Here is a 143,396-nt window from a genome sequence, read left to right as displayed (position 1 = left end):
AGGTTTCTTCTGATCCGTCCTCGAAGTTATGACCGTCACACCACCCCTGCAGGCACGTGATTGCTATCTGCGTGCTTGGCAGCCAGCTCGCATTTACGACCGGTTGCAGCGTCCTACGATCACGGGATCGTGATTTGCAACCTTCCCAGTTGGCTAGGGAACCACTGATTTGCTTAACGAACATGGTGGTTTGCTTAGTGATTCACTTAATGACCACGGTGATTCGCTTAGCCATGGTAAAATCAGGTCTGGTCTCATGATGCCTCACTTAATTAATGCCTTGCTTAGTGACTGAAATTCCAGTCCCAGTTGCAGTTGTTAAGCAGGCACTACCTGTAATTTGAAGATAGATACTTGAGGTGGGAGTACCTGGTGTGGTTCATTATAATGCTGGAAATTACAATTTAGAGTTACAAGTTTTAAGCATGTTCTGAGGCGTATGGTCATTATTTATTAGCAGGACATGTGTTTAACAATCTGGTCTCATGTTCTGCTTGAAAGCCATCAGGACTGAAGTTAACCATCATGCTCCCCCAGGTCTTTGGAGAAGTGGTGGAGCAGCAGCCGGCTCCTTTCACAGAAGGCTGCAATTCTCCAAGCCCTGCTTGAGTGTTGGGCAAAGGCTGGCTCGTGACTCTGGTCATTCAGATGGCAGTCAGAGAATAGAGCTGTTCCCAGAGTTAAAAACAAGCCATGGCGTCATTCTGTAGTCCGGTGTTTTTCAACCTCAGCAATTTTCAGGTGTGTGGACTTCAACTCCCAGAATTCCCTAGCCAGCATGGTTGGCTGGGGAAGTCTGGGAGTTGAAGTCCACACACCTGAAAGTTGCTGAGGCTGAAAAAAACTGCTCTAGTCCCTTCTGAATGGGGAATGCCAGAGTCCAGAGTTTGTACCAACAGGATACCTTGTTAGCCGCATCCTCTCAAAGTTCAGCGCTCATAAATGAGTGTTACTTGAGTTTTATAAGCCTAGATGAATATGACCCTCACGATGCCTGTTCACACCACGCAGCCTGCCCAGCTCTCTCAAGGCAGAAATGGAAGAACGCCTCTGAGGGGAGCCTCTGAGCTGCCCCTGCTTAGCTCATTTCGTTGCAGGGGGTCAGTCGCAGGCTATGCAATGGAGAAAACAGATTTAATAAGATGGAGGCTGCGCCCTTTTTCCTCCCTGTCTTTTGGATGTGCCCAGGGTCAGCCTCTTCCCTTTGCCTAATCCCATCAGCCCCAGCTTGACCCTCCCTGCTCCCAGACGAAGCCCCCTGTAGTCCCATCTGAACCAAAGAAGGGAAGCCCCTTCACCAGCCACAATAAGGGAGTTGCGGTATACAGGTAGTCCTCCACTTACCACCACAACTGGGACCAGAATTTCCGTCGTAAGTCATTGCGGTCGTAAGTCAGCTCATTGCGTCACTGGACTCGATTTTGCAATCATTTTTACAGCGGCCATTAATCGAATCCAGCTGCCCCAATGGATGCTTTTTTGCGGGAAACCGGCAAAAAATGTTGCAAATCACAATCGCGTGACTAGGACGCTGCAACGGTCGTAAACACAAGCTGGTTGTCAAGCACTCGGATTGCAATCACGTGGCAGCGGGGGTGGTGCAACGGTCATAAGTGCAAGTACAGGTCATAAAGCACTTTCTGAGGCCGTCATAACTTTGAACCATTGTTAAACAGTCATAAGTTGAGGACTGCCTGTGGTAACAAGGCGAGGAACCCCAATGTTCCATCCTCAGTCGGACATGATTATCTTGACATTCCCTACCAATGGGCTTTCCCAGCACTGCTGCTCCTCCTGAAGAGCTGTTTTCCCTAACAATAGACGTAACCCAGGGTTCCTCAACCTTGGCCACTCTAAGCTGTGCGGACTTCAACTCCCAGAAGTCCCCGGCCAGCAAAGCTGGCTGGAGGATTCTGGGAGTTGAAGTCTGCACATCTTAGAATGGGCAAGGTTGAGGAACCCTGATGTGACCCCAGGTACACCAGCAAGGACCTGCCTGTCTTCCCCCAAAGTTGTCAGCAAATCAGATCATGAGGACTTCTTGCCCTCGTAGCCCTCAAATTCTCTAAAAATCTTGGTTTTCCCATTGTTCAGGGTCCCTCTTGCAAAGCAGGCAACCTATACTTGTTGCCCTAAACCTGGCTCCTTCTCATACTGTACTTTGTACTTCCACAACAGGTGGTTCCTGGTTTCTGCCCTTTTTTTTTTTTTTTGCTGATTTGCTGCTCCTCTTAATTGTGCGGCTGACTAGGTGTCAGCTTGAAGCGTTAGTGCAGCTAAAGGACCTCCCAGCAAGGGATTGTAACCTGATAGCCTTCACCGAGCTCAAAAAAAGCAAAGCCGGGGTGGTTTCTGGTTCGTGTTTGGAAGGCCTTCCCTTGCAAATCGAGAGCAGTTGGCTGGACTGGAAGTCAGAAAGCCTGTGAAAGAAGGCAGTGGCAGACCACTTCTGCGTCATTGCCAAGAAAACACGGATGTTCTTCCGTAAAAAGCAGAAGTTGATCTTGACTCAAGGGGGTTTTCCCTTTCTAACAAACAGCTTCTCTTTTCAGACACCAGGTTGGCTGGTTCCCCTTCAGGCGGAGGCCAGCCCAGCCACCACAGAACCACGCTCCTCTCGAGGCTGCTGCTCACCAAGATCAGAATAACAATTTACAAGTAAGTTTCGTGCCGGGTAGCATTGCAGTCATCAACTTTTATTTTTCAGGATTTCCCCAGGAGAACTTAAGCCGCTTGTTCGGTGGGGCAAATCACGAACAAGCTTCCCTACGGAGCGTGCTTAAGAGTTCAGACTCCGCTTAGATCACGGTCTTGCTGTTCCAGGGCAATTCGGTGATATTTGGAAGTATAGCATCTGAACCGGAAATAGGCTGAGGTGTTCCGGGCGTGGTTTGGCCCCCAGGCAGGCAAAGCTGGCTGGGGAATTCTGGGAGTTGAAGTCCACACATCTTCAAGCTGCCAAGGTTGAGAAACACGGGTCTAGAAGGTTCACTGATTGTGGAATTTGGCATATATCTATTCTGTGTCAACTGCCATTTGATACCCTTGCATTACTTGCCAGATGCAAGATAAATCCTAACAAACAGTTGGCCCAGGGTGTCTTATCATTGGCCAGTGGTGGTGCTGTAACTGTGCCAGATGAATTTTAGACATTTTATTTGGCAAATGGGTTGGGTGGCATCACCTTTTGTTCCAGGTTGTAGAGGAGCTTCATTGCTTAACCCAACCTTTCTCACCCTTTGGACCCTGGAGGAACCCTTGAAATATTTTTCAGGCCTTGGGGAACCCCTGCACACTCAGGCTCTAATAGAGGCCAGACGTTACAAAATGATTATATCATTTCATGGGTAAGCCAGGAAATGTGCACTAACAGTGTTCTTAAACTAAAAATAAGGAATGAAACTTTTCTCTTGAATGTGAAGTTGGCCAAATTTGAAATCATGTTTTAAATAAATCGTGATCTCCCAGGGAACCCCTGGTGCCCTCTTGCAGAACCCGAGGGTGCCAGGGAACCCTGGTGGAGACGCCCTGCTCAAGAACCACACAGTTGGAGAGCCTGCAGCAGTCAGTTCTTTTAGCAGCTTGGTCTGAAGCGGGAGGAAAACAGTGCTGGACAATTCAAATTGGCCGGAGCCTAGGTCCTGCCAATACTATGTTCCAATATGTAGTAATACAGCGAGTGAATAATTTCGTTGATACTCACGATCTTTGGGGCTGAAGTATCCCGGAAAGGTCAGATTACTAAAAAGTTCCCTCTGGTTCTGCCAGGCGCTCTGCCCTCCCGAGAGCAGAGACAAAGCTTAAGCTCAGGAAACTGACGATGAAGAAAACATCCAGTGAATGGTGCTTGTGGGGACATTGTCTAAAGTTCATAAAAGAAAACAATTGTTCAACTTCAGCCTAGTTACACAACGCAAGTAGTTAGACACTGTGTCTCCGTGTAATTAAAAGTTTGCTTTTCCCCCGCCTCTCAGCAGGAGGAAAACCCGGCAGAACAAAATGAAACGGAGGCGTCTGACGCCACACGCGAGGACCAGCCAGCCAGAGCACTTTCATTTGCGAGCACAGCTTGGCTTTTCGTTAAGACTTTCTTTGCCTCACTCCTGCCCGAGGGGCCTCCGGCTGTGGCTAACTGACCGACCGACCGGGTGCAACGCTTCTGCTTTCCTGTCTGCTGAGATCGGTCTGGATGCTAACTCGAATGCTGAAGTGGCCACGGCTCGTTGGATAAAAGGGAGCGAATCTGCACTTAGAAGCTAAAGACAGATGTGGCTGAAGGTACCGTGAGATGCTAGCCCAGAGCTTCAGGGAGTTGAATGGCCGTTGAAGCCACGTGCCTCTGCTGTCTTTGGGGCCAAGTGCTAAAGGAGCAGATTCCCTCTGCCAGGATGATGTGATTCCGGTTGGAGTGTGTCTCACACTCAAGTGCACCGAGTGTGCTACCTTGTGCAACCAGCATATTAGAAAAGCTATGCAGGGAAAGTCAATGCCAAAAACGAAGAGACGCTGCGCTTATTTCCAGGCAACGCATTTAAAAGATAAGGTGTCAATAGCTTTCCGCAGAAGGTAACAGTCGAGCCTATTACACTAAACAGTATAGCAGAAAGTATTTTCCTAGGCTTAAAAGCACGAGTGGGTTTCCTGTTTTGCCAATTTAGTAAGTAAACACGTGGTCTGGGCGTGTGTGTTCTGATAGATCAACTGCAAATAGGGCTTCTTTCCAGCGCTTTTCTATGATGCAGCAATCTAGTAAATATATAACTAGTAATTTTGTCATCACATTTCAAACTCAAGAGTTTCTGTGAATGGGAGTTGTGCAACAAAAGACTTGTGAACAATTCTTCTCTCCCTCCCCTTCTTGCTGAGTCTTAGTTCAATATCATATTTAGGCTGGTTCCCTGCATGTTAGTCTCATGTATTGTGAATGAATGATGCTTTCTGAAATGTAAATAAAAAGCATGGCCCTGGATCTAGAGTTGTGTGGAGCGTAACTCCACAAACTGGAGGCTCCAGTTGGAAGAGGAGGGGTGTTTTTAGGGGGGGGTGGCAGTTTCCCCTCTTCTCCCCTGAATGTTCAGAGTTGGGACAGTCTGAATCTCCAAAGATGGGTCAGAGTGAGTAGAAGGAATTACCTAAAATTACTATGGTGGTTCATTTTGCAGATAGGAATCTGAACCCAGGCTGTGGCATTTCTGGCAGTTTTTGTTCAAATGTGAGTGTATGGATCTCAGCCTTCTGTTAAAAGCTGCAGTGACATCAGAGAGGTATCACGAGTTGCCGTTGCACGATTGAGGTTGTGTAATCTGTATCACTCATGACTGATGCAAATTACTTAAGGACCATTGTTGTGATGACCTCACCCCACCTGCAGATGCCCCGGGTGCCTATGTAGGGGGAAAAAATACTATTCTTTAACATCATCTGCATTTAACTTGGACATTTTAATACAAGTTATAGAAAGAAAATTCATTCTTCTGATTTCTGAGTAATTGGACTGGTTACAACACTCAGATGATTTTTTTCCCCACTAAGCCTCTCTGCCTGGAATTCCTAGAATTCCATGATTTTCCAAAGTAAACCTTTTCCACTCAGGGATTGTTTTACATATAATTTTTTTTTTTCCCAGTTATATGTTTAGATTTCAGGATGATGCTGAAATGTGTGTTTTCACTATTGTGGACTGTAACCTGGATGCTTCCTGTTTCTGTCTAGTCAATATTGCAAGTTTTGTAGGGACAATGGATTACATGATGGCTGAACTTTTTTCTTGCACATTAAACAAAGTTTAATATATTACAGCTTAATTTTATTAAACTGAGATTCTGTTTGCAAGTGTTTTGGAGTTACTGCATAGATAAGACTCAAGCTTTTAATTTCAAACGAAGTAGGAAGCTGGCATGTCAGAAAGCAGTGCTTCCATTTTCATCATCTCCTCTAATCTCATGTGGCCTCAGAGGCATTCTTAGAAAATAAAAATGCTTGGGACAAAAATAAATGGGGAGAAATACACAGAATCACCACCAGCTTTGTGAATGGGAAAGATCCCCAGGAACATTTTGAGGGACATAAAATATGTTCTCAAAAGTTCTAAATGTGTCTTTTGGCCCTTAAATGTAAGGGGCTTCTGCTCTGAAAAATACTGAAGTTGCATAAATGTTTGAGGATCTGGACCTTTCTAGTGGATTTTCTCTACCAATTTACTGACATCCCTTTTCAACTTCTAGAAGTCTTTAGGTCTTTATAAATCTATGACCTGTGGCTGATCATGTTAGACTTAAAAATACAGGGTCAGGATCATAGTTACCACCTCTGCCACTAACAAAAATGGAAGGGCTGTTACGGGTCTGTATGAGTGTGTTCCTTCCAAGCATAAGATTGAAATGTTTTTTGTAGATGCCATTAATCTTCCAGTTTGCAAGCCTGTTGATGAAGACACCCACCACCTTTGCTCTGATGTAAGTCATGACAAGATTGTGTACAAAAGTAGAAGGTTGAAGGTTGTTGCATTGTAGAGAGGATGGCTGCCCTAGGAGCATATAGGAGGACTGAAACAGGGTAATTTGCCAACTTTGGAGGGGGGGGTAATGGTTGAAGCTAGTGAAGAAGTGGAAAATCTCATGCCAGAGAATGACATCTTGTAAACAAGACAGTTGGCCGAAACCAAGGATAGGAAATATGTAGCCAGGTGGTCATTGACCCAAAAAGGCTGAAAACCCTGAATGATGATGGTGACAGTGATGTAGATTTGAAACTAAAAGGGCAGAATTCCTGGGTGTTTTAAGATGGAGAACTTCTTGTGAGTGTGGCTTCCAAATTCCCTTCAATAAATCTTTCTAGCTAATCTTGAGTCTGCTTGGAGAAGGTAAGAATGGAGTGGGGGGAGAGAGAATCTAACTGCTGGATGGAGATTTGACAGGTGAGGTTCTATTTTTGCCAAAGCTTGGGGAACAAAATGGACACATGTATGGAGAAGAGGAATACAATCTTGGTTAACCCATTTTTGAATAAACATTGAGTCAGAGTCATTCTGGAGTGCCACATCGTAAGATGGATTCCATGTGACCTTATGATGAGTAGTAAATAGTCAATAGGAGAGGCTGCCAGTTTCACCCAGGCCTCTGGGGATTGGACCAAATGCCATCTTCCCATCAATAAAGCACCATAAACAATGCCCGGGGCCAGTTAGCATAACAATACACTGATGAAGTGTTGACTAGCTTGCATGAAACCCAGCTTGCTCATTGGTCAATAGATTGTCCTATATAAGTCAGCCACCTTCCTGTGCATAGAATCTGCTTCAAAGAGTTGCCTGCGACAGCCTAATTCCCATAACGCATGGCACAGTGGGTTAGAGCAAGCAGGAGGGGCCATTTAAAATTACTGCCCTAGTTCACCTTGCAAATAGAAGTCTGAACCCATTCGATGACGTTTCTTGCTATTTTTGTTCAAAGGCTTTTGTGTACCTATCACAGGCATCTGTCAGAAGCCACTGCGATACCAGACAGATGCGTCCTGACTCCATTGCAGAACTGATTTCCACTAAAATTGCCCAGTGGACAATTTGCTATTTATTTATTTTATTTATAAATAAAAATAAATTTGCTGCTTATACTAAGGAGACTACAGTAATAAGGCAAAAATTTGCTGGATCAGCTTTATCTCCGCTCTTACAAATTGGCACTGTAATTGATTGCCTCTAACGCTTGGGGGTTCATAGAGAGCGGTCAATGTGAGTAAATAAAGTTGCTATTCTGGGGCCCACCAATCAGAAGTCGCCTGTTGGGATTCAATCGGACCCAAATCTATCATCTCCCAACCTCAAAAAGTGTTTGAAGCTCTTGCGGAGATACAGGATGCCAGTGAAAAATATAATCTGGATTTAACACAAGGGCAGATGGGATCATAGCTCAATCCAAATCTCTGGCAGTATTGTTTAATCCAAGCCAAGGGTAGTTTTTCCAAAAGGGTGAACTATAAAGTGTCAGAATGCAGCAGAATTCTTTTCCTTGCCTGCTTAGGCTATAGGTAATCCTCGCTTAATGGCCACAACTGGGACCAGAATTTTGGTTGCTAAGTGAAGCAACGATTAAGCGGATCCAACCCGATTTTACTACCTTTTTGTGGTGGTCGTTGAGCAAATCATGCAGTTCCCCATTGATTTGGCTTGCCAGGAGCTGGCTGGGAAGGTTGAAAATGGCAATCACGGGATGCTGCAATGGTCATAAATGCGAACCAGTTACCAAGCACCCAAGTCATGATCATGTGACTGCGGGGATGCTGCAACGGTCATAAGTCTGAGAACCGGTTGTAAATCGTTTTTTCCAACACCGTTGTAAGTCCAAGCCATCACTAAAAGAATGGTTTTTAAGTGAGGACTACCTGTAGTTACTAAGAACCCTCCTCTTGTTACTCCTTGCATTTTCAGCGAAACAGAAGATCGGGTGCAAACTACACTGTCATCGCGATGCTACCGATTTGCATCATTTGTGTGATGAGGTCATAGCGTATGTGACATCATCTGCCCCTTTGAACAGGAATTGTCTCTCTGGATCTTACTATCCCTGAACTAGGCTAGGTTAGGCTAGTCTCAACATCAACATGTCCTTCGCTAAACCAAGGCTTAGGATTTAAATTTAGAATTATTAACTGGAGCTTTGGCCACTGGTATATCCTGAATCATCAGCTACATTTTTTCCTCCTCCCTCCCCATTTTTCTCCTTTTTTCTGCGGAATTTTGATGAAGCAGCTGTTCTAAAAACGTTTTGTCAGCTGCTTGATGACACTGCATCTATTCTGGTTTTGCAGCTGCTAAAATATTTTTACATCCATTTATGGGTCTGAATACTAAATACATTGACTAACCCAGAGGTGGCAGAGCCAGCCAATCGAACAGCATAGTTGGCAATCCTGTCTTCTCCCACGGCAGTTTTCATTTGTTCCCATTTGTGGTTCAGCTTCTGAAAAGCCGCAGTCCATAACATGAGTTTGAAAATGTTTAAAAATAGAGATGGAAGTATCTACTTCCATTTCTCTTTCTCCTGTTTTCATCTGGAGTGGTAGTTCTCAACCTTGGCAACTTTAAAATGTGTGGACTTCAACTCACAGAATTCCCCAGCCAGCCATGCTGGATCTACAGCATTAAAAGCTCAAACATTAGCACACATCTCCCCAAACGGCCAAGTTACCCAAATGAAGACACTTGTGCCATATAAACTGTGCAGCTATTTAAACTCTGCTTTGAAGCAATTTGTTTTTTAATGAACATCGTAAGTTGAGAAAGGGAACAGCCTCAGATAACTCTCTTAGGGTCCCGGTCATTTGGGATCACTGGATTTCCTGGGGCCAGAAATAGGTGTTTTCAACGTTTGGAGATCTGGAATACACGGAAGTGCCCATACAATCCTCAGTTTAGTTAAGTAATGCAACATCTAGTACATTCCACATCAATTTATATTTATTCCATTCTTTAACTGCTTATTAGTATATTAGTCTTGTTTCAGAATAAAACATCTTACACAGGCATTTCTCAATTCTCTAATTTCAGAGGGAGACAGACCTGGTTTATAAATCACATCCACTATTTGGTTAACTGTGGTTTGTTGAGTAAGTCACAACTGGCTGGTCTACATGCTGGTCTAGGTCATAATGTGCTTGGTTGAGTTGGGGGCAATGTGTATTGATCCAACCCTGTGGCACATCCTGTACATGTCTTTTATTGAGCCACCCAGCATCATTGGCAAGCGGGCAGCCTTAGAAATTGAAATAATCAAAAGCATGTGCTCAGAAGTAAAGGCCCGCTGAACTCAACTCGGCGACCATATGTATTTATTTTGTATTGTTTTAATTGTTTTATGCTTTCAGGATTGTACGACGCCCAGAGTCGCTTGTTGAGATGGGTGGCTATAAAAATCAAATAAATAAAAATACTGCCAAAGCAATCTTACCAGGGAAAATCCACTGAAGTTGAGATTCCCACTGAACTCAATGCCGGCCACTGCAGTCCTGTATGTGTTTCACCTAGGTCAGCGTTTCTCAACCTCGGCAACTTTAAGATAGGCGGACTTCAACTCCCAGAATTCTATCTTAAAGTTGCCAAGGTTGAGAAACGCTGACCTAGAGTAGTAGGCTACTGAACACAGGATTGCCTGAAAAATTGTGTTATATGTGCAGATGGAAGAGAATTGCTACAATCTTGAAAGAAGTGAAATGTTCTAATGCACTTTTCCACCGTGGAAAAGACTGACTGAATGTCCTCGAAGCTCAGTCTGCCCTCTGGGAAAGGATAAGGACCATGTCCCTGATTCCCCTCTCCTTTCCTGCAGTTCTTGGAAGCTGAATGGCAGACTCCAAGCCAAGCAATTTCTCAGACAAAGGCCAGATTGCCACAGCCTGCTAGGCTAGGCTAAAATGGGCCTGGGTAGTCCAACCTTTGGGAACCAGGCCATAACTGTACACCAGAACATGATTTGTTTATGCCTAGCAGGTATAAGTAGCCAGCAATTGGGGTTTGTTAACCCACATTTCAGATTTATCATGTTATATGAGCCCAGCCAGATTGCCTTCTGTGAAGAACAAAACATGACCATCCTGGTTTAAGGAGTTTACTGCTAAGTACAGGTAGTCCTCGCTTAACAACCACAATTGGGACTGGAATTTTGGATGCTAAGCAAACCAGTCATTAAGCGAATCCAACCTGTGGTGGTTGTTAAGTGAATCACCATAGACATTAAGTGAACCATGCGGTAGTTAAGTGAATCACGCAGTTCCCTGTTGATTTTGCCTGCCAGACACAGGCCAGGAAGGTAAAAAATGGCGATCACGTGACCATGGGATACTGCGACTGTCATAAATGCGAACCAGTTGCCAAGTGCCCAAATCGTGATCATGTGACTGCAGGGACACTGTGATGGTCGTAAGTGTGAGGACCAGTCTGAACCATCACTAAACAAATGGGTGTCAAGTGAGGACTACCTGTAAGTGGAAAGAGAGCCGCAATCCTGTGCCGGCCTTTAAGTGCTCCCTCCAAAGCCGGTGCAAAGTAGGGATGGGCAACCTCAATTTCCAGAGCTGGTTGTGGCTGCCCCTTCAAGTTACGGGAGGGTCTGCTTGAAAACAGCCTAAGATAGTCTTTAAAATGGTTCACTTTACGCTACAAGGAAGAAAAGTCGGCCTTTCCCACAGGTCCACAACTTAACTGGTAAGTAGGAGCGCAAGATCATGCTGCAGACACCGAGTAAATTCAAGGAAAGCGACGGTGTAATCAATTTTGCACTGCAGGTGGATAGTTTTAGCAGTAGCAAGTGCAATGCCCAAGCCAAAGTGGGTGTAATCTTTGGCAACACTGAGCCAGGGGGAATACGGGGAGTAGAACCAGGCATTGCCAATGACATTGCCTTGGGGGAAGACGTTAGGTTTTGGGGTAAAGACATGGGAATGGCACCAAGGGAAGGGTAAGTTACACTTGTGATCCCTGAGTGCTTCCCTTTATCTGCTCCTGGATCGTTTTTCCTCTCCATGTCTCCTCCTGTTTCCCTCAAGATACCCCACAGCCACCACCATTTTATTTGAGGAAGCCGTTCATCTAAATGGCTGTCAGCTTCATTGCTTACTGGGGAATCTGTTTCCTGAGATAGTTTTTCGTGCACAGCAAAATAAGTTTGGACATCCCATTCTGTTGGCTGTGGAAAGCAAGCACAGAGGCCAGATCCAGGATGTGTTCCTATCCTGAATGATGGTACAGGTTGTCCACAAAGTTATTTATATCTGCCAAGCAGGGATGTTGTAATGATTGCCTATTCTGACATACTCAGCCTCACAAGCAGGTTCTTAATGAAAACTGGTTTATTGAAAGAATAGTATGCAAATACGAAGAAAGCTGAGAATGAGCAAAAGCGCGCCAAATACAGACTAAAAACCCTCGCTTCAAAACCAGCCCCGCCCTTCCTCCCTCCCTCCTAGCAACCACCCCCTCCCAGGTGTTAGCAACCGTTACCCACATCGGCCTGAGAAAGTAACCTTGAACAGAGTCACTAACCCAAACATACATTCCGCAGTAAGAAGATTACAGCCTGACACGGCTGGAAATTTCCAACCCGCAAACACAGGTTAGAAAAGTGACATGCGAAACGTTACGATGTATACAGAACATTGAAACGATGAACATGACATATTGCCCCCCCAAAAAAATGCAACCTAAGGAGCAGGCTTATCAGGATAGGCAGTATGAAAACGAGTAACTAAAACAGGTGAGCGAACATGGTGGGCAGCAACCCACTCAGGATGTGGGAAATGCTTCCACCGAACCAGGTATTGTAAGGTAGAATGAAGGCGCCGAGAATCTAAAATTTCTTGCACTTCGAAATGTTGCTGACCATCAATCATGATAGGAGCAGGCGGGGAGGGGTGTGGATGCCAGCGATCCGACTGGTGGCAGGGTTTGAGCAAGCTGCAATGAAAAACGGTGCAAACGTTTCAGATTATGAGGCAAATCCAACTTAAAAGTAACAGGATTGATCTGGGCAACAATAGGAAAAGGGCCCACGAACTTTGGTGCGAGTTTCATAGAAGGTTGGGGTGATTTAATAAATTTTGTGGAGAGATAGACTTTATCTCCAACTTGGAAAGGTGGTTGAGGTGCCCGTTTGGTGTCAGCATAGCGTTTATAAGTGGCTTGGGCATCAGCAAGAGCTTGCTTTATTTTTGGCCAGGAGTCTCCCAGATGTGCTGCCCAGTCTGCAGGGGACGAAGGAGGAGAAGTTGGTTGGGGCAGCTCAGGAATGGGTACGAAGTCACGGCCAAAGACAGTGCGAAATGGCACCTGACCAGTACTCTGATGCACTGCATTGTTATAGGCGACTTCAGCAAAGGGGAGAAGATCGACCCAATTATCCTGCTGATAATTAACAAAAGCACGTAAATATTGCTCCAACGTAGAATTAAGAGCCTCCGTGGCTCCGTCAGACTCAGGATGCGACGCAGTGGATAGGGCTTGTTTAGTGCCCACCAATTTCATAAAAGCCCGCCAAAAATGTGAAGTAAATTGTGTGCCTCTGTCGGTCACCAAACGGGAGGGGCATCCATGGAGCCTGTACACGTGTACAAAGAAAAGCCGGGCAAGCTGCTGTGCTGAGGGAATGGAAGCACATGGAATGAAATGGGCTTGCTTTGAGAAAAAGTCTTTGACAACCCAAATCACAGTTTTTCTCTGACTTGGAGGCAGATCCACGATAAAATCCATAGAGATTTCCTCCCAGGGGTGAGAGGGACTGGCCACTGGTTGGAGCAAACCTTGAGGCTTACCTACCTTCCGTTTGGAAGCAGCGCAAACAGGGCAGGAGGCAACATAGTCCTTAACATCCCGCCTTATTGTGGGCCACCAAAATTGGCGTCTAACCAAATGAAGTGCTTTAACAAATCCAAAATGCCCCGCTAGTCTGTCGTCATGGCAACGGAGCAAAATGTGTTTGCGTAAAACTTCAGGCACATAGAGGCGATCATTTTTCCAAGCAAAATCCTTGTCAAAAGTAACATTGTGTAAATTTGCTTGTAACCAAGTGTCAGATTTCAGTTGGGAAAGAAACTGTTGTTGCAAATCTGAGGGAACTGGCAACCGTCCCAGACAGGGTGAACCTGAAGCATCTGGGTGTTGTGCATGAGTCTGGCTGCGAGTGACCGCTGCCAGACTCAATTGCAGCTCCGTCCAGAGAGTCCCTATTACATCCGGCACAGTGCTGGAGTCCTGGGGTCTGCGGGACAGCGCATCAGCCAGGAAGTTTTTCTTCCCTGGAATAAATTTCAACTTGAAATTAAAACGGCTGAAGAATTGCGCCCATCTGATTTGCTTTGGGTTAAGCTTACGAGGAGCACTGAGTGCTTCGAGGTTTTTGTGATCAGTCCAAACCTCGAACGGATGGGTAGCTCCCTCCAACAGATGGCGCCAAGTGTCTAAAGCAGCTTTAACAGCAAAAGTGTCATGAGTAAGGATGGCGAGCAGGGGGCTCCCATCCAGACTGTCAAGCGCATGCGTAGCACTGATGAATTGTTCAGCCATTCCAAGAGGCACAGATCGGGACCGCCTTAACCTTTGGGGTTTATATGTCTGGGTTTTTCCCACGCTTCTTCAGTTTGTTAGGATTCCTGTTAAGTACTAGCAATAAATATTAGAGACCAGTTCATTGTCTCAGTGTGTTTCCTGGTTGTTAGGACAAAAAGCCTTTTTTTCCCAAACGTGCCAGCGCCTTTCAGTCTCAGTGAATTTACGAGAGAGATAAGCACAAGGCTTTAGGCACCCGGATTCATCTGCCTGCAGCAGGAGAGCTCCAATGGAAAAATCAGAGCATCCACTTGCACCACAAATGGTTTGTTCGGATCTGGATGCTGCAAAATGGGTTCTGCTGTGAACAGTTTCTTAAGCTTGTCAAAAGCCAGCTGGCATGCAGGCGTCCATTTCAATAATGCCCCTGGATTCTTTGATCTCCGGGTGTCCCCCTGCCCCTTAGTTTTAAGCAACTCAGTGAGGGGGAGGGCGGTGTCCGCGAACCCCTCTATGAAGGACCTATAGAAATTCGCGAAACCGAGAAAACTTTGGAGTTGCCTCGGTGTATGTGGTGTCTCCCATGCCAGAATGGCCTCAATCTTAGCTGGATCCATTTCAATACCTTTGTCTGAAATCCTATAACCCAAATAGTCAATTTGAGATTTATGAAAAGCACATTTAGGCAATTTAGCGTACAATTCAGCTTTTCTCAGTTTGCTGAGCACTTGTCTGACCAGCTTTACATGGTCTTCCATTGTTTCAGTATAGATTAATACATCATCCAAATATACTAAATGGTCATGCAAGACCTCATTAATCAATTGCATAAAAACCCCAGGCGCTCCCGCCAACCCAAAAGGTAACACTTTATATTGAAAAGAGCCTAGGGGACAATTGAAAGCAGTTTTCCATTCATCCCCCTCCCTAATGCGAATGCGGAAATATGCCTCCCTCAGATCCAACTTAGAGAATATTTTCCCCTTTGACAGGTGTGATAGCATATCCTTGATTAATGGGACTGGATATTTATTTAATATTGATACTGCATTCAGCCCACGGAAATCCGTACATAGTCTCAAAGTTCTATGTTTCTTTGGTCTGAATAGGACAGGCGCACCCACTGGGGAATTTGCTGGTTCTATAAAACCCCTAGCCAGATTTTTATCCACAAACTCCCTTAGCATTTCCAGCTCTTTCTGGGTCATAGCATAAATTTTTGGCTTAGGCAACTTTGCATTAGGGATAAAGTCTATGGCACAGTCAGTCTTTCGGTGTGGCAGTAGCTGATCCACTTCCTTTTCACCAAATACATCCGCAAAGTCCTGGTATTGCTCCGGCAACCCTTCTAACAGATCGGTAAGGCGGTGCGGAGCGGCTGCTGCCACCCTCCCCACGTCCCCGCTGTCCAATTCATCCCCCTCTGGTGCTTTATAAAATCCATCTGCAAAAGTCACAGTCCTGTGCACCCAGTTTATATGCGGGTTCTGTTGAACAAACCAAGGCATCCCCAAAACGACAAACGGACGCCCCACAGGCGCCACCACAAAAGGCAGCTTTTCCCAGTGACTTCCCATTTGCAATGCCACCATCCCTGTGGAGTGAGTTGCCGGTTCTCCCCCCGCTGTAGACCCATCCAATTGGATAAAGATCATGGGGCGTTTCAATGGAAACGTGGGAAGCTCTAAGGCAGCCACCACGTCAGGGTGCATTAAACACCGCAAACACCCTGAATCCATCATCGCCCACAGTTCAACAGTTCGTGTGTGGGACCCCAATTTCACCTTCACTGTCAGCGTAGGGAAATTTCCACTCACCGAAGCGTGATCGCGCCCCTCCTCTACCACCTGCCCAGTGGCGCCTCTTAGGGCAGGTGGCTGGCATTTCCCGCCGGCTGAGATGGCTCGAGGTCCCCTTCGTCTTCATAGAAAGGAATGCTCTCCGGCTCTGTTTCAGCCATCGCTGCCTTCATCTTCCTGTGCACAGAGGGGGATTTTCCCGACGGCTTTGCCGGGCGCTCTTCGGTCTTCTTCTGCGGGCACGTCACTGCTCAGTGTCCCTCTTTCCCACATCGCAGGCATTGCCCTTTTGCAAACCGGCTCTCTTTTTCCTCCTGCCAGGCCGTCCGTCCCGCTCTGCCAGTGGTCCCGGGTGCCTTGCCCATCTTTGTCATGGCCATCTGCTTAGGGCCCCTCCTGGTTTGCGCGAACTTAGCCTGGGCTTGCTCGACATTCGCCGCCAGCTGTATCCAGTCGTATAGCGTGCCCAGGTCTGCCCTTCCTAACGCCCATCTTAGTAACTCAGGTCTCAGTCCATCTTTGAACATCTCTATTAGAGTAGTTGGTGACCAATCATCCACTTTCGCTGCTAGGGCTTGGAATTTGAGGGCATAATCAGCCACGGACTTCGACCCCTGGAATAGCTCCCGCAGGGCCACCTTTGCTTTCTCCTTTGCTAACGGATCAGCAAAGTGCATTTTTAGCGCCCATAGAAAGTATCTGAAATCATCCAACTCCAGGGCATCCATCTCGGCTAATTGGACAAACCAATCAGCTGCCCTCCCCTCCAGTTGGGTAGCTACAGCGTTTATCTTCGCCCTCTCCGAAGGGAACAGCCTCCCAAATTCCTCCATATAACTTTTTGCATTAGTCAGGAAGAAGGACAGTTTTGTGGGATCCCCATCAAACTTAACATTGAAATCCCTATACCTGGCTCTTTGTGGGCTGCTCTTCCTCTCTTTCCCCCCGGCTCTCCTCCTGGGCTCTGGAGACCTCTTCTCTCGAGGGGGAGGGGGACTCGCAACTCCGACTTTGGGACTTTTCTTCCGATCCCTGCTTCGTCCCCTCCCTGCATTTTCCACCTGCTGCGGGGGCGATGGGGACGCCCGCCTGGGACTGCGCGGTGGCGATCCCCCCCAGTACCTCCTCCGGTCTTTCCTCCTCATGCTCGGGGAGGAGGAGGGAGAAACAGATGGGGACGACCATCTGTAGCGATGTTCCCTTCTTCCTCTGTCCTGACTGCCCCTCGCAAATGACATTCTTTCCATCATCTCTTCCAAAGACTTTACTCTGGCTTCTAGCCTCTGGGATTTCTCACTGGCCTCGGAGCCGTCCGAATCACTCCTCTCCATTATGGCCACATCTGGGGCCAGCGGATACCTTGCCTTCACAGGTGCCTGGGGCGCTCCGGACAGGGTTCCCTCATCCTTTCTGACCACCTTGGACTTTACCGCTTTCGCCGTGGCTGAGCTGGCGTCCGAGGCCTCCGACAGTTCCTCCGATTCAGGGGTGAGGGTCCTTTCCCTTCTTTGCCTCATGGAAGCCGTCTCCCCCACGCTGGAATCCTCACTCTCTCCCGAGCGGGAAGTAGGTTCAGTCATCACTAACTTTATTTCCTCACAGTAGCACTGGAAGGAGGTTAGTGGTAAGAGTTTTATGATTCTCAGCTTTATGTAATGATTGCCTATTCTGACATACTCAGCCTCACAAGCAGGTTCTTAATGAAAACTGGTTTATTGAAAGAATAGTATGCAAATACGAAGAAAGCTGAGAATGAGCAAAAGTGCGCCAAATACAAACTAAAAACCCTCGCTTCAAAACCAGCCCCGCCCTTCCTCCCTCCCTCCTAGCAACCACCCCCTCCCAGGTGTTAGCAACCGTTACCCACATCGGCCTGAGAAAGTAACCTTGAACAGAGTCACTAACCCAAACATACATTCCACAGTTGCAGTAAGAAGATTACAGCCTGACACGGCTGGAAATTTCCAACCCGCAAACACGGGTTAGAAAAGTGACATGTGAAATGTTACGATGTATACAGAACATTGAAACGATGAACATGACAGATGTTAGGGAAAGGGGGAGAAATCAAAAAAGTCGATGGTGGCTGTGATCAAAGCCATTGTGTGGTCATGGCTGTCATATTGACTTTCTTGGTCCCTGTCCCACTGATGACATTATATATGTATCAGCTGAGGTGGCTGACATTGGGAAATCCTACCAGTGGCTGGGAAGGGCTGAACTAAAAGCACTGAGGCACTGATCACAGCAGCACAAGAACAGGCACTAAGCGGCAGATCCATAAAAGCAGGGGTCTGCTACACTAGACAGGATCCAAGGTGAGACTGTGCAGAGAGGCCTCAGAGATGGTCCAACACATAGTGGCAGGGTGTAAGAGGCAGGCAGGAACAGCATACACTGAACGGCACAACCAAGTAGCTGGCATTATGTACAGGAACATCTGCACAGTGTATGGCCAGACCCTCCCAAGTCCAGATGGGAGATTCCACAGAAGGTCGTGGAGAATGACAGGACTGAGATCCTGTGGGACTTCCAGATCCAGATGGACAGGCAGGTACTGACCAATCAGCCAGACATCGTGATAGTGAACAAGGACCAGAAGACAGCGGTGGTGATAGATGTAGCGGTGCCAAGTGAGAGCAACATCAGGAAGAAGGAGTATGAGAAGCTGGAGAAGCACCAGGGCAAAAAATACAAAAATTAATATTATTACAAAAAGGCTAAGAGAGAGCGCCAGATTATGACCAATGGAGCCACCTCATCAGATTACCGTTCCCTTGCGACCCCCAGGCCTGTTGACACAACCAGGTTTTAAGGGACTTCCAGAAGGTCAGCAGAGATGGTTGAGCAGAGGAAGCCCAATGTGAGCAATTTAACCCCTGGGTTGGGGGCATAATTTGCCCTTGGCTCTTGGTTTATGTTGGGGATTGGGGGAGATACCCCAGCCTTCTGGTGAGCCGAAAATCCCCCAGTTCTTGTGCAACAAGGAAGGTGGAGGTCTGGTCCCCTGGGGTGCTTGTACTGATGATTGATTCACCCAGTCCCTTTTTCTTGGTCAATTTGTTTTGCTTTTTGATCTTGATTAGGTTTACGTGGCAAGTCAAGTCTTTCCCCAAGTGTCACGACCCCATTGCAAGGCACAAAAGAGCCTCACAACGTGGATCATGATCATCAGGAAAGAGAGGAAGGATATAATCAAATCAATGCTCAACTAATCACCCAAGCACCCACACCCATGAACTGATCTACAGCTTAATAGAAGGACATCACAAGGTAATTCAGATAAGCATCGATGACACAGGAGGATTCACGCCTTGTGCCCCGGAGGACGCATCTGCACCCACAGGACAAAGACGGCAGCCGGGAAAACACCCAAACACCCATCAACATCTAAATCTCCCATCCGGTCAGGGGAATGGGGACAATGGAGGGTGGAGGAGCACGGGGTCCGGCAAGAGGGTATAAACAGGACACCATGCCACCGCACCTCCATTCCCGTTTTTCTTTCTGTCAAGCACCGTTCCAATAAACCGGAAATTCTTAATCCCTATTGAGTGAGTCCGTGTCTTATTTGGAGCGAGGCTGACCCTGACACCAAGTCAGTTTGATCCTAAGATCCTCCATTAGCACCACTTCTTCACCGTTGCCCAGAATTTTCTCCAGCTTTGGATTTGTGTCACTTCCTGCAGCCTAACGCCTAAAGAAGACAATGGTTTTGAAAGAGTTAATTCAGGAGCCCATGAAAGGAAGAGGCTGGTTCAGCAAGGAAGTGGATCGTGTCCTGCCTGATGCAGGAGAAGGACTGTGTAAGACTCCAGGCGCCCCTGCTAACCCAAAATGGAGGACTTTGTACTGAAATGAACCCAGTGGACAATTAAAAGCGGTTTTCCACTCATATCCAGCTCATATGCGGGTGCGAAAATAGGCTTCACGAAGATCGAGCTTGGAGAAAATCTTGTCCTTTGACAAATGAGGTAACATGTCCTTCATGAGTGGCAGAGGGTATTTGTTGCAGGTTGAGACAGAATTTAACTCCCAATAGTCCGTACAGAGTCTAAGCGTGCCATCTTTCTTTTCCCGGAATAGCACAGGGGCCCCAAGTGGGGAATTTGCAGGTTCAATAAACCCCCTTGACAGATTTTTGTCGATAAAGTCCCGTAATGCCCCAAGCTCCTTCTGAGTCATTGGATAAATTTTTGGCTTGGGCAATTGAGCGTTGGGAACCAACTCTATTGCACAGTCAGTTTTACAAGGGGGGCGGGGGTAGCTGATCTGCTTCCATTTCCCCAAAGACGTCTGCAAAGTCTTGGTATCGATCGGGCAAGCCTTCTAAATGTGCCAAGCTAGGGTGCGGCGTGGCGATCGCAGCCCTTCCAACCCCTGCACGTGCAGCTCTCTCCGCTGTAGGGACTTGGTAAAACCCGTCCTTAAAAGTCACAGTTCTGTATTCCCAGTTTATATATGGGCTTCGATAGGTCAACCAGGGAATCCCCAGAATTACCAAGGGGTTGCCAACAGGTGCTACTATAAATTTTAAAGTCTCACGGTGGCTGCCCATTTGCATTGCAACAGTTCCAGTGAAATGGGTTGCCGCCCCCCACCCCCGGCGTTGAACCATCCAACTGTGTGAAGATCAAAGGCTGCTGGAGGGGGAAGCTAGGCAGGTCCAAAGCAGCCACCAGATCTGGGTGAATCAGACACCTGGAACACCCAGGGTCAACTAAAGCCCAGACCTCTGTAGTCTTTGTGCGGGAGCCCAATTTCACTTTCACTGCTAGAGTGGGACAGTCAGCACTCACCATAGCATCCTCGCGCCCATCTTCTTCCACCTGCCCACTGGCGCCCTTCATGGCAGGTGGCTGGCGTTTCCCGCCGGCTCCTTAGAGTTGTCTTCAGCCTCTCCCGAGAAGTAGAGTACTTCTTCAGCGTCGGCCGCACCCTTGGCTGCTGTCATCCGCCGCGAGGGGGGTGGCGATTTGGCCGGCAGCTTGCCCACTCGGTCTCCAGCCTTGGCTTTTGGGCAATCAGCTGCTCGATGCCCTTCCTTTCTGCATCGGAGACACTGACCCCTCGCATAGCGCCGATCTCTCTCCTCTTCCCAGGCTCTATAGCCTGGCCGGGCAGCAGACGCGGCACTTCGGGGTCCCCTCATGGTGGCTGGTTGTTTTTCAGGTCGTTTGGTTTGCATGTAGGTATGCTGGGTGTGCTCAGCTTTGCCGGCCAGACAGATCCATTCGTGCAATGTCTCTGGGTCGTCTCTACCCAACGCCCACCGCAGGACGTCCCGGTTGAGCCCCTCTTTAAACCGTTCTATTAAGGTTGACTGCGGCCAGTCGGGGATTTTCCCAGCTAAAGCGCTAAATTCCAGGGCGTAATCAGCTACAGACAGTTGGCCCTGGGTAAGATCCTTCAGCGCCTTCTTAGCTCTTACCCTGGCTAGAGGATCCTTAAAATGCAGCTTTAACTGCAGTCTCCAAAGTGCTGAAGGATCTGAAGGAAGTCTCCAAAGTGCTGAAGCTCAGGGGAGTCAGCCTCACTTAATTGAACATACCAGTCAGCCGCTCGTCCCTTCAACTTGGTGGCAATGGCCGTTATTTTAGCCTCTTCAGAAGGGAAGCAGGGTCCAAACTGCCTCATATAACTTTTAGTATTAGTGAGAAAGAAAGACAACTTAGCTGGATCCCCATCAAACTTGACAGAAAAGTCTTTCACCCCCGCTCCTGTTGGAGCTGAATTAGCGGCTGCTTGAGTGGTTGGGCCCCAGGTTACAGTAGTTCTCCCTCCTCAGGGTGGGGACACTGATGGTCGAACTCTGCGGGGTGGAGATTCATCCCGGTGCCGTCTCCGGCCCCGCTCCGCCAGCAGTCCAGGTGGGGTGATGGGGGATGATTGCGCGGAGCTGGAATCTCCTTCGTGCCTCGGCTGCCCCCCCCCCCCCAATGACAGAGACAGGTTTTTTAGCATGTACTCCATCGATTCTAATTTGGCCTCTACCACTCTTAGCCTTTCAGGGGTTTGAGATTCCTCCCTCCCTCGCGTGTTAGGCTGTCTCTCCGTTGACACCGTGGTAAACTCTACGTCTGGGGTCAGCGGGAACCGATGCAATTCTCCCACTGCATCCCAGGTGATCAACTCTGCGGGCGATTTGTTGGGTGACGGCTGCTCTGGTTCTCTCCCATCATCAGATTCCTCCACCGCAGGGCTGGAACTTGAATCCTGCTGGAAACCTGAGGGTTCTGGGGTGAGGCTTAGTTCTCCGCTCTTAACCGTTGACTTGGCAATCAAGCCAGTCATTTCCTCAAGTCCCCCAGTCGTGAGCTTGGACTCAGCCATCGTTAACTATTTTCCCTCACAATAACTTTTCTTGGTAGGAGCTAACGGTATAACTTTTTGGATTCTCAGCTTTATGTAATGAATGCCTACTCTAAAACACCATCAGACTCATAAGCAGGATCACAAAGATATCTGATTTATTAAAGAATAGTATGCAGGATCACAAAGAAAGCTGAGAATGGAAAAAGCACGCCAAATGCAAATTAAAAACCCTCGGCACAAACGAAATCCCTCCCCAGTAGAATCGTCCCAAGCTCACAATCCCAGGTGCTCCTAACAGCTTCTGATGGTCTGCAGGAAAAGTCCTTGAACAAAGAACATAACCCAAACACATTCCATTGTCCTGATTTCACATACAGAGCTTGGCACAAGGTTTCACAGCAGCTCCCTCCCAACAGAAATGCGCGTCAGCACCATGGCATGTGAAATGTTACAATGTATAGTGCACATTGAAACAGTGAACATGACAGACTGAGCCATGGGATTTACAAACAGACACACTCTGGGTTGTGAACAGGGGAAGGCAATAAGTTGTTCTCCCACCTCCAGCTTGGGGCATTTCTAGAAGATGATGTCCAGAATTCTGTTCGGCTCAGCCATTCTTTTTAGCCATTTGTTAGCTTCTGTTCTTGAATCCACCTTTTTCAGCACCACTAGGATAGTCTGCAGATTCACAAAGCCAGCTGCATCCATGCGTAAGTCTTTGCACCTCTTAGGGAGGGGAGCCCCACTTGCATGATTTTCTTCTCTCTCTTTCTTTTCTTTTATCCCTCCCACCACCCCAGTTTGTTGTGTTTTGTGTGCTGATTCTATAGCCAATGCTATGTGCAGTGATTTGGAGAGGGAACTGAACAAGGGGAGCTAAGTGTGAATCTGGGTGCAGAATTTAACTTTGGAAAGATCTCTTCTGATTTAAAAAGGGAAACAAGTTTCTAGTCTTTATGGCTGGCTGGCATATGCCCCTGCCATTATGTATGTCTACTCGTGAGTTCAGTTGCATCAATTCCCAGGAAAGTATGTATAGATAATAATCAAAGAGAATATTTAGATAATAATATAGTTGCCAAAATAGTTTACCATTTTAAAATTGATGGCCGGCGGCCACGTGGGTGACCAAAGCAGAGATGGCAAGACACCATCAATAAGGACATGCAAATTGAGGGTCTGCACCCTGAAGATGCGGACGACCGGGCAAAGCGGTATTTCAGGATTCTAAAAGCAGACCCCGCAATAGCGGGAAAATGCTAGGAAGAAGAAGAATCTATAGATAATAATCCTATTAGGTAGCTGTAACTTTCTGCCTCTTCACGAAGGCATACCATATCTCAGCCTTTCTCAACCTTTTGACCCTGGAGGAACCCTTGAATATTTTCAGGCCTCGGGGATCCCTGCACATTCAGGCTCAAATATAGGCCAGACGTTACAAAATTATTATATTCATTTCATGGGTAGGCCTGCATAGATGCATTAACAGTGTTCTTAAACTAAAAATAAAGAATGAAACTTACCTCTTTAATGTGAAGCTGCCCAAATTTGAAATAATTTTTTAAATAAATCGTGATCTCCCGGGGATAACAGTGAGGTGCTCTCTACTCTTGCAGTCAGCATGTAGCCTCTGGGGGCGATTGCCAAGATCCCAGCATTACTGTCTCCCATATAAGCTACTTAGCTTTCTGGCCTAATGCTGCCCACAATCTTAGGCAGTAAATCTGGTTCAACTCTATTGCACAATCCCTTTCTGTCTCCTTCCAAAGCATCAGTGTTGACCACCTAACCATTGAAAACAGTGAGGTGGACTTCTGTGAGGATGATGCCATAGACCTTGAAATCCAGAACATTTCTGCCTCCTTCAGAGGAACTCTGAACTATGGTTTTGTGCGCAGTTGGTTGTGAGTAATTCCTAGAGTTGAGTTCTTATCAGTAAGCTTCTGAGACCTGGGTTTCATTACATTTCATTTCCTTTCATTCAAATGAAATCAATTCCATTTGAAAAACCAGGTTGCCCTGACTCAGACGGTTGAATGACTAAATTGTGCCAAGTCTATTTAAATGGGTGACTTGATTGGCATACAAAGGTCTTATACATGCAAAGAACATCTTTTTGTCAACCAGCTCATTCAAGGCATTGATTCATCGAGATACTGATGTAGGCTTTCCCAGCTGGTATCTGTTGGACAGATGCTAGCCATAGTTGCTGGTGGAACATCAGGAAATCTGTTGCCTAGTCACTAAACCTTGAAGCCCAGCACTGCCCAATGATACATCATGACTTCATCAAATTTAGTAAACGCAAGAGAAATTTTCACAACTCCAGTTATCAGATAATTTGAGAAGCAATGGATTCAGTGGTTGTTGTTGTTTATTCATTTAGTCGCTTCCGACTCTTCGTGACTTCATGGACCAGCCCACGCCAGAGCTTCCTGTCGGTCGGATTCAGTGGAGTTGAGGACAAAAGTAGAAATTGGCTTATTGTTACCCAGGATTTTTCAATTCGAGGTGGAACCCTAGAACCATATGCACACAAAGCATGGGTCCTCCTGACTGATTCGCTTTCCTTGGTTGTGGCAGCTGTTTGTGTTCTCCAGCTAACCTAACTGGGTGTCTTGCAGATGTGGGGGGCATAGAACCGGCAGGGTTTTTTTTATATTCTGCATGTCCTAGAGCATCCCATTGGTGTCTTACCTGACAATATTTCTGTTGTGGCTAATGATGCTGGTGTCCTTCTTTTTAAAAAATGAAGTCCCAGGATGACGGTCTTTCATTCCATTGACTTTGAAATTGAGTCCACCATTGATCTCCAGTTAAGCATTAAATTGGGTAAGTAGTTGGAAGTATCCCCAGGTTTAACTGTTGGCTTGGCACTGTAATAGCATATGGGAATGACCTTGGGAGAACGGGCGAAGGGACGCTGCCAAGGGAACGGTCAGATAAGAGGGAGCTGAGCCCGCAGCTGCATAGTGGGTGGAGCAAGAGGCTCAAGAGGAACCCTTGCGCTGTAAAGGTGACCATGGGAGTTTTGTACTTTGTGACTTGTAAGACTCTGTTAATGTAACAATAAAGTAGAATTAGCTTATCTGGCCGTGTTTCCTGTCTGGTCTACCTTTTAAGGCTGACAGGCACATTAATAGCTTGCTGGGCAATTGATCTAAATAAGGAAGTCGTGGATGACCCCCTTGCTGGCAAAGAAACTTTTCAAAGCCAGATTAGTCTTTCCATGATAACTTGGCTGAATCCCAAAATCAACAGAGATACATTTGCAGATGGAGTGACAGATTTCCCAGTCTTTGCTGCCATTTCTTTCTCTTTCCATTGGCATCATGCAGAGAGGAGTGGGACTCAAGAAAACAAATCTCAGTTTTATTTGAGTGTCTGGTTTTCATAACGTTATTCCTCCAGGATCCCTGTTTTGCTGCTTTGCTAAGGATTTGGGAATGCCTGACTGAGTCAATGCAGACTTTAGTTATGAAGGAGACCATTTTGGCAGAGGATCCGGTAGTGGTCTGTCTGCTTGGTCAGTATTCCTGGTGGGCTTTCCATGTTTTCCCGTTATATTTCCCATAGTACACCAGCAGAAGAGAGGCATTGTGAGAAAATCAGACCACCTTGATTTACTGCCTAAGATTGTGGCCAGAAAGCCAAGTAGCTTCTATGGGAGACAGTAATGCTGGGATCTTGGCAATAGCCCCCAGAGGCTACATGCTGACTGCAAGAGTAGACAGCATAACCCAAATCAACAGGCTACAGTTTCTAATTTGGGGCAGAGATTTCTCTGTTGAACAGACAACGAAAAGGAGCGTGTAATAGTAGACTCTTCAGAGTGTTACTTGTATTTCCATGAACTGGATCTGCATCTCCAAGGAGACAAAGAGTAGGTCCCTTCACCTGAAGGACATGCTAGGACTTGGGAGGCTGCCCATCTTTATGGGAACATCTTCTTGGCATGGGAATCAAGCAAGAAACGGGGGGCAATGAGGAACCAAACCAGCCACATCTTCTATCGATGCCAGGCACATTTGCGTGTCGTGTTACAATGCCTTCTTTACTAATGTACCCACCATTGTAGAACCACAGGAGGGTTGTGGGTGGCATGACAGTTGCTTTTAATTGCTCCATCTCTTTTCAAGTGGGCATGCTCTTTTGCATGTTGAAACCCAACCCCCATTTCAGAAATAAAGAATGTGCTTTTTTGTTTGAGACAGATACCGAGGCAAAGTCTGCATTGCCTGTTCTTATTGGAAGAACTCCCATGGCCCTCACACCGCCTGATGTAAAATAATTCCTGGCCGTTTCTGTGCAGTTGTAGATCACTCAGATCTACACTTTTGGGAGACTGCCTAAAAACAGATGAAGACATCGTGTGTCAAGCTCGATCCCCAGACGCTGCATCCATACAGTTTCCCTGGGCCCTCTTCCCAGGCGTTCTTGTAGCTTCCCAGTCTAGCCGGCTAACAAAATCTGAACCTTAAGGCCAGATGGCATGTGATGCTAAATGCACCATCGGTTTTGGATTTTTGCTTTTCCTTGATGTTTCAGGATTGCAGTGCCTAGGGAAGGAACGTAACCGTTCTCTTCCAGCCGTAGAAAATGAAAAGATATCCCTTTGAGATGGAGCTATTACCTTCAGAAAAAAAGGCCTTGTGGGTGCTACCTCCCCTTCTCATATTAAACCTCCTCTCTGCTTGCTACAGTCCCAAGGAAAATGGGGCAATTTGCAGCTCCAGTATATGGGCTCTTTTTTCTGAGCTGCTATTTTATATTTGGATCCAGTTGCAAATCTTGGGACTGTTGAGAAAAAGTCAAAGTGGATCTTCCAAGTTCCATCTTCCATCTACCCTTGGTCTAAAACCACATCTGGCTTAGCACCAAATAATGTTCATGATGAACTTTCATGACACAGATTTCTGAAGTCTGGGATTAATTTAGCTTTGGTGTGAAATGGAATATAATAATTCTCTCTGCTTTAGACTGTGATTTTTTAAAAAAAAAATTAAGCCTGTTCTATTATTGTCAGCCACAGGGAACTTGTAGAATAAGATAGCCCAAAATCTAAATAATGTTGTCCCTTAAAATCCACTTCTGAGTTCACATCCAGTTTTTTTTTTCTCAATACAGTCCAGGATGGCTAAAACATCTGTTTACAAACTTCATCTCATTTACCTTGGAGCTAGTGCTGAAATCCCAGGTAAGAACCACAGAGAAGTGAATGATGACATTTATGGCATGTCACAGCCATTGACTGAACAGGTAGTGCTGTGTTTCCCAGCTAAAACTCCCAGATTTCCCCAGCCAACATGGAGATTTCTGAGAATTCTGGGAGTCAGTCCATGCATCTCAAAGTAGCCATCTTGGAGAAAAAGAAACTTTTCCAGCACAACTGAATGAGGGATTGCTGAACTCACATAAATTGAAAGATTTCAGGCTATTTCTGAAGTCTCGAATAGATTTCACATGGCCATACAGTACTTTTTACAGTGTCTGTGACTTGGGGGTGGGCAGATGTTCTGTTTTGTTTATTCCTCTGCCATTTTGCCTATTCCACTGGCTAATTCTGGGGGATGCTGCCACTCATGGCCTGCACCACCCTTCCCTTACATTGTTAGTCAATGATGAAACTCCCTTGTTGTCCCCTCTTGTTTCATCCATGCATCCCTCCTCTGCACTTGTGACCCATCAGCTGTGTTATTTTTGGACACAGGTTTAGCATTAGTGCCCAAGACAGGACTAGAACTCACAGACTCCCTGTTTCTAGCTCAGCGCCTTAATCAGTGCACCAAACTGGCTCTCTTGAAACCTCGACTCACAAAAGCTTCTGCCTTTTCATAATGCTTGTAAGTTGAAAAAGGTGCCACCGGATTCCTTTTGGCGTCTCCTAGATGAAACTCAGATATGTCAGACTTACAGATCATTCCACATCTTTCAGAACGTTAACAGGAAAATCATAGGCACATCCCTTTAATGCCTCCCCTCTTTTACTCTAGGTATGTAAAAAAATCAACTTCCTTTCAAATCTGCTAGCAGACTTTATACAGGACACAGCAGGTAAACTGGCACTCAGTGTCATTGCTACTGCTCTAAATATTGTTATTTCATTGTGTTTCTTGCAGAGACCTAGAATGTCTTTTTTTTTTTTTTTGCTTGTGTAAACTGAAACAGCTTACCAATTTGGATGGAAATTTCCCACACAGACGGGGACATTTAAGCCACCGTCCAATCTCCAGGTGTAGAGCACAGAGGGAATGGCCTTGAAGGACGGGAGGAAGAGCCGTTGCCAAGGCAATGGTCAGATAAGAGGGGACTGAGCCCGGGCCAAGACAGTAACTTGAGAAAACATCTTGGAGAAGCCCCTCCCACAAAGATAAAGTGAGAGAGGGGGAATCACATTCCAATTTGCAAGATTCTGTTCCTGTAGCTGTACCAATAAAAGCAGGCCTCATCTATGTGGCATTGGTTTCTTAGTCTGGTCTGATTTGTAGGGCCGGCCTGGTCAGTGCAGGAACCCAAATGAAGTTGTTCCAGAAAGATGGCTGTCTGGCACTTCCGCAGTGGAGCAACTGATCCAGAGAAATGGGAGACCCCAATTGTTGAAACTGTTGGGGGGAAAGCTAGCTATCATCTGTCTGGGATATTTTAATCTGGATTTCTGCCAGAACAGAGAGTGGGACACTATAGTTTAATTGGCCCCTTCTGACTCAGTGGCTTAATGATTCTAACCCACGCTAGCCCTTCAGGTGTTTTTGAACTCAGCCATTTTCCTGTCTCCCTGCAGCAAATTTCTTCCCAGATGGTGACATAGGACTGGATATTTCTTTGGCAGCCCACCCAATAATAAAAGCAAATTGTGTCGAATCACATCATAAGGTAAGTTAGTGTCCACGGTTGATTATACCACCCCAACCTTTTTTTTTTTAAGCCAATCTAACATTTGATACTCCAACAAACATGGCTTGGATTCTTGAGTATGATAGAGTCTTGTAGCCCTTAAAAATATACATATTTATCCCAGAATAAATTTCTGGGAAATTGAATGGCCTGCATTGAATTCATGAAGCATCATCATATCTATGATATGCGGTAGTGACAGATGTAATGGTGTTAGTTGTAGTGGTGCCTGGTGACAGCATTCGGGAGGGGGATGGGCGGTGATAAAATTTGACAAATAAAAGTAAATAAATAAATTTACCTCTTACTCTAAGGTTAAAACATGACCTTCTTCTTTCTATAATCTGTCCTGTCTAATCATCAAAACCATAAATTGTAAGTTCATTTTTTTCTGTTTCACACAAAAAGTCTGTAAGGGGTTTCCAGTCAGCAATAAATGTGGATATTGTCTTTTCTCTGATCAAAGAAGTCAATTTAGCCATCTCAGCAAGTTCCACCATCTTCACCAGCCATTCCTCCATGAAGCGTCATCGTTAATTGATAGCTGTGTAGGTATTTGATACTAACTACAGTGACATCTTGGCGCATGTGACTTCACTTGTCCCCCTTGTCCGTCTCATCCCTGTGAACACCTATGGCTGGGTGAATATGTAAAAAAATGCAAAAGGAAATGTGGTATCATCTGTAACAATTCTGGTAGAGCATCATTAGGAAAAATAAGGCCAATAACCTCACACATTAGTGGCAATGGTAATATGTCATGTTACCGTTCCGATGTTTCTGCATCGTAACGGTTCGCTTGCCATGGTGCTGATACGTGTCCTAGCTGGGAGGGTGCTGCTGCGAGCCTTGTACTGAAAACGTGTTGATCTGTGCCAGAAGGAATGTGTTTAGACGATCTCTGAAATGTCAAGGTCTCTTTGCCCATTGAGCAGCAGAGCTCGTTAGGAGCACCTGGGAATGTGGGGTGAACTGTATGTGGGGGGGGGGGCTGGGCTGCTGTTGATAAGACGCTATTTAGTTTGAGGTTAGGCGCGCTTTTCTCATTCTCAGCTTTTTACCTGTTTGCACCCTTTTCTAAATAAACTCAGAACCTGAATTGTCACTTTGAGTCTGAGTGTTTTATTGGAATTAAGGCAACTATCACATAATAGCATAATCATCTTGATCATCCGAGCAAAGTAATTAACGTATCAAATGGTCTGGGAAGCCCGTTATCTCTTTCCAGATACACACATAATTAATCCTGATTGTAATCTAATTTCCTCCATGAGACTCTCCGTTTAAAACTGCGCTGTTGGATCATGGTAATGCTTTGCATTATCTCTGATGTGATCAGCTGGACTGTTGTTTTCATGTCATAGAAAGCAGTCCAATTATTAGCTCCAGATGGAGCTAATAAATTAATTGCTAATAAATGCGTAGAGTTAATCAATAATTAGCTGCTGTGTCACCCAATCTGGAAGAGATGCTTCAGGCAAACTGAATGAATAATAGAAGGCTCACTGGATTTTATAGATATGTTATTTTTAATTGTATACTTATGGTTGGAAAGAGAGGAATAGGAAGACAATAAAAATGGGCTAATTTTAAAAAAATAAATAGGAACGTTAATGTTAAAAGGTACTGCAAAATATAAAATAATATAAAGATATAATATGAAATAATTAAATCACTGGGCTCCTGTCTTTATAGCCAGGTGTCTGACTGTTGATTGATCTTTATTTGGGGCTTCAGTACTGGATACCTGCCTTGTGCCACACCAGGATCCTGCCCCAAAGCAAAACCAACCAGGAATCAGCTCCCCAAAATGGGCAAATCAGAAACTTTGCCAGACAAGGACCCCATCAGGACTCAGCTGCTCAGACTAACCAACCATTACCCAGCACAAACCAAAAACCAATCAGGAATCAGCACTCCCACAGTGACCAATCAGAAGCTGGTATGAACAAAGAACCAGTCAGGAATCAGCACTCCCAGAGTGACCAATCAGAAGCTGGTATGAACAAAGCACTAGTCAAGAATCAGCACTCCCACAGTGACCAATCAGAAGCTGGTATGAACAAAGAACCAGTCAGGAATCAGCACTCCCACAGTGACCAATCAGAAGCTGGTATGAACAAAGCACTAGTCAAGAATCAGCACTCCCACAGTGACCAATCAGAAGCTGGTATGAACAAAGCACTAGTCAAGAATCAGCACTCCCAGAGTGACCAATCAGAAGCTGGTATGAACAAAGCACTAGTCAAGAATCAGCACTCCCACAGTGACCAATCAGAAGCTGGTATGAACAAAGAACCAGTCAGGAATCAGCACTCCCACAGTGACCAATCAGAAGCTGGTATGAACAAAGCACTAGTCAAGAATCAGCACTCCCACAGTGACCAATCAGAAGCTGGTATGAACAAAGAACCAGTCAGGAATCAGCACTCCCACAGTGACCAATCAGAAGCTGGTGTGAACAAAGAACCAGTCAGGAATCAGCACTCCCAACAGTGACCAATCAGAAGCTGGTATGAACAAAGAACCAGTCAGGAATCAGCACTCCCAGAGTGACCAATCAGAAGCTGGTATGAACAAAGAACCAGTCAGGAATCAGCACTCCATTTTTGGAGAAAATCAGAAGCTGGCATGAACAAAGGACGATCAGGAACCAACACCACCCAAACAACTAATCAGGATCAGGCACAAACAAAGGACCCATCAGAGACCAATCCTCACCAACCTGCACCAATTGGAAACCAGCTCAGCTAAAGGCCAATCAGGAGTCAGGACACCTGGCTATAAAGACAGGAGCCCAGTCAGCCACTGCATAGCAGTCCACCTTACCTCTGAAGATGCCAGCCACAGTTGGCAGTGAAACATCAGGAAATCTGTTGTCTAGACCACAGTCTGAAGCCCAACGTTGCCCAATAGGCACCAGCTGTGAAAGCCTACACCAGTAAATCACTTATTTCCCTGGCCATAGAGCTACTTGTAGTTTTTTAGCCACAACTGTGCTCACTCACATTTGGGCCATTACAAAGCCTTGCACAATGTGCAAGCGTGGTGTCAGTCTCCCCTGCTAGAGGGAGTTTTCTTTCCCTCTTTTCTCAGCATCTTCCAAGTTACACTCCATTCATTCTTGAGTCTGCAGAAATCTGTACCAGTATGAGATTTGCTGTCCCTGCTGCTGACAGCCCAAGGCATCTTTCCAATACGTTTCTTCTAATGGGGAAAAAGTCAAGGGGAGAAGTTTCATTTCCTTCCCAGGGCTGGGAGAAAATGATTGGCTCAAGGTTACTCATCTGCTTTTCTTCCTTTCCCTGCAGGATCTGACCATCACAGTTCAAACTTCCTATGCACAGAAAAAGCTGGGCTTACACCCATCCCATGTCACGTATGTATTGTTGCCCATTGCAAGTTGGAACCTTAACTTGGTATGTAGAAGATACATGGATCCATCCATCACCTAATGACCCGCATTCAGCCATTACCAGATTTGCTAAATATCCTGCAGCTTTTACAAAAGAAATATGAAAAGAATCTGCAATTGTTGCATTAGATGCTGATGATGATGATGATCTGGACTGGGGGGGGCTGATTTTGTTTTAACTGTTTCTAGTTTTTGTTTTAATTTTTATTGTGGATGTCTCAAATTTCTCTACGTCACCAAGAGTTGATTTAGCTGGCATCAGGACAGAAATGCAGTGAATACTGTAAATAAATTATACAAGTATAAATAACCTTTCCTAACATGGTCGGTATCTGTAATGAATAATTTTCAAATATTTATCTTTCTTTCATGGACTTTTTTTACCTGCAGCTTCTACTTATTCTCCAGTTCGTGATCCTCCAGAATCCAATGTTTCCTGGCAGTTTATACCCATAAATATATAAAACAAGAACTATAAAAACAAGGAAAAGACGATAAAAGATCGAGTCACTTTCCACCATTTACTTCAATCAATATAGGGTGGCCTCATCTTCCAAAGGCCAGTCAGAATCACTCCATCTTGATGGCCTTTCAAAACAGCCACAGTAGCTGTCAATCTGATCTTTGGGGTGGCCCTGCGAGGCCCCTACTGAAAGACACCAAATTTGATCTAGCATTCTCATTGGCAGTGGCATCCATGGGAGGGGCCTGGGGGAGCAAACAGCATCACATTGATGCAATGCCAGACCCACCCTCTTGTAGGTGCATTGTGATGTTGCACATCCATACAAAACAGGTGGAACTTGCATTGTGAGAAAAGTGCTAGATCCTGTAGATGCCTCCAAAGGTAAATTCAACTTGGAGAGATTTGTTGAATGTCTTAATTCGAGAAATATTTTCAGACAGATATGGGTGGAATTTGTGGATTCTGAATCATGCTTGGCAAGAAATCTGGGATGGATCTTTTTAGTTCTTTCATGAAGAATAGTGTGGAAGGAACTGTTTTCTACTGCCACTCGTTGGCTGCATTAATGGTTCCTGAATTGCCCACTTGTCTGGGTTCACACAACACCTGAACAAACCAAATGAACCGCAACATCCTCTGCCATAAAACATTCACCAAGGTTAGGACTGAGTCCAGCCTGTTGTGTTGTGTGAAGGCAGCTAGATCTAGTATATAGATCTGTAAGTGTTTGGGTGAGGCATTTTGTCTGAATATAGTCATGGACTTACTTCTTATTTCCACACAGGATAAAACCAAGAATGATTAAGCCTTCCCCCAGTATGACAATGGTAAGTGTCTAACCTTCATGAGTTAATCTGAAATCAATCACGCTGTGATTTTTTCCTTCTTCACAGGCACTGAAGGCTTATTCCAGCTGTGAGCAAGGGCCAGGGGCACATCTGGAATGTTGAGAGCATGTGATGGGCACACCCACAAAATAGCTGTTAGGAAAGACTTTGCCTATCGATAATTGGCTGCTATGGCAGATATGACCAGTCACAAAATCCACATTGACCAGAAGGCAAACGAGCCCCACCCCCTTGAATATGGGGCCTAAAAGCATCACTGGAAATATTTCTGTGTTTATAAATTATTAGACTTATATTCTGCCTTTATTTGCTTATAGATCAGTGTTTGGGGTGAACTGAGAAGATGGCCTTAATTCAGCAACCTGTCTTAAATGGGCTGTGCAAATTTCGGCATTGTGTATCTGCACTGCTCTGAACATTCCTGAGGTACCGGCTGAGATCTTTTCTCTTCCATCACTTTATTGCTGGGAAAGCATGACTGAATCTCACTGCAGATCAGTTTACTACAGCATTCTGAAACAACTCTATTTTAAAAACAGAAGTTGTTCAGGTACTGAATCCTTGGAGAGATGGTCCATGATCCCTATCACAGAATTCTATTAACATTCTTGACTGCTAGTCCCAGCCATATGTCATATCACAGGATGTATAGAACTGCAAATGTTTCTGCTCCCAGAACATAGTGGTGCAGGTTTTGTGGTCCTTCAGATGCAGCTAAACCACAATTCCTAGCAGCTTTAGCCAGCACGGCCAATAATGAGAGATGAAGAAGCCCTAATTCAGCAAATTCTGGAGGTCTCATAGGCTCACCACTTCTGAAGACCATAAGCTCTTTGAGGCCAAGGACCACTTTTTGGCTGTAAAATGCCACACGCAATGTAGAATGATATCAGCTTGGTTAAAATACTGATTCTAACACTTGATCTCAGGATCACAAGACCCTGGGGTAAGTTTTGGAAGACGTTGTTTCCTTAGCTGGGATCCCAAAAGTGATTTCAAGTGAGTTTTGAAAGTGTGTCAAAAGCAGCTCTTGGTTTTCTGAGCATCCATGGAGCAAACATGGAAAATTATTTGAACCTGACTCAGGAAAAAAACAACAACACGTGGGGTTCTTAAAAGCTATGTTGAAAGAGAGGCTGGGCATTAAGGAGCAATCCTGGCCTGGATAACTTTCAGTGAAATTGATGCTGTTAGTTTATGCTTCTTTTATTCACTTGGAATGTTATGGTATTGTTGCTTTCACATCCTAGACAGTACAGTATATAGATCTTCCCCTGTCTGTGTTCTGCTACAAAACCCCAGCATGGGGATGATGGAAGCTGTAGTATCATAGCTTGGGCGACTGGGGAAGGGTGTTGCAAAGAACTGTTTTAATTGTGGCATTGTAAAAGTCTGGTTTAGCTTGGTTCCTCAAGAGTTGAGCCCCAGAATTATTAAACCTGATTAGGCTCCATAGAAGAACAACTAAGTCTGGTTTAATTTGGCTCTGAAAGAACATGGTTAAACCTGATTTGGCTCCTTTGGAACTGAATCCAAGAGTAATTTAATTAATTTAATTTATCCCTGTAGGAGAGTTATCAAGTCTGCTTTAGTATGGCTTTGTAAGTGTAGAGTCCCAAAATTGCCTGGCTTAATTTGGCTCCACAGAAATTGAATTGGCTCTGACGGCCTGGATGGACAGCAGAGGGGTCAACCTGTTTGAAATCAGAAATGCTGAGTTAATAACTAAAGAGGCAAGTAAAACCATTTTTATATGTATTCGTCTTCTATCATACAACAGGGGCCTGTCATGTTTACCGTTCCAATGTTGCCGGTACATCGTAACATTTCGCATGTCATTTGGCTGATGCGTGTTTCGTCTGGGAGGGGAGGAGGATTCCATCTCGTGGGATTGTTATGTTAGCAGCTGGATTGGAATGTGTTTGGGTTATCTCATGTGTTCAAGGTTCCTTTCCCAGGACATCAGCAGAAACGGTTACCAGCACCTGGGGAGGGGGGGGGAGTTTGCAACGGCCGGGCGAGGGGAGGGATTACGTTTGAGCCGAGGGTTTTTAGTTTGTATTTGGCACGCTTTTGCTCATTCTCAGCTTTCTCTGTATTTGCATACTATTCTTTAATAAATCAGATATCATTAAGTTCCTGCTTGTGAGTCTGAGTCTATTAGAGTAGGCAATCTGTCATGAGTAAGGATGGCGAGCAGGGGGCTCCCTTCCAGACTGTTAAGCGCATGCGTAGCACTGAGGAATTGGTGAGCCATTCCAAGAGGCACAGATTGGGACCGCCTTAACCTGGAGGGTTTATATGGCTGGGTTTTTCCCATGCTTGTTCAGTTTGTTAGGATTCCTGTTATGTACTAGCAATAAACATTAGAGAACAGTTCCTTGTCTCAGAGTGTTTCCTGGGAGTCAGGACACAATCATTACATAAAGCTGAGAATCCAAAAAATTTTCCGTTAGCCCCTTTCCAGATTTATTTTGTGAGGCAGAAGTGCTAGCCATGAGCAAACCAAATCCCCAAACCACGAAAAGTGAGGAATCAAGTGAGGGGGAACCTGACACCACAGTGATAAGAACGGAGGGAGTCCCTCCTCGAGAGCTTTCAGAAGTTCGAGAGGGGTCAAGCTCCAGCCTAGGAGAAGAGGAGGTTGGAGGTAAAAGAGCCCCTGAACCGACCGGTGAGTCGCCAGGCGAGCTGATCACCTGGGATGAAACACAGGGATCCCTACCAGGGACGTCCAAAATGTCTTGGAAGCAGCAATACCCGATGTCCCCAACCGTGGTGAGGCAGGAGGGAAAGGAGGATTCCCAAACCCCTGACCATATAAAACTGGTGGAGGCCAAATTGGAGTCATTAGAATTTATGTTTCAGAAAATGTCCATGGACTGGGGTCCCCGGGAGAGGAGGAGAGAGGAGTCTAGTCATAGGTATTCGACTCCTTCTTTGCCCCCACTTTCCCAGGAGGAAAGGAGTAGGACCCGGCACAGAGAGGAAGCAAGAGCGCTGAGGGTGAGAATTTCAAGGTCCCCTCCTCGAGAGCGGAGATCCCTGGGAGCTAAAAGGAAGCCCGACCGCCCAGCTGTGGCGAAGGGACCGCCCGGAGTGGGGGTTAAGGACTTTACCGTTAAATTTGATGGAGATCCAACTAAGCTATCATTCTTCCTTACCAATGCAAGGAGTTATATGGATGAATGGGAGCTGTATTTTCGTTCAGAAAGAGCCAAGATTAATGCCATTGCCACTAAGCTCAAGGGGCGGGCTGCCGATTGGTATGTGCAGTTATGTCAATCGGATGCCCCTGAGCTGGAGGAGTTTGAAGAATTCCTGTGGGCATTGAAACTACACTTTGAAGACCCGTTAGGTAAAGAAAGAGCAAAACGGGCGCTGAGGGAGCTGTGCCAGGGGCCACGATCGGTGGCAGACTACACTCTGGAATTTAAGGCTCTGGCCGGGAAGGTGGAGGATTGGTCCCAATCCACATTAATAGAACTTTTTAAGGATGGTCTGAATACGGAGGTCCTGAGGTGGTCGCTCGGCAGGGACGACCCAGATACCCTGTATGAATGGATACAGCTGGCAGGAAAGGCTGAGCATGCCCATGAGACCTTCACTCACAGGAAGGTGATGAGATATGCTGGGCTCAGCAAGGGTTCCCGCACTGCTGCACCCATGGGAAAGTCTGGTCAACGTGCCTGGGAGGAGGAGAGGGAGCGCCGCTATGCGAAAGGGCAATGCCTCCGATGTGGGAAGGAAGGTCACCGAGCGGCGGCGTGCCCGAAGGGAAAGACCGATGATCGTTCGGGGAAGCCGTCGGGGAAATCTCCCTCTCTACCCAGGAAAATGAAGGCAGCCATGGCTGAAACTGAAGTGGAGGAGGTTCCTTACTTCGGGGGCGAGGGGGAGCCCGATCTACTCCAGCCGGCGGGAAACGCCAGCCACCTGCTCTAAAGAGCGCCTGTGGGCAGGTGGTGGAGGATGGGCACGAACATATCAACATATGAGTGCCAACTATCCCACACTGACTGTTAAAGTGAAATTAGGCTCCCGCACAAGAACCGTTGAAGTTTGGGCATTGATCGATTCAGGGTGTTCACGTTGCTTGATGCACCCTGACGTGGTGGCTGCTTTGGAGTTACCCAGCTTTCCACTGCAATGTCCCATGATTTTCACCCAGCTGGATGGTTCTACGGCGGGGGGGAAACCAGTCACCCATTTCACGGGCATGGTGGCGTTGCAAATGGGCAGCCACCGTGAGGGGCTGCCGTTTGTGGTGGCGCCTGTGGGGCATCCCTTAGTCATTCTGGGGATTCCTTGGTTGGTCCAACAAAACCCATATATAAATTGGGTGCACAGGGCTTTGACTTTTGGGGATGGTTTCTATCAAGCCCCTGGGGAGGACAACGCTCCGGAGGCTGCAGTGGGGAGGGCGGCAGCAGCAACCCCGCATTTCGCTGTCACCCCACTGGAGGGCTTGCCGGAGCAATACCAAAGCTTTACAGATGTGTTTGGTGAGAAAGAAGCGGACCAACTTCCACCCCATCGAAAAACTGACTGTGCAATAGAGTTGGTCCCCGACGCTCAACTGCCCAAACCAAAAATCTATGCCATGACGCAAAAGGAACTGGCGGCGTTGAGGGAGTTTGTGGACAAAAACTTGGCCAGGGGTTTTATTGAACCAGCAAATTCGCCAGTGGGCACCCCCATCTTGTTTCGAGCGAAGAAGGATGGGACATTGAGACTTTGTACAGATTACCGCAGATTAAATGCGGTCTCGATATTAAACAAATATCCTCTACCATTAATAAAAGACATGTTAGCACATCTGGCTAAGGGGAAAATCTTCTCTAAGCTGGATTTGTGGGAAGCCTATTTCCGTAGCCGCATACAGGAGGGGGATGAATGGAAGACGGCTTTCAATTGTCCACTGGGTTCTTTTCAGTACAAAGTTTTGCCTTTTGCGTTGGCGGGGGCACCAGGGGTGTTCATGCAATTGATCAATGAAGTGTTACATGAACATTTGTTCAAGGGTGTACTGGTCTATTTGGATGATGTTTTGATTTATACTGAAACGGAGGAGGAACATGAGCGTTTGGTGAAACAGGTGCTTAGCAAACTGAGAAAGGCTGAGCTTTATGCTAAACTTTCTAAGTGTGAATTTCATCAGACTCAGCTTGACTACCTGGGGTACAGGATCTCTGACAAGGGCATTGAAATGGATCCTGCGAAGATTCAAGCTATTTTGGGGTGGGAGTGCCCGCATACCTGCAGGCAGCTCCAAAGTTTTCTTGGGTTTTCCAACTATTACCGCCAATTCATCCAGGGGTTCGCAGAAATTGCATTGCCTCTCACTGACTTGTTACATACAAAAGGGTTGGGGGACACACGCAAGGTAAAGAACCCAGGGTCATTGCTCAAGTGGACACCTGAATGCCAGCTGGCTTTCGACAAGCTTAAAAGCCTGTTCACTGCTGAACCCATTCTTCAACACCCTGATCCCACTAAACCCTTTGTGGTTCAAGTGGATGCTTCCGATTTCTCAATCGGAGTGCTCTTGCTGCAAGCGGATGCGGATGACCGCCTGAAGCCCTGTGTGTATCTGTCCCAAAAATTTTCCAAGACGGAAAGGCGATTGCATGTTTGGGAGAAAGAAGCTTTTGCAGTCAAGGCTGCTTTGGAGGCATGGCACCACCTCTTAGAGGGGGCTAAATGTCCTTTTGAGATCTGGACTGACCATAAAAATTTGGAAGTGCTCAGCACACCCCGTAAGCTCAGTCCTAAGCAGATCCGCTGGGCTCAATTTTTCAGTCGCTTTGACTTTAAGTTGAAATTCATTCCAGGCAAGAAAAACTTCCTGGCTGATGCGCTTTCCTGCCTGCCCCAGGATTCGGTCCAGGCACCTGACGTTGTGGGTACAGTGTGGACAGCACCCCAATTGGGGTTGCAAGCTGTCACACGCAGTCAGACTCGTGCACAGCTGCCCCCAGCATCGGTTTCACCGGCTGGGGGAAGGACACCAATTCCCTCGCAGTTGCAACAACAGTTCCTGCTAGAGGTGAAATCTGACACTTGGTTGCAAGCGAATAGAGACAATGTTACACTTGACAGAGGCTTCACATGGAAGCAAAACCGCCTCTATGTCCCTAACAGTTTGCGAAGGGAAATTTTGATTTGGTCTCATGATGATAAAGTGGCTGGTCATTTTGGGTTTGTCAAAACCTTGCATCTGGTACGCCGCCAATTTTGGTGGCCCACATTGAGACGTGATGTAAAAAGTTATGTTGCTTCTTGTCCTGTCTGTCCCATGTCTAAACGGAAGGGGGGCAAACCGCAAGGGCTGCTGCAGCCGGTGGCCAGCCCCTCACGTCCTTGGGAGGAGGTTTCCATGGATTTCATTGTGGATTTGCCTCCTAGTCAGAGAAAGACTGTGATTTGGGTGGTAAAGGACTACTTTTCCAAGCAAGCCCATTTCATTCCATGTGCTTCTATTCCGTCTGCGCAGCAATTGGCCCACCTTTTTCTAATCCACATCTACCGGATTCACAGGAGCCCCTCCTGCTTGATCACGGACCGTGGAACACAGTTCACTTCCCAATTTTGGAGGGCATTTTTGAAGCTGGTGGGCACCAAGCAGGTGTTGTCCACTGCGTCACATCTGGAGACTGACGGATCTACGGAGGCTCTTAATTCGACCCTGGAGCAATTTTTGAGGGCATTTGTCAACTATCAGCAGGATAATTGGGTTGATCTGCTACCTTTTGCTGAGGTGGCTTATAAAAACGCCGTCCATCAGAGCACAGGGCACACCTCTTTCCATACTGTTTTTGGCCGGGACTTTGTTCCCATTCCTGAGTTGCCTCAACCCCCCACGCAGCCCTGCTCTGCTTCTGATTGGGCTGCTCACCTGGCTGATTCGTGGCCAGTGATTCAACAGGCATTGGCTGATGCCCAATCTGCCTATAAACTGCACGCCGATAAGCGACGAGCCCTTCAACCTGCTTTTAAAGTTGGTGATAAGGTCTACCTTTCCACTAAGTTCATTAAGTCCCCTCAGCCCTTGAAGAAGTTGTCTCCTAAGTTTGTTGGACCTTTTCCCATTGTCGGAGTTGTTAACCCTGTCACGTTTCGACTGGATTTGCCACACAATCTGAAACATTTACATCCTGTTTTTCATTGCAGCTTGCTCAAGCCTGTCAACCACTCAGATCATTGGCATCCACAATCCCCACCTCCTGCTCCAATCATGATTGACAGACAACAACATTTTGAGGTGAAGGAGGTCCTTGATTCTCACCGACTACGTGGCACTCTGCAGTACCTCATTCGCTGGAAGCACTTTCCCCACCCTGAGTGGGTGTCTGCCCGTGATGTACAATCTCCTCTTTTAGTTCGCCGCTTTCATCTAGCTTATCCTCTCAAACCTGCTCCTTAATGTTTTTTGGGGGGTGGTATGTCATGTTCACCGTTCCAATGTTGCCGGTACATCGTAATGTTTCGCATGTCATTTGGCTGATGCGTGTTTCGTCTGGGAGGGGAGGAGGATTCCATCTCGTGGGATTGTTATGTTAGCAGCTGGATTGGAATGTATTTGGGTTATCTTGTGTGTTCAAGGTTCCTTTCCCAGGACATCAGCAGAAACGGTTACCAGCACCTGGGGGGGGGGGGAGTTTGCAACGGCAGGGTGAGGGAAGGGATTACGTTTGAGCCGAGGGTTTTTAGTTTGTATTTGGCACGCTTTTGCTCATTCTCAGCTTTCTCTGTATTTGCATACTATTCTTTAATAAATCAGATATCATTAAGTCCCTGCTTGTGAGTCTGAGTCTATTAGAGTAGGCAATCATTACAGGGCCAAGGAGAAGAAATTAATTGGCTCTGGGTTTCCTTCTTCTCTATCAGTGGAAAGTTGAGGATAACCTTTAAAATGTCGATTTGTAAGACTGGATGATAGAACAAATTTCTCTGAGAATCACACACTGAAGTCCACAGGAGTTCAAGAATGGAACTGCAGCAAATGGTTGGCAGTGGTGTTGATCCAATAATTAAAAGCTTTCAGACCTTATTACCCAATTTATTGGTCCGATAAAAAGGAGGAGGGACAAATTATTATTTATTTATTTATTTATTACTCATATTTAGCCACCGCCCATCTCCCCCAGAAGAGGGACTCTGGGCAGTTTACAATAAAATTCCCCATAAAACATAAACATTAAAATCACATAAAACAATTATAATAAAACCCAATAAATAAATAAAATCCAAGAGAAATGTAAAATCCAGGCTGGTGGGAGGGACTCTAGGGTGTGAGCCATCCCCAAGAATGGTTATTCCTTTTCCCACCCCAGGCGAGACGGCAAAACCAGGTCTTCAGGGCCTTCCAGAAGGTCAGGAGAGAAGGGGCCTGCCTCACCTCCAGGGGCAAGATATTCCAGAGAGCAGGGGTCACCACAGAGAAGGCCCACTTCCTGGACCCCGCCAGATGAAATTCTCTTATGGACGGGGTCCGTAACATGCCCTCTCTGAATGATCGGGGGGGGGGCGGGCCGATGTAATGGGGATGAGACGGTCCCTCAGTAACCTGGCCCCGTGCCATGTAGGGCTTTAAAAGTAATAACCAACACCTTGAATTGGACCTGGAAGCAAACTGGCACCCAGTGCAGCTCGCGCAGCAATGGTGTTATATGTGCCCACCTAGGGGCACCAAAAATAGCCCGCGCGGCTGCATTTTGGACCAGCTGAAGCTTCCAGATACTCTTCAGGGGTAGCCCCATGTAGATCACATTGCAGTAGTCTATATGGGAGATAACCAGGGCGTGAGTGACTGTTCGGAGGGCTTCACGATCCAGGAATGGGTGTAACTGGCGCACAACCCAAAGTTGCACAAAGACCCTCCTGGCCACGACTGCCACCTGCTCTTCAAACCAAAAATTATTGAATTTTTAGGGAGAGAAGAAGAGTTTCCAAGCTTTTCTAAGGAGGAAGACTTCTTGGTGGTGACAGGAACACCATGACTGGAAAAAATCCTGGGAGAAATTTCCAGTGCTTTCCCTTGGGATTAAATGGAAGGATGGGAAGCCAGGGAGCTGCAGGAGAAGGCCGTGCAGTGAAAAACAGGACATTCACATACAGTTCACAGGCGTCCATTCCTAACCATGATGGCGCCAAAATGATGAAACGTGCTTTGTGATGTCACAATGCAAGCTCTGCCATTTTGTGCAATGTCATGCGCAAGTATGTAAGGGGCATAATTTGCATCACAATGTACGCTGCCCTCCACCAACACCTGTACCTTGACTGCTTCATAGCTGAATATGTGCAAGAGCACTGTGAGGAATTTCACTGGACTTCTGCTTTGGAAGAAATTCCACCCAACTAATCTGCCCAGCTTCTCTGCCCTTGAAATTGGTGGAGAGTTTTGAAAGCTGCTCATGTTCAGCAATCATTCGTTGCCTTGTGTGTTGGGAAACACCGGGATTTCATCACAACATTCAGCTCCATGGAACTGACCTTCCAACTTTTTCTTTCTCTCCTTTGTAGGGGTACTTCCTCATTCAGATGGACCCTAGCATCCCCCATCAGTTGCTGATAGATTTTCTGAAGAAAAATCGAGAAGGACCTCCTCAGGAAGACAAGATCAGTGGAGAGATGTAAACTTTGGCTGGTCTGGTTTCCTTTCCTACCAGGTTTGAGGCCTTCTCTGAATATCACAGGAGACCTGACTTTCCTAACATGGTGCTGCTGTCCATGGAAACTGGGAATTTGGGGATTCGTAGTGCCAGGACATCTGAAGAGAAACTTGCTGGGGAAGGCTGATACACCACCTCAGTTCTTCAACGGATCAGGATTCCCTTTGGTCTGTAACTGGAAACTGGAGTCTCCATTTTGGAGTCAGTTATGTAGATTTTCCAAAATTATCACCATGATGACAATTGTCCATCTCCTCCTTGCTTAAGTTACTGTTGCTGTAAAGTGACAATAGTTCTCACTTGCAGATTCTGGATGTGTTTACAAAACACATTTAACTCTTTTATGAGTAAACCCTGTTTTCTTAGCAGGCACAACATGCTAAGTCACAAAGAAACTAATTGAGATTAAAACTAGCTAGTGTTGGCATGTTGTGTGAAGGAAGCTCCTAGGTCCTTAAGTAAGTGGGTTAAGTGTGTGACAAACAGCCACCCAGGCTGAAATTGCCCATTGCTGAGTCAGAAACTAGAGAGGAACTCAAGTCAAATCTGTTTCCTTTATTAAAATGTAGTCACTTAAACTCATTGCAAGCATACACAGATTCCACCACACATGCCCATCAAATCCTATTATTAACCTGGCTGGACAAAATGTAAGATGATGAAAAGATCTGAAATGCCCAGGTGTCAAAGGCAGATCTTCAAAATCCTCTGTCATGTTCACTGTTTCAATGTGCCTGGTACATCGTAACACTTCACATGTCATTTGCTACTCCCGTATTTGATTTGTAACACTTCACGTGTCAGTTGTTAATTGCATGTTTGATTTGCAGGGAAGGGAGGCTTCCATACCCTGGACTGTTATCTCTGGGCTGAGGGAATGGAATGTGTTTGGGTTTTCTCAAATGTTCAAGGTTGCTTTCCCAGGGATGGTGAAGACAGTTACTGGCACCTGGGGGGGGGGGGGTTAGAACGGCCAGGTGGGGGGAGGTCTTACGTTTTGAGCCGAGGGTTCTTAATTTGTATTTGGTGCACTTTTGCTCATTCTCAGCTTTCTCTGTACTTGCATACTAATCCTTCAATAAACCAGATTTCCTAGAGTCTACTGGTGAGCCTGGTTTTGTTAGGTTAGGCAACCATTACATAAAGCTGAGAATCCTTTAAACCTTTACCGCTAACCTCTATCCAGAGCAATCTGTGAGGAACCAGAGTTAGCGATGACTGAGCCTACTCCTTTCTCAGGGGAGAGCGAGTATTCACATGCTGGGGAGCTGGATTCCATGGCTAAAAGAGGTAGGAGAGAGCCCACTCCGGAGTCAGAGGACCTGTCGGGGGTGTCGAGTCCCAGTCCTTCGATCCACAAGGCTGTGAAGTCCAAAGTGGTGAAGAAGGTGGAGGAGGCGCCGACCGAACAGGTGATGTGGGATGAGGAACAGCGACCCCTACCAGGGACGTCGAAGATGTCTTGGAAGCCGGGGTACCCGCTGTCCCCGAATGTGACCGTGGCCGGTGAGAGAGGGTCAGAGGGCTCTGCAACCCCCGTGAAAGCACAAGGGTGGGATGTCAGGTTGCAATCCCTAGAGGCAATGGTGCTGAAAATATCGTTGGCTTTGTGGGACTCAGTCGGGGAGAGAAGGGAGCACCACTCCCGACAGTCATCCCCCTCTCCTCCCCCCTCCCCGGGTGCAAAGATGAAAGGTCAGAGGATACATCGGGCAGGTTCACCATCTAGCAGCCCCAGACGATCGTCCCCATCGCCCCCACGGCATTTGGACGACCGAGGAAGGAGAATGGAAAGGGGGGAGAGGAGACATCCCAAAGTCAGGATTTCAGATTTCCCCCCCCCCCCAGATGAAAGATCGATGGGTGCTAAGCGAAAGGCTGGGCAGAAGGAGAGGAAGAAGAGCCCGCTGGCCGCTAGATACAGGGACTTTACGGTCAAGTTTGATGGGGACCCCACGAAGCTGTCATTTTTCCTGACAAATGCGAAGAGCTATATGGAGGAATTTGGGATGCTGTTTCCTTCGGAGAGAGCTAAGATAAATGCGGTGGCCACCAAACTAGAAGGCAGGGCAGCTGATTGGTTTGTACAATTGACTGAGATGGAGGCCCTAGAATTGACCGACTTCGAGGACTTCTTGTGGGCGTTCAAGTTACATTTTGCTGACCCATTAGCAAAGGAAAAAGCCAAAGTGGCCCTGAGGGAGTTGATCCAGGGACCAAGGTCGTTAGCAGACTACGTCCTAGAGTTCCAAGCTCTAGCTGCCAAGGTGGATGATTGGTCGCAGACAACCCTGATAGAAATGTTCAAGGATGGTCTGTGACCCGAATTGTTGAGGTGGTCCTTGGGGAGAGCAGACCCAATCAGTCTATATGGTTGGATACAGCTAGCAGGGAACGTGGAGCAGGCCCACGCAAAGTTTGCTCAAAGCAAGAGGGGTCCCAAGCAGATGGCCATGATGAGAGCTGCCAAACCCATGGGCACTGCAGCCAGAGCAGGAAGAACGGCGTGGCAGGAGGAGAGGGAAAGCCGCTACGCAAAAGGGCAGTGCCTCCAGTGTGGGAAGGAGGGCCACCGAGCGGCGGATGCCCGAAAGGGAAGCCTGAGGAGTGCCAGGGGAGATCGTCGGGGAAGTCAGCCACCTTGCCCAGGAAGATGAAAGCGGCTGTGGCTGAAGGCAAGGAAGGAGGAGTCCCATATTTCGGAGAGGAGGGGGAGCCCGATTTGCTCCAGCCGGCAGGAAACACCAGCCACCTGCTCTAAAGGGCGCCGCTGGGCAGGTGGGAGGGCGCGACTACCCCTTGGTGAGTGGAAACTTTTCTACATTGTCAGTGAAAGTTAAGCTGGGCTCCCGCACCCGAACTGTCGAAGCATGGGCGTTGGTCGATTCGGGGTGTTCCCGCTGCTTGATGCACCCGGACGTGGTGGATGCGTTGGAATTACCACGTTCCCCCTAAAACACCCTATGATTTTTACCCAGTTGGATGGTTCTACGGCGGGGGGGAAGCCAGTCACTCATTTTACGGGTATGGTGGCTTTGCAGATGGGTAGCCACCGGGAAGGGCTGCCGTTTGTCGTGGCACCTGTGGGAGGGCCATTGGTCATTCTGGGGATGCCCTGGTTGGTCCAACAAAACCCACACATAAACTGGGTGCACCGGACTTTGACATTTGGGGATGGGTTCTACCAAATCCCTATAGAAGAAGACGCCCCGCAGGATGCAGTGGGGAGGGCGGCGGCAGCGACTCCGCATCTCACGGCCACCCCCCTGGAGGGCCTGCCGGAGCAGTACCAGAGTTTTGCAGATGTGTTTGGAGAAAAGGAGGCGGACCAACTCCCCCCTCACCGGAGAACTGACTGTGCCATAGAGTTGGTCCCTAATGCGCAGCTGCCCAAACCTAAAATCTATGCCATGGCGCAAAAGGAGCTGGCAGCGCTACGTGAGTTTGTGGACAAGAATCTAGCTAGGGGTTTTATTGAGCCAGCTAATTCACCAGTGGGCGCCCCTGTCTTGTTCCGAGCAAAGAAGGATGGGACTTTGAGACTGTGTACAGATTACCGCGGGCTCAATGCGGTATCGGTCCTAAATAAATACCCGCTGCCCCTCCTAAAAGACATGCTAGCACATCTGTCTAAGGGGAAAATCTTCTCTAAACTGGACTTGCGGGAGGCATACTTTCGTATCCGTATACGGGAGGGGGATGAATGGAAGACGGCTTTCAATTGCCCGCTGGGCTCCTTCCAGTACAAGGTTCTGCCGTTTGGGTTGGCAGGGGCACCGGGGGTGTTTATGCAGCTGATCAATGAGGTGTTACATGAGCATTTGTTTAAGGGGGTTTTGGTGTATTTGGATGATGTGCTGATTTACACTGAAACGATGGAAGAGCATGAGCGTTTGGTGAAACAGGTGCTTAGCAAACTAAGAAAGGCAGAGTTGTATGCCAAGCTCTCCAAATGTGAATTTCACAAAAAAACAACTGGACTATTTGGGGTACAGAATTTCAGATGCTGGGGTGGAAATGGATCCTGCCAAGGTACAAGCTATTGTGAACTGGGAGCGCCCACGCACGTGCAGGCAGCTCCAAAGTTTCCTTGGCTTTTGTAACTATTATCGCCCATTCATCCAGGGGTTCACTGAGATTGCATTGCCTCTAACTGATTTACTGAAAACCAAGCGGCGGGGCGAGGTGACACACACAGGGTGAAAAACCCAGGGGCTGTGCTCAATTGGACACCTCAGTGCCAGTCGGCGTTTGACAAACTTAAGGGGCTGTTCATTGCTGAGCCTATCCTGCAACATCCTGATCCCGATAAACCCTTTGTGGTTCAGGTGGATGCTTCTGATTTTTCCATTGGGGCTCTCTTGATGCAAGCAGATGCCGCCGGCTGCCTCAAGCCTTGTGCGTATACATCCCAAAAGTTTTCTGAAACAGAAAGACGGTGGCATGTCTGGGAGAAAGAAGCGTTTGCGGTGAAAGCGGCTTTAGACACTTGGCGCCACCTTTTAGAGGGGGCTAAATGTCCATTTGAAGTGTGGACTGACCACAAGAATTTGGAAGCCCTTAGCACGCCTCGTAAGCTCAGCCCTAAGCAGGTTCGCTGGGCTCAGTTCTTCAGTCGCTTTGATTTCCAATTAAAGTTCATCCCGGGGAGGAAAAACTTCCTGGCCGATGCGCTTTCCCGCTTGCCTCAGGATTCAGCCCAGGCACCTGATGTCGTCGGGACACTTTGGACAGAGCCCCAATTGGGCATGCAGGCTGTCACACGCAGCCAAGCCCAGGGCCGGTTGCCCTCAGTGTCAGTTTCACCGGCTGCTAGAGCGCCGGCTGTTCCCTCCCAATTGCAACAAAAGTTTCTCTCTGAACTGAAAACTGACACCTGGCTGCAAGCGAATAGAGACAATGTTACTTTTGACAAAGGCTTCGTGTGGAGGCAGAATCGTCTCTATGTGCCTGACAGTTTGCGAAAGGAAATTTTAAGGGGGTCTCATGATGATAAGCGGGCAGGTCATTTTGGATTTGTAAAAACCCTGCACCTGGTCCGCAGGCAATTTTGGTGGCTGTCAGGGTCAGCCTCACTCCGAATAAGTCACGGACTCACTTAATAGGGATTAAGGATTTCCGGTTTATTGGAACAGAATGCTTGACAGAACGAAAAACGGGAATGGAGGCGTGGTGGCATGGTGTCCTGTTTATACCCCCTTGCCGGACCCCGTGCTCCTCCACCCTCCATTGTCCCCATTCCCCTGACCGGACGGGAGATTTAGATGTTGATGGGATTTGTGATGGTTGTTTGGGCGTTTTCCCGGCTGCCGTCTTTGTCCTATCGGTGCAGGTGCGTCCTCCGGGGCATAAGGCGTGAGTCCTTCTGTGTCATCAATGCTTATCTGAATTACCTTGTGATGCCCTTCTATTAAGCTGTAGATCAGTTCATGGGTGTGGGTGCTTGGGTGATTAGTTGAGCATTGATTTGCCTCTCTTCCTCTCTTTCCTGATGTTCATGATCCACATTGTGAGGCCCTTGTGTGCCTTGCAACAGGGTCATGACATGCTGCCCCCCGAAGATGTCTTTAGGGTGCTGGTTTCCCTGGGTATGCCTCGTGGAAACGTCTGGTCAGTTGTTTCGCTAAAACGTGTTGTGCCTGGACCCACTCTGGGTGTGGGAAATGCTTCCATTTGATGAGGTATTGTAGTGTGCCCCTTTGCTTTCTTGAGTCCAGTATCTCCTGTACCTCAAAATGCTGTTGTTTGTCTATCATGATGGGTGGGGGCGGGGGGGTTTCCGTGTGCCATTTGGAAGGGCTTGTTGGTTTCAGCAGGGCACAGTGGAATACCGGATGGATCCGTCATAAATTGTGGGGCAGTTCCAGTTTGAATGTGACCAGATTGATTACTTCTGAGATTTTAAAGGGTCCGATGAATTTCGGTGCCAGTTTCTTCGAGGGTTGTGGGGTCTTTATGAACCTAGTGGAGAGGTAGACCCTATCTCCCACTTTGTAGTTCGGTGCCTCTGCCCTGTGATTGTCCGCAAATTTCTTGTACGTGGTTTGTGCGTCCACTAGGGCCGTTTGGATGATTGGCCAGTTTGTCGCCAGTTGTGCTGCCCAGTCGTCTGGTGAGCAGGGTGGGGCGTCCAGTTGAGGTAGTTCTGGTATTGGTACAAAGTCCCTTCCGTAGACCACCTTAAATGGGGTGTGGCCAGTGCTCTGATGTACTGCATTATTGTAGGCTACCTCTGCAAAAGGTAGTAGGTCCACCCAGTTGTCCTGTTGGTAGTTTATGAATGCCCTTAGGAACTGTTCAAGGGTTGAGTTTAGGATCTCTGTAGATCCGTCTGTGTGTGGATGCCACGCAGTGGAGAGTGCCTGTTTGGTGCCAATGAGTTTTAAGAATTCCCTCCAAAATTTGGACGTGAACTGTGTGCCCCTATCGGTCACCAAACGAGAGGGGGCGCCATGGAGCCTGTATATGTGTGTGAGGAACAGGCGTGCCAGTTGTTGCACGGTGGGGATGGTCGCGCAAGGGATAAAGCGTGCCTGTTTTGAAAAGTAGTCTTTTACCACCCAGATGACTGTTTTCCTTTGGCTGGGTGGTAGGTCTACTATAAAATCCATGGAAATTTCTTCCCAGGGGCGAGAGGGGCTGGCTACTGGCTGCAACAGCCCTTGGGGTTTCCCCCCCTTTCGTTTGGAGGTGGCACATGTGGGGCAGGCGGCGACATAGTCTTTGATGTCTTTTCTAAGAGTTGGCCACCAAAATTGCCGTCTCGTTAGGTGTAGGGTTTTTACGAACCCAAAATGCCCCGCAGTTTTATCGTTGTGTGAGCAGTTTAAAACTTCCCCCCGCAATGACTCTGGCACGTACAACACTTTCTCTTTCCAGGCTAGGTTGTCTTTGAGAGATACGTGGTGTCGGTTGTCTTGCAACCATGTATCCGTTTGTAGTGCTTGAGCGAGTCTTTGTTGCCAGTCGAGCGGAATTGAACGGCGGTTCCATTCGTTTTCTGGCATTCGTGCTGGCGTGCGCTGATTCCTCATCTGGCTGCATGTGACAGCTGGGCAGCCCAGTTGTTTGTCGGTCCATACTGTCCCCACGATGTCCGAGGCTTGCGTGGCATCCTGTGGCTGTCGGGAGAGGGCATCTGCCAGGAAGTTCTTCCTTGTGCGTCCACTAGGGCCGTTTGGATTTTAATGTGAAATTGAACCGGCTGAAGAACTGTGCCCAGCGCACCTGCTTAGGGCTGAGGCGTTTAGGCGTGCTGAGAGCCTCCAGGTTCTTGTGGTCAGTCCAGACCTCGAAGGGGCAGGATGCCCCTTCCAGTAGGTGCCTCCACGTTTCCAGAGCTGCTTTTACTGCAAACGCCTCCTTTTCCCATACGTGCCATCTCTGCTCCGTTTCGGAGAATTTGCGGGAAAGGTACACGCAGGGTTTCAGCTGGTTGTCAGAGTCCTTTTGGAGCAGGAGAGCTCCGATGGAGAAATCTGAGGCGTCTACCTGTACCACGAAAGGCCTGGTGGGGTCGGGGTGTTGTAATACTGGCTCTGCTGTAAATAGGTTTTTTAGTCTCTCGAATGCCGTTTGGCAGTCAGCTGTCCAGTTTAGTAGCGCCCCTGGGTTTCTTGATTTGCGAGTGTCCCCCAAGCCCTTGGTCCTTAGTAGGTTAGTCAGGGGTAATACAATTTCCGCCAGCCCCGGGATGAATCCCCTATAGAAATTTGTGAATCCGAGGAAACTTTGAAGTTGTCTCCTCGTGCGTGGGCGCTCCCACACCAGTATAGCTTGGACCTTGCTTGGGTCCATTTCTATTCCTTTTTCCGAAATCCTGTACCCCAGATAGTCAATTTGTTGCTTATGAAACTCGCACTTGGAGAGCTTGGCAAACAGCTCTGCCTTGTGAAGTTTCCTGAGCACTTCCTTTAACAACCGTTCGTGCTCACGCTGTTTCTGTGTATATTAATACATCATCGAGGTAAACCAGCACCCCCTTAAAAAGGTGGTCACGCAGGACCTCATTGATTAATTGCATAAGTACACCCAGTGCCCCTGCCAGTCTGAATGGTAGCACCTTGTATTGAAACGACCCCAATGGGCAGTTGAAGGCCGTTTTCCACTCATCCCCCTCCCTTATTCTTATGTGGTAATAGGCTTCCCTTAGATCTAGTTTAGAGAATACCTTACCCTTTGCCAGGTGGGACAAGATGTCCTTTATTAGGGGCAGTGGGTATTTATTGGATACAGATGCGGTGTTCAGGCCCCGGTAATCTGTATAGAGCCACAGTGACCCGTCCTTTTTCTCATGAAAGAGGACTGGAGCTCCTACTGGAGAGTTTGCAGGCTCGATAAAACCCCTCGCCAAGTTCTTATCAACAAACTCCCTTAATGCTGCCAGCTCCCTCTGGGTCATTGCATATATTTTGGGTTTGGGTAGGGGCACCCCCGGGACCAGTTCGATGGTGCAGTCTGTTTTCCTGTGAGGGGGGAGTCTGTCCACCTCCTTTTCGCAGAAGACGTCTGCGAAGTCCATGTAGTTGGTTGGCAGGCTGTCTGGCAACGCCGCCTCTCTGTGCTCCAAGGTCGTCGTTGCCCTTCCCGTTGCTGCCCGGGGAACCCTGTCCCCTGTGGGTGCTTGGTAGCGCCCGTCAGAAAACTTGATCTCTCTAGTTTTCCAGTTGATAACTGGGTTATGCTGCACGAGCCATGGGGTCCCTAGTATAAGTAGGGGTTGCCCCACTGGTGCCATGATGAAAGCCAATTTTTCCTCATGGCTGCCGAGCCGTAGCGCGATCTCACTGGTGTATTGGGTGACCGGGCCCCCTCCCGCTGCTGATCCATCAAGCTGCGTAAACACCGAATGGTGCTGAAGTGGATAGCAGCAGAGGTTAAGTGCGGCTACCAGGTCTGGGTGCATTAAGCACTTAGAGCAGCCTGAATCAATCAGTGCCCAGACCTTTTCTCTTTTCCCCATGGGTGAGGGTAACACGGACATAGAGGGTGGGGCATTTTTCACTCACCCCTCCGTCGGTGCGCCTATTGCCTTTTTCCACCTGTCTTCTGGCGCCCATTAAGCCAGGTGGCTGGCGTTTCCCGTCGGCTTGTCGGAGTTGCTTCCCTCCTCCTCTGAGCTGTAGGGGAACTGTTTGGCTCTGTTCTCCCCTGTCGCCACTGGCAGTTTGCTTGGCACTGGGCTTGGCGTGGCTGGTGCCCTCCACGTGCTCTCTCTGGGTTTAGTTTTGGGGCAAGCCGCCGCCTTGTGATCCCCCTTGCTGCACTTGAGGCTCTGGCCCTTTGCGAATCGCCGGTCCCGTTCCTCCTTCCGCGGGTGGGGTCTCGCCTTCCCCGGCCCCACAGCTGTGCGTGATGTTCTCGTTGCCTCCGCCTGCTGCGCTTCCCTCTTGGCTTGGAGGAAAGTGTCTTGGGCATCCTCTGCTTCCCCCGCCAGACGGATCCACTCGGCCAGGGAGTTGGGGTTATTGCGGCAGAGAGCCCACCTGAGTACGTTCAGGTTGAGTCCTTCTTTAAATTTCTCGATCAGAGTTCATTGAGACCAGACTTCCACTTTTCCGGCCAGGGCTTGAAACTCCATGGCATACTCTGCCATGGGGCGCTGTCCTTGCCGGAGCGCTTTCAAAGTCCGTTTTGCCCTTTCTTTCTCCAGGGGGTCCCTGAAGTGTAGTTCCATCGCCCGAAGGAACTCATTGCTGTCCTGCAGCTCCCAGCCGCCTGATTGGCACAGTTGGACGTACCAATCAGCGGCCCGTCCTTTCAATTTTATGGCCAGGGCATTAACTTTGCCCTTTTCTGTCCTGAAACAGGGGCCCCACTCTTCGAGGTAGTACCTGGCATTAGTCAGGAAAAAGGAGAGTTTCGAGGGGTCCCCATCGAACTTTATGCCAAAGTCCTTGGCTGCCATTCTGGTCGGGCTCCAGGTCACATCTGGACTGTGCAGTGTGCGTTGCGGGGGCTGGCGTGGGTCGTCTCATCTCCTGGCATCTGGCGGTGTCGGTGTCCTCTCTCGCTGGGTCTCTTCATGAACAGGTCGTCCCATCGACAGGGTGGGAGGGTGGGATGTCGCCCACCTGGTGGACTCCTTGAACCGGGGTCTCCCGTAGTCGCCGCTGTCCTCTGGGTCGTCCCTCTGTCTCTCCTCTGGGTGTGCCTCCAATCGTCGGGTGGGCTCCTGGGACCAGGCTCTGCCGTAGTCGCCGCCGTCCGCTGGGTCGTTTCTCCGTCTTTCCTCCGGGTGCGACTCCGGCCATTGGGTGGGCTCCTGGCACCGGACTCTGCTGCGGTCTGCGCCGTCCTCTAGGTTGCCCCTCCGTCTCTCCGCCGGGTGTGCCTCCAGTCCTCTGGTGCCCTCCTCGATGCTGCCGCCGCAGGATTCCTGCGCCGCTGTCAGCTTCTGGAGCAGCAGCTGTACCGCCTCCAGCCCCTCCTCCAGCACACTTAGCCTCGCCACTGTCCTCAAACTCCTTCGGGTGCACTCGACTCTCCACTCACCCTCGACTCCGGCCGCCGTGGATGACGGTCCGTCCCTCGGTTCCTCCGGGGTGCCGGGCGAACCTAGAGAGGATCCCCCCAGCTTGTCCGCGGTGGCCCGCGGGCCACGGGACGCCTGGGTGTTTCCCCCCCTTTCCTCTTCCTCCGAGCTGGATCCCGCGCTTACCTGGGCGTCGCGCCGCCGGGACCTCAGGCACATCCCACCTGAGGGGAGGGGAGCTTCGCCGCTGGTTGCCAGGTGGTCACGTCGCCGCACTCCGTTGTTCTCCAAACCTAGCTGGGTCCCTCACAAGCTGGCTGGATAGGTGCTAGGTGAAAAAAATTCCTTCAATTCCCGTTTTTATGTCAGGGTCAGCCTCGCTCCAAATAAGTCACGGACTCATTTAATAGAGATTAAGGATTTCCGGTTTATTGGAATGCTTGACAGAACGAAAAACGGGAATGGAGGCATGGTGGCATGGTGTCCTGTTTATACCCCCTTGCCGGACCCCGTGCTCCTCCACCCTCCATTGTCCCCATTCCCCTGACCAGATGGGAGATTTAGATGTTGATGGGATTTGTGATGGTTGTTTGGGCGTTTTCCCGGCTGCCGTCTTTGTCCTATTGGTGCAGGTGCATCCTCCGGGGCACAAGGCGTGAGTCCTTCTGTGTCATCGATGCTTATCTGAATTACCTTGTGATGCCCTTCTATTAAGCTGTAGATCAGTTCATGGGTGTGGTTGCTTGGGTGATTAGTTGAGCATTGATTTGATTGTATCCTTCCTCTCTTTCCTGATGATCATGATCCACGTTGTGAGGCTCTTGTGTGCCTTGCAACGGGGTCATGACAGTGGCCCTCCCTAAGACACGATGTCAAAGACTATGTTGCTTCTTGCCCAGTGTGTGCCATGTCAAAACGGAAGGGGGGCAAACCACAGGGTTTGCTGCAGTCTGTCGCCAGTCCCTGCCGCCCTTGTTCATCCTCCTTGTTCCATTTCTACTTTCATATGTCGATGAAGATTCTCCGTCATCCAGGTGGAATTGTCTTTAGATTGAGTCATGGCAACTGGATTTCTTTCTTTTTGGTTGAAATGTTTCACTGCTTGTCCAAGCAGCTTCTTCAGTCTGGGCAAAGGTGGGTGAGGGGACCCCATATATGTCTTCCAGGGTGGCTGCATTGTCCCTGCACCCGAATGGCTGTTACTTGTGCCATGGAGGTGTGGATTGTCCTTGGGATGTCTTACTCCTAAATCCTTTGTTCATCCCCAAGTGGATCATTGAGAGTGGCCTTCCTGGTGGTCTTAATCTTCCTGGGGACTGATGAAAGAGCAGCATGAAAAACGGGAGACAAGTTGTGTCTGAGGCCTCCATCTCTATTGAGGGAAGGATTTTCCACTTTGGCATGAGTGGATTCCTTAACCTTAGGGTTAGGAGGCATTTTTGGACCCACAATCTGTATTTCAGATTCTTGAAGCAGAAATTAAAGTATCATTCACATTAACTGAAGTCTTGACTCTGCTTCAGGTGTCCTGGACTTTTAATTCTGAAAAGAAAAAGAACCTACTATTATCCGTACCCACCAGACTGGGTCTTACCCTTGTTCATAGTTTGCCATAATGATGAAGGTGCTGGACTAGAAACTTGGAGACCGTGAGTTCTAATCTTCCCTTAGACACGAAACCAGTTGGGGGACTTTGGGCCAGTCCCTCCCTCTTAGCCCAACCCACCTCACAAGTTGTTGTTGTGGGGAAAATAGGAGCAAACATTATATTTGCCACCTGGAGTTATACAAAATAAAGGCAGGATATAAATCTAAGATTAATAAATCTAAGATTAAATAAATACATAAATAACTTTAAAAATTCAACCTGGACTTCATTTACTGCATGACTTCATGACTGTATCTACCCAGAAATTTAGACTTTCCTGATTAGGGGTGGAGATCTTTCTCCTTAGGAGAATGATGTTTCCTTGGAGTTAAACTTCCAAGAGTTTAAGTCCAAGTTAACTGCCAGTTATGGGGTGGGGTGGGGTGGGGGGTCAATACACATAGTCTCTCCTACATCAATCTACCCATTTATATATGCCTTCCTCAACCCTCTCTATAATGAGGGCTAGGTTCATGCAAGCTTGGAACATAATTGCTGTAGCATGGCATTCCCAAACGGTGAATCCACAGTTCCTTGGCTCAGCAAATACTGTACGTTAGGACACTCGTCTGTTTTCCACCACACTATTCCACTCCCTCTGGGGTTGTATGTCCCAGCAGGGAATCCCCCAGCCAACCTGGATTGATCTGGAAAAAAGCTAAGTAGGGTTGGGCTTGGGGGCACGATGGCTTGGTGGTTAAGACGCCAGGCTTGTCGATTGGAAGGTTGCAAGTTTGGTGGTTTGAGACCCGAGTGCCACGTGATGGAGTGAGCTCCTGCACTTGCCCCAGCTCTTGCCAGCCTAGCAATTCGAAAGCATGCAAATGCAAGTAGATAAATAGGTGCCGCTTCGGCGAGATGGTAACAGCGTTCTGTGCCTGTCATGCCAGCCACGTGACCGCAGAAGCTTCTTCGGACAGTGCTGGCTCTTTGGCTAAGAAACGGAGATGAGCACCGCCCCCTAGAGTTGGACACGACTGTGCAGGGGAAACCTTTACCTTTACCTTTAGGGTTGGGCCTGGTGTATACTGGGGTAGGAGACCACCAGGGATCCAGGGCTGTAATGGAATGTGGGAAAGACCTTGGGAGACTGGGCAAAGAGATGCTGCCAAGGGAACAGTCAGATAAGAGACAGCTTAGCCCGCAGCTGGATAGTGGGTGGGGCAAGATGCTCAGAAGAGACCCTTCCTAGTTTCTCGGGCTGTAAAGGAGACAGGGGTAGAACTATACTTTCAGACTTGCAAGGTTCTGTTAATGTAGAATTAGTTTATTTGATCATGTTTCCTTTCTGGCCTACCTGGGAAGGCTGACATCAATCTTGCAAGTCTGAAATGACAAATCTCCCACCATCTCCTTTACAGCCTGAGAAACATAGAACTTGATGACCTCCGAGGTCACTTCCAACCCTATGAGACACCCAGAGCTGAGTTCAGCCCTCAGACCAGGAGAATGGTGCTAGAAGAGGCTGATGGCTTGTCTTGCACAGGGTGTGTCAACCTGAAACCCTAAAATCAGTGCTTCTGCCTTTACATCCACGATTGGGGCAAACTGAGTCACATGATAGTTTGTGCTACTTCTTCTGGAGTCCTTGGATTTGGGGCCCATGTTTAAGGTTCTCTAGCATCTCAGCCACTGCCCCTCCTTTAGGAACTTATTTATGGAGGAAACTGTTGCAAGATATTGAAATCATGGATTCTTGGAATATAGGGGGCTGGAGAAATCCATTGTCCTAAGACTATCCTTGGTTAGTATTAGAATAAAGTAGGAGGGGATGCTACAATGACAGGTAATTTTATTACGGTCTTAGATCAGAATTTAAGCAAAACCACATTAAAGAAATTAGCAGAAGTTTCAGATAGGGTAAAAGGCAATGGTAAATTTTATTTTATATCCCAGAAGCTTACTAATAGGCACCACTGTCTTTTTATGGCTACATCCTTACCCTTCACAGTACTTATTCTGCATTTCTTGCACTCAAGTAAACTTTAAGAATGGTAGGACAATGCAAATGAAGGACAGGAAATCACAGAAACTGACAGACAGAACACCATGATGATTTTTAGGATCAATAGTTGGAGCTATTAACCGCAAGCCGGGGCAGGATTAGATAAAATGGTTCTTGGCCTCTTCTGTGATGGGGAAAGATCCATTAATGCATTGGAAGAACAGTGGAAAAGCAGGGAGGGAAATTCAAGGGTAGAAGAATTTCTGATTCTAAAACCCCAACGAGCCATGAGCAAAACAAAGAAATTAAAAAGAGGCTTTTCTTCTTGAAGACACAGCACTTACAATGTAACAAAATGAAGCTGAATAAAATGTAGAAGCATTAAAAATGCATAACAATATTACATTGATTGATTGATTGATTGATTGATTGATTGATTATGTGCTATCAAGTCATTTTTGACTGCCAGCGGCCACGTAGGTCTTCTCCATGACATCCACCATATTGTATCAGCAGATGCCTGATCACATTACTGACTTATGTCCAAGCAATTTTAAATTTACTTCGTGTGTGCGCATATACCAGGGCCAATTGGTGTACCCAATTCTTCCACCATGCCCTAATTGCCAGCACACTACATTTTGCAAGCATAAGGGTGGCTTCAGGCTTTTTCAATAGGGATTACCGATCCCACGTAGTGATAGCTCAAGCCCCTTTCTCATGATAAGATCTTTACCACCAGCTGTTCAGATGCACAGTATAAAACAGAGGTTGATGCTGCAGCTAACAAGAAGGGAATGGGGAGATCCCAGAGAAATCATCTCGTTTCTCATATTTAAACATTTCGCATCTTAAGTTTTGAACGTTTATGAAAGGCATACATTTTTTTCCTATCCATGCAGAGAAGTTGAGGGCCACATTTCCACCCCTATCAGAAAAAGGAAATTTCGGGGATCTTCTTTTCCACGAGAAATGGGTATCAGTTTGGCCATGGCAGAGAGAACTCTTATCTTCTCTCTGCTCGGATGAGTTACTGGACGTTTAAGCCTTTCCCTGGGAAAAAGCACCGGGCTTTTCCAGCTCCGAAGACGGGATGAGGCAAAGTAATCCAGCCGGTGGTTGGCTCTTTTCTGTTGCTGAGATTTTTGCTGCTGATTTCTAATGTGCCAAGAGACCGTTTTATGCGGGCCCGCTGCTGGTGGAAGACACATGATTTCCCAGAAAGGGCAGAAGCTTTCTAGCTGCTGCAAAAATGTTTCGCTTTCGCAATGGGGCACGCCGGCTTTAGCACTTCTCGCCGCGGCAGACCGGCGAGCGGCCGGCGGCGGCGGCGGCGGCAGGAGTAGGCGAGCCGGGCGGCGGGGGAGCCGGGCTGCAGCCTCGCCGAAGGTAGGCGGAGGGGAGAGCCCGCGGGGTCCCCCTCTCCGGGCTGCGCTGCGCCGTCTTTGCGCTCTCTGCGGGCACGACGCGCCGGGCAGGGAGCGCCCAAGCCAGCGGGCACCCTCGCCCGCGCGGTGCCAGCCCGTTGCCCTCGCGCGCCGGCGCCCTCCCAGCCAGCCGCGACTTCCTATCGAAGAGGGGTATCAAGTCCGCCTGATGGGGTTGGGGGCTGAAATGGCAGAGCTTTAAGACGCCTTCGTCCCAGGTGCGGCAGGTGGGCGTTCCACCTGGAGAATTAGTTAGAAAGTTGGAGTTGCTAGCGGACACCTGTTGGGAAACTGCCCTTCCTGAGTGTCATTTGGAATATAGGGTATTTCTTTCAGGGCGACTGGGTGGTCTGCCTGTTTTCCTGCGAATCAAAGGGCTTGGAGGGGCGCCTTGGCGAGGCAGGAAAGTGAAAATGCCCGGGCCCATGGGATCTGCCCTTCTCTGCGTGCGACGCAGACGGCAAAGAAGCAGGACTGATCCAGCAGCCGCGGCTGTATCTTGTGTTTTTTGATCTCTCCCCATGGATGCCCCAGCTCGCCTTCTACTTGGGCTGACCTGACTGTGGACCTAGAGCAGCCTTGCTCAACCTTTTGACCCCGGAGGAACCCTTGAAATATTTTTCAGGCCTCGGGGAACCCCTGCACATTCAGGCTCAAAGAGAGGCCAGAAATTACAAAATTATTATATTCGTTTCAGGCGCAGGCCTGTCTATATGCATTAACAGTGTCCTTAAACTAAAAATAAAAGAATGAAACTTGCCTCTTTAATGTGAAGTTGCCCAAATTCGAAATGATTTTTTAAATAAATCATGATCTCCCAGGGGACCCCTCGTGACCTCTCAGGTAACCCTCGGGTGCCACAGAACCCTGGTTGAGAAACCCTGGCCTAAGTCCAAGGCAGAGCTAGTATCAGGTCAGCACGTGGTCTGTGAATGTTTGAGAACAAATGATTTGCAAGGAAAAACATGGTGGGAATGAGAAAAAAAGTGAAAGCATTAAGGAAAGTGTAGGGTTCCCAGACATCAGGCCAAATGAGGACATGTCCTCCTTTTTGTCCTCATGTCCCCCGTTGGGCAGACATAGCCTTAAAATCAAATATTGTCCAGCTTTTTGAGTATCTCGGTTTTTTATTCTATTTTGGACTATTTTCACAACAGTCGCTCAAGCTGTCCTGTATTGTGACCTTGCAAATTGTCTGCTTCTTTCTTTCCCGCATCTGTCAACAGACATGACAGTCCAGAATTATGTTATTTAATTTATTTCCTGATTCCAGCCATCGGCCTCAATCCAGCCCCTTCAAATCTACGATCGCCGTAGTTGTAGATCGCATGACTTGTGATACATTGCTTGGGTGGATTTTGGAAGGCGCATCATCGTTGATCCTTTATTATCGCTAGCGTATGTTCTTGTTGGAAAAATATCGCAATTGAAAAAACAGTCTTTCTGATTCTGGAAAAGGTACGGTAATTTTATATACATGTAGGCCTAAGTACCTTTTTTTTTTTTTGGCAGTTTTTCGCTGTAATGTTTGTCTCAGATGCCAAGAAAGTTAAACAGTGAGTTTAGCTTTTCCCCCATGTGTCCTCCTTTCAAATTGTCCATGTCCTCCTTGGCCTGTTTGGATATCTGGTAACCCTCGGAAGGTAGTTATAGGAGCTGTGGGGTGGGTCAAGGGAGGAGACTGGAAAAAAAAGAGGAAAACAGAAAGAAGGGCTGAAGCCCCTTGTGTGGTTTTCAGAAACAAGAAGGGAATTGGTGCTGTTGTTTGATAAGCCTGCTTGGAAGTCCTTTCTCGGGTTTAATGTGTAAAAGATGAGGAGATGAGCAAACAAGCCTTTCTCTGGTTTGGAATTGTTGTCTGTTAAACTCAGTTTGGACTGTGGTTAAGTGTGTGCTGTATGTGTTTATAAAGATTGCAACAACTTCCAAATAGGTTTTTCACAGTTATCTGTAGATTAAGGACTTGTCTTGTCTTTCTCCCTTCTCCTTCTCCTTCCCTTTTTTAATAAGAATTTTATTAAATTTCAAGCAAAGATAAAAGCTACAGAAAAAAAAAACTACGAAGAAAAAAAAAGAACTAAAAAAGTGTGGAAACACAAGTTAATTTTTTTTAAAGTGACAGAAAGAGATACTTCCGACTTCTAACAGCAAGGATATACAACAATTTTCCATAATCAATCCTTTACTCTATATTAAACCAAGATCACATTATTCTATAAATCATACATTGGCATGTTAAAAAATAACTAAATATAGTTGCTCTTTCCCCTTATATTAAAAAAGAAAAGAATATATATACGGTCTAGTGGTTAAGGCACTGGGCTGGAAACCAGGAGACTGGGAGTTCTAGTCCTGCCTTAGGCATGAAAGCTGGCCGGGTGACCTTGGGCCAGTCCCTCTCTCTTGGCCTAAGAGCCAATCAGGCATGGTAGGAGAGTTCTAGTCCCGCCTTAGGCATGAAAGCTGGCTGGGTAACCTTGGGCCAGTCCCTCTCTCTCAGCCCAAGAGCCAATCAGGCGTGGTAGGAGAGTTCTAGTCCCGCCTTAGGCATGAAGGACAGCTGGGTCACCTTGGGCCAGTCCCTCCCTCTCAGCCCAACCCACCTCACAGGGTTGCTGTTGTGGGGAAAATAGGAGGAGGAAGGAGTATTAGGTATGTTTGCCGCCTTGAGTTATTTATAAAAATAATAAAGGTGGGATAGAAAATTAAACAGATAAACCTCCTAATCAACTTTCCCCCCAAAGATAACATTTATTTAATTATTTCCTTCCTACTACTATTCTATACATTCCTGTCTACTATAATAAACGTCAAACTAAAAAACATATAAATTGTCTACCATTATACTTGATAATACAGCAATTTTAATAATCTTAATCATGTCAAACCCAAAACCAGACATTATTTTTTTTATTATACCTTAATAATCTTAATCCAAATTGTTAAAAATAAATGAAATCAGCCAAACCCTTAAAGCAATCCAGATAAATATTCTTAAACCCTTATCCTACTTCAAAATAGACCAAAGCATTTATATATCCCCACAATACACACAGAGCTTTTTTCTTAAAGAAATCAAACAGCCCAACGGCCCCCGTCAAAAACTCTGACTTCTCTTCAGGAAACCTCCCATACATAGTAATCCCTTCTTTTCCAAGGCACTCCATCAGAAAATCCATTTCACTTATGGCTTGCAACTCAATCTCTCCCTTTAATTTCTTCCACTCAACTATCCAATCTTCATCCAGCATCTCAGCAGAAGTCAAAGAGGCATTCTTGCCTCTGTTAAATTCCTCAGTTTCATCCACAACATCCCCAACCAGATGAGACATTTTAAAGCTCATATTTTCCACAATGTCCTGAATGCCTTGCATAAAAACTTGGTAAGAATCAGAAAGAATCTGCTTAAAGTCTCAATGGAAGTCAGAGAAAGTCTGTTTAAGGTCCTCCATGTCTCAAGCAGTAGATTATGGTGCCCCCTAGGAGCTTAACCAGCGAAAGTCGAAGGTATGAAGGAATGTGTTCGCTTAAGCGAGAGTGAGATTAGCAGATGATTCCCCAGGGAAAGTAGAAGCAGAAAAACGAAAGTTCAAAACAGCCAATTCAACATGTAGGAAAATGCTAATTTCTTCAATTTTAGTACAAAAGTAATAACAGGGAGAGAAGTTTTTACTCTCCATCCTCCTTAATATTTGGATGGAAAACAAGCCAAAACTTTAAAAAGTTTTTAAAAATTAACCCCAAAAATAACAATAAGCATCAAGAGAACCCGCTTCTCCTTGTGGTAGAAAGCCTCTCTTAGGGTACATATACTTAAAAATATATAAATTGGGTGATTTAGAAATGGGGTGGCCAGTCTTAGTGTCCCTTTAAGGCTACAGCACAGCTTGGAAATGGTGACGTCCCAGCCTCCTGGCTGCTCTTACTAGTCGAGTGCGAATGCTGTTTCCAGTCTTTTGGCTGCAAGCAGCCATTTGGAGGACAGATGGGGTGATTTCAGGTGTTTTCTTTCCCCAGAAAAACACTCCTGGCTTCAGGAAAAACCTGCCTGAGCCCTGAAAAACTGCCGAATTGTCAGTTCTGCACAGCTGTTTAGTCCACCATATCCCTACTGGAAGTCCCTCCTCCTTCTCCTTCTCCTTCTCCCTGGATTAAAAAATCTGCCTCTACAACAGATGAAGAGGAACTGGGCCACTTTAATATGTCTACGTGGCCGATTTGGCTCAGAGGGGGCAAATCTGAATTTGTGGGCTTCTGTTGTTGTCATTGTGGCTTGAAGGACATGCAGGGTGTGAGCAGAAGTCACAGGGCTGAATGTTCACCTGTAAAAAACATTCCTCAACCAAAGAAAGCTAGTTATCAAAGAGAAAATTGCTAGGCCACCTCTAGAGAACCATTGGCTTGGTGGGATTTTTATGTCCAATGATAATTATATCTAGGAGGAACTTTTTGTTCAATAATAATAATAATAATAATAATTTATTAAACTGGTATGAAAACCTTCCTTGCTGGTAAACCTTCCTGCCATCATGCACATGCTGAGGCCTAAATTCCCAGGCTGTTGCTGGTGCCAACATCTGTCTTAATTTGGAAAAAGGTTGAGCACTCCCTTTGCCCAGCCTGGCAGTTTTTAGATTTGTACTTTCTGGGCTGGATTTCTTGAGTACTGTAGTTCAGCTATTTCCAGGCTGCAGTATTTTTCTGTCCAGAAGCTCTGGCTGGTGTGGGTGACTTTCTGTAGGTGCTCCACATTTCAGCTTCATTCCATTTTTGGGCATGGGATGAGTGCCACACTTTCTAAACTACTAAAGATCAGCATGACTGAGGGGTGTGTGAGTTGGTTGGACAGATCCAAGCTTCCAGTCTATGAGGCAATGATAGCAAAATGGGGAGAAAAATGCATGTTTAGGTTTCTTTTGAAATCTCTTGGTTCTTCTCAACCACCCTGGAACTTTGCTTATTTCTGACTTTGGGTGGTCCTCAAGGGGTCAGCCTTAAATTGCAATTGAAGCTTTATCTTAATGTCCTGCCACCTTTAGGGGTGGGAGCACTTGAGTGGGTTGGGGGGATCAGCCAAAGGGACACCCAGATATATGGTCATATTCACCCATATATGCAACTTTCTCAAATGTCATGCCCACAACCATATCCTGTTTGTACCTATGGAGTGGCAACCTTTGAGCAGGGAGTTAAAGATGGGTGTGTCAATCACATCATACAAGTGGGGTGTCAAGTTCTGGGCTGTTCTTCCCTTTTAGTTATGATAGATTTATTTTATGGCTTAAGCTGTTTTTCATGTTTCTCCCACCTCAAAAAGTGGCAGGAAATGTAGCCTTCAGGTTCAGCAATTATGTTCTAAGTGTTTTAAATAGAGGTACCCGCAGGGAGGTCAAAACAGTCAAGATGGTGGCTATACCCACATGATTGAACCCCACTCTTATTTTGCATGTATCACCATTTTCACCACTCCCCCCGTGGTTAAAAGGGTCTTAAGAAAAGGACTCAGGCGTTGCAAGTGACCCTAGGAGGATAAGGTAGTTTTATCAGAATGATTAAATTATGGTTGTTGTACAAGATGCTTAACTTGGTTACAAACTAACCCATTTGGGGGGAAGGGTTTGTACAATGTATTCAATAATTAACTAACTTCCAAAGAAACTACTGTATCACTTGTTCCTTAAATTTTCCCTCCAGCAATGCCCCTGTGAGGTCACTTAAATAAAATAGCTGAGAAAAGGAAAATAAAATAAAATAAAATAAATAAAATAAATGGGGATTGGACTAGAAGACCTCCAAGGTCCCTTCCAACACTATGATTCTGTGATTCAATAGAATAGAATAGAATGGAATGGAATGGAATGGAATAGAAAACAAACGCTTGCTATGGAGCACATGGGTGTGATATGGTTACCAAAGCTATGGATAAGTTATAAAATGGGATGAAGAGAACATTCCATAGTTATTAATTTACTTGTTTGATCATATTCCACATTTTGTTCAGGAGGGCAAGGCAGAGTACCAAACGCTCCCTCCTCCCCTTTTTCCATGTAACAACAAACCTGTGAGGTAGATTGGGTTGAGAGAAAGCAACTGGCTCAAGGCCACCTTGAAAGTTTTATGGCTGAAGGCCCTCCCTTGCGTGGATTAATTAACTGTGCAGAGCTCACAAAACCCAGAGGCTGGTTTCTTTCATTCTTACGTTTATTTATTTTTATTTCTATATATATATTTGTTATTACAAGTTTTACAGAGAACATAAAAGCTCACAAACTCATACAGAATAAAGAGAACAAAGAGAGAAAGAAGTGCAAAAAGAAAGAATAAAAAAAAATAGAAAGAAGCAGCTTCCAATTTCCTTTGCAGCAAATACAAGCATGATTACAAAGTTAGCTCTTACTCTATCATTACCAAAAAAAGCTGACTTTTTTCTATTTTTTTCTAATCATCGAAACCACAAGTCATAAGTGCATTTTTTAATGTTTAATGCAAAAAGTCTTATAAAGGGATTTCCAGTCAGCCATAAATGTAAATATTGTCTTTTCTCTGATCAAGGACATTAATTTAGCCATCTTTGCAACTCCATCATCTTCACCCATCATTCCTCCATTGTGGGTACTCTCTTCCGATTGTGTAAATCTTTCGCTTTTTACCAGAGGTTGGTTTCTTGATGCTGAGCTAGAATCTCCCCCCACCTCGCCAGGAAGGGAAGGGAAATTTGCGTCCTGCAATTCTACTGGTTTTATGGGTCCAGCACTCGTTCCCAGCCTCCAGATTTGCAAACTCCAAGGCTGATATCCACCGAGGGAAATCTGACAATTCAGTTACAATATTTCAACAGGTTTTTGAAAGACCTCCTGGTTTCAAACAGCTTTTCATTTAGCTGCTGAGCCTGTATTTTTTTCAGCTTTGGAAATAGTTTTTTAGATGGACTGGCTTATATTGAATGTGTGGTCCTGTTTTCTTGCTATGTTTTTGCATTTTAAGGTGTAATTATAATAGCAAAATTGCATGTGGATGGTGGGTTGAATCTCTGCGTTATGTTTGCTATCTCATAGTTCTGCTTGAGAAAAGTAGCATATTAAATACAAGTAAAAAGTCAATATCTTTCTGTTACAAGGTTTTGAAAGAGACAAAAACTGTGTCTCTGGGGAAATACACTTTTTTCCCAGTGTATATCTGCGGTTTAGTCCTGCATCATATACATAGCATATATGCAACATTTTGCCTATGATTTAAGTTTTCTGTTTTGTGCATGAACAGTTCTGGATTTTAGCTGGTGCTCTTTACGTGGCCATGTCTTGCAACTGAAGCTAGCAACTAGTTAACAGTTGTGAAACAACAGTTGAGGTTGGTTGATCTTGCATTAGCAAATAGAAACCAGTTATTGTGGAAATTATCTAAATTTACAAAGCTTGGTGGCACCATCTAGTTACACATTTCTAGAAAGCAACTTTTTGGTTAGGTTTCCATTCCTATCTATGAGTTCCATCTTAGATTCCAATGTGCTGGCCTTGAGGTTGGGGAATTCCAGTCCTGTTAACTTTCGTTTGGGGCCTTTGCTCTATTAGTCACGAAGATAAAGGATCTGGAACACAGTTAGCTTCATCTAGTGTCTTCCAGATGACTTTCTTTGCTTTTTGAAGTCTACACATCTGTAATAGATACACAGGTTGTCCTCCACCGTGCAGATTCATGTCATCTGCCTGGGGTTAATATTTGCTAACTTCCACCTCAGTGGGCTTCTAATCCAAATGTTGTCAGCTAGATTTCCTTCGTTAAGTTGATGGTTGCTTTTTCACTCAGTGGTTTGCAACAAGAAGTCAGAAATCTCACTATCTCCATTTTGCCTTCAGGGTTATGAAGGAAGACCTTTTTGCTCTGAAAGCCTGCATTTTCAATTTTTCCATATTTTCTTCTTGAGCTCCTATGAGAGGCTGCAAGGGTGGGTGGCTGCATTCAAGGTGGCAATGGAGCAATGTCAGAAGTTTATGTGGTCAAATATTTTTAGCCTGTTTCTGTGTTTGGGGGAAGGGGGATTCGGGGTGCAAAAAAAGGGGTTAAATCTCATGGAGGGTTGATTTTTCTGCTGCTGCTTCCTCTTCCAAAAAGAAGTAACTTCCCACCCCACCCCACGCACCACTGAAAATTGGTGGTTTGCCACCAAATTTCACTCAGACAAAATTTGGAAACTGAAAAAAGGAGGGTGGAATTGCAAAAGTCATTGGGAGTCAGGTGGCATACAAATTTGATAAATAAATAAGGAAGCAAGTAAGGAAGTAAGTTCCAGGGAATGTAAAAATGGGACTGAGAGTTTCCTAACCTCTGCTTCAAAGATGAAGAGGACCTTTGTTTAATCATAGCTCTGACCTCATCCAGGATATTCCTTTGCATTCTTCCCCCCCACCCCCACCCCACCGCCATTTCTCTTCTCCCTCCCACACTTTGCATTCCATAATCTGGGAGCATCACTGCCTTTAGTGACCCTGTTTTTAATTTTGTCTCTCTGATTTTTAATCTAAGTGTTGAGTCCCACTTTGCTGCGAACTTGGTACTCTGCAGCAATTGTGGTACTGCAGCTCCTAGAATCCCCCAGCCCAGAGGGGCCGAGCCTCAACATCTGGAGGGCATGATACTGGGGTAGGCTGTTTGCATTGCAATTTGCAAAGCCCCGATTCCTTGAATATTGGTATTAACAATTCCTTTCTCCCCTTTTATCCTGCAGGAGGTCACCTTGAAGAAGATGATTTTCTGGAAATAACAAAGGGGGCTTTGGGGGCTCCAAAACATACTGACAATATGAAGCCCACCCCTTGACATTTCTGGACAGTGCACAGACAGCACCGCTGTGGCCAGGAAGGATTTGCAGAATGATGGTGGTAGGAAGAGAGAGCTGGCTGGGACTTACAGATGGGAAATGGTCTTTAAAAAGCATAAAGGGAGAAAAATCCTAAGAACATTCAGAAATACTTTTGACCCCACCAGAAAGAGATACATGGAGGGCCTCATGAGCCATTGGAGATCCCCAAGGCCTGGGTGCATAAGCAATGTATTCTGTTCATGACTGCATTACACACACAATGTGCAACACTTGGCTAGTTCTAATCTTGTTTTGATTGTCTGTGTGTTGGAGGGGTGCTTAGCTGTTGTGTGAAGTCAGCCTGTTTGGTTCATTCGGGGAAGCTTTGATTTAATGGACCATTTGGGGTGAAAGGGTGACTATTAAATCCCAATGTGTATAATTGAAGTAACTGATGCCACTTTGCCTCAGTTCCCATCATTGCTGCAAATGGTGTGAATTGATGCAAGGGATGTCCATTACATCAGGTGCCCATTCTGCTTCTGCAGTCAAGTATTAGTCCCTTGCATTTGAAGTCTGCTAAGTGGAGGTGCCGAAAATCAAGATTTTATTGTCCCTGGGTCACTATGTTGTGCAAAGTGACTCAGCGCAGTAACCAAGCTGGTTGTGGTGTGAATGCAGCCAACAGGTGCCAATGTACAGGATAGTAGGAAGGGCCTGTAAATTCATTATATGAATCCACTTGCTTGTAATACTCAGTAGATGAAGATGAAAAAAAAAATGGGAGGGAGGATATTCAAGCTAAGTACTCAGACAGGCATTGAAAAATATTCTGTTTCTTATATATGAAACAAGAAAAGCCACATTAAAGGGATGATTTCAGGCATTATGGCCCAGAAGAATGGATCACTGCATTTTCTACAGTGTATTCCTGCTGTTTTACATCCCAGACCCTGAGGGTTGGATGGTGACACCTGCCGTTGGTTCATTCCGAAGGCAATTCCTAGTTGGTTGTTGTTGAGAAGCAAGATGTTTGCTAAAACTCCAGATGTCCACATGAGATTGCCATCAGAGCCGGATTAAGGCCCACTGATGCCCTAAACACAGCCCAGCAGTGGTGCCCCTCAGCCCTTCCATTGCTTAACTGACAAGGCATATATATCAGTAAGCAAGATAAGTAAATTATTTACTTATAATGAGGGCAATAGAAAAAAATTAAATTTTTCAACACTTTTTAATGCATTTTTCAATAAAATGGTTATAAGGGAAAAAATTCAAATGGCAAAATTTATTCAGGACAAAAGTCAAGCCTGGCAGTGAAAAAGTTAAGAGCATGATAGTTAGGGGGGGGAAGCTGTCCCCTTTCCTTCGGTGCCCTAAGCTGGGCTTGTTTGGCTTAATGGTTAATCCAGGGCTGCATTGTCAGCCCTAAAGTGAAGACTGTGGGGCTGTCTTTAGCCTTCTCCCCTTTCTGCTTCTTCCAGATGGATAGTGCAGAACGGCAAAGAACCATCAGAAGGATTTGGCCACAGCTAGTAGAGTTCCTGAGTCACCATCCTGAGTGGGTGCTGAGGAAAGCTGAGATGCTTCTCTCTCAAGAGGACCTGAGTCAGGCTCAGGATGCTCCTGACCTCAAGGAGAAGTGTTTGGTGGTCCTGGACAAGTTCTTGAGAGATGCGGACACTGATCCCCTGGTCTTCAGAGAGTTCATCCAGAGCGTCTGTATGGAATGCAACCTTCCCATGGAGCTAGAAATCCCATTCATGAGCATCTCAGGAGAAGGTTAAGAACGCTGAACCACACAAAGTCCTGTAGCTCTGTGGCAGAGGCCATGCTTCCCATGGAGATATTGGGTTCTGGGAGGGGAAGCCTAAATTTACAGGGCTGCCATCTTAAAATAAATCATTTTAGCTTAGGGATGTACTAGTATTGCTTATTTTATGATGTATTCATATTCTATTTATTTGCTACAATTCCCAGGAATCTGCATTGCCATTTCTTTTGTTTTTCCCGTCACCTTTTCAGTTGGTCCACTGCTAAACTGGGACTCTTCTGACACTTTCAGTTTCTGTGCTTTCCGTCAAAACCTTCGGTACAGGTAGTCCTCATTTAACAACAGTAATTGGGACCAGAATTTCCATCGCTAAGTGATGCAGTCGTAAAGTGTGACTTCACGTGACCACACCACTTAGCGATGGAAGTTCTGGCACTCCTGATTGCTGTTGTTAAGTGAATCACCACAGGTCATTAAGTGAGGAGGTCACACGGTCCTCCTGATAAATTACAGAGAGGTTGGATGGAGAGTTCTGTTATTTTTTAAGAACTTTTCCTACTATTTCTTCAAGAGCTCTGTGTGCGCATGTGTGTGTATGTGAATGTGTGTCATAGAAGTAAGATGGCTATAACCCTGCAGTGAAGCCCACTCCATTATTATTATTATTTAAATTTATATGCCGCACGACTCTCAGCAACTCTGGGCAGTGTGTCGCATGGGAGACAGGAGAAGGAGGAGGAAGAGTCACAGTGGGGGCAACCCTCAGATAAGAGGCAGCTGAGCCTGCAAGAGGAATGGGGGCCTGGCAAACATCTCAGGAGGGACCCTCCCTAGTTTCTCGGACTGTAAAGGCGAGGAGGGAGAGATGGACGAAGGAGCACTTTGCCTGCTGCCTTGAGCTTCTGGAAGGAAGGCAGAGGCATCTGCTGGAGGGGATCAGAAATGCAAAATGGTGACTGTGGAGCTATGGTCCAAGCTCTGCCCCCTTGTCTGTGTACAAAATAAGCAGGGTTTCGAGCTTGCTGCTGCAACTGTCAGTCCTTCAAGATAGACCAGACTAGGAAACCAAGTGATGAATGTTCATACTACTTTTATAATAAGGTTACAGTAATCAAATCTTGCAAGTTGGAATGTGCTGCTGCCCCCACTCCTTTTATCTCCATGAGAACTAGGGAGGGCCCTGTCTGAGTCGCTTTCTCAGATTACATTTCTGCTCCAGACTTAGGTTTCTTTTTTCTGACCATGTCTTGGTTGCCGCTTTTGTTCCTGCTCCTCAAGCTTATTCCTTCTGCTTATTATATTGACTGCCATCTTGTTGTTTTTGACCCCCTTCCTCTGAGGGACACCCTTGAAGGAAGGTGGATATAAATAGAACTAGTGCATAAAATAAACAGAAAAATGTGCTTTTATCGATTTCACATTTGAGATTTTGAGGAAATATGGGATTGCCCATACAACAGCCCCAAGATGGCCATTAGAGAAGGCGGAGTCAATCACAAAACACCCTTTGGGTAACCACGGTTCCCTCTCTTCCCCCCCAGCTCCCTCCAAGATGTTCCCTGCTCTTTGAGCTTAGCCTTATCTGGAGATATGGGCATAATTTTTGTTTTCTGAAAACACTTAAGGGGTCTCTAATCTGACTTGATGCAATATATCCTGACTGACCTATTGATCTCAATAATTCTAGGTAGCGCAGCTCAAGGACAAGTTTACCAAAAAGATTGCTCCCCATCAACATCAACAAGTGAGCTGATTTTTTCCCCTTTTTACTCTCTTCTCAGATTTATAAATAACAATACGCTGGAGACTTTAGTATTAAGTATTAAGCTTTAAGATCAAAACCTTTCTCATATTATGAAATAAGTCAATGCATTCTGCATCTGTTTGTCAATGTCTTACTTAGCACTGATTGTACCAAGTCAAGCAATTTTACATTCGTTAACGTTTGAGAAATTAAATTTAAGGTTGATAGGAACTTTTGTTCTGATCTTTAAAGGTTTAATTTATCTAAATCATCAGAATGCTAACAGTTTCTAGTTTGTATGGTATAAATTCCACTGTTATTAACTGTATTCTATAAGGCAGTGTTTCTCAACCCCAACAACTTTAAGCTGTGTGGCTGGGGAATTTTGAATGTTGAAGCCCACACATCATTATTTATTTATCCAATTTTATCGCCGCCCTTCTCCCCCCAAAGGATTATTAAGGTACCAAGGTTGAGAAACACTGCTATAAGGCATTATTCACATTTTATAATGGAATAAAACAATTAACTTGGGCATTTTTTTGTTTTTTTTTAAGCAACTAAGCTGATTGATGGGAAAGAAAGGGAAAGATTTGTGCTACTTGGGGTTAAGGATAGAACATCTCATGCAAACACAGTTATGGTCTTCTCCAGTGGAGAAATAATAATACAGGTGGTCCTCACTTAATGACCACTTGTTTAGCAACTGTTCAAACTTATGACAGTACTGAATGAGGAGGATTTATGACCAGTCCTCATACTTAATCTGGTCGCAGCATCCCCTTGGGCACATGATCGCAATTTGGAACTTCTCTGCTGGCTTCGCACAAGCAAAGTCAACAGGGAAGCTGGCAGGAGACTGCAAATGGTGACCGTGTGACCTCACTTAATGACCCATGGTGATTCACTTAACAATGGCAACCAGGAGTGCCAGAACTTCCATCGCTAAGTGGTGTGGTCATGTGAAGTCACACTTTATGACTGCATCACTTAGCGATGGAAATTCGGGTCCCAATTACCATTGTTAAGTGAGGACTACCTGTACCATCAGCCACAACGGAGACCTGTTCTCCTCCCTTGAAAGAAGAGAGGTGTTTTCCCCCCAGTGGGCCAAACCAATTCGCAGCTGTATCTCCAGACCTTTCCTCAGGGCATTTATGGCCTCTGTCCCCAGGAAATGAAGAACCCACAGCAACTAACTCTTTCCAATCCTGCTTTTCGGAGATTGGCCAAGGGTGGCTGGATGCTGCTCCTGGTATAGGAAACTTGAGGCATATGCAGTCAAGGCTGAAATTTAGAGGTATATTGCCAGGGGAGTCTGCAGGGGAGGCAAAGAAGTGGTGGCCATCCTCATGTGATCAATGCCCTGCTTTTTCACTTGATCAGGAGAACTTTTTTCCTGGATTAATGCCTCTGATGTATTGATAAGCCAAATTGCCATATGAATGTGTGCTATTTTATTCTTCTCTCTCCCTCTCCCCATTCCCCATTCTGCAGAGCTCAAAAGACACCGTCCATTCAGTAGCCCTTCGGCAAACAGCAGTGGGAAGCAGTCAAAGCAGAAACGGCTCGGTAGGCCCGTCTCTCTCATCCCTTGTTTCTTTTTATAAGTCTGGAAGCTGTGAGTGACCAGTTGAGGGCAACAGAAGATTTTTCTGAGCATCTGTGTCTGTACGATTTGGGAATCAAGAGGTTAGGGAGCTTTTGCTCCCTTCTTAATGGAAAGAGGTCTTTTAAGTTGAGTCCATTATTTGCTATTTTCCAGGAATAATTTGAAATATGCTCCTTTAAAAAAAAAGTCTGACCCAAACTACAATTCCCAACATTCTTTGCAGAAGCTTTACGAGCATAGTTAGTTTCAGATTGCTTGAAATATATACTGTGATTACCCAAAATAGAGCAATGCAGCCCTTTGGATTTCAAGAGGAAAAGTTTTTTTGCAGTGAGGCACTGAAGTAGCACCTCTCCCTGGCTCCTTAAAGCAACTACATCTTTTTCTGGGATTGCCCTGCAGCTGTTGGCAGCTGTACCACAGCCCCAGGGAAAGGTGCTCGGTTTCAGGAGTATCCAGCAGGTGCTAGGGGAGAATCCATGCACGCTGCAAAGAGCCTTTTCCCTTTGATTTAAATCCGAATGTAGCCGTACAATATGAGGGATGTAGGATGCAACAGGACCTTTTGTTGTTCTTCTCTGAGATTGGAGAAATAGCCCCAGGAACGTGTCTGATGTTGGTTGAGAAAAATCCAGCTTTGATTCCCTTTCACCTCCCTCCCTCTTAGACTCCGAAAAAGTATTCGGAGTGGATGAGGCAGGGTTGGAAATGTGCATGGTTTTTTTTAGATCAGTTCCTGGAAGGCAGCTTCCAAAACATTGCAGCAAAAGCCCATGCAGATCAGAAGGGAGTACAAGTAGTCCTCCGCTTACCACCACAATTGGGGCCAGAATTTCCGTCATAAGTTGTTGCGGTCGTAAGTCGACTCACCGTGTGACTGGACCCGATTTTATGACCATGTTTACGATGATCGTTAAGCAAATCATGGGTCATTAAGTGAATCACTGTGGTCGTTAAGCAAATCCAGCTTCAACAATGGATGTTTTTTGCTGTAAATGCAAGCTGGTTGCCAAGTGCCTGAATTGCAATCACATAGCTGCGGGGGTGGTATGACGGTCATAAGTGTGAGTACAGGTCGTAAAACACTTTTTCTGAGGCCATTGTAACTTCGAACTGTCATTAAGCAAACAGCCGTAAGTCAAGGACTACCTGTAAACGCTTGGAGCTTGTTTTTCTGTTTGCTTTTTATTCCGATTTAAGGCAATAGCTACTGCAGGCATTTTGTAATGAAGAGTTTTATGTAGGATATCTATCTGTACATTGGATAGATATCCTAAAGTCACCCATTCCATGGAAAAATTGTGTTCCTTAGTGACACGGATCCATTGTGACCACCATGGGACAAAATGGTCATCTGCAGTGGTATCCTTGCTGATCCATGAAATTTATTTTCTGTTTCATGATAGGTTCTTTTTTATTTATTATACTGGATTTCTGGTCAATGATCATGATAAAGTTTTGATTTTGACTTTAGGTCAGCCGTGGTTTGAGAGCTTCTAATAAGGGCTTGATTTTTGCCTCCATTGCCATTCCCAGATGTTGCTGAAAGATACTGTCAACACGTCCTCACCTCCATGCTTCGGCAGTATGGGATTAACCCCTTGGTGGAAGCAGAACCGAGCAAAGACCAGCCATTTGCTTTCAGCCAAACGTTTGTCAACCTTGTCATTCATCAAAGCAAAGCGTGCAAGTTGAAGGGAGCAATAGTGAAAGTCAAAGAGGAACCCATGGCTCTGTACGACTCCAAGGACCAGAGCAACACACTTATGAACTTGTCAGATCTTTTCAAAAGTGTCCACATGGGCGTGACCCAGGTTGTTCTACTGTTGGGCAAACCTGGAATGGGAAAAACAAGGCTCGTTCATAAAATCTGTCAACAGTGGGCTGAAGGGTCCCTTCCCCAGTTCAAAATGATCTTCCTCCTTGAGTTCAGGCAGCTGAATCTGATCAAGACAAAACTGACTCTCCAAGAACTCTTGTTTGATTATTTCCTCCAACCAGATAACCCTGAAACAGTGTTTGAATTCCTCCTGGAGAATGCCCAACACACTTTGGTCATTTTTGATGGGCTGGATGAGTTTGTGGAGAACATTCAGTGCCCAGCCTTTTCTTCCACATTGGACTCTGATCTTCCCAAACCTCTTTCTGTCTCCGAACTTGTTGCCAATCTGTGCTGTGGAAAACTCTTGCCAGGCTGCACGGTGTTGATTACAAGCCGGCTAAAGGTGCTCCCTGACGTATTACTGAAAAGTAACCCCCTGCTAGCAGAAATCTGGGGATTTGACCGTGAAAAAGTTGAGGAATATGCCAGCTACTTTTTCCAACAGCATTTGCAGAAAGAGCAAGTCCTTTCTCTTCTGAACAATAATGGCAAACTGTTGAGCATGTGTTACATCCCTGCTGTGTGCAACATTATCTGCATCTGCTTGGAATATTTGCTCCTTGGAAATGCAGGCGATGTCCACCTCCCTCAAACCATGACCCAGTTTTACATCAAAATGCTCCAGATATTCATCTGCAAACATCAGGGTAGGAGGACCTTGAACGAAATAGACATGGGTCAACACCAAGCAACCCTTGCAGATCTGTGTGAGTTGGCCTTCAAGGGCCTTGAAGAGAAGAAAATGGTGTTTTATGCTAGAGAGGTCCCACAACACGTGAAAGATTTTGCTTGTGTCCGTGGCCTTCTTGTGGCTTCTGAGGTGAAGATGAACAAGGGCCATGGTTATACTTTTGCTCATTTTAGCTTGCAAGAATTCTTTGCAGCCCTCTTCCTGTTGACAAGCCAAACAGTAGATGGCAAGACTTTGAAGGAGAAGTTCTTCCTGAGGTCAAAGTGGACTCTAAAGAAAGAGGCAAGGATGCCATTTACAGAGAACTGCCATGTCTTTTTGTCTGGCCTTTCATCCCAAGGTTGTAGAGAATTCCTTTGTTCCTTAGCTGGGCAAAACGAGACCTGGATACAGGAACGGCAAGCTATCATCATACAGATAGTGCAGAAACTCGCAGATGCTGATTTAACAGGACCCAAGATAGTCCAGCTGTGCCATTGTGTGTACGAGACACAAGATGTTAGGTTAGCACAGCATGTTGCAAAACAGTTAAATTTCAAATATCAATTTAGAAACTTCAAGCTGATGCCCTTTGACATGGTGACTTTAGCCTTTCTCATCAATGGAAGCCCTCATGGCGTATGCTTGGATTTTGTTGGCTGCCACATGGAGTTTGACTATTTGGACATCTGGGGCAGTTGTGACAATATAAAGAGCTTGAGGTGAGTAACAAAGGCCAACTTAACCATCAAGCTCAGAAGATAATGGACTTTATACATGTGTGTGTGTGCATAAAATTGGATTTGGCAACCTTTTCATTTGCAGGTGTCATTGGATCAATCTCAGGCAACAGCTCTTCCTAACCCCAAAGGAGTAGAAGGCCACTTATTATCTTGAAAGATTTCCAAATTTGGGGAGATTGGGGCATTTTCACCCTGAGATCTTACAAGATCCTATGTGAAAATGCTGTATCTTCATGAGATTTCGTTTTCCTGAACAAGAACACCAAAATATTGTGAGATGTTAGCCATTTCTGAAAAATTATTTTCATGTTAACTGAATTTTGGATCGTGAGTTACATTCTTGGGGGCAACAGCTGTCCTAGGTTCCATAGGCACCATTTGCCAGTCTCTGGTTTGCTGGTGCGTATGTGTATGCATGTGTGTGTGTGTGTTTAGAAACAAACATATTGTTTCTGCTAGTTGTTTCAAAACAATTAAGAAGCAACAGGTTAGCCATCTATTGGCATGCAAAGGACTAGACTGCGAAAGATGGAAGAAGCTGGTTTTTTGTTCGAAAGCAGCGTTTCTCAACCTCAGCAACTTTAAGTTATGCGGACTTATTTTTTTATATATATAAGAACTTCATTAAAGTTTTGGAAAAAGTTAAAATGCAAAATACAGAAAAGCTAAAGTACAGAGTTAAAGAAAAAAAGATAAAGAAAATATTAAAAAGTGCAAAAGTAATAAAGAAATTAAGAAGAAGGTGACTTCTGACCTTCTCCAGCACAGATATAAGTACTTAGTAAACTATCTTAATCTCCTACTCTTAATTAAACCTTAATCAACATTATTTTTATAGAAACAAGCCCATTAGTCATCAAAACCAAAAATCAATGCTTCATTTTTTTCAGTTACAAGCAAATAGTCCAAAAGCGGTTTCCAAGGAGAAACAAATCGTATCACACTGTGGTCTTTTATAAGTGCCGTCAATTTCGCCATCTGAGCCAACTCCATCAATTTCACGATCCATTCTTCCAATATGGGAGTATGTGCATCTTTCCATCTTTGTGCTTACAACCACCTTGCTGTTGTTATCATATACAAAAGCAAAGTCTCACATTTTCTTTCAAGGTCTTGGTCCATCAAGCCCAAAAGGAACATTTCTGGTTTCAGTTGTATATCCACCTTAAGAATCTTTTGAATAATAATACATATTTGCTCCCAAAATGCTTTTGCCTTCACACAAGTCCATCAAAGATGATAAAAAGTTCCTTCACCCTGGAAGCATTTCCAACACACATAAGATAAGTGGACTTCAACTCCCAGAAATGTACTAGTAGTATGCTGGGAGTTGATGCTCACACATCTTAAAGTTGATGAAGTTAAGAAACGCTGCTCTAAAGGAAAGTTTCCTTCAAACTGAAATCCACCCCTCTCTACCCATCCATGGAGTTTTCTTGGCAACAGTACGGAAGAGATTTGCCATTGCCTTTTGTGAATGATTTCCACTGTAGCCTACAGCTATGGGACTTTCTGGAGATCTCCCATCTAACGATTATTGGCTCTGCTTAGCTACTTAAGCCCAGACAAGGTTTACAGAGGCTAAGATCCTTGTTGCTAAGACTCCTGTTTTTCCACGGAGTGTAAGGATTTGGGCTAAATATTAAGAAGAACTGATAATTTATGTTATGTGATAATGGAACAGACTAACTCAGAAAGGGATGGGCGCTCTTTGGCTAGACCAGTGTTTCTCAACCTTGGCAGCTTGAAGATGTGTGGACTTTGACTCCCATGCTGGCTGGGGAATTCTGAGAATTGGAGTCCACACATCTTTAAGCTGCAAAGGTTGAGAAACACTGGGCCAGAAGTATGTAAGCATCCTGTCTGGGTGCCATAATCACTTACTCATGCATTTGCTCCATCTGTAGCTGGTAGGGCAAAAAGAACTTTAGAGACTGTTTTCAACAACATGGGATTAATCCAAAGCTAGATTTCCTAGTTGAAAACAATGGAATAAGTCAGCCTTTGCTTAAAGTCCCATTAATTTCCAGGGGTCTCTTTTAAGTTGGGTAAAGCTCTAGGTTTGTAGAAAAGAATTAATGCAGGATTCTTTTGCCGGCGAGCGTGGAATAGGACCGGTGGCTTCTTAATCACATTTGCCTTCTGCTTTTTTTGTTTGCAGCTTCAGGAGCAGGCAATATGGAAACGAGTTTGCAAGAGCCCTTTCCAAAAACCTACCCAAGATCAAATGCCTGACTACATTTCAGTAAGCATCCCTGTAAAGTCACATCATGTGCTATTTTGGAACAGGGGCACAACGGTACCCAGGTTCTCTCCTCTTCTTATTCAGCCCTCTAGACGGCTTCTCCAGTGACCTGAAACTATTTGTAAAGCTTTCCAATGCTTCAGCCAGGAACAAAGTGACTTGTGGAAATTCTTGCAGGCAGAGACGGTGGGGTGACCATTTTCTTCAATTCCTCCAGGTCAGGTAGAACGTTCTCCAACAGTTTCCAGAAAGGGTGGTTCACACAACAGCCATGGAATTTTTGTCTGCAGCTTTTGATATTTGTTATCTCTGCGTTTGCAGCTGCAAGAACGTTAGCATCGGCCACCGTGCTGCATCTCCAGATGCTCTTAAGTTCACGTTGCCTGATCTTCTCTGGATCACAGTGCCACCTCCCTTGGGTCTCATTCTTCCCTCCTCTTATCTGCAGCATAACATACTGGGATGACCCGATATTTATGCCACAGGTTGCCTTGGTCTCCTCCTCCTCTGCCCACAGCAGAGGCAGCTTTAAGCCCCCCTTAGCTGTGAGAGTTTTGAGTATGGAGTCCTTGGTGCTCTCTGAGCTTGGTTAGTTTGCTTGCAGACATTTCACTGCCCGACTAAGCAACATCTTCAGTGCTAGAAGGGACAGACTCAACCACAGTTTTAAATGGGAAATGGTGAGCATCCTTAGACCAAGCCAAATCCAAAAACGCCAGAGAATTCCTGGAAGCCTGGCACTCAGACAAATCAGCCATCAGTAGACACATAGAGATAAACCACATTTACACACCATTCAGAGAAGACAATAAAAAAGCTAAGAAGGAAACAAAAAGACCAGAACACATTTTCTCCAGCAGCCAACTCTCAGATAAGCAAAGATTAACACCAGGATTAACACCAGACCAACAACCAAGCAGTAAACGACAGCCTAATCAAGGAACTACCAATTCAGACAGATGATTAAGCAGCAAACAACAGCCCAATCAAGGGACTCCCAAGAAGAGAACAACACCCCCACCAACACAAGCAGGGCAAGCCACTGTATATAAACTGAGAGCAAGGCCCACTCCCTCTTGGCACTGAAGAGGTTGCCTCGTCTGGCCATGAAACGTCTGCAAGAAAACAACAAGGCTCAGAGAGCACCTAGGACTCCACAGTTCAACCCTGAGCTACCAATATTCTCTTCTATTAGTTTTAAAATAGCCTTTTCCTCTTCTCCCAGCTCAGTTCTTGCTGTGGACCCCATCTAGGATGCTTCGCCGATGACGTGCAAGCACATTCCCATTCCTCTGGCCCCTTACAGTGCCCTTCATGGTTATGTTGCCTTGGGCTGCAGAAGAGACCAGAGTCTCTTAATTTTTCAGCCTCCTTTGGAAGGATTGTGCTAATTCTTTATTGCACAGATTAAAACTGAGAAGAAGGGCTGTGTTTGGCCAATTCTGTGACCCTGGGTATAGGACAGGTTTTCCACTCTTTCTGCCAGCAAGAGATTCATCATGACCTTTCTTTTTTTGTTTTACTTTTGGGGCATCATTTTGTCTGTTCGTTCTGGCTCCGTGGCCATCCACAGGTTCCTTCCAGGCGGCATCAGCCATGACCGCAGAGCTGGATTCAGTGCCAAGCACTGTCCTTCCCTGCAGCGCTAAATGAGGATGGGGTTTGCTCATTGTTAATTGCTCCCTCCCCCTGCACCCTGGGTCCCTCTTCCATGCCTGTGATCTTCCAAGCAAGCTGCCTTTGGACGTAGGTCTAGCGCCCTTTCAAAAGAGCACTAGACTCACGTTCAGAAACAGGCTGACTGACTAGCCACAGGCATGGAGCATACAGTGCAAAAATAGGCTGACCGTATTTCCTTGAGATAAAAGCGGGACATTGGGATGGCAAAACGGGATGGGGTTAAATTTATGCAATATTCCGTATTCACGAAAAAGATGATTAAAAACGTTATCGACAGTAAGCGGGGAAGGTGCAGAAGAGGGAGGTGCGGCAATGGTTGCATCCAGAGAGGCTGGTGCAGGGGTGGCGCTGGGTGGAGAGGTGGCAGGAGGGCTGAGGGCGGCGGTGAGCTGGGACGGGAGGTCAGGAATGGAGGAGTCTAGTGAATGGTTGCCCCCAACAACCTGTTCCTCTCTGGCGCGCCCTTTTATTTTATTTTCTTCCCGCCATTTTGGCCTGAGAGCCAATCAGCTTCTATTCTGCTGGGCGTGTTTTCCGACTGTCTTCCACTGCACTGATTGGTGGCAGTGGCTCTTCCTCTTGCTCACCGCCAATCAGCTGTTCCTGCGGTTCCCACTTTCGGTTTCCGGCCAGATTGAGAACTGCTGCCAAGTCAGCCACCTTTTCAGTTTCAATTTCAATTTTTTTCCCTCTCTTCCCAATGACGGCTCCAACCTTTTTAAAAAACGGGACAAAATGGACATTTATATTAAAACGACAGGACGGTTGGGAAATGTTAAAAAATGGGACTGTCCCCTTCAAAATGGGGCGTATGGTCGGCCTATGCAAAAAGCATTTCTCAGTTGCATTATCATGCTTGTGTGTGGGAATTCCGTCTTTACTTTTGCTGTTATAGGTCACGCAAGGAAGTGACTCTGCTAATCAATGAAATTTCAGTTTGAACTCATTTACTAAGAATTTACAATGGATCCAGTGTGCATAAACCGCATTTTATGATTATGTCTATGAGCTTAATGGAGTTTTTTGGAAAGTCACAAGTCATGGCTTATACTTCCTAGTCATATTAAACACCTACACTTTTATGTATATAAAAAATCTGTGTTTCTCACTCTAATACTTTTTGACTAACGTGGATTCGCAGTGTCCTGGGTAGGGTTACACAACAAACCGTATTATGCCTGTGCATTGTGTAAAGCAGAGTCAATATTTATCCAGTACTCCTAACAATCCATGGAAGCGGAGTCTGAGAATTAAGCATAATATCTATTTCAGCTTATGAACCCTTTCTTTGTCCTAGTTCTCAGCAGAGTGAAGGCACAGTCACAATAAGCCATCTTATGTTTCTTTGGTATTCTAAAAACCATGAATTGGCTTTGATTAAGTATGATGTGTGGAACAAAGCCCAATGGCTAATTCCAAAAGCCATGATTAAAACAAGCCATGACTTGATATAAAATGTGATATCATAGTCCCTAAAAGTTACAGAATCAATATTTCACATAGTCTATGAAAAAGTGGAGTTTTAGATTTTATTACAACAATGTCACATTTCATTTTCAGGTTAACTGGTGGAAACCTGACAAGCCCAGGACTTGAAGATCTAATTCGAGCTTTTCCGAACTGTCATCGGCTGGAAGAAATAAAGTAATTTAAACCATTTCATCTAGGAAAAAGTGTGAAGTAGTGGAAGGCCTGATCATTAATCAGAGACACTGGGGAATACTTTAATCAATTGCTACATTTCAGTTTGCAGGACAACAGACTGAAGGAGCAGGACATGATCAGGTCTGCAGAAATACTTTCCACCATGGAAAAGTTAAAGACAGTGGAGTAAGTACAGTCTAAAATAACAGCCCCAAGAAAGTAGCTGCAAATAGCTGGTCAAAATCTGGAGAAATAAATCTCTGAGGGGATCTGCTGCTTTTATCTTTGTGCTAATGATGCAAATGACCTGCACTGCAGTTTGCGTGATGCCATCATGTCTTCGACATACCATGTGTTATATCTGTATAATCTTCCAAATCTATTAATTTAACATGCCTCATCTTTGACAGATAGTTGTGATCTGCCAACCTGAGAAAGCAATATCTTTCAAGTCATAAAATTGCCTTGTGACAATCTGCTTTATCAATATACATACACATTACACACACACACACACACACACACACACTACATATATTTCTTGAGGGATGCTTACATAAGTAGTCATCCCCATATTTTGCTTATTAAATTTATATCCCACATTTATAGAGGAATTCAAGACAGCATACATGGTTCTCACTCTTCCTATTTTTCCTCACAACAACCCTGAGAGGTATGTTGGGCTGAGAAGGAGGGGCTGGCCCCAAGTCCCCCAGGGAGCTTCTGTGGCTGAGGGGGAACCAACACTTGTTCCCCCAGATCCTAGTCCAACACCTTACCCCGGTGTTTCCCAACCTTGGCAATTTCCAGAAGTGTGAACTTCAACCCCCAGAATTCTCATCAATAGTCATGCTGGCTGAGGAATTCTGGGAGCTGAAGTCCATACTCCTGGAAATTCCCAAGGTTGGGAAACACTGCTTAACCACTGCACCATATTGGTTCTCTGGAATATTTGTGGTGTTTGGCAGTGTGAGCTGTGCCTGTTATAGTTTATTCAGATCTTAATTCCATATGCCACTTCATAATGGTTTGCTTAGGCTTCAGGTTAACTGTAATTAGCTGAGTAGGTACCTCGTTCTGTCATAAATCATGGTTTACAAATGACAATGCCTGGGATCATACATCAGCTAAAACAGAAGCAACTATATTGCATCATGGCTTAATGAAATGTACGAACACAGTCCCAAAACATAGTTCAGCAAACTGTGGCTTGATGCAGTACAAAACCAATGTCTAGATTTAAGATGAAAGCCTGATTCATAAAACGGGGGGAAAGAAACCTGTGGGATGGTCACAAAATAATTGAGATTTTAATGTCTGAAACTTTGCACACTGATGATCATGAGTGACTTTTTATGCTTTAGGAGCAATTGCCATGGATTGGCAACAGCAGGTTTATTATATTTTAAACAGTTTAAGCTACAACGAGATGTCCGTGGGCACTGTCCTTGCCTTCAGCAGAGCAGCTGCAAACTGTCCAAACATTTCCAAGCTTCAAATAAGGTACCGACTGCTAAATATTGCAACAGAAAAATGGCAGCAGAATTCATTTCTTTTCCTGGCTTAAAACAAGAGCTTCCCCGTTGGCCTGCTTCCTGTCAGAGAAATAGCAGATTGCTGGTCTTGTGGGACAGCCAGCATTAATTCTGCTCCTTGAAGCTGTTTGGTTGGATGGGGTAGCAAAACTAAGCTTGTGTGTCAATTTTCCACTGCTTCTTTCCAGGAAGGATGTCTTAATAATCTCCTTCGCTCACCTCTCGCCAAAAGAACCAAGGTGAGAAACCGGTTTCTGAGGGTTCACAATAACTCTAGAAATTAATTCGTTTTAAAGAAAAATTGGCTGGGATTAACTTTTTAAAGAAGCCCAAAGGACAGGGATTGCAACATGGGGCAGACTGACAATGGAGAGAATTGTGAGGGGGACAGGAGGGCCAGAACAGAATGGAAGAAATCACTAAATTGTTTACTAAAGATTTATTATTTACACTTGTGACACTACAGATAGTCCTAGGTTAACGACCACTCATTCAGCAGCTGTTCAAAGCTGTGATGGTGCTGAGCGTGTGGTATTTATGACCGGTCCTCGAAGTTCCGGCCGTCCCAGCACCCCCACGGTCATGTGATCGCAATTCGGGTACTGGGTAACTGGCTCGCAGTTACGACAGTAGCAGTGTCCATGATCACATGATTGCCATTTGCAAGCTTCCCTGCCAGATTCCCGCAAGCAAAGTCAACAGGGAGGCAGAGAAGGTTGCAAGTCGCTCCGGTAAGTCACCCCCACTCCCACCGCTTTTTCTCCCAAGGAGCCAGGCTACAGACAACGAGATCCTGGGAATCACGTACTCAGTTGCGCACACCTGCCTGCAAGAATAGAAACTTGGGAGAAGGAACAGTGTGCTTGTTGGCATTTCCTTGATTGTTTTGCAAGGACCAAGCCATTAAGGTTACTATGGTAACAAATCACTCTGGCGGGGTGAACAGGTCAAACTTAAGTATCCTTAGTTTTGGGTGTGAAAAGGCATGACCATATGAGGTAAAGCTCCTGATTTGCCTGGAGGGCAGCTTGCCTGGGCTTGTTAGTTTCAGTTTCCTTTCTACACAGCCTTCCTCCCAGTCCTCTCTGAGCATGTGTGAATGCACAAGCTTGTAAATATGTTTTTGTGCTTTCTGTAAATACATTTATTTTTATAGAAATACCTGGTGTGTGTTTTTTCTGATCTCTCGGGCCAAACGCTTTCCAGCACTCTGCCACAGTGCTTGTATGTGCCTCTCCACTGATTCAGTCCATGATGGTGTTGATCCTGGCTGGAACATTATAGAATTTGAAATATTCCTCCCCCTTCCAAATAGTTCCAGAATAATATTTATCATTGTATTCACCACTGAGTTGACTCTGAATTCCCTAGAACTCAGTTCAAATAAGTGGAAGTCCAGGTAGTTAGGATTAACTTAAATCCCCAGTGATTTTCTGGGGTGTTTTGAAAGTATAAGTGCAGGTCTCAATTCAACTAGTTATGGCATTTGACATTTGTGTATGTGTGTTTTAATTATTTTTATATATATTTAAAACAGATGTATTTTCAGAAAAGGTAATATCTATAAATGGACAGATAATGACTGAAGTTATACAATTAATGCTCAACGTAACAGTAGTAAGAAATTCCAAGCAGAGTACAGTGATCATCACCATGACATAAAAAAGAAGTATAAATTTTTGAGCTTACTCTAATGCCAAAATCTCCACGATATTATTATTTATCAATGTTAAAAAAGAAGAAAAGAAAAACACCCCTAGAAATAATATAGTTAAATATTTGATTTCTGTCTTCCCCTTTCTTTGTACTCCAACTGATCTGCAGTACCTATTGGCATAAACGTTAGAAACCATCTATTCATCTATTGATCTATCAATTTATCGATCTTTATCTGTGTCATGGTTTCAGCTTAAAAGATGTGGGAATTAATGAAGAGGAAACTGCTCCTGAAGCCAGAAGTTTAATTTTAGAGTAAGTATCTCTGTTTGTCAGAAGTTATTGGTGGCACATTTCTTAAAAGTTTATCAGAGTGGTATTTTTACATTTGTATTGCCTTAAGTAACAAACACAGGGGCTTTATTACATGAAGATATTCCAGCAGTCGAAAAAAGAGAGAGGCAAAGCCTGCACCTTAGTCATTCTAGGATACAGTAAAATTCTAACACATCATACTTATGACAATAATGTACACATAATGATTTTTAACTTAGGGTTTTATGGCAATTCAGTCCAAACAACATGGCATGTACATGCTTTGAAAATAATTCAGAAAAGTGACTTATTCAGAAAAGGCCATGCATGAGCCCAGTGCCATTCTGCTGTTCCTTAAAGGAGCTGGTCATTTTTCAGGCTTCCATTCAAACCTCAAAAAGTTGCAGTTGTTTTAAGGAACTCAGCACCCCCAACAGATAATGCAATTTGTCAGGGGGCTGCATTTTTGGAGACCCCTATAAAAACTTAAAGAACAACAGAAAAGTATGAGGCCTGTGCTTGTGCAAGATTCAAAATGCATTTCCGAATCCTTCTTGAAGCATGCATAGCCCTACAAACTATAGTCCTCGTCTGCTATTCCTGGGAAAGAGAAAAAATATATTGATTTTTTTTACTGATTGATTGATTGATTATGTGCCATCAAGTTGGTGTCAACTCTTAGCAACCATGTAGATAGATTTTCTCCATGACGATCTGTCCCTAACCTGGTCTTTCAGGTCTTCCAGTGGTGCATCGATTGCCACTGTAACTGAGTCCCTCCACCTTGCTGCTGGTCGCGCTCTTCTGCTCCTTCCTTCCACCTTTCCCAGCATCAGAGCCTTCTCCAGAGAGCAGCTAGGTCTTCGCATACTGTGTCCAAAGTAGGATAATTTGATCCTGGTCATTTGGGCCTCGAGGGAGAACTCCAGGTTGATTTGTTTGATGATCCATTTGTTTACTTTCCTGGTTTTCCATGGAATTCTCAGAAGTTCTCTAACACCAAAGTACAAAGCATTAGAACTATTGTAATCCTTTCTATCCTGCTTGTTTAAAATCCAACTTCCACTTCCACAGAGTGTCACAAGGAGTACCATGGCTTGCACACTTCTGATCATTGTAGGTATAGACACATCATGGCATCTGAAAATCTTTTCCAGGGCCTTCCTGAGTCCTCCACCAAGTGCTGGTTTGTGGCATATTTCTTGACTGCTTGTTCCTTTACTGTTGATGGTGACCCTAAAAGGCAGAAGCTATCTTGTCAGTTCAATATCTTCATTGCCAATTCGAAGGCTGATTGTTCTGCCTGTTGTCATCTGTTTGGTCTTCTTTATATTCAATTTTAGTCCCATTTTTTCACTGTGCCCTTTGACTTTTAGCACTAAGGCTTGCGGATCCTTTGCATTTTTGGCTATCAGGGAGTGTCATCAGCATAGCACAGGTTATTGATGTTTCTTCCTCCAGTTTTAAAACTACGCACACCCTCTTCCAATGCAGCTTCCCTTAATGCATATTCTGCATATAGGTAGAATAAATAAGGGGAGAGTGTACAGCCTTGTCGCACTCACTTTCCACAGTGTGATGTGTTCTACACAATCAAAGGCTTTCCTATAATCGATGAAGCACATACTGACTTCTTTCTGGTATTCTTGGGCTCTCTCAGTTGTCCAGCATGCATCAGCAATGATGTCTCGTGTTCCTCAGCCTTTTCTAAACCCATCTTGAACATCTGGCATCTCTTTTTCCATGCTGCACTCTAATCCACATTGGATGACCCTCAATATTATTTAGCTTGCATGTGATTGTGGATACTGCACAATAGTTTGCACACTGTTGAGTCTCCTTTTTTTGGTATTGGAGTGTAGATCGACCTCTTCCAGTTGGCTGGCCACTGTGTCATTCTCCAGATTTCTTGGCATAGCTTGGTTAGAAGCTTTCTTGATTCTTCTGCTGTTACCTGCCAAATTTCTGTGGATATTCCGTCAGTTCCTGTAGCCTCCTGACTTGGTAATGACTGGGCTGCTGATCTAACTTCATCTTCTAGTACTAGAGGTTCTTTTAAGTAGGGAATATCTTCTAAGGTATCTTGGATGTTGACATCTCTACTGTATAGTGTTTCAGTAACCTCCTTCCACCTTCTTTTGGTCTCCTTTGAATCAGTTACTCTCTGTCCGTTGGCATCCTTTAGCAAACCAGTTCGAGGTTGGAACCTCTTTCTGAGTCCAGAGATCTTTCGAAAGACTTTCCTTCTTTTTCCACATCTGTTTCCATCTTCAGTATATTACAGATGGTGGTGTAATGCTGCTGCTTGTCTCTTCTAATAGGTCTCAGAAACTCTGCCCCAGAATTCCTTCTCTCCCCACTGACTACAAATTCTATAGTTCCCACAAAGCCTCCTCTAACTTTATACCCTCCAGATGTGTTGGCTTGCTGACTAGGTGATGACAAAGATGCCCAACATCTGGAAGACACCAGATTGGAGAATGCTGGTGTAGACCTTAATGGTGATCATATAGAATCCAGTCTTTTGGAAGGAGACATTTCCTCAGACAACAAGCATGTACAGGGGACATCACCAAAATATGACTCACTATTCAATCAGGATGAATGATAATTTTCAGCCAGGGGATTGTATTAAGCCAATCTGTGATTTTAGCCAATTGTGGTTGATTCAATAAGCCATGATTATACAAGCCATGACTTAGCTGCTGTCTTTGTCAGCTTGGGCTCTTGGGTTTCCACATTGGCAGCAATAACCCTGCATAAAGGATAATGTTCTTGGATTTGCAAGGGGCTTCACGTGTGACAGACAGGGCAGTGGGATAAAACTGATGAATGGAATCCAATAAAAATATATTCACGATTGCTGCTTTCCTCTTGCGGTGCCCAGATTGCAGGATTGCCAGTTAGACTCACAAAAGGCAGAAGAATTGGCAGACATTCTCCGAAGCTGTTCCCACCTTTCTGAAATCAAGTAGGTACCCATTTTTTCCAAGTATCAGTAGACAGAAAGAGGTGTTTCAGTCATTCACTAACCTGAAGAAACATCTCAGTTTATTAGATAATCAACTTGGCGATGAAGGATGCAGGAAGCTGATGGCTTTGGTGTCCCAAATGCATATTACTGGTCCTCTGAAGTAAGTCTTTCTGAAAACGTGCCTTTTTCATCTGATATGAAAATTCATTTGATTTGATTCCTTAATAACTCCTGTCTACTTTTTGCAACCTAAACTGCATTCAGACTGAATCTTGCAAGCCATTAGCTTAGAGAGCCAGCTGGGTGACCTTGAGCCAATGGTTCTCTCTCAGCCCTAGGAAGAGACACTTCTAAAAACATTATCCAGAGAACTGCATGGACTAGTAGTCCATGGAGTTGCCAAGTCAAGGCAGACCCAAAGACCCCAACTCCCCAAACAACAACAAACTTAGGGATACACAACCCATACAGTGCAGTTGTACATCTGACTTGAAATGACAGTTGCTCATTTTCCTTGCTTCTGAATTCAGTATTTGAATTTAGACACTGGCTGCATTTCTTTGAGAATGTTTCTTTTCCTATGGGGACCAATGGAGCCAGCTGAGTTTTAGAAGGAGACTGGACCAATTTATGGGGAATCATTCAGCTAATGATGGTTGCACCTCTTGATGGTTGCAAACTACCACCAGAGTCACAGGCAGCCTTCTTTAAACCACCAGCTACTGGGGAGCAATAGAAGACATGGACTGTTGCGTTTCTCTCCGTACTTAGGAGTTTGCTGAATGCATCTGGCTGACCATTACGTGACTCAGAATGATGGACTGGATGAATCTGCTCTGGTCTCAGGGTTCTTCTTCTGTCATGTTACAACTTGTTCAATAAATCAAGATGCGAAGCCATAAAGCACTGTTGGTAAAGCCCAATAATTGGGTTCCCGTATGTAGAGAGTAAGGAAGATGATCTTGATGGAGATATGCAAGCTCCGTTCCCAAGGCAACAAGGGGTAAACTATATTTTAAGTCCACAACATCCAGATAACATTCAGAAGTGGCTGAGACAGACACCTCCCTAATTCACTGAAGTATAAGTAGGAGGTGAAGCTACCGGCTTGCAAGATTCTGTTATTGTAGCCAATCTCAATAAAAGTAGTTTTAGCCTTTAACTGAAAGTAGCTTTATTTGATTTCTTGGTCTGGTCTTCCTAGAAGGGCTGGCAGCATAACACACTTAGCTTAAACTAAACAAATCATCTTATGATTGAGCATGTTGTGTGAAACAGATCTTAATCTCAGATAATCTTTAGACACATTGTGAAACCTTTGTCGGTTTATTGTTTTCCATGAAGGCATCCATTATTATTAACGTGGCATGTATTGCTTTAGCGTTTTTCTGACTGTGAGTCTTTCTCTCTTGTGGTCTGATTTGGTTTTCTGCAGTTTAAGCAACAACCAGCTATCGCTTAAGAGCATTTTTTGCCTCCTGGACTCAGCGAATGCTTGCCCAAATATTGTGAAGCTGGAAGCCAGGTATGCATGGGGCGTATCAAGAAAAGGACATTCCCATTTTAATGGGGAACACTCTTGTTATAATGTGGGCTGAAGGCTGAGCAGCGGAAGTATTTTAGCATTATGGTATGTGCCCCTGATCTCCCTAGACCAGGGTTTCTCAACTAGGGTTCCATGAGAGGTCCCTGGGAGATCATGATTTATTTAAAAAATTATTTCAAATTTGGGCAACTTTGCATGAAAGAGGCAAGTTTCATTCTTTATTTTCAGTTTAAGAACACTGTTAATGCACACATACAGGCCTACCCATGAAACAAATGTAGTAATTTTGTAACTTCTGGTCTATATCTGAGCCTGAACGTTCAGGAGTTCCCCGAGGCCTAAAAAACATTTCAAGGGCTTGTCCAGGGTCAAAAAGTTGAGAAGGGCTGCCCTAGAAGATTGCTTGAGTGCTCTCTATTCAACCAGTGGACTGTATTTCGAAAACAGCTATAGAATAGCCTGCTTTCAACAGGAATGAAACCTGGATGAGTGCTGGGCTTCTGGAACGTCTCACTAGAAGAATTGCGGGGGGGCGGGGGGAGTAACAATGTGTTAATGCATCATTTCCTAGGCTATTTCCTGCAGGCTTTGGTAAATGTTGCCATTAAGTCCTGATCTTGCAGAACTTTTTTTCCTCTCTCTAGTATTGATCACCAAACTGCAATCTTGACCCTTGTGAGTAGAAACAGTCCTGAGGCCACTCATTCAAGGTATGTGTCAGACCTTCAAGGTACAGGTAGTCCTCACTTAACAACCACAACCGGGACTGGAATTTTGGTTGCTTAGCAAAGTGGTCGTTAAGCGAGTCTGACCCATTTTACAACCTTTTTTGCAGCAGTCATTAAGCGAATCACAGCAGGCATTAAGGGGACCACATGGTCGGTAAGCAAATCATGTGGTTCCCCATTGATTTTGCTTGCTAGAAGCCAGCCAGAAAGGTTGAAAATGGTGATCACATCACCACGGGTTGCTGCAATGGTCATAAATGCGAACCGGTTGCCAAGCACCCAAATTGTGATCACGTGAGTGTGGGAACACTGCAATGGTCATAAGTGTGAGGACCTATCACAAGTCGGTTTTTTCAGCACTGTCATAAATCTGAAACATCAATAAACAAATGGTTGTTAAGCGAGGATTACCTGTACACAAGACTAGAAAACCCGTGCCATGTACTGTATGTCAGTACCACTTTTATTGAAAGCCTATAGGAACAGAATTTTGCAAGTCTCAGTGCGCCTCCCCCTCCCTCACCTTATCTTCATGTGAATTAGGGAGGGGCTTGCCTGAGACACTTTCCGAAGTTACTATCTTGGCCCAGGCCCCTTTTATCTCATCACTCCATTGGTCATGGCTCTTCCTCTTGTCCTTCAAGGCCATTCCCTCTGTCCTCTACTGTATGGTAGATTCCTAGCCAGGTTTGACTAATCACACAGCTGTACATTTGGCGCTGATTCCTCCCATTCACTGTGAGATATTTTCTCATTGGTCTTTGCTACAGGAGTTACAACTTTCCTGATGCCCAGTTCAACAAATGTCAACAGATGGAGGTGACATCAAAGAAAATATGGTACGGTGACTTTGTTAATATCTGCTTCGTCTGGTCCTCCAAATGCTTGGTAGGAAAGAGACCATTGTATGCTCTAAGGAAGACATCAAGGGTCTAAAACTGTGGACTGAGATAGATATCTTTCTTTTATGTACCAGAGGGTAAAATTTGCTTTTCAAAGGAGGGTTCTGCCTGCTGTTTGGCTCTGGGCTTTAGCACTTGCTATGAATTGTCCAAGAGAGCCATGCAGCTGAAATTCAACAGAGGTCAAGTGATACAAGGGTTCTGTTTGACCCTTTCAACTCCTACTTCTGACTGGGTTCCTCAATGTTTGTGGCTCAAATTACAAATTCCTTTCTATGTGATTGTTCTGGTTGCATCATTCAGCCACCAGCTATAACCAAGCAAGCAGAGAGAAAGGAACACAGCTTTTCATTTTGAAATCCTGCAGTGGACAGCCTCTCAAAGAACAAAGCTAGGGAAGATTTTGTCTTCACATTTAGGTTCTCCACAGGCAGTCTTTGCATCGTTCCCAAATCTGTGCATCCTCCTGATCTGAGTTCATTTTAAGGTCTCAGTCAGTATTTCTCTGGCCCTGTGCTGGATTTTCTGAAATGAGAGAAGTTGGATTTTTGTTGTTGTTTTGTTCTGGTTTAATGATGGGGTTTGGGACAATCTCTTTTTTTTTTAAATAGCTTTGCTTTACCATGTTTTCCACCAAGCTCTTTTCTTGATTCAGTTGAAACATTCCTAATCTAGGGAGCTGGGGTTGCACCATATGCAAAGCCATAGAAAAATGGGCCCATGTTAAAATTAGTAAAGCTTGGCACATTAAGTGAATTCATTAAAGAGGGGCAGGACTTTGATCATGTGCTCATGGGTGGTGTTTTGACTTCTATGGATGCCTCAACTTTTGTGCTCAACCACAGAGATATACCAAACTTACTATTCTGAGAAGATCAGAACCTTCCATTTTTTCCAGACCAGGCTGATTCAGGGCTTGCTTGGGTGGTCTCACAATTTTCTGGAAATAAATGTTCCAGAATAGGGACACTATTTCACGTTCTAGAAGATTCGTTTCCAGAAAACTACCAGATCGCAACCGGATTAGGTGCTCAAGAAGAAAAACAGAATGTTCCGATTTCTCAGGAACATTCCAGCCCCAGAATCGTAGGTTTTGTACAGAACTGATGAGCCACATCCTCACCACAGATGTTGACTTATCATTGTGAAAAGTGGTCTTCTGATCTCCAGTAGATGCATCTTATGGGTGGGTTCTTGCTACCTGCTAGATAGGCTAAAATTATCTTCGTAATTTGCAGTTCCATGGGGTGTAGAAACCCAGCCATTGCCTTAGCATGTTGTGCTGATCAGGCCATCTTATTAAGCCACAATAAGGTGTGTTTGGGCATACTGTTATATAAACTCAGGAAATCTATTTTCTGAACCAGGTTTAGGGTTTAATGTGCTGTGTGAACCTAACCTAAGAAGGTTTAAACCTACCTGACCTAAACAACACTTGAATGGTGATTTGTCTTCTTGATTAGCTTGGCAGGTAATCATTTTCATGGTGAAGATCTCAAGAACTTGTGCTTAGCCCTGAGAAAATGTAACAGGGTACTGGAGTTAGAGTAAGTATTCATTCATTCTTGTAATTAAATGTGAATGGCCTGAGCTTTGGGGCACACTGAAATTTTGGATGTCTGCATAACTATGTATATGTTAATGTTTCAGGTGTTTCCCTTTGAGATACGTCGATATGCATCTGAATATTTTGAAATCTTCCACCAGGCCCTCTGCCCAAAGCAATGGAAATTAAAATATAGCCTCAATTAAATTCACAGCCTAAAGTAAAATATGCAATAACAGAAGATAAATATGCATGTTTGACTAGTAACCTCTTCTTTGTCTTATCAACAGCTTGTCAAATAATTCTCTGGGTGACTCAGGTGTTCTGAAGATAATGGAGTCCCTCCAAGACCTGAAAAATTTGCATTCTTTAATGTAAGTGAAGGTTCTCGTTAATTAACGATATCTGTAGATTTAAATGTCCCTGGACAGACCTTTTACTTAATTAATCCTCACCTGGTCCTCAGTGAAGATATTGGACTTTGTCTGGACTATACCACTTTTTGATGGCAGTTCGGAGCTTACAATTCTCTTTAAGTAGAAAACAGCTGCTGGGGAATTCTGGGAGTTGAAGTCCACACATCGTAAAGTTGCCAGGTTTGAAGAACACTGTTTTAGATACTCCCAATGTAAGAGAGACAGAACTGAAAATGGGCAGCATCACAACATTAAAAATGTCAGCCTTTTTATTTTATCTTTACCTTCACATACCAGTACCAGGTAGCCAGGACAAGGTGTCTAGAGCTTGAGTACCATTAAGGAATTCTCTGTGACCAAATCCAGTTCTGTATACATTACAATAATATTTGTGTTCCTGGCAATGACCATTTCTTCTCTCCTTCCTTCCAGTCTGGATGATAACCACATGTCACCGGACGTTGTCTTTTCTCTGCTGGAATTCTTCTCCGTCTTAGAACATATCACCTCAATCCAATTAGGGTATGTCCGCAAAACCAGTTCTTCACCATTTACCTTCTCAATCCAATAGGCCAGCAGGCTAGTTTACTTTGTTTCTGGCCCAATCTTTACCAGCAGGAGTCCACCAGCTGTGGTGGGCTATGAAAGTGTTTATCCCTGCGGGGGATGTCTAATGAATGTCTGGCACTGAAGGAGGTTGAGTTCTAGTACAACTGGATGGTTTGGGTTTGAGGGTTTCTTGTTTGTTTGTTTGTTTTGTGCCTTTGGGTCAGTGTTGGCTCCTGAGAATAGCTTGGGCAAAAGTCGTAGTTTTCTTGGCAACCTTTTTGGAAGTGGTTTGCCCTTGCCTTCTTCCTAGGGCTGAGAATGACTGGTCCCAACCCTCCCAGTTGACTTTCGTGACTCCCAGTTGACTTTCGTGACTCCCAGTTGACTTTCGTCGCTCCCAGTTGACTTTCATGCCTAAGGCACAAAATTCAGTCTCTCGGTTTCTACCACAGAGCCTTTAAGCACTATAATAATATTTCAGCAATATTTCTCCATCCTTTTAGCTCTTCCTGCGTATCACAACAGACTGGCCAAAATCAGCAGGAGTGATATCTATGCAAATTAATTAGCTGGAATTGGATTCCTTTTCATGGCTTGTCAGCTGCAAAGGCAACAACTGCCTTAAACTGATGTCTATGGGAATGGGGTCAGGATGGAGGTATCATACCAAGTTCTTGCACAGTTGAAAAATCCTGGTTGAGGAGTCTTGGGTGAATGGGGGGTCCATCTCACTTGAGAAACTGGGATTGTATCTTCATCTAGTAATCCCTCTACTCATGGCATTTCTAATTCTCTTATAGTTTGGGAAGCATCCAGAGATGTCACTTAAGCTTTGGAGAACAAATCAGGTAATGACTGTTGGTTTCGACCCATCTTTCTTTTCAGGTAGAAGGGCAGCGCTCAGTGGTCAAACATTCATGTGCAAGAGGGCCCCGGTTCATCCTCTGGCCTCTCCGTTAGGGCTGAGAAAATTGTCCAGCAAATCCATCACTTCATGGTGGACAATACCGAGCTATGTAGTCCTAGGATGTATCTGGATTATAGATTAACGGGATGGGATACATGTTCAGTTTTGCATTCAGGTTTTAGGGACCAATTTCAAAACTGGCACATTTCTGATCCAATGTTTCAATTAAAAATCTGTGGACCTTCACTAGGCTGGACCAAGGAACTGTATTGCTTTGTAAACTTCGCTGTGTGGGTAAGGAGCATCTCTTTTTTTCCACCCATGTTTAAAAACTCATCTGCATTTCTAGCAGCACCAAGTTTTGTTTTGTTTTTTAACTCTTGATTGTTCACTCTGAGAAGCATTAGAATAATTCCCTGAGCTACCACATAAAGCTTAAAAATATCTCCACTATGGATATTTTTCAGGGAAGGCATTTGTTTCAAGTTCCTGGAATTTGCTCCACCTCACCTCCATCTCACCATGGATTTGCTAGAAGCAATACACCGACATACCAGGATTCCAGGAGAAAGGTATCTCCTAATCCTGAATATGCGGATGCGGTGGCGCTGCAGGTTAAACCGCTGAGCTGCTGAGCTTGCCGATCGGAAGGTCGGTGGTTTGAATCCGCGTGACGGGGTGAGCTCCCGTTGCTAGTCCCAGCTCCTGCCAACCTAGCAGTTTGAAAACATGCCAATGTGAGTCAATTAATAGGTACTGCTTTGGCGGGCAGGTAACGGCGTTCCGTTTAGTCATGCTGGCCACATGACCATGGAGGAAGTGTCTTCGGACAAATGCCGGCTCTTCGGCTTTGAAACGGAGATGAGCACTGCCCCCTAGAATCGGACACGACTGGACTTAATGTCAAGGGAAACCTTTACCTTTACCTTAATCTTGAATAATGTAGGAGGACAGCATTACTGCTCTATGGCAGCCTAAAATCAGAAAGAATCTGGTAGCACCTTTTCTGACTAACACATTTTATTAAAAGGCAGAAGTTTTTGTGCCTGGAGCTCACAAGAAATACACTATGTTAGTTGGAACAGGTGCTTCCAGACTTCGTCTAATCTTGGTATAAAGATGCTTGTTGGTCAAATATTTGCAGTAACACTCAACACTGAAGGTCCAGATGTTTTGCGTGCAGAAGTTTGCCAGTTCAGTACCTGACATCTATGACTAAAAAGATTAGGTAACAGGAGATGAGAAAGAGTTTTTCATTTCAGAAACTCTGGACAGCCAGATTTGTTAGTGCCATCTTGATGAGCACTTCTGCGCTGCAAGAAGAAAGCATAACCCAACCATGGCCTTGACTCAAGTAATCTAGTTTTCTTTTTGCCCTCCAAAGCTACAACCCGGCCAGAGAGAGTGCAGGGAAGCCGCTGGGCAGCCGTTGCTTTTAGTAAGTCATGTTATTGTCTCTTTTTGGGGTGATAACTCCAAAGCCATTATGTTCAACCTGGCATTCTCTGTGGTGCCCAAATAGCTGGCAGGCCCGCAACTTGGGTCTGTGTCACCCGGGGCAAACATGGATTCTGTGCCCATTTTGGCACCTCCCCCGCGCTCATTTTGGCACCCCCACACCATGGCGCCCCGGGACATATGCCCCTCTTGCCCCCCACCCCCCAGTTGCGGTCCTGATAGCTGCTCAGTGTTCCCAAGCCTTGGAAATACCAGTTCTAACATCTTTTGAAACCACCTATTTGAAGAACCCTCTCCAACAGTTGCAAAAAAAATTTTTTTGTCTTGTTTGTTCATTTCAGGCTGTGATATTGTCATAGAATCTATAGGAAGGGTGAAAAAACAGATGGGGGAAACATCTCTAATTTATTTATCTGTCAGATTTATATCCTTCTACTTTTTCTACCTCCTCCTATTTTGTTCCCCCAGTCCTTTGACATCGCTTGGTGAGGGAGAAAGTCTGGCCCAAAGTCATCATGGCACTTTCTATGGCCAAGGGTGGTCTAGTACCTGAGTCTCCCCACTCCAAGCACTTAAACCACTATCCCCCACTGGGTCTTTCTACCTCCAAAGGATTTTGGCTGTTTAAGGGATAGCCCAATTTATTTGGGGCGATTTATGTATTTATTATTTCCTTTAGAGCAGTGTTTCTCAACCTCAGCATCTTTAAGATGTGTGGACTTCACCTTCCAGAATTCCCCAGCCAGCCATGGGAGGTGAAGTCCACACACCTTAAAGTGGCCAAGTTTGAAAAACACTGCTTTAGAGCAAGGGTTTTTCACTTTTTTAATACTCTGGACCCCTTCTCAAAAAAATGCATTTAAAATCATAAATTGAAATACCTAGATACAGATTGTACTACAAATGCTTTAATGCAGTTATTGAGATGTTATTTTATTTTTATTTATTTATTGAACTTCTTGACTGCCCAACTCGTATGCAATGACTCTGGGAGGTTTACAATAATAAAAATAACATATCATTAAAATCCAATATACTTATAAATATAAATATATATAAATACGATATAAATATAAAATACAAATATAAAGTATAAATACAAGATGGCCAATCTAGATCTTACTGTTGGCACCATCACGGTGCCAACCACCTCCATGCATGGCTATCGCCCCCACCCCCACCCCAAGCCAAGTGGCATAACCAAGTTTTAACCCCCTTCCTGAAGGCCACCTGAAATATTAAATATTAAAATAATAATAATTGTTATTTTAAAAATAACAAATATGCTATATGGTAATATATGTGCTTCTTTATTAAGCCATTAAAGGCACGCTAAATTTCAGTTAGAGGTTAGTGAAAACAAAGCTGTCATATTTTTCCCATCCAAGTTTATGGACCTCCTGAAATCTATGGACTCAGGCTAAAGACCTTCTGCTGCAGAGTCCTATTTTCTACAAAAGGTAATGTGGTTTCCATTCCAGGGATGTTATATAGCCCTTCTCACCTCAGTTTATTCTGTTCTTTTGATTTACTCAACCCACATGAACTGAATTCATGTGGATTTAAATCTTTGGGATGCTGAACAGACCCTCTTTTTCAGCCTGGCAGGTTGCGCAATAGGACTGGAGAAGGTCAGTCGCCTCTTCAGGACCCTCAAGAAATGTTCTGGGCTGACAGAAATCAAGTAAGTGTTGTGAAGGGTGTGTGCATATATTTACCCAGCATTTAAGCCAGAATGGAAATGAGTTTGCGTGAACAAAGTAGCAGATGATGTTCCTATCTTCCATTGTTTTGACAATAGGTTTATCTCCAAGGAAAAATAACAAGAATGTATAAGCAGTTGTGCGGAATGTTTTGCATATGAAATGTTTGAAGTACTCCATTTTAAACTGCGTGTATCTTTATTTTCAGTCAAAGATCAGGCACAATCTGTCAAACTTTTCCATCTGGAAGGCTCTGTTCCAGGTTGAAAATAGCTCCAACCTTACTGGAGGAGGTCCAACCTTGAAATGGCCCCACACTGAACTCAGAACAACAGTTTCAAGCTCCTTGAAACGTTGAGAAGGTGAAACTTTTGGACCCTCCTAGTAAATGTAGCTAAAACCTGCCCAAATCTTTAGACTTTTTGGAGAAGATTCATGCGAATTTCTGAGAAGAATATGGCCAGAGTTGTCTTCTGCTGAGGCAGAGGGCCTGAGATAAAGATGACCAAGAAATACAGATTTGTCTGCCAAGAGGAATTTATTTCTGCAGTCAGCCTATTAGTTCCAGCATAGATTCAGAATTGGGGCAAATTGAAATTCCAAAGTGCAAGAGAGCTTGGCCATTTGCACATTTTAATGTGTTACCAACAGCTACGTAGGAAGACTGACTTTGTCCGTGCAGAATGGGCCCTGCAAAAATCATAGCTCATTTCTTTCTTATACTGGACTTGTCATATAGACATCTCCACACCATACATGCCCCAATTAATATCTAAGTTCTCAGGGCCTTCAGATTCATTCCACAGGTACTCCTCGACTTAGGACCATCTGTTCAGCGACCATTCAGAGTTACGACGGTGCTGAACGAATGGTGGTTGTGACTGGTCCTCGGAGTTACGACCGTCCCAGCACCCCTGTGGTCACGTGATCACAATCTGGGCACTTGGCAACCCATTTGCACTTAGGACCAATTGCCAAGCTCCCCACGATCACATGATTGCCATTTACAACCTTCCCTGTCAGCTCCCCCAGAAAGTCAGTAGGGAAGCTGGCAGGAAAGGTTGCAAGTTGCTGGGGTAAATCTCCCAAACTGTGTACCCTCCTCAACCTGCATGGCACCTCTTGCACACCCCCTTGCACCCCGTGCACCCTCCCCCATACTGCTGTGAACCCCCTCACTCCCTCCCCCACCCAGCAGCAGCCACTTACCTGCTTGCCAGCCTGGGACTTGCAACTTCCTACCAGCTTCCCCACTAACTTTGGTTGTGGGAAACAAGCGGGAAGCTGCCCTCACCTAACGACCATGTAATTCAGTTAACAAGAGCAACTGGGACTGCAGGGATTGCCGTCACTAAGCGATGCAGTCGTGCTTTATGACTGCATCGCTTAGCAACAGAAATGCCAGTCCCAGTTGTCATTGTAAGTCAAAGACTACTGTATCTTTAATATCTACTGTCAGATAACAATGATGTGACCTTGCCAAATGTCTCTAAAGATGGCAGCATTGGCTATAGAATCCATATTGAGGTGACTGCTGAGTATTGATATTTTTACAGCGGCTCCTTAGTTTTAATAACTGTATCCCTTTTGTGTTTGTATACTTTTGATCTTTCACTTCAGTAATAAAGGAGCTGACCAAAAGTCTTAATTGTTACACACAGGCTTTGAAAATTCCTCCCTAATAATGCTAGCCTAACACCTTCATTGACACTCTTGGCCCACCTTGCGTGTGTAAGTGTGTGTGTGTATCTGTCTATAAGAGCTTTGATGCATTGTTTTACTCCTGTTGCTGGAAATTTCTTTAGCCAACATTATTAACGATGTTGGATACTCTGTGAAGACAGAAAGATTATAAAATGTAAATCAAAAGCAGACACAAGGTTTTTAAATTCACATCATCCCGTTGGGCTTCCATAGAAAATGGGGCAAAGAATCCATGGCTCCTGAGATGGATCTGGTCCAAGGTAGCTTCCCTGACATTTTAGTCTTGATGATGGCATTTAGGAGGGGCATTTTTTCTGCCTAGTTTCAATATTTTTTCAAGGTTGAAGCTTAAGAGGGAAAGGTGTGAGACCTGCCCCCAAATCCTTCCTCTATGGAGTAATTCAGTTCGAAAAGAAGCTTAGCTCCTTGGGCCAGGTCTACTGGATCTCTGCTGGGTTTGACCAGCCATAGAAGCATTGACGTGGTGTTCCTTAAAATCACAACAAAAGCCTTGTGCTATTGCTGGAAGCCATTTCAACAGCTCTGTGGACCTCATGGTATCCTTTATTCTTCTGATGCATTTCAAATTTCCCACCCTGGCTGTCTAGCTTCTCTGGGAATTCACTGAATGATCAAGAAGTTGAACAGACGCTCTTGTTTCTGCCCAGTCTCAGCAGCCTAAGATTCTTAAGGTGAGTCCGGATAGATTTCTGCCTGAGATCTGGAGTCCCTAATGTAGATTCACAGAGCTGCCAAGGTCCCCATTAAAAAATTCCTTAATGCTTACCAGGTTCTCTACTCTACTTGCTTTTCTATGTTTAATTAAAGGAAAAAAAACGGGATTTGTCAAGCTGAAAACAAGTCTCAATTTCCCTATCCCTTGTAATTTCAAGAATGCTTCTGGGTTCATCAGCATTCTTAGAAAATAAAAATGGTGGGTGACTGAACAGTTTGCAGAAGTGTGCCCAGAAAAAAAGTCAAAGGTAAACTGGGGTGGAGTAAGGGAGGAGAGGTGTGGCAGGAGGCGTCCGGATAATTTGGTACTTTGTACAGGTAGTCCTCACTTAACAACCAGTCATTTAGTGATGGTTCAAACTTACAATGGTTCTGAAAAAACGACTTACAACCAGTCCTCACACATACAACCATTGGAGCATCCCTGAGGTCACATGATCATGATTTGGGGGTTTGGCAACCAATTCGTATTTATGACCATCACAGTGTCCCGTGGTCACGTGATTGCCATTTTCTACCTTCCTGGCCGGCTTCTGGCAAGCAAAATCAATGGAGAACCACATAATTCACTTAATGACCACGTGGTTCACTTAACACCCACAGCAATTCGCTTAACAACCGACACAAAAAATGTTGTAAAATCAGGTCAGATTAGCTTAATGACCGCTTTGCTTAGCAACTGAAATTCTGGGCCCAATTGTGCTAGTTAAGCGAGGACTACCTGTACCTGGCTGTGACCCTTGTGGCAGCCATTTTGTGAATGGATAAATTCCCCCCAGCAGCCATTTTGTGGGAGTGCCCACATTTTCTCAAAATTCTAAATGAGCCCACCAGTGCAGACAAACTACAGCCCCATATTTTGTACAAGGTTTCCAGATACAGTGATGGTGTGATTGTGTCACATATTGATCAGGTTAGTTAAAGATGTACTATCTTCATTAGCACAAGAGGGGAGCCTTAATTAGTTTTCTACAGCTTAGTATATTATGGAAACTCAGACCACATAGTTCAATCGATTGGGTAAACCAGGAAAATAGGTTAATCCATCCATCAGCATGGCAGTGGATCAAGCATGTCTGCAAACCCAGCTGACATGTGGATACTTCTGTTCCCTCCTCCCAACCTTCTGCAGCATCAGAGATAATGCGTTTTCATCCAACGGCATATGCTTGCTGGCTGGTTCGTTCAACCGGTGCAGGAGAATCTCTGAAGTGGACATCAGGTATGCCATGAAAGCTTGGGTATGGCAAACGTAGGTGAACCCAGGCCTATCATGCTCGGGGAAACCCATCTCCCATTCCTTCTCCCATGCAGAGGTCTTCTTCAGGGTTAGACACAAGTTTGTCTGAATTGTCCGTCTGAATGTTTAAGAACTTCTCCAGTGAAGGCAGCACATTGGAAGCTCTGCCATTGTTGAAGGCACTGAGGAGTCTGGCAAGGAAATACCTCTGAGAAGATGACCTAATGAGTCACGGGTTGTCTAGTTGTTAATACCTGCTAGATTTCCAAGGCGTTTGAGCTCTTCCGACATGGGTTACTGTCCTTATGACTCAGCTTCCTGTAACATCAACCCTTTGGAAATTCTGCACCAACTCTGTTGCAGAGGGGGAGAAGAACTTCCTCAAAAATGTTGCAAGGAGGAAACTCTCCTTCGAGGAAGCATCACAGCCAAAAAGCCCAGGGTGTGGTGAGATCTTTCCCAGCACATTTCCTTGGGGTTTCCTGGGAAGGGGAGAAGCCAGGAAGAGGCAGATGTTCAGAGAGGTTATACAGCAGGACGGGACATTGGCTCACTCCCTGCCCATACGGCAGCTCATCACTACGTAAGTGCCAAAGTCCAGGCTTGGGAATTTCAGAGATATTCTCTTCTCCTCTTCAAGAAGTGGCAAGTGCAAGTTCTGTTTTACTGCCCTCTAGAAAAATGTGGGGTAATTCCTCTGCTCAGCATTATTCTTGGGACTTCCCCTTGGCAGCTGTGCTGGCTGAGGAATTACTGGAGGAGGCATTTTGAGCCCAGGTTTGTCCTGTTTGTCTGCCTGTCTGTCCTTCTCTTCCAAGCTCAGGCTCACAGGTGGACACAGGAGCTCCGTAGGGTTTGCCACGTGCCCCTGCCTTTGGCCATGGGCCATAGATTCAGCGCATGCTGCCCAGAGAGATGCCAGTGCCCTCTTGCTTTGCAGGATGAACCCGTGGACGTGCTCCTTCATTTTCAAAGTCCCAGGTGCTTCTGACTTGAGAATGGCTCATTCTGGTTGAGAAGTCTAGTTTCTGAAATCGAACCGCATTCTTTGTATGTTTCTAGATCAAGGAAAAATGCGTTTTTGCGTTTTGTGGAAAGTCGAGCAAGCGAAGCGCTGTTCTGCAGGTCTGTTATGTCCAATCCAACCCTTTTCATTTTTATGACAGTTTTGCTTTCTTCGAGAATTTGGATTAAAAAAAGGCTTGCATGCTTTAAAAATCCAGGGAAGGAACAGAATAGATCAGGGGTCAGCCACCCTTTCATGTTTCTGAGATTATGCAAAACAAACAATTAAAAAAATTAAATGGCCAATCACAGCATTTTCAAGAAACATTTTGAACCTGTGGTTGGTATCCTTCCTTCCTTCCTTCCTTCCCTACTTCCCTACTTCCCTACTTCCCTTCACTTCTCCTTCTTCCCTCCCTCCCTCCCTCCCTCCCTCCCTTCCCCACTTCCCTTCACCCTTCCTTCCTTCCTTCCTTCCTTCCTTCCTTCCTTCCTTCCTTCCTTCCTTCCTTCCTTCCTTCCTTCCCCACTTCCCTTCACCCTGCCTGCCTGCCTGCCTGCCTTCCTTGTTAGTTATAATTTTTACTTTTGCAAGAATGGACAATTTGAAATCCCAGGGCTGAATGGACTTTCTTTGGTGCCTTTGGGGAGCCCTTCCAAAATTGCTGCCAAAACACAATTTTAAAAAATATTAAATACATGGCAATTAATTAATTAATTAATTAATTCTACTTAATTAATTGTATTCAATTTTAATTTGTGTTTTGATTAAATTAATCTACTTTAGGTTTTGTGCCAGCTCTGCCTAATTTGAGGAGAACATTTGGTGCCAGTCAAAAGACAAAGGCAGAGCAAGTTCCACTAAATTTTATAGCAATCCCAGGTTTGCTGAACAATGGTCAATGGTTATGCTTGTGCCCTTTTACCTGAATAAATTAGCCAGTTTTCAGGCAAATGCATCATCATATCATTTTCTTGCTTCTACATGCTTTCACACTGAACTGCCTTCAAACAGGTTCACCAACTGTGCCATGGACCAGGCTGCTCTCAGGGAGCTGTGTGCTGTGTTCGAAAACTGTGACCATCTTGTGGAGCTGGAGTAAGAGAGGAACCTATTACAGTTGGGCACTAACAGTTTCCCAGAGTTCTTTACTAAATTTGTGGGCATGGAAGATTACTACATTTGGGCACCAACAGCCTCTCAAAGTTCTTTACCAAATATACGGGCCAGGGACCTGGAGGAAGGATTTCTCCCAATTTCTGGAGGTGGGGTGAGGAATTCTCCATGATTTTTATTGAAGTGAGGACTTCCTCTTGATGGTGGCAGATGCCCTGGGATTGAAAAAGGAGGTATTTGGTCCTGTTGTCTTCCCTTGGGACTGAATGGAAGTGTGGGAAGCCAAGAGAAACTACCAACCAGGAAACATGCTTGTGTTCATGCACACTGCTTGGTTATCTTCTCACTAACTTTTATGAACATTCTCTCCCTCAAATGTCAAAAGCAAAATACTCTTTCAGCAAACTAAATGAGAGCTAGTTAAAACAAATACAAGTGAATTTCACTCACTTCCATGTTTACAACCCCACAGACTTAAGTTTGGATGAGGGGAGATTAACAGCCTTTCAGTTATAATGGCATCAATTTCCTTTTTCATATTATTTTACAAAAAAAAAAAACCCAGAGAAAAAGTATTGAGTAAAGTGCAGTACTCCCTCACTGCTTATCAGTTCCATTATAAAAATCTATATGCTACTAAAACTTTCATGTCTGTTTGGTACTTTGTAACCTTTAACTGGGTGAAACGGTGCATCGTAGTGCAACAATTTTTGAACCAAGGTACCTCAAATGGGCTCACCTACAGAAAGCATCCAAAATCTGGGATGCATGACTCCTGTGGAATAGAAATTTGGCAGATTTTAAAAAACATTTTATGACATAAAAATTATCATAAAACCTTTATGACATCATACAAAATGTCATAAAACATTTCCTGTGGTCATCTCCTGATGTTGGACTGTGCTATACAGTTCAACATGGGCTACATTCAAGGCAGATGCAACTCTGAACATCTGTCTGAATGTTTAAGAACTTCTCCAGTGAAGGCAGCACATTAGAAGCTCTGCCATTGTTGAAGGCATTGAGGAGTCTGGCAAGGAAATATCTCTGAAACGATGACCCAACGGGTCACAGGTTGTCTAGTTGTTAATACTTGTTAGATTTCCAAGGCGTTTGAACTCTTCTGACATGGGTTACTGTCATTGTAACTCAACTTCCTGTAACATCTGCAAGGAAGCAGATTGGGGGCAGCTGTTACAGTTGTGATGTAGAGATTAAGATGCTGAACTGGGGCTAAGGAGACTCATGCTTCCACCAACCATGGAGTTTACCATCTCCCAACTTTACAACAAGGTTGCTATTGTGAAGTTAAAATGAAGGAGAACACCAGACCTGCTGCCTTGAACTCGCAGAGCAAAGAGGGGATGTCCATGGACTTGTTTATTGTAAACCTAAACTAATTAATTGTTACAGTTCTGAACAGTGTATAAATTAATTAAAATATATTATGGATTAAAACAGAAAATGGATAAAGCCAGCCTGAGAAGCAATACAGAAGACAAATCAAAAATCAACCACAGTAATAACTGTCACTTGAAAATCACTGTAAAGAAGTGGTCATGTAGCAGGGAAGTCCTAAAAGCATTAAAGTGGTTGTTAAAAATACCATTAGAAAACAAAAGTACAAGTCTTGATGTACTCAGGTGGCAGCTGAGAAATGAATGACTTCAAGGTTGGATGAGAGACCACCAGGGGAATACCAGGGCTGCAGGTTAAAATGGGAACACAGAGAACCATCCTGGAAAAGGGCATGGCCTACCCCGGTGTTTCTCAACCTAGGCGACTTTAAGATGCGTGGACTTCAACTCCCAGAATTCCCCAGCCAGCCAAGCTGGCTGGGGAATTCTGGGAGTTGAAGTCCACGCATCTTAAAGTTGCCAAGGCTGAGAAACACTGCCCTAACCACTTCCATTTTATTGAAAAAGTACTCACCATGGAGACATCTCTCATTCAGTTACAAATTTAATAATTATAATTTTAAAAATCTGCTCTGAAGTCATCATGAGTTGAGCCCAACTTTTCCAGTGAGAACCCCGTGAGCAATTTCCTGCTTGGCTAAGCTTCTTTAAGTTTATTGTAATTCCTGGACTAATCGGAACATTTTAAATATATCAATCCAGGAAACTGACTTTTTTTTTTTAATTCCTTTGTCAGTCTTTCTGGGAACGATCTTGACAATGAAGGATTGAAGTGCCTTTTCGGACATCTGCTCAGGACCCAGAATTCTTGCTCATTGAAGTAAGTGGATTCAGTGTGAGAAGCAGTGGGGCAGTTACAGGATTCTGTGGGAATGGTGACCCCCTCTCCTTGCAGTTTTATCTGTTTGGCATCAGCCTAAGAGTCCCCCTTTTGGGAGAGACGGGCGGTAATAGAAATTTGAGAAATAAATAAATTAAATAAATAAGTCAACCTGCTGTCCCACTACCCCACTATTGCAGAACTCCTTCCCAGACCATGAGTGGTTATATTGGGAGTGTACAAAAGTTGCATCTTATTCTTATCCAGTTAATATTGGCAACTGGGTGTCATGCTCCCCAGAGCATCTGTTCACAGAACAATTGATTGGACTCGCACGCATGTTTCAGTTAACACGTGTCTTCTTCTTGCGAGTTGGAGGAAAGGGAGGGGGAACATGGTTGGAGTGTGAAATCATTCTGTTTGGACTATCTTGCTCTGCCAAGGTCGTTTGCAAGGAGCGTTGGAGACAGCTGCAGATGCTTACACTAACTGGCATGAGAGGGAGGGAGAGGCATACCTGAGATGGGATAAAGGTAAAGGTAAAGGTTTCCCTTGACGTAAAGTCCAGTCGTGTCCGACTCTAGGGGGCGGTGCTCATCTCCATTTCTAAGCCTTGGAGCCGGCGTTGTCATAGACACTTCCGGGTCATGTGGCCAGCATGACGACTCAGAACGCCGTTACCTTCCCGCCGAAGCGGTACCTATTGATCTACTCACATTTGCATGTTTTCGAACTGCTAGGTGAGCAGGAGCTGGGACGAGCAACGGGAGCTCACCCCGCCGCGCAGTTTCGAACCGCCGACCTTCCGATCGACAGCTCAGCGGTTTAACCCGCAGCGCCACCGCATCCCTATTGCAAGGAGCGTTGGAGACAGCTGCAGATGCTTACACTAACTGGCATGAGAGGGAGGGAGAGGCATACCTGAGATGGGGAGTGGGGGGGAATTTGAATTGGCTGAAGATGTTTTAATGGGGAAAAGCATGGGCTTTTGCATTCACAACTTTTTCTTCTGTACTGAATGCTACACACCATTAAAGAGAATTCTAAGTAATTACTTATGAGTCGAATGTAATGGGAAGTTGAGCATTCCAGTCATCACACTGGGACTCTCTCACCACTTCTGGACTGTCATTACTAAATGGTGGGACACACCTGAGCCATTTTCTAGATTTACATGGACCATTGTTCCAAATGGTCTTATGCATTCATTCATTCATTCATTCATTCATTCATTCATTCATTCATTCATTCATTCATTCATGGTCAGTGCTCAGCTAAGTAGCTACCAACCCATAAGAACAAACTCAAATGTAAGAAGAGCAATCAAATCACAATACAGACCTGCCAATTAAAACTTTCAAAGCGAATATTTGTAGCTCAGGGTTGAACTGTGGAGTCCTTAGTGCTTTCTGAGCCTTGCTGTTTTCTTGCAGATGTTTCATTGCCAGAGTAGGCAACCTCTTCAGTGCGAAGAAGGAGAGGGCCTTGCTCTCAGTTTATATACCGTGGCTTGCCCTGCTTGTGTTGGTGGGGGTGTTGTTCTCTCCTTGGGAGTTCCTTGATTGGGCTGTTGTTTGCTGCTTGGTTGATTGCCTGAGTTAACAGTTCCTTGATTAGGGTGTATTGTGCTGTTTGATGGTTCATCTGGTGTTAATCCTAGTGTTGATTTTTGCATATGAAAATGCAAAATGAACTCCCAAGGAGAGAACAGCACCCCCACCAACACAAGCAGGGCAAGCCATGGTACATAAACTGAGAGCAAGGCCCACTCCCTCTTCGCACTGAAGAGGTTGCCTAGTCTGGCCATGAAATGTCTGCAAGAAAACAACAAGGCTCAGAGAGCACCAAGGACTCCACAATTAAAACTTTTCTGTGTAAGAATTTGCTTCTCTCTGTTTTTGTTCTTTTGCTCGTCATTGACCAGATAAACATTATTGATTGATGGTTAAATAAAAATAAAATTTAGATAAAAGAATAGGTTCCTCCGACACACTAAGTCTCAGAAAATCAAATAAAGACTAACCTCAAGGTGAGCACGTTTTGCCATGTAGCCAACAGCTAAGCTAAGCTGGTTAAAAGTGCTGCGAATTTCCTGCCACAGATCTACAAACTCTTCCAGTGGGCTGGATTTGCACTTCACATTATTCCATAAACCCCAGCCTGCTTGTGAGCAAGCCACATCAGTAGGGAATGAGCGTTTGCTGACCCCGTGTCTGCGGAGCATGAAGGCTGCTTTGATGAAGGAAATGGTGTGGAGGGTTGCAGGAGATGCAGAGGTTAAGAAAGAGATACCTAGAGACAAGGACCCTGCTGGGTTACCCTCATCAAGCTTGTAGAAACCAACTCCCCCACCCTTCTACGCCAGCTGACCTTGAGTCACCTGGTTGCCCAGGCAGAGAAGACACCTGGTCCCTCAAGCTGGGAGGAAATGGAGCCAGACTCTTCCAAGTACGGAACTGCTTCCACACCTGCAGCTGACCCCGGGAGGTTCATGGAGACTGTGGGTAGGAAGGCAGGAGAACGAGCTTCAGACTGCTGATGCCAAAACTGTTTACCTTCAGGGTCAGGTGTTTTCTTCTGAATGCTCCGTGGAGTTCTTAGCTTGGCCTGCTTGGGCTCCAAAGAGTTGCTTTTGTGTTCAAACTCTTGTCACTGAAGAGCTTGAACCCAGAGCTCTGTCACTCTGTCCCAGTCAAGGACTGGGAGAATCAGCTTCACCAGGGTCCCTACATCTTTGGAGAGCCCAGTGTTGGCTTTCAGGTACATGCTGGTCAGCTCCTACCCACCCACCCCCCGCCCACAAGGGTCTCTGCCACACTAACCAGAGTTAAGTTTGTCACCTTTACTATCCAATGCAACTGACCAAGGTGTTGAGGTACAAATGAAACTGGGAAGTCATCAGTGGTTGTTACTGCTGGGTAGAGAAGACATGCGGATGAAAGGGACCGTGACCATGAGTAGCTCTGAAAGAAAATTCTGTGACACATGTTTAATTTTTAAAGGTAAAAATAAATAATCTGTCAATTGTCACTTCTGGTATAGAATCAACCATAGTGGAATCTTGCAAGATGGGACTCTTTTGATGTGGCACATAGAACTTTGGCACATAGAAAAAATGTATTAATAGTTTTTAATAAAATTATGTAACGTACGTTTAACCTGTTAAAAGGTAGAGGGAAATAATCCGTCAATTGTCATTTCCTTTGTAGAATCAACCACCATAGAATCTCGCCAGATGGAGTTCTCCTGCTTGTTAACATCTTTGCCACGTACGACAACGTAGTTGAAGTCCACGCAAGGTGTAACCATTCATGTTAATTTATTTTTCCTTTTATTCCTTTGGCATTAGTGTGGATGTAGAAAGGGGGTTTTCAGGGAAAACGTAGCATGGATGGATTTTCAATAGGATTTGAAGTAGGCAGAGATCACTTAAAAGGGTTTAAAAGAGGTTAGCCTGCTCTACAGCTAGTCCTCACTTAACAATCATTCATTTAGTGATGGTTCAGACTTACGATGGTGCCAAAAAAACTGACTTACAACCGGTTCTCACACTTATGATCATTGCAGTCTTCCCACAGTCACATAATCACAATTTGGGTACTTGGCAACCGTTTCGTATTTATGACAATCGCAGCATCCCATGGTCATGTGATCACCATTTTCGATCTTCCTGGCTCGTTTCTGGCAAGCAAAAACAATGGGGAACCCCATGATTCATTTAATGACCATGTAGTTTGCTTAATGCCCATAGTGATTCATTTAACAACCATCGCAAAAAAGGTCGTAAAATCGAGTCAGATTTGCTTAATGACTGCTTTGCTTAGCAACCGAAATTCTGGCCTCAATTGTGGCAGTTAAGTGAGGACTACCTATATTGCAGAAGGCATAAAAGGGGGGATGGGAAGGAAAGGTGATGGAAATAGAGTGATATTTTTGTTGAGAATTCGGTTCAGGCTCTCAGTTTGATCCTATTTGACAGTTTGAGTCAGTTCAGAAAATCGGTTCAGTTCAGTGCTTCAGTTTGAAGCAAAAACCCTTCCAAGTCATTGAATCAGTTCTGAACTTGATGATTCCATGCAAACTGTCCATCTGATTCAACCCATTAATTTGATTTGGAAGTGTTATTGAATCATGTTCAAATGGACTCTCCTAATCCACATTGCACACCTTCGCTTAAGCAAAAGTAGGCCAACTGGAGACTGGGATTTGAAGGGTGTGGGTGGGTTCACTGGGTCAAAAAAGTGAAGATGGTGGCTACAACTATTCAATTAAAGACCCGCCCCCTCTTAATGTATATCATGTATGGTTCCATTGTGTGATTGTAGATGCCATTTTGAATTTTTTGAGCCTCTTTGTGAAGATCCCTGAAAGAAAGGTTACAGAGCAGGCTAGAATTCTTAGTTCGACCCATATACCTTCTTCTGAAACATCCAAGTTCCAAAGAAAGTCTCTTTTTGCTTTCCGATATTCTGAATTTTTGCAGCCCACCTTCCTATATTTGTTAGAAGGTGGGAGAGAAATCCTACAATAGCTTTTGTTACAAGGTTGCATTCTTTAAGTTCCAGGTATAATTTTCTAAAAGAAACTGGAAATCCTGGAATAGAGAATATTTTCAAGGTTAGCAATAGAATAAACCGGCATTCCAAGAGAAATTTGTGCTATCTATGCTTTTCCTCAAACTGCCTACTTTTTCTTTCTTTCCCAGCTTGTGCCCTGAAAAAAGGCTGCTTATCACATCCAGGAAACAAGATAAACCTCAAAAGGTCCTGAGGTAACTGAAGTTTTATTCAAATTCCCCTTTTAGCAATTTAGAGTATTTTGTGGAATATTCCTGGAGCCTGTCAATGCTCAGCCCCTGTGCTCTAACTGCTAAGCTTCACCATGAAGCCGCTTGATCCATCCATATTTGAAGGGCGTGTATACATCATTCCCGATTGAATTTTTTTTTTAAGGTAATGTCCCCTGACAGACCACGGAACAACGGACTGGTTTAAGATTGGGAAAGGAGTACGGCAGGGCTGTATACTCTCACCCTACCTATTCAACTTGTATGCAGAACACATCATGCGACATGCTGGGCTTGAGGAATCCAAGGCTGGAGTTAAAATCGCTGGAAGAAACATTAACAATCTCAGATATGCAGATGATACCACTTTGATGGCTGAAAGCAAAGAGGAACTGAGGAGCCTTATGATGATGGTGGAAGAAGAAAGTGCAAAAGCTGGCTTGCAGCTAAACCTCAAAAAAAACCAAGATTATGGCAACCAGCTTGATTGATAACTGGCAAATAGAGGGAGAAAATGTAGAAGCAGTGAAAGACTTTGTGTTTCTAGGTGCGAAGATTACTGCAGATGCTGACTGCAGTCAGGAAATCAGAGGACGCTTAATCCTTGGGAGAAGAGCAGTGACAAATCTCGATAAAATAGTTGAGCAGAGACATCACACTGACAACAAAGGCCCGCATAGTTAAAGCAATGGTGTTCCCAGTAGTAACACCTGGCTGCGAGAGCTGGACCATAAGGAAGGCTGAGAGAAGGAAGATCGATGCTTTTGAGCTGTGGTGTTGGAGGAAAATTCTGAGAGTGCCTTGGACTGCAAGGAGATCAAACCAGTCCATCCTCCAGGAAATAAAGCCAGACTGCTCACTTGAGGGAATGATATTAAAGACAAAACTGAAATACTTTGGCCACACAATGAGAAGACAGGACTCCCTGGAGAAGATGCTGATGCTAGGGAGAGTGGAGGGTGAAAGGAAGAGGGGCCGACCACGGGCAAGGTGGATGGATGACATTCTAGAGGGGACGGACTCATCCCTGGGGGAGCTGGGGGTGTTGACGACCGACAGGAAGCTCTGGCGTGGGCTGGTCCATGAAGTCACGAAGAGTCGGAAGCGACTGAACGAATAAACAACAACAACAGTTAATATGGTTGGCTTTGGGCAACAAAAGCAGTTATTGGAGGATGTGAAGATGAGTCCTCAGCAAAAGAGAACATCGTTTCTGGATATGGGTGCGTTGCAGGCAGCCGGTATCAAGAAAAGAAAAAGATAGCAGCTGCAACGGCATGATCCAGGCTCCATTCCTTTAGTATATGTGTTTTGATGGCAAGATTTTACCATCTGGGAACTGGGAAGACGCAGTTTTATCTCTTTACTGGGGATTTGGTGAATTAAAACAAAACCGAGTTCCCCACCAGGATGGCCCTTCTGGACTTGGGAAATCACTGTTAAGACCACAACAGAAAATGGCTTTTCCTTTGTGAGTGGAAGGTGGGAGGAGGCATTAAGGGATGTCGGAGCATCCATTTGTGATCCAACCAATTCAGTCAAGGATAAAAAATGGGTAGCCAATCTCTGGTTTCTATGCACGAGAAGTTAACTTTCTCCTTTTTTCCAGTCTAAAGCAATGCAACCTCCAAAGAGAACATCTGGCACAGCTGTTGAGTAGGCTGGAAGAATGTGTTGCCCTGGGCAGTTTCATGTGAGTTCATGTGCTGTTTCATAACACTCTTCTGTCTGGGTGTGTGGTCAGGAGCTAGGCAACCAGGATTTCTCACCAGCTGACTATATTTGTTCTTAGATCAATTAATAATGGCCTGACACTCAGCAGTGCAAAAGCCCTCCTCAGGGCCCTAAGGAAACCAACTGGCATGCAAAAAATAAGGTAAGAAGGCATATAATCAAGTAATCAGAAAGCACTGAGAAATTCTGATCTGTTACTTGTCTTTTTATTACTTCCAGCTCCATGATGGCACTTTGAACAGAAGGGAATATATGTAACTCAGGACTGAACTACAGTGCAGGCAGTCCTCACTTAACAACCACAACTGGGATCACAATTTCAGTTGCTAAGCGAAGCGGTCATTAAGCGAATCAGACCCAATTTTATGACCTTTTGTGGTGGTCATTAAATGAATCACCACAGGCATTAAGTGAACCACATGGTTGTTAAGTGAATCACGTAGTTCCCCATTGATTTTGCTTGCCAGAAGCCAGCTGGGAAGGTTGAAAATGGCGATCACGTGACCACGGGACACTGCAACGGTCATAAATGCGAACTGGTTGCCAAGTGGCTAAGTTGTGATCATGTGACCACAGGGATGCTGCAATGGTCATAAGTGTGAGGACCAGTTGTAAGTTGGTTTTTTCAGCACTGTCCGAACCATCACTAAAAGAATGGTTGTTAAGCGAGGACTACCTGTATGGTGTTCTTGGTGCTCTCTGAGCTTGGTTGGTTGTTTGCAGATATTTCATTACCCAACTCGGTACCATCATTGCACTGATGTTATAAGAACACCAAGAACTCCGTGGAACTTTGGAAGGAAATTTTCCAAGGTATCCTCTGTTGAATGTGCAAAACCTCCCTGGCTGCTTACAGTACCCAATCTGAAAAAGTGGGAGGCTTGTCTTCCCTTGGAACTGAATGGAAGGGTGAGAAGCCAGGGAGGCTGCAGAGCCCAGGAGAGAGGATGGTAAGAGGATAAAAAAGTTGCTGTTTTGCGAGAGCAGCCAATTCTGCTCCACACCGGTTTGCTCTATTGTCTTCATAAAGTCCAGCTTGCATCCTCCTTCTGCAGAATTGGACAATGAAGCTTCTCTGCGGCTGTTGCAAATATGGCAGGGGGTAGGAATAATTTCATCCTTCAGCTATGCTGGGGTAGTTTATATCAAATGCAACTTGGAATCAAGAAGCTCCTAGTTCTCCACCTGTGAAGGAAGGCATCCTGAGATGTTTGAATCTTCCCACTGGTTCAGACCAGGGCAGGTGAGGCACATGCATGGTTTAGAAGCACCGTCCCCAAGCCAGGCCCTCCAGATGTGTTGGAGTTCACCTTCCATCATTCCCATGCTTTCTGGAAATGACTGGTGTCTAAGTAACCTGGCCAGTTGGGGAAGGCAGATGAGGACCTTTGTCTTGGTTGGCTGGAGAACAGTCAGCACTGCATTGTCTTCAAAGGACAAGCAGGAAAGTGTGTTGAAGAGATGACATATGGGTATTGAATAGCTGAGCATTAAACACTGTGGCTGGGGTCAGAAAACATGCTGAAATAGGCTATCATCGTTGTGGGGATCTATCCCTTGTCTTCACGGCTGTCACATTAAGACAGAGTAGGGTTGCTGGTTTAGGCAGTGCATGTTGTATGAACTCAGCCACTGTGTCCTTGTTAATCCAAGGTTAGGGATTAGCAGGTTGGAACCCAGCCTATGTTCTATGCACTTCCAAATGGAAAACTTGTCTTCCTGCATGAGACTCATCTACATAATGCTAAGAAGCATGTCCCCCATTAGCTGAGAACCTTGCTGAGGATGCTGTCAGAGATCCATTGCCTACTTGTAGATTCAACAGTCTTGAATGCAAGAAACAAGCCTGCCAGCACGATTGGGGAGGAAGCCCATTAATTGAACTCTAGAGTGCACCTCTGAGTCCATGTGGTCTAGAATTCTTTTATGACGAAGGGAAAAACCACAGGGAACCTTCTTATGCTTTGTCTTCTAGCATAGAAGAGCCATGGGTGACAGATGAAAGCTTCCTCGCCCTCCTGAGTCTGGCTGCTGAAGTCCAAGGAAAAGTGATCACCATCATGTAATTACACCCTCCATCTCTACTGTTCACTGGTTGCTTTATGTAGGGGTAGGGGCATATTCAGGGGCTGTGCTGGACTGTACTTGGGGGTGGTAATGGATTTTGAGTAGAGTCATGTCATTCATTCATTCATTCATTCAATTTGTATGGCCACTCATCTTGACGAGTGACTCTAGGCGACAATCTTAAAATAATTACAAACAATTCCAATCACAAATACAAAAATGAAAAAACACAGCAGCTGAGGAAGAGATTGAAGCCAATTTTAGTGGCCTGCTAGAACCACTGAAATGGAGCAGAGCTTATAACACAGCTGAGAAGCTGGCACAGAAGAAGAAAATTATCTTAGATAGCTTCAGTGAGCATGCCAGAGAAACACAGGTTATTGATCTTACACATTCAGCCCTCCCAAGCATAAAGAATCACATGCTTAGACAGATTAGGTTAAGATAAGTAAAAGAATTTCTTACTGACTTTATTGTTGCTTCTGTAACATCCATCTTGGTGGAAAAGATGAGGTTCCTTTGTTCTTTTCTTTCTAAATACTTAGTTTGCCCTAAGCTCTCAGCCCTACAGCTGCCGAGTGGTGCATGGAGGAAAGGGGCAGAATCCTTCATCAAGGCCTGAGCACATGGCCCTGATAGATGGAGAGCAGAGCAGCATGCTTGCTTCTCCCTGGGTGGAAGAAGGAGAGGAAGAGGAAGTGGGAGTGGCAACAAACAGCTTCCTCAGAGTTACATTGTGGGACAACTCAATTTACATGCTAATTCACACGCTAATGAGGCATGCTGGATTTGCCAGGACTTCCAACAGTGATCACAATCAACAGTTGCTAGCACAGCCAGGAGACGGGACTCTTCGCACACTCAGGGCCCCAGATCCAGGCACAGAACCAGGTCTTCAGGGCCTTATGAAAGGATCACAAACCAGAATGGCTGCATTCCCACAAAGCGCTTAGCAAAAACCAAGTAAGGTACATAGTGGCTTAGTGTAATGTTTGAACTTGGCAATAGGCTGCTCTACAAAAGCCCTGGGGGTGCTGAGGTTCTCTATGAAACGCTCCAGAGAAATGTAGCACAAGGTTTAGAGCAGTGTTTCTCAACCTTGGCAGCTTGAAGATGTGTGGACACATCAAGTCCCAGAATTCCCCAGCCAGCAAAGCTGCACCCAATCAGGTTTCATTAATGGTCAGCCCTCTTATCCACAATTAAATTGTGAACAAAAGAAGCTGGCTGGGGAATTCCGGGACTTGAAGTCCACACATCTTCAAGCTGCCAAGGTTGAGAAACACTGTTTAGAAAGAAGCCATGGGAAATAGGCGACAAGTAGTACATGGCTGGATTAAGGTATTAACATACCTTCCGTTTTTCTGGAGCAGGCTAAGAATAAGCTTAAATCTTTCAGCCAATCTACATTTTTTTCTTGTTTCTTTGCTTTTCAAAAGGAAAGCTGGTGCCCTCTTTGTGGTGGAGCAGGAATTTCCTCCTCAGCTGGGGAAAGCAGGGCTTGCGGTCAACAGGTGAGGAAGTCCACTTGCTGGTGTCACCACTGTGCACTTTATGAATGTGTTGAACTTTTTGCTCGTTTGGTCCTTGCCATTTGCCTGGCCAGAAAACCTCAAATGAATGGAGAAGACAAGACTTGAGGAACAGGCTCACGATGGGGTGTTCACACATAATGATATTTCTAGTTCACTTTTCTTCAGGGGACTGAAGGCAAGACTTTTGGGTCTCCCCTTGTTTTATCCTCATGGTAAAACATCCTTTGCAAGTTGGCTGGGCAGAGAGAGAGAGAAAGTGGCCCAAAGTCACCCAGAGAGTTTTCACGGCTGAGGGTGGATTTGAACCTGGGTCTTCCTCGTGTCAGTCAAACCCTTGAGCACTCTACCCTACTGTGGGTGTTTGCACACCAGGCTCTGCCAAAATGAAACAAACCACTGTGACTGTGTTCACAGAACCTTCTTAAGCAGGGCAGATAACATCCTGGGAAATGCATGTATACAACCTTCTGGTTGTTTGGTTTTGACCTCAGTGGGTTTGTGGTTTGGCATGTTGTGTGAACCTTGCCTATTAAGTTACAGTTCAGTGTATTGTGTAAACCCTGAAGATGACTTCACTTAGCAACCAGGTTATACACTCTAGGAATGCATTAACGTGGTTGAGCGTATGAATTCAACCAAGGGTACGGGGAGAGATTTTCTGTGGAGTCCCCCTATAAATAGATGCCGTTCTCCTGATTCCTGTTTCAGAGTATCCTTAGAAATTATCTGAAGCTGAAACAAAGCAGCTGTGTGAATTGATGAAATCTCGCTGTATGTGCTGGAATTCCACAAACTGCCAAACAGGGATACCAAGTTGCTCCTGACTCTATGATAGCTAGCGAGTCTGTAGATTTATGGCCAGGCGGAATTGTTTAGTTTGCGCCATGATACATTTCCCCAAGGACAGGGGAGAGGGTGTCAAAAAATTCAGTATTCTGCAGGCCAGGTTAATCTGTGGCGACAGAGCACTGGTGTATAGGAAGGCTACACAACAGAAGTTCCCATTTGGGAGGATTTCTAATGTTACGCTCTTATAAATTCCAGTTTAACTAAAGGTAATTTCTTCTTCATATGGATGGAGGATTGTCCAATGACCAGAAAAATCAACCTCTGTAGATAGCAAATGTCTAGGTTAGTGACTCATGAAATTCCTCACCTGGGTGTTCAGAGTGTTATTGTAAGACCAGTAGTAGGCCTGGAAGCCCAACGGGTCTTGCCACGTTAGTCGTATTCACGTGTAACATTTTTTTTTCTTTTTGGTTTTAAATTAACTTTAAGAAACTTCAAGAGTTGGTAGCAAAAGTAGAACAATTCGATGAACTAGAAGGCACTTTTCCAAAAGGATACTGTCATGTTCACCATTGCGGTATTTCTGCATCGTAACGGTTCACTTGCCAAAGTGCTGCTCCATGTGCTGGCTGGGAGGGTGCTGCTGAGAGCCTTGTACAGAAGACGTGCTGGACTGGGCCAGGGAGGAATGTGTTCCGGCTATCTCTTAAATGTCAAGGTCTTTTTGCCCGTTGATCAGCAGAGCTCGTTAGGAGCACCTGAGAATGTGGGGTTGTACTGGATGCGAAGGAGGGGGTGGGCTGATGTTTGAAACAATGCCATTTAGTTTGAGTTTAGGCGCGCTTTTCTCATTCTCAGCTTTTTACCTGTTTGCCCCCTATTCTAAATAAACCCAGAACCTGAACTGTGATTTTGAGTCTGAGAGTTTTATTTAGATTAAGGCAATCATTACAGATACCCATGTCCACTCCTAAGACAGGAGGTGTCTTAACCTTGGTTTGTTGAACAAACTCAACCAAGCCAGAATCAGTCTTGCAGACAAGCAACCTCATCCTGGCTTGAACAGCCCATTCCTGGCTTGTCTTTTTCTGTTTCTTCTTACACTCTGTCTGTTGGGTAGAGACAGAAATAAGGGTTGGGAGTTCAGACATATGAGTGTGATTAAAACAAGCTAGGATTCATAAACCAACAACAAAGCGTGGTTTCAAATGGTGATTAATTGCTAAAAACAGTCCAAGGAGTGAGCTTCTGTGTCACATTAAACCAGAAACAAGTCACATTTTGGCCTAGTATAAGGTGCAGGCCAAACTTTTGCGTTTTTCTCTGCGATTATCCAGGAATGCTTGCATTAATTAACTAATTCCTCCATTGATTAATTAATAAAGGTTGTTTGGCTGTTCCAGTGCATCTCAGGTACAGTTTCCTGATGCTGAAGGACCAACCTCATTTGGTGCTATGATGCATTTTCCAGCACTGCGGAAACTTTGGTAAGTCCAGTCTAAACCATGGCATGGGTTGGGTTAGCAGCCTTGTTTGTTGTTTTTATTAGGCTCTTGATGTCTCCAGTCTCATTTCCCTTCCGCTTGGCTGTAAAACTCCTCATCTGCATTTCCAAAGAGTTGCTCATACCGTGTTTTATTCCCTCTACAGTATAATTTGAATCTTGGTTGTATTGCTGAGAATCGCAGAAATGCAATCTTATTCATCTCCAGTTAGAGACACCAAAAAGTGTGGTGCTTTGCAGCAATAGTTCTATCATTCTGGATACTGTAAAACTGAAACGCATTGCTGGGGAACAAATTCTGCTTATGAAAGTCAGTCAGATATCTGCAGGGGAAGGGGAGGGGGTTTTGCTTATAAACACTGCAAAGTAAAATCCAAGGCCGACTTTCCTCCCTCTCTCCTAATACACCTTCCAAATACTTAGGGGAAGGAGATGCTCCAGGGCATTTAGCTGTACTAGCTGATAGTCTTGGTGAGCAAAACAATTGATGACTCTTCAAGGGGTGTCCGTAGGGTGTGGTCAGAAAGTCAAGATTGTGGCCACGGTGATATGGATGAAGCTCTGCCTGGTTTTTCCGTGTGTTGCACAAGCGCCACGCAGAAGAAAACAGGCGGGGCGTCAATCACACCCCCGACTCTGCTCAACCTGCACTGTTTCTGGATTTCCAGGTTAACTGATGGCAGGATTCCTCCCACCAGCATGGAGTACATAGCTGTGGTGTTGCAACGGGGCCTTGCCATTGAAGATATTAAGTAAGTGTAAGAACTAATATATAAGGGATGTGGTGGTGCTGCGGGTTAAACCGCTGAGCTGCTGAGCTTGCCGATCGGAAGGTTGGCGGTTCGGATCCACGTGACGGGGTGAGCTCCCGTTGCCAGTCCCAGCTCCTGCCAACCTAGCAGTTCAAAAACATGCAACTGTGAGTAGATTAATAGGTACCGCTTCAGTGGGCAGGTAACGGCATTCCGTTTAGTCATGCCGGCCACATGACCACGGAGGAAGTGTCTACGGACAAACGCCGGCTCTTCGGCTTTGAAACGGAGATGAGCACCGCCCCCTAGAGTCGGACGCGACTGGACTTAATGTCAAGGGAAACCTTTTCCTTTACCTAAGATCTAATATAGCAGCCTCGTGTGGCGCAGAGTGGCAGGCAGCAGTATTGCAACCGAAACTCTCCCCACGACTCGAGTTCGATCCCGGCGGAAGCTGGATTCTCTCTCGGGCAGCCGGCTCAGGTCGACTCAGCCTTCCGTCCTTCCGAGGTCGGTGAAACAAGCACCCAGCCTGCTGGGGAAGGTGATGACTGGGGAAGGCAATGGCAAACCACCCCTCTCTATAGTCTGCCAAGAAAACGTCGTAAAAGTGGCGTCCTCCCCAAGGATCAGATGTGACAGGGGACCTTTCATTCACAAGATCTAATACGTCAGCAACTGCTTCCAATTTCTCATTTCTTACTGCAAAATACAGATTTTTGGAATGAGGAATTAAAGTTCTTTATTGCTGGGTTTCTTTAATTAGGAGGGGCTTAATAAAGATAGTTAGTACTCATCTTCAGGGTGTGATCCCTGTTTATTGACTATGTGGGTATTTCAGGACTGGACATGCCTTTTGCTATTTTAATCTTCTAAAGATTAAAGCCATTCAAAGTCCTTCATGAGATGCCTCTCCTTGCTGTAAAATTTCCTAACGATTACTGATTTAGGATAGTTAGAAGCTGCCAGTCTCTCTGTCTAGCCCAAGCAGGGCCACAACTGGGGGGGGGGGGTCAAGCAGGGCATGTGCCCCGGACACTGTGCTGGGGGGGCACCAAAATGAGTGCTGGGGGGCGCCAAAATGAGGGCGAGGGTGCCAAAATGGGCACAGAATCCATGTTTGCTCCAGGTGACCCAGACCCTAGTTGCAGGCCTGAGCCCAAGTGATGGAAGGAGAGTAAAATTGTCTACTCATCTGCTGTAAGGACTCTGGGTTGCTGGGCTGTTTTCGAACAATGATTTGCTGGTCTTAGAGAAGACTGTACGCAGGATTGATGTTCTGGTCAATGGGGCTTCCAGGAGACTGATAGACCTGCATTCAAAAATACCCCAAGTGACACATTTTTGATGGGGAACCTCTGTGCTGAAAGTCTACCACTTGGGCAACTGCAAAGGTGGCTAAACTCTTCATCCCCGTCACCCGCCATCCTCATCCAAGCCTCATGTAGCAGTTGGCAACAGTTTTTCTCACCAGCAGCTGATTCTGGATGGGAGGGAGACAAAGCTGGACCGTGCAGCAGATCCTTGGGTATAACCCCCAGCTCCCTTTGGAACCCCAGTCCACATTAGCTGAGAAAACTTATGTATTAGCAATCATTCTTTTATGAATGGTAAAAATTGTGTTGACCAATGCTGAACTAGGTTTATCACCTTATGCTACAGTGGCCATACGCCCTTTATTATCAAGGACAGTCCATTATTTCAGAACGCTGTCCTTTAGATTTATTTATTTTTCAAAAACTCCCTTTTGTCCCTTATTTTGGTCATTTAACTTTTACCGTACAAATGGTACCACTTAATGCACAGTCTTTTCCATTCATGTGAAAAATATGGAAATTGAATTGTCTTTTTAAACTAAATTTACACACACTGTTTGATTTTAGATATTTTTATTAGAATATGTGTTTTTGTAAACTTTTTCTTGGTTTTGCTCTTGAATTTTCCTTTGTAAAGCAAAGTTATAAACATAAACAATTAAAAATGTTTATCCCGATGAACCTCTTTCAGATTTGGCCCTTTTTTCAGGTTTGTCCTTTATTTTTTCCAAGAAAATATGGTCACTGTACCTCATGCCAGATTGCTATTCCCATTCTTTTCCGGACAACCTTCCTAAAAACTGGTACTTTCTCCCTGCCTCCAGCTTTTCCAACAGTGAATTCAGCTTGAACAGTCTCAGTATTCTCCTAGATGCTTTGGAGGGCAAACATCACTTAAAGAGCATCAAGTAGGTTACCTTTATATTGCTGTAAGATGCGGGATGTCATGTGGTGGAATTCCTACTGTTTACAGGTAGTCCTCACTTAATGACCATTCGTTTAGTGACAGTTCAGACTTACGACGGTGCTGAAAAAATCTGACTCAGAACTGGTGCTCACACAACCATTGCAGCATCCCTGCAGTCATGTGATCACGATTTGGGCGCATGGCAATCAGTTCACATTTATGACTGTCACATATCCTTTGCTTACATGATCGTCATTTTCAACCTTCCTGTCCGGCTTCTGGCAAGCTAAATCAATGGGGAACCCTGTGATTCACTTAACAACCACATGGTTCATTTAACAACCATGGTGATTCACTTAATGACCGCTGCAAAAAAAAGTCGTAAAATTGGGTCGGATTTGCTTAATGACTGCTTTGCTTAGCAACTGAAATTCCGGTCTCAATTGTGGTCATTAAGCGAGGACTACCTGTATTTACTTTGTTCCAATAAATCCTGTGTTGTTTTGTGCGCTTACTCCTGTGTAAAGAATAAGATGCTGCCTGAATAAACATGCTTAGCTGCAGCACATGTTGGGTAGGGTGGTTCTACTGTTGTGCAGCAAATCTAAGAAGCTTGGCTAGACTACACATTATCTCTTTTGAATAAGGAAAGGCAATTGTTCAGTACGGGTAGTCCTTGTTTAGCAAGTACCTCGTGCAGTGACCATCCACTTACATAGGTGATGAAAAAGTAACTTTGCAAGCAATGTCCACATTTATGACCTTCGCAAGTCTGTAAAGCAAAGGAAAACTGAAGGAAGATCATAAGCACAATCATGGTTTCACTTAGTGACTGCTTTGCTTAATGACCAAGTTGCCAGTCCCAATTGTGGTCACTAAACGAGGACTATCTGTACAAGCCGGAAGTCTTAAAACATACGCTTTTATGGACTTTTGTCCCCACTGTCAAATGCACGTAGGGTTATCATGAGTTTTGACAGAAACACACACCTACACATCCTTGTCAAAATTCAGGATAACCCTACATGGATCTGGCAAAGTGGAGGAAGCTATGCCAAATAAGGTTTGATGTAACTGTCTTTTTTGGTAATTTGCATTTTTCTTTGCTACTTAATAACTCTCTCTTGTTTATTTACTTACAGTATTTATTTATGTATTTACAATATTTGTAGACTGCCCCAGTTATAACCTTCTGGGTAGCATGCAGCGTGGTGAAAAAACAAAAACAGTGATTAAAACAAATAGCACACAAACATACTGAGATGAATGCCCACACTCAGCCGATTAGGGCCGAAAGCACAATAGGATAGCCAGGTTTTAACCATCAGGTGGGAGGGTGCTGCATGTATCTCCAGGTACAGCACGTTCCATGGCATGGGGGCAATGCCGAAACACCTGACACCTGTCATGAGTGCCACGTGTTTCCCTTGACGGAGGGATGCTCAGCAGACCTCCTCAAGAGGTTCAAACAGCACGGGCAGAATCCATTTTGGCAAGGCAGTGCCTGACATAGCCTGGTGCCATACAGAGCTTTGCAGGTGATCAGCAGCATCTTTTCACCTCTGTTTAACTGAGTTTAAGACCTTCTTAGATTTATATGCCACCTTTTGTCCAGGAGGTGAAAGCGGCATGTAAAACGCCTCCTCGTGAGATATTTTTCCATAGCCAGAACTCTGTGGGCAGGGCTGGCTCAGAGATAGGGAGTGGCTCAAAGTCACTCAGTTTTCTTGGCTGAAGATGGACATAAATCTGCATCGCTCCAATGCAATATGCTGCACCGGCTCCTGTTACATTAGCAATTCATAAAGCAATCATCACCCAGGAGGGGGGAAAACACCTCAAAGTTCATGTTTGGCTATGGTTTTATAAGGCAAACTAAAATGTTATGGGTGCAAGTGTTGCCAGGAGGGAAACAAATAGCTGCTGTTATCCAGGATTATTTCTTGTGTCCTGGTAGGGTTGTTCAAACAGCAGTTGTTGGGTTGTTCAACAGTTGTTGGGTTGTTCAATAGGATTGGATTGTTCAACAGTTGTTGGGTTGTTCAATAGGGTTGTTCAAATAGCAGAGATGGCCCAAATGGGGTTCCTCTGTCCTAATCATGATCTCTGTCCCCTGACCTGTTTCTTAGTTTTGGCCCTCTGAACCTCGACCACACAACCATTCTGAAGTTGTCTTCAAGGCTCTCCACCATGCCTCTCCTGAGAAGACTTGCGTAAGTGTCTGTAGACTGAGTTCAGCCCAGTGACTTGGGATCTGAATGATGCCAGGATTAAAACCTTCATCTTCGGTGGTGGAGTCGTGCAAATTTGATATTCCTGGGCCTGTGAATCAGGATATGACTTATCCATAAGTAAACCACGAGGAACAATCTAAATGTGGCTGAAAGAAGGGGCAACAGAATGATAGCGGCACTAGCTTTTGTTAGTCCTTCAGCACAGACCTCTGACAGGGAAAGATACCCCAAGAAATACTAGAACTCTAATATTAATAAGGGAGAGCTTATGTTAATAAGCTAAAATAAGAGAATCAGAAAGCCTGACAGCATTTCTCCTTCCCTTCCTCTTATACCAAAGAAAGTTAAGTTAGGACAGTGTTGAGTTTCTTTCTTATGCTTTCCTGTTTTCCCAGGTAAAACTCACGTTTTTTTAAAGATTTTTTATCCCACCCTTATTATTTTTATAAATAACTCAAGGTGGCGAACATACCTAATACTCCTTCCTGCTCCTATTTTCCCACAACAACAACCCTGTGAGGTGAGTTGGGCTGAGAGAGAGAGTGACTGGCCCAAGGTCACCCAGCCGGCTTTTGTGCCCAAGGCGGGACTAGAACTCTCAGTCTCCTGGTTTCTAGCCTGCTGCCTTAACTACTAGACCAAACTGGCTCTTTCTTTTCTTAATGGTTGCTGCATATTTTCTTCAAAGCAACCTCTGCCCTCCTCCACCCCTTTTGGCTCATTGGCGTATGTCTGTTTGAAGCAAACTGTAAAATTAATCCCAGATGCTGCTGGTAGTGGACCCATCAGCTGGGATCAGATATTGTATTCAGCTATAAAGGGACTTGCTAGTTTTCAACCGAGTGTGTTATGTGAACGCAACCATCATGATTTACTCAATAAACCATGTGCAACTAAGCTCTGTTGTAGCCCAATGTGTAAACCCAGACTCCTGCAGCATTCATACGACATACTTCACCTGGTTACTGAATTAAGTTATCCTCTGGGTTTACTCAAAATGTTGGATCGCAAACTAACCAAACAGTTGGGTTCACACAACATGCTAAACCACCCAAGAACCCACCAAGTTTATCAAGAATCAACTGGAGCATGTTGCATGAAGCCTGCTAGGTCTTTACCTAACCTGATTAAGTATGTTTTGTGTAGGGGACCTGTGGTCATCCAGATATACCATTCCCATTAGCTCCTGGCTACAGGCCATGTTGGCTGGGACTTAGGAAAGCTGGCGTCCAGCAACATCTGGAGGGCCACCAGCTCCCCATTGCATAAGCTGAGATCTTATGTCCTGATCAAGAAAGTCCTCTTTATTAACCTCCCTCCTTGAAAAACATTCTTTTGTTGGGGAAGCATGATCTCACATAAACCAACTGACCTGTTTTATCACCCTTTTCTAGGCTGAACAATAACCATCTTGGCAGTCAAGTATGCTCTCACCTTGCAGAAGTTTTGAAGAATACACCTCAAATGGAAGAAATTGAGTAGGCTCACATTTTTTACTTCTACTCGTCACTGTTTTCCCCCACTCTGACTCAGGGCTTTTCCACACTGCTGTCATTTTCACCCCCTGTAGACCTCCTGATACAGTTTGTAATTGGCCTTCAAGGGTCCTTCCGCTGATCCAACTGGCCACTGGGGTGGGTTGCTCTAACCAGTGCTGTGCCCCCAGTTCAGACAGTGACTCATGTGGCGCTTTTAATGAACTGGAGAGCTTGCAACAAGGGCAGCGACCAAATTACCAAGACAGTCTCATCGCTGAGATCAGTTGTGAGGCTCTTGGTCCCTGGTGATCCTAACAGCAGTAACTCTCAATACACACCATATAGGATATATGAAGAGTTATTTATTAGGATGTGGTTCCAAGCTCTTTCAAAGCCACGAATGATTTTTCATGCCTAAAGCTTCCCTTAAAAGCATTCTCCAGCTTCCCCCTTCCTTTTTTCTGCAATTCACTGTCTGGTAAAATTCCCTTTCGTTTTCAGGCATTTCTTCATTCTAAACAGTACCAGGCCCCAACCTTGAGATGCAGTCTCCATCTAAACGTTTTCTAACAGCAGTTAATGGAATGCATGCCTTCTCCCCACTCCTTTGTTCTTCAGTGCTCACAACTACAGGTTTCTAATCTATACATGTGTCTAAGCTCTACTTCTCTTGTACTACTTAACCCATGTTAGGTGTGGCATCCAGATGCCATTAACTATTGCTTCTGGATTGCTCCATCCTGACATCAGTTGAGAAAGTTTTGGGACACAACTATTACACACTTTCAGTGAGATGGGATGCTGGAGAAACAAGGTGATGAACTGGGAGTTCCTACCAGTGGAAAACTGCCCACCCCACCGTCCAAACTCCAGAAAGCTCAGAAAAGATAAAGGCTCCCACAAGTTGAATTCAATTGTTGGTGACTTCATGGACACACCCATCTTGTTTTCTTGGCAGAAGTGTGGTTTTTCATGGCTTTCTTCCAGAGTGTTTTTTTTTTAACTTAAACTCTGACTTACAAACCTGGGATTTCTGGTGGTCTCCAAGTTTAACCCTCCTTAGCTTTTTATGATCAGCCACTTTAAGCTAGGTACTTTTCTCTGCCATTACTCTCTTGAATTAAGGTCAGCTGTCGGATACCTTTCTGGTTTCCTTGGCAACAGTCCCCATTTCCTTCTTTAGGGATACTCCCAATCTAATCTACAGCGCTGAAATTTCCCAGTTGTCTCACATAAAAGTTTTCACCAGATCTGACCCTCCTTCACTTTTTTAAGATCAGTCAAGGTTGGTTAGGTACCACCACCTTCTGTGGTCTTTAACACATATAAATATAACCTCTTCTTTGTTTTTTCTATTTCCATAATGATAAATTATTAGATATTCATGAGTTGTTCCCTCCCTTAAAACACCCCTAGACACTGAAAAACTGGCCAAATATTTTCATGGAGATGTCACCAAGTGGACACCATCTCTGGAGATGTCACCAAGTCATGGAAGGCCTTCTGTAGCCTGCCAGCCTGGGCAGGAAGATAAAGTGTGGCCAGTTCCTTCTCTAGTTAGTGTGAGTTTTCAGTATAATAAAATGAAACGTTGTAATTAAAAGGAGAAGGTGGGAAAAAGTAGATGGGGTAAAAATTGGTGATTTATTCTAGACATGCAGACTTTCTGCTGCAACTTACTTTCTCACCCTGCTCACATGCAGTCTTCATGCATTTGCAAGGGTCCACATGCTGATTGGGTCCAGGAACTCAGAAAAGATGGTTCATCCATTCCTTGGAGCAACCCCACCATCTACTCGAACACATGTTCACCCATTGTTTGAAACTATCCCAGCATTTCCTCAATCATGGGCTTAACATTTCCAACATTTCAATGCTTCATCTCACACACAGACACACCTCAGCTACAGCTTTCTACAGCTTCTGTGGTTTATGAATCCTAGGCATTTGTCAACTCATTGTAAAATTTCCATAATGAGATGTGACCTTGGTAGAGCCAGGGAGAGCAAAACAAGTAATCTCCCTAAATTGAGCTTAACTCTAGTTGACTTCACAGACAGGTACATGTAGATTGCCTTGGATGTTTGTCCAGCTTCCCAGCCTAAGTTACAGTCGTGGGAGTCCCTGGTGGACACCCATCCAAGTGCAAATCCAGCCAGACTCCACCCATCTTCTAGAGCTAAACAAGATCAACCTGGTCTGCCACCTGCTGGCACATGATCAAGGCTACCTCTCCTATAATTCTGAAGGTGAGAAGACAAAAGGAATGGTGCTCCTAGGTCACTATGCGATTCACATTTACAGGGAGAGAAAACAAAATCAACGGAGGATAACAACTCCACATGGTGTAGCTATTCTTTAAAACTATGATGGCAGCCAAAGATGAAAGACCCAAACAAATAGTAGCCCACAGAAATCATAAAATGCCATATTGGGAATTTTGAAATGTAGATGTTCCAGTGCTTTAAACCCGGCTGAAAAAGAAAGTTGTATCACAGCAGATTTCCTGCAGCTATCACAGAGTTGGAAAGGGGATAGGGGTATGATGAGGAAGAGGTATTGGTAGCCCTATGAGGTAGACCAGATCAAGAAACTGACTCCATCGAAGACTAGAACTCTGCTTTATCAAGACAGGCTATAGCGGTGTTTCCCAACCTCAACAACTTCAAGATGTGTGGACTTCAACTCCCATGATGGCTGGGGAATTCTGAGAGTTGAGGCCCACGCATCTTGAAGTTGTTGAGGTTGGAAAACACTGGACTATTTTAACAGAAACTAGCAGGTCTACAGGTGCCTTCCCTTCCCTTCCCTTCCCTCCTCTTCTCTTATAACCCAGGAAGTCAGGGGGAGCCAATCTGAGTCTCTTTCTCATACTCCCCCACCCCCGGGCTTAACACATGCTTCTGCATCTGGATTCTTCTCCCAAGGTTATCTTCCTGGCTCCCTACAGGATACAGAAAGTAGATCTGGATTCTCAAGTTGCTTTGGAGTAGATTTACTAGGAGTTCTGGTTCTTTTCTTTTTTTTTAAGTTAAAACAAAAAACAAAAACCCTTCCTGAACTATATCCCACCTCTCCCCAACAATACAGTGCTTAAAAAATGAAGGTTTGTGGAGGGAAACCAGGAATGAATTTGGTCTAATAAGAGTTTGACCTCAGTTTTTGTACAGAAACCATGTTCTTAGCTCAGAAGAGACCGGGCTCAGATTAATAGTCCTCTCTAGTCTCTATTTTCCACCTGGTTTTGGTGGAACTTCTGATTCTACTACAAACAGTCAGTGCCAACCCTGAAGTATAGCCAGATACGTGAATGACATGTGGATTTTCTTTTGAAGCTTAAGCCACAACAAGATTGATGATGCAGGCCTGAAAGAAATAGCTATGGTCATTCCAGGAATGAAGAACATGAAGCTAATCAAGTACGTGTCTTGCACTTTTATTGGTCAAGTTGAGACAGTAATCGATTGTTGATCCAGTTATGGGGTGGTGAAGGGGATTCTGAACCCCCACCTAATTGTCCTCCTGAACATTCAGGCTCAAATATAGGCCAGAAATTACAAAATTGTTATATTCGTTTCGTGGGTAGGCCTGTATATATGCACTAACAGTGTTCTTAAACTAAAAATAAAGAGTGAAACTTACCTCTTTAATGTGAAGTTGCCCGAATTTGAAATAATTTTTTAAATAAATTGTGATCTCCCAGGGAACCCCTGGAGACCTCTCACAGAACCCGAGAGTGCCATGGGACCCTGGTTGAGAAACCCTGTTCCAGAGGGTGGTCACCATGACAAAAGGCTCTCTCTTGCCTAACTGATGTCTTGAAATCCTGCAAATCTCTCCTAGTTTTTCATACAACAGCATCACATCTGTTGGGGGACAGTGGATTCTGGATGCTCTGGCTGAGAGCGAGAGCCTGGAGGTGCTCAAGTAAGTTAATGTCATGTTCACCGTTTCAATGTGCATTGTACATCGTAACGTTTCGCATGTCAAGTTGCTGGTGCGTGTTCTGGTTGGGAGGGGTTGCGAGGACTCCTTCTCTGGGGTTTGTTATCTGTCTTCAGGGGAATGGAACGTGTTTGGGTTATCTTGTGTGTTCAAGGTTTTCTTCCCAGGAGATCAGCAGAACTCGCTGGCAGCACCTGGGGTGGGGAATTTGAAACGGTTGGGCGAGGGGAGGGATCACGTTTGCAACGAGGGTTTTTAGTTTGTATTTGGCGCGCTTTTGCTCATTCTCAGCTTTCTCTGTATTTGCATACTATTCTTTAATAAACCAGATATTATTAAGCCCCTGCTTGTGAGTCTGAGTCTATTAGGATAAGCAATCGTTACAGTCAACCTTTGTTAACCTGGGTTTTTTCCCCTTAGCCTGCCTCTTTAAAGCATTCTGAGAAACTTTTCCCACCCCTGCCTAACGGAATACAAACCTATCCTGGCAACTTGTTGTCTGTTGTATCCCCAAGAAATTATTAAGCATCTTTTCTCCAGTCCATGAGTGAGATAGCCTTACACTGTCCTTAGCTTTGCTGGTGTTAAAGCACAGGTAGTCCTTGCTTAATGACCACAATTGGGACTGGAATTTAGGTCGCTAAGCGATGAGGTTGTTAAGTGAATCAGGACCTGATTTTACAACTAGTTTTGTGGCAGTCATTAAGTGAATCATGCAGTTCCCTATTGAATTTCTTATCAGAAAGCTGGCTGGGAAGGTCGAAAATGGTGATCACGTGACCACAGGGCAGTGCGACCGTCGTAAATGCACAATGGTTGCCAAGCACCTGATTTGTGACCACGTGACCACGGAGATGCTGCAATGGTCATAAGTGCGAGGAATGGTCATAAGTCAGTTTTTTCCAGTGCCATTGTAACTCCAGACAGTCGCTAAACAGTCATCAAGCGAGGACTACCTGTAGTTCTTCCCCCCCATCCTTTATTCTGACACTGTCCAAGGGCAGCCACAAGAAATCAGAAGGAGTCTGCTAACACCTTTTCTTGTAACTCATGAAAACTGATGCCTTTTAATAACATTTGTTAATTGGAAAGGGCATGCAGACCCCCTTCTGATTTTTTGCTCCCATAGACTAACACGGCTCTCCTCCTACACAGACAGCCAACAGGGTTAGGTCATGCCAAAGCCTAGGGAGACATCAGATAATTGGCAGGGACTAAGAACAAGGGCAGGAGCAGAACCCAGAATGGGATAGCCAATTTCGTGCCAGTACAGTTTTCTGCTAGCTCAGAGACAGGCAGAAAGCAATTCAGCTCATCCTATGGGGAAGTATTTGGGGTCTGTTATTTGATGTGTAAAATCCAGTCTATTTTATGGGGCTTGAACATTGCGTTCAAAGAATCTAAAAGCTTGGATTTGTGGAGGAAAAAAAACTGTAATAGGATTAGGCCAGTGTTCCTCAACCTTGCCAACTTTCAGACTGAATTCTGGAAACTGAAATCCACACATCTTAAAGTTGCCAAGTTTGAAAAACATTGTTTTAGAACGATGTCCTGAAAAGCAAACAGTATATATAATTCTGGAACTGGCGAACTTGCCTGAAGTGAAAAGATTTCTGCCAGCATCTCTAGGGAGAGCGAATGGGCTTTTGCCTCTTCTTGTAACATGGCAAAATTTAGGGTCCCTTCATTGCAGATCAGGGAGAACTTATTGGGTAATGTTAATTCTTCTTTTAATCCATGGTAGTTCACATCTGCTTCCCTTCTCCTAGATTATCTGGGAACAGTATTGGAAATGAGACTTTGGAAAAACTGGGTCCAATTTTGCCTTACAAGAATCATCTGAAAGTCCTCCAGTAAGTATCCAGGGTAAGAATGTTGCACCTATCCATCTTGCCTACCCTGTATTGCGCTGGGGAAAGGAAATACACAGTGTAGCACTCAATGGGCAAAAGGTGGTAATGGCATCAAATAAGCCCTCCGTGGCTCTCTTGCCCTCTGACTTCTTATTTATGTATTTATTCAAATTTTGCTACTGCCCGTCTCCCCCAAAAGGGGGACTCTGGGCGGTTTGCAATAAAATTAAGACTATAATAATAAACAATTAAGATCTTATAAAAACAATTTACAAATATAAAATACAATATAAGTAAGTATAAAGTCCAAGAGGTTAAACATTCTGACCAGGTGGGAGGGGGTCTGAGGCGCGAGCCAACCCCGTGAATGGTTGCCCACCTTCCCGCCCCACGCAAGACGGCAGAACCAGATTTTCAGGGCCCCCCTGAAGGTCGGAAGTGAAGGTGCCTGCCTCACCTCTGGGGGCAAGATGTTCCAAAGGGCAGGGGCAACTGCAGAGAAGGCCCGCTTCCTGGACCCCGCCAGATGGAATTCTGCTTGACTCATGCTTGACAGAGGAAAAAAGAGATAAAAATGCTCTATTCTGCCCAAGATTGTCCCCCATCCCCACCTGGTTTGGAAGTCACACCAACACAAGGAGAAAATAAGTCTTGATTATCTACCAGTGCAAAGGTGGACCTATCTTGCAATGCAAACTGCTGCAGGCCAAAGTTTGTCCATGTGGACCTCCTGGGTGAGTCCCTAAGTCCCAAACATTGGGGTAGGATTTATAGATTGATCACAGAAAGTGTACATGACCCCAAGCTACTGTATTTCTTGTCTACAGTTACTATTTATGGAATATAATGACCCATCTAACAATGAAGATTCTGCCCTCTGGGGTCTACCTTATGTTCTTTTAGGAAGAAGATTAGAATAGCAAAATAATATAAGGAAAAAAAATCACTAAATCACAACAAAAACTGCAGCCACCCAAAAACAATAAACATACTGGTAGAACATGGGATGGGGACACAGCTCATCCCGGCTCTCAGGGATGTCCACAGGGTATGGTCAAAAAATCCAAGATGGCAGCCACAATGGTGTGATCAAAGCTCTGCCCTTTTGTATGTGCATCACACAACTTTATGCTTTTGACCACACACTGTGGACACCCCTGCACAGCTCCCCTCCCAGTGGAGTCTCCCAGGAGATCCTGGGATGTCCTGGTCCTGTATTACTGCTGTGGGCCCATTCTCAGAGTGACAGATTTGCAAAAAGTCATGCCATGCCGCTCGCAATATCAGTTTTTCTTCTCCCCTCATAAAGGTTCTCTGGTTTCTCTACAGCCTCTCTTCCTGTCATCTGGATTCTGAAGGACTTGCCCATTTGGTGGGAACCATGTCCAAGTGTCCACAGATAGAGGAAATCAAGTAAGTGATACAGGAGGTCCAGCCATAAACAGTTCACAACACTAAGAGTTTTGAAAACTTGGAGAACGTTCTTCCCAAGGTATTAAAAGGTTCCGTTTGTGTATTTTTCATGGAATTACACTGTGATTCTCCTGCTTTGTCTTCGCAGCTTGTCAGAAAACAACATTGGGTATAAAGGTGTGATGTCCCTTATGACACCATGGCCACAATCTTCACAACTCAGGAAGATTGAGTAAGTTTTCAATTTCAGGGCAACTGAAGAGTTAGTGGCAGGATTCATACTTCATTTTAAGCCATAATGTGGTTTAATTATTTGGTTTAGTTGGGTTGGGTTCAGTGTAACTCCAGGGACAAGTTACTGTGATTTCCAAACGATGAGTTTTGGTTTAGTGTGCTGTGTGAACCCAACTCATTTTAGCTTGTTCAACAAACCATGATTAAACAAGCACTGATTAAATGACCAAACACTAACCTAGTCTATATTATAAGGAGCATTAACCAAGGTTGCACAAGATGGTGGTAGCAGACCATCAGAGCTTCATCCTTGGGATGTATAATTTTAATAGACTGTTTCGCTTTCCAAATTACGGGAAGGAAACAGTCCACTCTAATCTGTAGTGGTCTGAACCCACCTCAACCACTAGTTCTCGGCCCCACCAGTTTAGGAAGAAAGTTTCAGACGAACTGGGTCAGGAGCAGAGAAGGACAGGGGGGATAAAGGACAGAGTGCAAACCATGCCCTAGAACATTTCACCTGAAGAAAGATAGAATAGCTTTCTTTGGCTTAGTTAGTTGTGTGGTTGGGTGTTGGGGTTTGTGTTTGTGTCTTTGAGTCAGTCTTGATCCTGACAATTGCCTGGATGAGTCCCTGCAGTTTTCTTGGCAACCTTTGCAGAAGTGGTTTTGCCCTTGACTTCTTCCTGGGGCTGAGAGAGAGGGACCGGCCCAAGGTCACCCAGCTGGCTTCGTGCCTAAGGCAGGACTAGAACTCACAGTCTCCCAGTTTCTGGCCTGATGTCTTTAACAATTTTACCAAACTGGCTCTCTTTGTTAGTTTAACCGTGTTAATTACGGACATTGTAGCTGCATTCAAACAGCACGTTTAGCTTTCTTAGTTTAAACCTGGTTTTTGTCTGTGTGGGTTTCAACATGGTGTTACGCCTTCTTTAGGAAGATAGTTTATGGTTCGATGTATTAGCAAATCCAGGAAAAAGGCCAGTTCAGCAAGCAAATCAAGTGGGCACTGTGCAAACCTAGCCACAAAATACACATCTGGATCCTGGTCCTTTTCCCCTTTTGTTTTCATTTTAGACTGAAGGCCTGTGATATCAGTGATGTTGCTTCCAAAACTCTCGTTGTCGGACTCACCTGCTGTCCTTTCCTTGAAGAGATTGTGTGAGCTTTCATTTTGCTTCATTATTATTATTATTTAAATTTATATGCTGCCCAACTCCCAGCAACTCTGGGCGGTTTACAAATTATTTAAAACATGATAAACAAGACATTAAGAACAACAGGAAACAAACAAACAAAAAAAGGTAGAGATGGCAGAATAACAAAGCGGGTGGAAACTAAAGAAAACCATCCGGGTTAAGAGGAGGCCTCCCCCAGCCTCACCAAAGGCCTGGGTGACGAGCCAGGTCTTCAGGCCCCTTCTCCAGCAGGATGGGCACTGTTCAGATCTTGGGGGAACCTCGTTCCAGAAGCAGGTGCTGCTGCAGAGAAAATGTGCTTCCGGGTTCCCGATAGGTGGCATTCTTTAATTGATGGAACCCGGAGAGCGCCAACCCTGAAGGATTAAACCAGCCGGGCAGATGCCTCAGGAGACAGACGGTTCCTCCGATGGTTCCTCTATGCCATGGAGGGCTTTATTGGTAGCCACCAGCCCCTTGAATCACACCTGGATCAAACCAAGAAACAGTGCAGTTCACAAAGCAGAGATGCTTCTTATATTGCTATTACAGGTAGTCCTCGCTTAACAACCATTCGTTTAGTGATAGTTCGGACTTACAACGGTGCTGAAAACAACAACTTATGACCAAAACTCACGCTTATGACCATCTCAGCGTCACCGTGTTCACGTGATCACAATTTGGGCGATTGGCAACCGGTTCACATTTATGACGGTCGCAGCATCCCGTGGTCACATGATTACCATTTTTGACCTTTCTGGAAGGCTTCTGGCAAGCAAAATCAATGGGGAAATGTGTGATTCATGTATCGACCACATGGTTCGTTTAACACCACTGGTGTTTCACTTAAGACTGCCGCAAAAAACGGTTATAAAATTTGGTTGGATTCACTTAACGACCACTTCGCTTAGCAACTGAAATTCTGGTCCCAATTCTGGTTGTTAAGCAAGGACTACCTGTATGGCAGAGGGATGCCCAGAAATTCTTACCCTGTGCCCCCCGCCTACCTGTCCTATCTCACTTTTTAAAACGATTCTTGTAATAAATACAATTAAATTTGGACGCTACTAGATTATAATGCCAAACACCAGTTCTACCATAGTTTTGTCTTCCTCTAGATGGGAAACTCCAACTTTCTAGGATTCACCAGCCAGCATGGCTGTTGCTGAGAATTCTGGGGGTTGACCCCTGCCCATCTGGAGGTACCCAGGTTGGGAAAGGCCACTGTAGCATCATATTTATTATGAATAAATATGAATAAATAAAGGGGGAATAAAGGGGGAAGGGGAAGGGGAGGGAGCCTCCCATAATTAATGGTAGGTATCAATTATAAACTTCAGTCTGCTTTGTTTCCTTTACGTTCCAGATAAAAGCATTTCAGTTCAACACTGTATTAAAAGTTCATTTTTTATGATCATAAAGCATCGCGCTCCTCTGTTCTCTCACAGGCCCTTTGCTTCTGTATTTCAAAACTGGGGTAGTATATATTTTTTGTTTATTTATTTATTTTATTTATCATATTTTTATCACTGCCCATCTCCCCCACATATTTTTCCCCCGTTCACATGTTTCTGCATTTTGTTTCTGCATTTTACAAAAAATAAAACAAAAGCTTATCCCCCAAGTAGCGACCTGCACAGGGACCCCAATGAGAGCCTGCATTGCAGTTGCCCCCTTCCCCATTTACTCTTGCACCTAGAGAGTCTTGCACGCAGAATCATATAGTCGGAAGGGATCTCAGAGGTCGTCTAGTCCAACCCCCTGCTTATGGCAGGATCCGCTAAACCATTTTAGACAGGTGGCTGTCCAGCCTCTGTTGAAAGAGTTAGTGAATTGTGACATGCCCTTCCCGATAGGCCCTTGGGGATTGTTTTCCAGGATCTGCTTGGATAAGAACCTCTCTCATATCTGATCTTGTTCTTTTTAGATTGTCTTGGAATAAACTTGGTGATGAAACTGCCAAAGAACTTGCCGTGGTCCTCCCTGGGATGATGAAGATGAAAATTCTAGAGTGAGTACCGTAAGACCCCACCCCAGAGTCCGCAACCAAGAAAGAGGAGGGGTTCATCTTCTGTCTGGGAATGGTGGAGAATTTTTTTCAACTCTGGAGGGAGCGATTGTTTAAAAAATAGGGATACCATAGACCCACTGAGTTAAGGGGAGGGAAACCTTAAAAATCCTTTTCTGTTAAGCTCCATTGCAGCCAGGGAGGAGGGGACGTCTTTGGGGATGGTCAAAACAGTCAAGATGGTGGCTGTGATGATGCAATCAAAGCTCTGCCTGTATCTTACCTGCATCCCACGCACAAAGCGCATAAAAAGCAGGCAGAACTTTGATTGCATTGTTGGAGCTGCCAGGCAGATTTTGGGGACCACGCCTGGCAGACTCCCCAGTTGCAACCAACACGTCCTTACTTCCTCCTGGACCTTCCAACTTTTTTTGAAGAGAGCTGTGGGATAGTTCTTTGCATCTGAAATAAAGAGAAAATATAATTGAGGTGCCTTTGCCCAGGACCCTTTCATGCATGCTCATATTTTCACTGCCTGAGAAAAGGGAAGCCTCCCCCCAACCAGAATCATCCCAGTAGAAGGCAGGGTCTAACCACTTCCGTGCTGTGGTCAATGGCTTGTCCATGAAGTCATGCTCAGCATGGGGGAGTCTGCCTGGCCTGACTCAAATGAGAACATCTAGTCCAGTGTTTTTCAACCTTGGCAACTTTAAGAGGTGTGGGCTTCAACTCCCAGATTCCCCCAGCCAGCATGCTGGCTGGGGAATTCTGGGAGTTGAAGTCCACCCAGCTTAAACTTGCCCAGGTTGAGAAAGGCTGATCTAGTGGATCTTGACTGAGCGCAGAGTGGCAGGGGCCATGGAGTGCAGGCAGCGAGGGCATCTGCAGCTGGGGCTGCACGAAGAGACATGGGGTTCTGGGGCTGTTGGCTGACCCACAAAGCAGGTGCAGGGTGGCCAAAAGGGCAGAGATTTGCGAGGAGATAAGTGGGTGGGGGGAGTTGGTGGGGAGGCTGCCCCTGACCTTGGAAGAACCAAGGCGTGGAGCTGGGAGGGACCAAGCCGGGAACGGCATGGAATGGGGTGGGTCCTCGGCTAACTGACAGTGGGATTCAGTTAATCACAGCAACAGGGACTGTAGGATTGCCATCGCTAAGCGATGCAGCATGTGACATCATGCTTAACGACCACATCACTTAGCGATAGCAACCCTGATCCCAATTGCCATCGTAACCTGAGGACTAGCTGTATTTATGTTAATATCTAATGGGTTTAATATTGTTATTTTTATATGATTGAATAAAGAAATATTCTATGAATGTGTCACTTTTAATTTCTAGTATGGTCAATATTGATAAATATAACCCATACAAACCAAAACTCTTTTGGGGTCCTCCATAATTTTTAAAAGTGGGAAGGGGTCCTGAGAGCAAAACGTTTAAGAAACCTGCTCTAAAATAATAAAGGAGCTTTCCTGGAATCCTTATAGTGTCTGTCCATTGAGCTGGCTTACCCTTAAGGGCTGACATAAACCTTGAAATGTTTCCAAATTTGTCATTGTCATTTCTTTGACTAACAAAAACAAGACATGGTTATTCTGACTTTCTTTCTCATGCTTGTTTTAATCTCTGGACTATATAATTGCTTCTTCAAGTCCCTCCTTAATGGTTCTTCCATGCCAAGGTCATCTCTAAACTCCTTTACAGATGTGTTATTGCTTGGATGGGAGACCACCAGGGAATCCAGTTGTTGCCTAGACTGGGAAGTTGAAAAACATCCCGGAAGAAGGCAATGGCAAACCATTTCCATATTGCTGCTGATAAAACTACACAGATGTGCCCATGTGCTCCCCAGGAGTTAAGTTTAAATCAAAGGAGGCTTTATATGTATGGAGTCTGCAGAGCAAAGATGCTTCTTTGGATTATAGTTAAACATCCAGACTGGGCTGTTCTCTTCTAATTCAGTGCCAGCAATTATTTTTTAGGACCCAAGTGTATCACACAGTGTCACACAACAGCCTGAAACTCCCCACCTGCCGTATCACCCCGAATCCTGTAAAATCTCCAACCCCCAGATGACATTTTGACCTTCTCAGGTTGCTGAAACTTCACGAGTGCAATCTTTTAAAGTTTTTCATACTGGATTAATAGATTTGTGTTCCTTGAAAAGTAACTGAAATGTTCAGGGATGAAGGGCAAGGTAATGCCCATAGGTGGTATGTTGCCAACCTGTAGGATCCTATGTATCCCTGAAAACCTTGCAACTGCTTTGATTTTGTTCAGAAGGGGAAGTTGATTCCACCGTCAGTAATTTCCTTCCTTCCTTCCTGTTCTTCTCTTCTCTCTCTAGTCTGGACAGGAACTACATCACAGCTTGTGGCGCTTCCAAATTAGCAGCGCAGCTTCCTCAATGTCGCGGAATCCAGAATATACGGTGAGCTTCCTAGGAGTGATAAAAGCAACCAGATTCGTTGCTTGTGACCAAGACTGGTCTCTCTTAGCACACTAAACAAAATGGGATGAATAGGCTGAACTATCAGCCATCAGCCTTTTAAGACCTTTGGCCCCATGATGACCCTGGGAGCAAGCTTCTTAATCCTTCTGCCATGTAGTTTGCATGGTGGTGCAACCCTTCTGAAGCCTGGCCAAGAATCAGTAGCTTAAGATATTGTTTGTTTCTCTTAAGATTTTAAGGGGATGCTAAAAGCTTGGAAATCAGTGGTGGTCCTAAACTAGGGGCACTTAGGTGCACATTTCATCCCTGCACCGTCCCCAAATAGTCTCTACCAATTTGGTCTGCTTATTCCTCCCTAAGCCCATTTATTGCCTGTTTGTCTTCAAAGACACTCCATTTAAACCAAGGAAAAGTGAATGTTTTGTCTGAAATGTAGTTCAGGAAGAAAACGGACAAGGCAATAGGAGGCATCATGGATGGATAAAGGGAGTGGTGGGGAACCTCTTTAAGAGTTTGCCTCCCAGTGAATTGCTGTTGTTCTGTAAATGGCCCTAACTGGGTGTTTGTCCACTGCAGCAGCCATTTTGCAATGCCTGAAGAATTCCAAATAAGTGCCCAAGTTAGGGCAAGGACCTTTATTTCTTGAATTTATGGATAAAAATAGAGCTTTAAAGCAGGGTTCTGACTTGCCCAATGGTAAGTGGGCAGTGGTGAGTACCATACTTTAGGTGCATGAAAAGGGTCAAAAAGTGCCACTTCGTCTTTCCAGGCTGTGGCACAATCGGATCCCGAAGGACGTTGAGCAGCAGCTGGCAGATCAAGAGCCTCGACTACAATTTGCCCTCTTTTGAGAAGGGAGGAAATGAACGCAGGCCTGCTGTTTCGTGGGAGATTTGCCATTGTTCAGTTTTTTAGACAGGGCAGTAAGGAGGAGCAGTTTCTTGGATCCGTGAATGGGACAGGGTCAAGCTGTCCTTAGCTGTCCTGCTCTTAAAGTGGCCTTTTCCGCTTTATTCCAACGCCAGCCTCAAGGTATGTCAAATCCAGAAGTCTGGGTTGCTGTTTCCTTTGGAGAGAAACCAGGGAACTGCAGGACCTGGGAACAGAGGCAGCTGGGGCAGGAGAGGCCTTGGCAATGAGAATTTGGGGCCCACTCAGCAGTGGGGAAGGGCTCGAGGTCTGCAAAACTGGATTTCAGCTTCCCGTACTACCTTTGCCCACACGGGACGTCGGGAAGAGTTACGTTTATTTTGCACTGATGAACTCAGAATCCTTTAAAGAAAACTTGAGTGGAAGGAGACAGTGGATTCTGCAATAGGTGTGAAGACTAGATGTGTGCAGCTACTTATTTATTCTACTGTGTAATAATTTACTTTACTTTTGCTACTGCTGGGGCTGATGCCTGGGGATGAAAGAAAAGAAGTCAGCCTTTGAGGCGTTTGCCAGAGATCCCCACTAGATGGTGCTGTGCCCTTAAGCAACCATTGTTTTCTGGGTTAAAACAGAGTTTCTCAACCTTGGCAACTCTAAGCTGTGCGGACCTCAACTCCCAGAATTCCCCAGCCAGCTGGCTGGGGAATTCTGGGAGTTGAGGTCCGCACAGCTTAGAGTTGCCAAGGTTGAGGAACCCTGGGTTAAAGGATGAAGATGGGTTTAATTCTAAGAATTAAGGGACACAGATACCTTTATCGGTGAATCCAAGATTTTGTTCAAGGAGGCAGGTAGAGGTTGGTCCTACAATTAAGCAGAATTAGGTAGCAGAACTGGGAGATAGAAAGAAAGTGGTCCTTGAGCTCCTGAGCCCCCTAAACTAGCTAGAGATGCTGCCTGCAGTCCAAGGATTAGATCTGAGTGCAGACCAGCTGGGATCAGCAGTGTAGAGCAGTGTTTCTCAACCTCAGCCATTTTAAGATGTGTGGACTTCAACTTCCATGCTGGCTGGAGAATTCTGGGTGTTGACATCCACCCATCCACCAAGTCATCAAGGTTGCGAAACACTACCGTAAAGGAACATAGGATTGAACAAGTACGTTTTTGACTCATTTGGGTGACCTTGGGCCAGTCTCTCACTTTCAGTCCTAGGAAGGAGGCGGCCAGGGCAAACCAATTCCAAAAAATGTGGTGAAGAAGACTGCAACTACTCATCAGGAATCAAGATTACAGGAAGTCCTCGTTTAGTGACTGCCTCGTTTAGTGACTGCAGTTACAACAGTTATGAAAAAGTAACTTTGCTACCAATCCTTGCATTTACGACCTTCTCAGGTCTGTAAAGCAGTGTTTCTCAATCTCAGCAACTTTTAAGGTAGATGGGAGTTGAAGTCCACACATCTTAAAATGGCTAAGGTGGAGAAACGCTGGTGCAGAGCGTAAGGAAGCTGACTTTGATGGAGATATGCAGGAACTGTTTCCTAGGCAAAAGGGGCTCAAGGGTTTTTGAAGTCCAGAATGTCCAGGTAACATTCAGAAGTGCACTGATGATGTTACCTAGTTGGGTCATGAAATGTCTGCAAGCCAACCACCAAGGACTCCACAGTTCGACCTTGAGCCACAGATACAGTGCTGCAGAGATCTTCACCTCCATAATTCACTGAATAATGGGGAGGAGGTACAACACAATCCCACTCTGTTTGACTCTGTTATTATAACCAGTCTCAATAAAGGCAGTTTTTGTCTTCCTGTGAGTTGATTCCTGGTCTGGTCTATTTAGCTGGATGGACAGTCTTTGAGCCTACAGAGGGGCCCTCATGCCCAATCCGTTAGGATCTGTGGGAACAACTGGACTAAAGAGTTTTCAGGAATATCCAGGTAAATCTTGTCTATAGTAACGCATAACTCACACCTTGCACAAGCCGTAATACGAGTTGCCCTTGGCTTACTGTGTTGTGCAAAGTCAAGCATGCTTATTAAAAAGTTAATTAGGAATTAATGTTTTAGAAAATGCATTAGAAAATTAAACCAAGTCTCAGTATAGCATGTGAATCCCGACCTCTGAGCATGCCGTGGGGGTGTCCCGTCTGAGCCACAGAAAGGGGGGGTGAAGCACCATCTCGTTTCGAGCCAGTCATGTTGCATTCAGTGGCATTGTTCACCCAGCACACTTGTGCAAGCTGGGAAACGGAAGGGAGAGGAAATCTAAACCATCAAGGGATAGGAAGGGACTCTGTGGCTTCACAAATGGCACCTCAGCCCACGGGGCAAGGAATTTGGGACGAACTGTTTCAAATCCTTCAGAGAGACCCCCCAACTTAATTAACTCATGTAAAAGAAGTTATTTTTCTTCTAATTTCCAAGAGTCTGGAGTTTTTACTCCAATCCAGTATCAAGCTCAGAGAACTAAAGAGGAACAGCACCTTTTCCCGCATGCATGGATGTTGAGGGATGTGTGTGTAACACTTGACACTTCCCCATATGGCAATAGCCATACATTTTCCAGGTCACTATTCCCCCGTGGCATAGCTGCCCAACAGGTCCGCTGCCTGCTTAACTTCGCCATCTAGAGTGTGGTAACATATCTTCCGTAGACAAACCAACCAACCAACCTGTGTGTCAATCCAGGTTGTCCGAACCAACGCGTCGCTCACGGAATCCTTTCTGTCTCAAAAATGCATTTACTCCTCCAATGAACAATCTAATCTTGCTACCGTTAATTTGTGTGTTTCTGTAGCTGTTACTTCCTTATGCTCAATACTGCATCTGCAAATTTTGGAGAGTTTATTCTTTTGCGATGCTGGTCTATGGCCGTAATAAACGTTCTTTCTCTACCCATCTCAGAAATTAGCCCAAGTAGAAGACCCAGTGAGATGTAAATTGTCCTTCAACTGAGGCTCAGCTATTGGCGAGTCCGTCCGTGTTCTCGTCTTGGCTGAACCACAGAACTGGCTTGGATGGATTGATTAGGTGACATCAACTCGGTGTTGACCATTAGCGACCTCACAGATAGGTTTTCTCCGTGACAGTCTGTCCCTAACCTGGTCTTTCAAGTCTTCCAAGGGTGCCCCCATCGACAGGTAACTGAGTCCATCCACCTTGCTGCTGGTCGTCCTCTTCTGCTCTTTCCTTCCACCTTTCCCAGCATTAGAGCCTTTTACAGACAGCTGGGTCTTCTCATAAAGTGTCCGAAGTAGGATATTTGAGCCTGGTCATTTGTGCCTCGAGTGAGAACTCTGGGTTGATTTGTTCAATGATCCATTGCAGCCTTTCTCAACCTTTTAACCCTGGATGAACCCTTGAAATATTTTTTCAGGCCTCGGGGAACCTCTGCACTCTCAGGCTCAAATATAGGCCAGAGGTCACAAAATTATTTATTTATTTATTTATTTATTGCTCATATTTAGCCACCGCCCATCTCCCCCAGAAGAGGGACTCTGGGCGGTTTTCATTTCATGGGCATTAACAGTGTTCTTAAACTAAAAACAAAAAATGAAACTTACCTTTTTAATGTGAAGTTGCCTGAATTTGAAACAGTTTTGTAAATAACTCGTGATCTCCCAGGAGACCCCTAGGGACCTCTCGCGGAACCCAAGGGTGCCATGGAGCCCTGGCTGAGGAACCCTGATCCATTGGTTGGTTTACCTGGCTATCCATGATACTCTCACGAATTTTCTCCAACATCTGATTTCAAAAGTCAGTATTCTTTCTATCCTGCTCCCTTAGTAAACAGAATTGTTTTTCTGTTTTTTTAAGTTTCAGGTTTAGATTGAAGTCCTGGGAATCTTACTCTGTTTAAGAGGCAAGATTGGCTAAGGGCAGCCACTAGCCAGACAAGTCAAATATTCCTCCTGTGCAACTAATAAAAATCTTGCATAATACGTGGGCCTCTTAACTTTTCTTGGCAACCTTTTCTTAGTTTGTTCCTGCCTTCTTCTGTGGTGATGTTTTTTAAAAACTGTCCAGCCTAGCCTATAACTCTGGGATCTCCTGGTGGTCTCCCATCTAGACCCTAACTACTGTAACTTAGCTCCCAGCCCACATGAGACTTGAATTTATCTGGAGAATTGAGCGCATTCAATTGGAAGCTAAGTGTTTGGTGGTGGGTGGGTGGGGGGAACTGAATTGCTTCACTTTATAAGCTATAAGAAATAGCCTTTTAAAATTCCACACAGCCCAGGGCTGAATTCTGGAAACCTAAATCCTAATTTATAAGCCACAATGGCTGGTTTTGTGGTTAGCCCTCTTCCAAGATGCTTTGAGTGTCAAGCTGCA

General features: G+C 45.1%; 3 protein-coding genes and 1 long non-coding RNA gene across 6 annotated transcripts in view; all 4 read left to right on the top strand.

The window, feature by feature from the left end:
* HERPUD1 (homocysteine inducible ER protein with ubiquitin like domain 1) overlaps positions 1-5,793 on the top strand; it is a 16,356-nt gene extending 10,563 nt beyond the window's left edge. For 2 of the 3 annotated variants that reach the window (XM_063313246.1, XM_063313245.1), the window contains exons 7-8: positions 2,553-2,658; positions 3,975-5,793. In XM_063313246.1, coding sequence (XP_063169316.1) covers positions 2,553-2,658; positions 3,975-4,136 — 268 coding nt within the window. In that variant the 3' untranslated portion in view covers positions 4,137-5,793. The remainder of the gene's footprint in view (positions 1-2,552; positions 2,659-3,974) is intronic. The other variant, XM_063313247.1, reaches the window with a different exon arrangement.
* An 18,084-nt stretch (positions 5,794-23,877) lies between these two features.
* CETP (cholesteryl ester transfer protein) lies at positions 23,878-32,498 on the top strand. The gene is made up of 7 exons (XM_063313090.1): positions 23,878-24,053; positions 24,905-24,981; positions 25,945-26,032; positions 27,277-27,346; positions 28,143-28,203; positions 28,931-29,022; positions 32,355-32,498. The coding sequence occupies exons 2-7, from the start codon at positions 24,912-24,914 to the stop codon at positions 32,496-32,498; spliced, it is 525 nt and encodes a 174-aa protein (XP_063169160.1). The 5' UTR covers positions 23,878-24,053; positions 24,905-24,911.
* A 1,144-nt stretch (positions 32,499-33,642) lies between these two features.
* LOC134503797 (uncharacterized) lies at positions 33,643-35,525 on the top strand. The gene is made up of 3 exons (XR_010068590.1): positions 33,643-33,751; positions 34,702-34,771; positions 35,420-35,525. It is a non-coding gene; the product is annotated as an uncharacterized LOC134503797 (long non-coding RNA).
* Positions 35,526-58,868: 23,343 nt separating this feature from the next.
* NLRC5 (NLR family CARD domain containing 5) lies at positions 58,869-139,391 on the top strand. Its single transcript, XM_063312738.1, has 48 exons — positions 58,869-58,905; positions 67,666-67,819; positions 69,225-69,522; positions 71,202-71,258; positions 72,756-72,830; positions 74,407-76,144; positions 78,327-78,410; positions 81,651-81,734; positions 81,837-81,920; positions 83,148-83,237; positions 83,458-83,508; positions 85,178-85,240; positions 88,128-88,211; positions 88,291-88,374; positions 89,650-89,739; positions 90,405-90,470; positions 91,259-91,327; positions 92,854-92,937; positions 93,227-93,310; positions 93,785-93,874; positions 94,702-94,749; positions 96,193-96,246; positions 97,867-97,950; positions 100,282-100,365; positions 101,541-101,630; positions 102,711-102,773; positions 103,669-103,752; positions 105,925-106,008; positions 109,218-109,307; positions 110,714-110,779; positions 112,404-112,487; positions 112,587-112,670; positions 114,504-114,590; positions 116,035-116,109; positions 118,323-118,406; positions 119,092-119,175; positions 121,316-121,399; positions 123,528-123,611; positions 125,027-125,110; positions 128,446-128,529; positions 128,954-129,037; positions 130,825-130,908; positions 132,238-132,321; positions 132,470-132,553; positions 133,633-133,716; positions 135,661-135,744; positions 138,090-138,173; positions 138,964-139,391. Exons 2-48 carry the CDS (start codon positions 67,814-67,816, stop codon positions 139,043-139,045), a joined length of 5,532 nt encoding a protein of 1,843 aa, XP_063168808.1. The 5' UTR covers positions 58,869-58,905; positions 67,666-67,813; the 3' UTR covers positions 139,046-139,391.
* Positions 139,392-143,396: the final 4,005 nt, after the last annotated feature.

Source organism: Candoia aspera, chromosome 11, assembly GCF_035149785.1.
Source record: "Candoia aspera isolate rCanAsp1 chromosome 11, rCanAsp1.hap2, whole genome shotgun sequence".
Taxonomy (NCBI): Eukaryota; Metazoa; Chordata; class Lepidosauria; order Squamata; family Boidae; genus Candoia; species Candoia aspera.
The sequence above is the reverse complement of the archived record's forward strand: the minus strand, read 5'-3'. Positions and strand labels throughout refer to the sequence as shown.

What these genes read in the sequence shown, in the direction of transcription:
- CETP (XM_063313090.1), top strand. Translation starts at nt 24,912, where the DNA reads ATGACGGTCTTTCATTCCATTGACTTTGAAATTGAGTCCACCATTGAT. An exon ending in CATCTCCAAGGAGACAAAGA is followed by an intron (nt 26,033 to 27,276) that starts GTAGGTCCCTTC and finishes TTCTCAATACAG; the next exon opens with TCCAGGATGGCTAAAACATC. An exon ending in CTTTATACAGGACACAGCAG is followed by an intron (nt 28,204 to 28,930) that starts GTAAACTGGCAC and finishes GTCTCCCTGCAG; the next exon opens with CAAATTTCTTCCCAGATGGT.
- NLRC5 (XM_063312738.1), top strand. An exon ending in AACAGGGTACTGGAGTTAGA is followed by an intron (nt 92,938 to 93,226) that starts GTAAGTATTCAT and finishes TCTTATCAACAG; the next exon opens with CTTGTCAAATAATTCTCTGG. An exon ending in CTTGCCATTGAAGATATTAA is followed by an intron (nt 119,176 to 121,315) that starts GTAAGTGTAAGA and finishes CCCTGCCTCCAG; the next exon opens with CTTTTCCAACAGTGAATTCA.